The sequence below is a fragment of the Xiphias gladius genome, chromosome 16 (genome assembly GCF_016859285.1).
Source record: "Xiphias gladius isolate SHS-SW01 ecotype Sanya breed wild chromosome 16, ASM1685928v1, whole genome shotgun sequence".
In the NCBI taxonomy this organism is placed as follows: domain Eukaryota; kingdom Metazoa; phylum Chordata; class Actinopteri; order Istiophoriformes; family Xiphiidae; genus Xiphias; species Xiphias gladius.
The window spans coordinates 7,167,413-7,311,591 of NC_053415.1; the positions used below are offsets into that span (position 1 = coordinate 7,167,413).

The 144,179-nt window shown below is 39.4% G+C and overlaps 5 protein-coding genes across 7 annotated transcripts; 1 reads left to right on the forward strand and 4 right to left on the reverse strand.

Moving 5' to 3' along the window:
- Positions 1 to 15,594: 15,594 nt before the first annotated feature.
- On the reverse strand, positions 15,595 to 20,057 carry LOC120801195 (cyclin-T2-like). Its single transcript, XM_040147827.1, has 3 exons — positions 19,725 to 20,057; positions 19,389 to 19,459; positions 15,595 to 19,079 (listed from the first exon to the last, which is right to left on the reverse strand). Exon 3 carries the CDS (start codon positions 19,032 to 19,034, stop codon positions 17,658 to 17,660), a length of 1,377 nt encoding a protein of 458 aa, XP_040003761.1. The 5' UTR covers positions 19,035 to 19,079; positions 19,389 to 19,459; positions 19,725 to 20,057; the 3' UTR covers positions 15,595 to 17,657.
- Positions 19,780 to 25,306, reverse strand: LOC120801198 (cyclin-T2-like). 2 transcript variants are annotated; one of them, XM_040147832.1, is made up of 7 exons: positions 25,081 to 25,306; positions 24,348 to 24,429; positions 24,090 to 24,218; positions 23,703 to 23,763; positions 23,076 to 23,138; positions 21,864 to 22,306; positions 19,780 to 19,888 (listed from the first exon to the last, which is right to left on the reverse strand). In XM_040147832.1, the coding sequence occupies exons 1-6, from the start codon at positions 25,236 to 25,238 to the stop codon at positions 22,227 to 22,229; spliced, it is 573 nt and encodes a 190-aa protein (XP_040003766.1). In that variant the 5' UTR covers positions 25,239 to 25,306; the 3' UTR covers positions 19,780 to 19,888; positions 21,864 to 22,226. The 2 variants fall into 2 exon arrangements, with proteins under 2 accessions (XP_040003766.1, XP_040003765.1); XM_040147831.1 differs by lacking the exons at positions 19,780 to 19,888; positions 21,864 to 22,306 and having other exon boundaries at positions 22,320 to 23,138.
- Positions 25,307 to 25,436: 130 nt separating this feature from the next.
- acmsd (aminocarboxymuconate semialdehyde decarboxylase) lies at positions 25,437 to 31,736 on the reverse strand. 2 transcript variants are annotated; one of them, XM_040147828.1, is made up of 10 exons: positions 31,547 to 31,736; positions 30,030 to 30,074; positions 28,979 to 29,075; positions 28,837 to 28,886; positions 28,290 to 28,526; positions 28,003 to 28,096; positions 27,471 to 27,566; positions 27,116 to 27,288; positions 26,680 to 26,778; positions 25,437 to 26,418 (listed from the first exon to the last, which is right to left on the reverse strand). In XM_040147828.1, exons 1-10 carry the CDS (start codon positions 31,601 to 31,603, stop codon positions 26,356 to 26,358), a joined length of 1,011 nt encoding a protein of 336 aa, XP_040003762.1. In that variant the 5' UTR covers positions 31,604 to 31,736; the 3' UTR covers positions 25,437 to 26,355. The 2 variants fall into 2 exon arrangements, with proteins under 2 accessions (XP_040003762.1, XP_040003763.1); XM_040147829.1 differs by lacking the exons at positions 30,030 to 30,074; positions 31,547 to 31,736 and adding an exon at positions 29,501 to 29,822.
- A 793-nt stretch (positions 31,737 to 32,529) lies between these two features.
- LOC120801197 (transmembrane protein 163-like) lies at positions 32,530 to 94,732 on the forward strand. The gene is made up of 8 exons (XM_040147830.1): positions 32,530 to 33,035; positions 39,147 to 39,266; positions 80,583 to 80,626; positions 81,908 to 81,999; positions 84,350 to 84,446; positions 91,789 to 91,900; positions 94,029 to 94,170; positions 94,427 to 94,732. The coding sequence occupies exons 1-8, from the start codon at positions 32,834 to 32,836 to the stop codon at positions 94,485 to 94,487; spliced, it is 870 nt and encodes a 289-aa protein (XP_040003764.1). The 5' UTR covers positions 32,530 to 32,833; the 3' UTR covers positions 94,488 to 94,732.
- Positions 94,733 to 101,474: 6,742 nt separating this feature from the next.
- Positions 101,475 to 113,967, reverse strand: LOC120801806 (alpha-1,6-mannosylglycoprotein 6-beta-N-acetylglucosaminyltransferase A-like). Its single transcript, XM_040149057.1, has 18 exons — positions 113,875 to 113,967; positions 113,456 to 113,546; positions 112,759 to 112,824; positions 112,272 to 112,487; positions 111,428 to 111,504; positions 111,009 to 111,098; positions 110,782 to 110,847; positions 110,051 to 110,227; positions 107,947 to 108,116; positions 107,546 to 107,674; positions 106,444 to 106,577; positions 106,115 to 106,248; positions 105,649 to 105,792; positions 103,389 to 103,535; positions 103,014 to 103,127; positions 102,744 to 102,818; positions 102,499 to 102,656; positions 101,475 to 101,676 (listed from the first exon to the last, which is right to left on the reverse strand). The coding sequence occupies exons 1-18, from the start codon at positions 113,965 to 113,967 to the stop codon at positions 101,475 to 101,477; spliced, it is 2,283 nt and encodes a 760-aa protein (XP_040004991.1).
- Positions 113,968 to 144,179: the final 30,212 nt, after the last annotated feature.

The window sequence follows — 144,179 nt, forward strand, 5'->3', positions numbered from 1 at the left end:
GCCAAACATTATTCCAGGTCTCACTTTGTTTTTTAATGTGTCAGGTAACACACAGGCTGCTGGCATTTAAAACCGCTGCCTGTCTGCCTGTCTGCCTGACCGTCTCCACGGCAACCAAGTGTAAACGTACGGCAGGAGGCATGCAGCAAAAAAGAAGAAAGGAGAGGAAACACTGGAGTCTATTGAGAAGGATCAAGGGTTCGCTCGTCAAATGTCCACAGCAGGTCAGATAAGTCAGACGGAGGGATCGGTTGATCAAGGAGTGTGAGGGGGACGAAATGACATCACCACGGTAAGTACGGATTAGTTCCTTTCAACGTTTTATTGTCTTATGTTAACGCTGCGGACAATCACCACTGAGGAGTACAATCAACAGCAGTGTCCAGAGAGTTCATTTACATCTTCTGAACTGCACTTTTCAGATCTATTTATAGATGTTATTGCTTTTAACATTGGGCACTCCAGCCATCTTGACTGTTGCTCCGTTAGTGTTGTCAAACATTGAACCGGAGGGAGTTCAGCCCCTCAAAGAGTCATTTCTATGGTGCACGCTAAAACACACAAGTACTTGTGCTGCTGCACATGCGCATGTAAACTGTCACTGGTGGACAAGCTCGTTTAAGACATAATGATGCATATTATGGTGACTAGCAGTAATAATGTGAGACAGTCATTCTGGTCACACCCACTGCACTGTCAATGGGGGGACCATGGGAGTTACATCACAGCAATAACATCACAGTAATGATACAGACTACTGTCAGCACCGAGCTGAAAGGACTTAGTCAGATATATCGGTGCATTGTTTGCAATAATTTGCTTTTTTTTCCTCTCATTTATTGTTTTCCATAAATACTAAAAAGCAGAAGTCTGCTCTGAGCACCTGCTCAGACTCTGAACTTTTCTCCGGCCTCAGTTCACACAGATCTGACCGGAGACCTGCAAACTATGGAGGGAAGTGAGAGGACAGAGAAGAGGTGGCAGGGTGTTGATGAGAGGCTGAAAAGAGAGCAGCAGGGGGAAAATGAAGAGGTTTTTGCAGTGAGCCTTGGACAACAGGTGGACATCCAGGAGGAGCTGGAGGTCGCGGACAGTGAGGACGAGGAGCAGCAAGGATGCACTCCCCTTATCACCGCCTGTCGTAAAGGCATGGCTGAGGTAAGTTATGTGTGTGTGTGTGTGTGTGTGTGTGTGTGTGTGTGTGTGTGTGTGTGTGGGAGAGACAATTTGATTCGGGGTTTAGCTTCTGTAGCCTAGCTGTTATATTACTTAGCAGATGCGACATCAGTCCATCGTTCACCGGAAAATTCCTGCAGGTGAACCTGTTAGAGGTTGAGGGCTATGGGTGGGGGGTGGGCCGGAAAAAATATCCTGCCACATGACATGTTGTATTTTTCCTTCCATTAACAATAACACGTGTTTATGTGCATGTGAGATCCATCTGACCTGTATCCTTCTCTTTACGTAGCTCCTCTGCATTCTCTTGGGGAGCCATGTTCAAAACAAGCATACGACTTACTGGTAACACAGGGGAGACGCTCCCCCTGTGAAGTGAAATACGTCACTAAAGTACAGAAGAAATTTAGCAGAATTTTACTATTAATGTTTGCGAAAACTGACACACTCACAGGCTGTCTCAGAAACACTGCAATACTAGTATAATAGTATACTAATGCAAAATATGAACACCAACAGTCATTTTATTGCGAAATAATTTGAATCAGTCTTCTATTTTTCTGTGTTTTTCTGTGTGATGTTGCTCAAAGGTGGTGCGGCGGCTGCTGAAGACCGGGGCCGATATGACCTTGTGTAACTGCAGCCAGAAGACAGCACTCCACGTAAGCCCTCCTGAGCTCCAGGGAAAAGTGTTGGGCTGGATGTCGAGGCCTCATCTGCCCCCCCAGGCAAAGCTGCTGCAGGCTTCCTGGCAGGGAGACTTGCGCTCTTTACAGCAGCTGCTGGTAAAGCCCCGCTAGCTATATACACTTAAACACACACACACACACACACACACACACAACACTTGGGTGTTAGATTATTTCCCAGATGAACAATGTCAACAAAGGGCAACAACAAAGTTTTCCTGTTACAAAAAACAAAACAAAACAGGGAATTCTGTTTATGTTTATGAGTCATGTGTGTTATCTATCTTTTGTCGGATTTATTCATCAAAGCTCTGTCATTACAATTATTTATTTCTTTATTATATTATTGATTAATTTTTATTTATTACATTATAATTTCTTAAGAACTTGGTTTCTTCAATGCTTCCAAATGACAACAGTAATATGGTGCTTTCATGATGGTTGGACGAAAAAACTGATTTTTCATTTGGATCCTTGACTGAAAATATTTACAATCCTCTAAAACAAAACAAAAAAACAAAACAAAAAAAAAGGTATTTAATAATGCGATGTAATGATAAACTTAATGAGGAGGTTGTTTGGCACAACTGGACATGAAAATGATTCCTGAATCATTGTATACTTGTGTGACTTTGTGTAACTGGTAATGTGATACTTATCATCACACTCTTTTCTAACAATGGGTCTAAATATTACTTTCGTTCTTTCTTTCTTTCTTTCTTTTGTCTATGCTTTTTCTGTGTTTTGACTTTTAAACACTTCATAAATATAAACTACCAATGTTTTTTTTTACCCTAAACTTAGATTTAAGCCATTTAAACCATTTTTTAAGGAATAAGTAATATATATTGGTGAAATTACTGAAAAATGAAAATATATAGTTTTATTGATATTTATACTATTTTTTTTAATGGATTAGGTTAGAAAACTCTGAACTAGGGTTTTATCAGTGATTTAATTTCTAATAAACACGAAGCTGTTAAATTTTGGGGGGAATTTGTGTACAAAGTTTTAAGAAATAAGTTAAACTTTTGAACTTCTAAATTTGAATACAACACAAACCAGAGCATCTAATCCCTGGTTTTGATCTAAGCACTTTGTACGTGACCCCATACCAAGTGCTATAGTGTGTCATGTATTATTCATGTGTGTGTTTGTGTCTGTTTGCATGTGTCAGGCTCAGACAGACAGGGTGGATGTGAACGTTCCTAACAGCGACAGTCTGACAGCTGTGATGCTTGCTGTCAGGGACATTGACCTGTTTGAGAGCATAGTGACACCGTTGCCATGGGAACACAGACCCGTGCAGGTGCTCAAGGAACTGCTAGTACTCTCGGCGTAAGAAAACACTAATTCTTGCATGCATTGACAACGCAGGATACATACAGACAAGCAAATGCTCACACACAAACTTTTTCTTTAGCTACACCTTCAGCAGTTGCCAGATGTCTCTTTGTTTTTTCTTTGTCAAAGGAACTTGCATCTTGAATTGAATCCAATTCTACTTAGTGGCCCAACAAGGCTTGGGGCGGCCTTGGCATCAAGTAATACATTTTTGCTTAGACTGACACACCAAAAGGAAATGTTCTGTATACAGTATGCAAAAGAAACACATTTTTAAATGTCTGAGGTTCTCTGAGGCAAAAAAGAAGCCAGTCTACATCTGTCTTTAAACTTCTTGATCAGTGATCTGCAGGTACGAGACCACAGCGGCTGTTCTGCGCTCCACTACGCTGCTAACATCAACAGCCCTCAGAAGGAGGAGATCATTCATATGATGGTTGAGGCCCTAGGTTGCACAGGTACACAAACATAAGCACATACACTTCAGACACACCCAAATAGAGGAAGAATGTATCAGTTACGATGATTTAGTAGACATGCAGTTTTTTGTCATTCGTAATTTAAAGCTGCACCGCTCAATACTTTCAAATTGACAATGGATGAAATGACCATGTGTAACGTGTAAGGTGTCACCTGTAGAGATGAACCCACAGAGAATCATCACCCAACCCAGCAGATCCCGTCAGCTCTATAAAGCATTTCAGTGTTGTTCAGCTCCTTGTTTTGGTTGTATGGTCCACAGCTTTAATGTTTTGGTCGCGTCTCCCCACTCTCGTAGCGTTGTTTTCAGCCACAGCAGGCATCTGATTTCAGTGATAAAGCTCTAACAATCCACTGTCTACTACCCGCTCAGTACCAGACGGCAGACAGACACAGTTAGCAGCTAGCTGGGGAATATAGTGGAGCATGTAGCAGCTAAAGAGCCAAATCTTTCCCTCAGGAGTTAGTGGGGATTCAAACAGTTTGAAGGAGTGTGTGCCAAAAACACAACCTCGATTGAGTGATAATGTTGCTCCATGTCTGCTGAATGTGTAAGTAGGTAACTGATTCATACAGTGATAAAATGTCAATGGTATGTTTACAGATTTTTCTGCTGCCACAATGTGGCCAAAAAAAAAAATCTATTAATGCTGCTTTAAAGTTGTGGGAAAATTCTGACCTAAATTCTAGCAGTGCATGTGATCTCCTATGGAGAAATAAGGATTATACCACTATTTGTATTCTCATGTTGAATAATGATTGTGATCTGATTAGAATTATACAGTCATCAAAAGTTTTTGAAAGATGAAAATGAGCCTACACAGTCGCTTTAAACCTTATGCTTCCATACAGAATCACGTACAACATATGACCTGAAAAAAACAAACATGGAAACTGACAAGGGGAATGTAATCCTCTTGTATTACATACATGAATTCATAGCTAGCTGTTGATTGTCTTTTGTATTATTAAATGAGTCGATTTGAAATTAGTGCCCACATTTGCTCACTTCTTCTTGTTATCGGCCTCCCTTTGATTACCGATTCATTGATCGGTTACTTATTTAACTGCGAGTTTAATGCAAACTATGCAGGTAGCATATACGTGCACATGTTCACACCTCTAAATAAGTCCTCCTATTCATGATTATGTACAAGCACAAACACTTTCTTTCTCTCTCTCTCACACACACATACACACAAACAGCATACGAAGCTCATTCATAATCCTGTTTTTCAGAGTAAAACCTCTGCAGTTGCACTCAAAGCCTGCACTTATGTGGGATGGTGTAAGAAAGGCTTGTTTGTGTATTTGTGAGCGACCACGCTGGTAAGAGCCTTCATGAGTGTGTGAATCAGTTTGTGTCAAGGATGGCGATACAGAAACAAGGTGACACAGAGAGGACGGATAAACAGAGATGGAAAAAACAGAAAAAGGTAAAAGAAGTTGTTTTCAGACTTTTTTACTGCTTCTAATCCCCAATCTTGAGTAACAGGACAGGGTCCAGGGGTGTAGACACAAACATGGATTCAGATTTTTTCTGCTATGTTCATGACTGTCTCAATAGGGAAAAACTATTTGATTTCTCCTTCATTGATGTCAATAAAAGCCAGAAATTTTAAAACTGATTTCTGTTCTTATTCAGATCCTGCCCCTTGGTCACCCCTAGCCCCTGACAAACAATCTTGCCAGGATTTGGACTCAGAATTTGAAGATTCTGACATAGAGGTGGACATTGAAAGCCTTTATCCTAGTCAGTCAACAGCGGCCTCCCCTGTGCAGACACACATCGATCGACACCGTTTTCTCCTATACAGCCACACCGGGGTAAGTGATAAACGGCAAATGACCCTAGGAGAAAATGCTGAAAAGTTACACTTCTATATCCAGACATCAAGGCTCCTTTCATTCTTGTTCTGGGCATTGGGACCGAGATTGTTTGTGTTCAGTTATCACGAGAACTAAAGCAACATGACAGCAACAAAACCCTTACGATTCGCCTTTGATGGAAACTAGCGGAAATCTAATTTATAATAAATCACTTTAACAATTTGAATATTGAACACCATGATGAATTGTTTTTGGTTTTTTTTTTTGCAATGTTCGACCAACTTGTAAGATACACAAACAGACCACACGTCACTTAAACATCCACAGAATCTGGCACACATGATTTGTGTTGTATTGTAGTGTAAACATGTGTGTTTGAGTGCAGAGTGTGGCTGCAGCTCTCAAGTAGCCACAGTTAACAAACACACAGGCAGACTGGCAGTGAGTGGACATCCAAAAACAAATATGTGGAAACAGTAATTGGCTGTTTAGTTAAGTGTGTGTGTGTGTGTGTGTGTGTGTGTGTGTGTGTGTGTGTGTGTGTGTGTGTGTGTGTGTGTGTGTGTGTGTGAGTGTGGAGGAGGGAAGCTCTGTGTAACTGACACTTTGCTGCCATATTACCGTATTGTGGGTGTTCTGATAGAAGGAGGAAACAAGGCAGGGCAGCTGGTTAGCAGGAAGGGGAGAGCAGGTGGTTTACAGGGAACAGCTACAGTAGACATATCTCAGAGACCCACTGACACACTCAATTATAGAGGTTGTTACTACATGCACAGTAGTAAAACTACTGACAATAAACTTTACACCAAGGGATTTATTTACAATGAATCAAAACCACATCATTAAAATTGTTATGTTGGAATTGACTTCCAAACCAACTAGAGAGATAAATCTGAACCCAAAGCTCAATCTTATGAGCTGTGGCTGAGCAATTTGTTGCTCTTAACATTATCAATGGAATCTAATACATGAATCAATGAAATACACACCTTTGTGGTTTGATAGCAGTGCTGGGGTTTTTTTTTTGTAATATCTCTTGCTCTGCAGCTTTTACAAAGCATTCCCCAAATAAATGACAACAGAGGAAATGAAAATAATCAATTCTAGATACAATAAGGGCATCATTTCCTCCAACTTGGAAATATTTAAACAAAATTGTTTTGTTAATTTTTGTGTGATGGTTAAAAAAAAAAAAATCACACTGAAATTTCTGGTAGGCACTGAGTCCTTCTCAGTCTGCATCAGTACTACTGCAGTGCTTCTACCAGCTTCAGTCTTTTAAGACCGGGGCACATACAATTAACAAATTGTTCACTTTTGTTCTCTCCAGGAAGTGCTGGAGTGTCCAGGGTCCCCTCCTCTGTCTTGCCATCATAAAGATCTCAGCCAAGGTAAGAACTCTTCCTGTGCCTGCTGGGGTTTTTGTAGACTAAGGTGTGAACTATAAATGTATGAAACTGGAGTAATTTTTTTTTTTCTTTGCGGTCCTGTTAGAGGAGGGCAATCATGCTCTTAGTCCTGGAGGATAAAGGGGAAAAGAGAAAACACAACAAGGTGATACGGGTCTTGGATGTCAGCTGACTACTTTAAACAGATCCAATTTTTAACCGGTTTTGTCCTTTTAAAATGACAAATGGTCAGCATCATCCCAAATAGGCCGTCAGAAAGGGAGGAGAGTGAGATAGGCGTGACAGGATGGGAGGGGTCTCACACACAATACGACCTCTCAGCTGAGGGTGCCCGTCTTTTACCTCAGCCACAACAGCATGGTTGAGACACAGAGAGGACACGTGCACTAAAAGAGAGTGCTACAAGGAGGAAGAGACATGTAGAGAATACAGAGAGAAAAGACAGAATAAAGGTGTGATCAGAAGGTATTAGCCGGGTGAGGAGAAATAAAGAAATAAACAGAGACTGAAATGTGAGTATCTGATTCAGTCTTTTAAACATGAGCTTGTAATGGGAGCAGAGGGGACCAACCGGCTCAGAAACAGGTAATTCCGTTGTTTTCTCTATGATGAGTATGAATTTTTTTGTTGTAAATGAACATTGTATTTTTGTACAGTATATTCTAGGTGAGCAGTAGCCGGTGTACTCGAAGTTTGCTCTCACTCGTGTGGTTATCAAGGTTCATTGTAGTGTTATGATGTGGCTTTGAAATCTAGAAAAACACCCTGTGTCCAGCCTGATACGGGTGCTATATGAACTTGAGAAACCTTAGAGTAATATTGTTCTTTAGCATTTTTCAAGCTCAGCCTGTAAAACTGCTTTGAAAACACTTTTTTTGAAATTGGCTTCTGTCAGGCCAGATATATGGTACATGTGACTGAGTTTCACTTACACACTCATTCGTGTGTTAACTGTTAACAATGTGAGAATACAATGGACTTAGGATTGGTGGGTCTAACTGTGTGGGTCTGTGTGTGTCTGGAGCAGATAAGGGGATCCCCCTCTGTTTCCAAAACGCCATGGAAACACTGAGAGACATCAAGCAAGCCTACCAGGATGCAGAGAGGGGAAGCAGGTGGGCTGGATGAAATCTCACAATCTTTCTCACACACACACACACACACACACACACAGACTGATGTGCGTCTTTTTGAAATGTATATAGGCTGTGAATAAACAATAATTTACAAGCTGATGGTAATAAGCTGATAGTTTTAACCGTGTTGACACGTGAGAACACATCAACATCTGTTCATACGTAACCACAAACACACACAAACATTTTATGCGCGTACAGTTAACACTCCATCCCCCCAACACACATTCTCCTGTATACACAGTACACTGTCCCTGGGCTATAGTCAACAACTGCCTCTTACTTTTACACCAACAGTGGAATAGTGTCCTCTCCGGTTACACCCACAGACCTGTACGCAGGCACCTGTCACTGTGTCCAGAGGACAACCTGTTCTACCCAAACAGGTTAGAAACACAGAGACGGGGGAGAGAGAGCTCTGGTGAATCAGCCCATTGTCCGTAATGTGGAGCTCTCACCACTGAAACAAGTCCAAGTATTCCAAGAAGAATAAAGGTCTTTGAGCTGGTCTTAAATTTCCTAGCAACAGCTTCTAGGAATAGAGAGAGATGGGAGGAAAAATTAGGCTTTCTGCATTATGTTGAGTTCAGGACAAGGAAACAAAACTCAGAAGCATTTGTAAATGTCTTAAATTAATATTGTTAATGAGAATTTCTCAGTTGACCCCGAACAAATACCCATAAGCATCTCTATGGCAAGATTAGCCATATAACTCTTCTGCATTTTTCTCTCTTCTCCTAAGCAGGGGAGGTTCGTCTCTGCCGAGCCTGAGCGACAACAGCAGGCGCTGGGGCAATGTAGATCCTGCTCCCTTATGTGGCTTGCTGAGTACCAGGACCCCCTGTGCACCTGTGCCCCCTAGACACAGGTACATACTGTAGCTGGACTCATTATTTAGACATTTTACATCAATTAAGAGAGACTAATCAATAGCAGGTAGCCAGTTCATTAGCCTGCTTGTCACCATCACATATAAGGAGAGTGGAGCAGCCAAAAATAGTGTCAGCCTCATGGTTCACTGAATGAAAGAGACTGAAAAAAGAATTTGACTTGTCTTTCTTCCTTGACCTATGACCCACCCTGACATTGCAGTACTCCTTCTTAATTCTTCTTAATATAAAAAAAATGACAACACATATGTCTGAGTGACTGTAAACCACATTCTGTGGACCTGAGCCGAGATTTCAGGCTAAAAAGGTTAAGGGTTTGTTTATTTTAATTTAACTCCCTCTGGACACTTTTATCTTTGGTAGGGCTCCAAGCCCGCCCTCTTTCCATTCCTTTGAATCATTGTGGCTGGAGTGTGACGCAAGTGAAAAAGTGGAAAGTGAAAAGTAATTATTAATCTAAAGCAATCATTGAGCCATTAATATCTGATCAACAATATTAAGAAAACAGCTATATCATATGCATTAAGTGCTATGGTTCAATGAAATTCATTCTTACTGTCCTTCCATATTTGATATTTCACTCTTGTGTAGTCAGAAAACACAATACATCAGTAACATGCACACAAAATCCTTAAACCCTGATTTTGATACTTGTCCCTCACAGGCAGAGGACAGGAAGTGTGGTTGCTGCATCCCCATCCTCCCCCGGCCTGTTGTCTGTGGCTGAGCCCAGTCAGCTCAGCCAGTCAGCCCCCAGCATCATGGAACCACTACTGCGTTCTAACACTATGACGCAGGCCAGGGCACACATCCAGACCCGTATGTATATGTACAGCCCAAGCTTAAAAACATCCGAGTAACATAATCATAGCTATCGCAGCTTTGACTCATTTATTTTTAAAAATTACAAAGCAGTATAAATTTTAGAGCAGAGACTCATAGGAGGAGTTATATTCTAGTTCCATCTTATATGTTGTGAATATTCAAAAGGAAACTGTTTTAAATAATGTATAAATAAAACCATGAATACTGAATAGTAGCATAATGTATTTAAAATCAGACAAACCTGACTATTTCAGTTTGCTGATGATACTTATGTATATGTAGTTTCAATTTATAATTTCTTCCTTTTTGCAGGACTGGGTTCTCAAGATACTGTAAATGAACAAAAGGTGAGTTTCAACCAAAAAAATCAGCCTCACCTACTTGTATTGCCATACTTTCAATACAGTAATTTGTCTACCTTGCCAGTCATATCCATTGAATTACCATCAATAACTTTTATTCTCTGCAGTTCTCGCAGGGTCTCTTGCCATCTCTACATCCCCGAACACCCAAGCTGTTGGCACCACTGAAGAGCAAGCCCAGAGACAGTGCAGCTCTGCCAGTACTAAAGCACCATGTACCCCTAAAGCCCATCAGCCGGAGCCCTCTTTGTTCCCGGACCCAGCTGAGGATAGAGAGGCTGTCCTGGGGCATCCCACGCACGGGCCCCCTGACTGTTAATAAGTTCGGGAGTGAGGAGAGCAGGTCCAACAGTAGCAGCAGCCAGAGTTCCATTGATCTGGAGGATATACAGGAGAGAGTTTCAGAAGATAGCAATCTGAAATTCGTTGGAGACAGGCTGTTGCAGCATTCGAAGGATGTGAGCTCCACAGGTGATCTTCTCAGCACTGAAAAAGCTACTCACTATGAAGGGAAAGCCACCAATATGAATGATAGAAAAGAGCCTGTTTACAATCATTCCTTTACCAAATGTAACTATGCAAAACAAAGTGACACTATGGACCATATTAAAGACACTGTGAACAATGAAATGCGTATCACATCAGACACTAAGGAGAAGAACCATGTGGGCTTCACTCCAGACCCTGAGACTGACATTACCCATGGAATTATATTTAATAAGAATAATGACAAACGTGATGCTATTGCCTCCTCTGAGGGGAATTACAGAAAAGAACTGGAACATGTACAACAGACAGCATGGATTATGAAGGACTCCTGTGATAAAGAAACCAAGGTAGATAACCCAATCCTTTGTAGTGCTGAGGATGCAAATATAAATATCAGCACTGCTGTGGGGAAAATTCAGCTCTTTACTGCAGCTGTAAACCTTCCACTTTCAGATGTGGATCCCAAGACAGACAAGAAGATGTTGAAAGCCTTAAACCCTGCCCGAGACAAGGACAGAGGAACCAGCATGAATTGTGAACTAAGAGCAAATAATCAAACTAACCAGTCCTTCAACATACTAGCACATAAAGAACGAAGTATCATAAGTCGAAATAAGTCCAAAAGCAATCTGAAGTACTTCTCACTTTCTACACAAGTCAAGGATAAAACCAGGAAAAGCCCTGAGCTAATTATAAGCGGAGAGGCCACAGTCACTAAAGTAAAATCAAAGCTTAAATCTGTAAAGGGTACTCATCGTAGCACTGACACCCCATCTCCACGAAAGAAGGTTGTTGATCATCTACAGAGCAAAAGAGCAAATCCAGATACGTCAAACAACAACAGAGCTCAACCACTAGTGAGGGAGCTGAAGAACACCCAGCAGTTGAAGAGACTCAGTGGAGCGGGGACACCAAGGTCTAAATCTGCTGTGGACTTCATCACCTACAAAGACATGTTTCAGCAGATACATAGCGGGGATGAAGGACCAGCCATCTATGAAATGTTTGCTGGCCCTATCTATGATAACCTTAGGGTTTCCAGCTGCTGTGAGAAAACAAAGGACAGACAAGTGCAGTCTGCACCGTCTGGCAAGATGCAACAGTCCTATAAAGTCAAACACAGACCCTTGAAACAACCTCAGTCTAAGGTGAAGAGAAGCCCGGGGGAGAGTATGGTGGTTTCAACTAAATTCAGAGCAAGACTTGGGTCCTCTAGAACGAAATCTCACCCCACACCTGTATCAAGGAAAGGCATTTATAAAATGGACAATATGCCAAAACCGGAGGATGAGTTAGTTCCCTCTAAGCATGGTGGGATTTGTCAAAATTTTGCTAATGAAAAGGCTGAAGATGATATGTTATCTATCATAGAGGAGGCTCTATCTAGATATGGGTCTGAAACATCAAAATCCGATGACATAACACTGACTACGCCAACACCTTTGTCTCATGCTAAAGATTATAGTCACATGTCCATGACCATGCAAGAAATAATTGGGAATTCATCAACAAGAAATCAAAATGGAGTAGTTTCTGAGCCATTGTTACCTCAAAGCTCCCAACAGCTGAAGATCAACTCATGTTCATCTTCTAGCAGCAGCAGCAGCCACACCGTTATGTCACCAGTTTACCAGAAGTTTCTGGATGAAGTGGGGGATGGGCCACTTACAGATGACCTGCTGCAATGTCTTGCTGAGGAGCTGATCTCACTGGATGAGAGGGATGTATCCATTGCCCCGTGCCCTGAAAACCTGGAATTGAGCAAAAAGGAGACTGACAGTGATGAAGATCCTGTATCAGGAAGAAATATGTTTCCCGAGGTAAATCTTTTGGTTAACATTATGGTTGAAAGAAACAAAACTGTTCTTTTAAAAAAGAAAAAAAGAAATTTTGTCATTATCATAGTATGAAATGTCCATGATTTTGACTTATTTGAACTGCACATATAAAGAAACTTTGAATCTCTACTCATTCAATCATGTTTTTCATAACTCCACACATTTAGATATTGTACCATAATTATTAGGCAAGATAAGATAGTCTGACTTTTTTGGGAGAGAGGGGTCTGGTCTTTATTTTTTTTTTTTTCTCTTCTAAATTTATATTTTATTTCAGCCTTTCTTTGTAATATAGTTAATGATTGCAGAAACATCAAAAACAAGACTTTAAGGAAGAGGAATAACTGGTTGGTTGGTGGTTAATCATCCTACCTACGATAAAGTATAGCGCACAGAGCTTTTTGAACCATCTGGGACTATCTCCCATCCAGTGTCCTGAACTAGGGAAGGTCATATGTTTTTACAAGCTGCAACATGAGGTTCAGCCTACCTCACCATGCCAATAAATTCCATAGTCCCTTACAAAAAATAACATCCATTTCATACAAGCAACTACGACGTTCACATGTAGCCTACTAATCTATTAAAAATGGACTAAACATTTTCAAAAAACTAATCCAACCCCCTGAGAAGCCAAAATTATCCTAATCCCAGTAAAACCTCAGACACCCACTTGTTTTTTGTGCAAATGCATTGCAAATTCAATAATGATTTTTAGTTGATAATCCAGTTCACCCTTCATTAAACGCTCATTCCTCAATTACCTGGCCAGCCTTCATTCTGTATATTTTATTGCAGGTTATTCCAACAGTCAGTGCAGCTCTTCTTGGCTCTGAGGTGGATTCAGATGACACCATCTCATGGACAAAGGGTGAAGTGCTCGGCAGGGGAGCCTATGGGACAGTAAGTATGCTAATATTGAATAACAAAGTAAAGCTAATAAGACATTCAAGAATAAGAAAAAAAGTCTCTGCACTGTGTCCTTGTATCACCAATTTATCCAATGTAAGGCCACTCATGAGTGTTGCTTTGTGGGTCTTTTGACAGAACTCCTGCTATGTTAGGCTTAACAAAATGAAGATTTGCATCATTTGTCATTATTCCTAACATGAAAAGGTGTTATCTTCTCACACAATCCTGCACTATGGATAAATCATACACAAATACCCCAGTCATCTACAGCAGCAGGCCCAGACGCTCAACTAACTCTGGCTAACACTGCTGCATTCTTACCAGGTGTACTGTGGCCTGACCAGCCAGGGCCAACTGATAGCTGTGAAACAGGTCAGTCTGGACACCTCTCACCCTGATGCTGCAAAGAGGGAGTACAGACGTCTGCAGGAGGAGGTGGAGCTGCTTAAAACCCTTAGACACACCAACATTGTGGGCTTCCTGGGAACCTCGCTTTATCAGCACGTGGTTTCCATCTTCATGGAGTACATCCCAGGGGGATCCATTGCTAGCATCCTTCACAGGTTAGGTTTGATTCAAAATAACTTGCCATTTACCCACTTGAAGTATCTGTCGAAACAATGAGCTTTAGGAATGCCCCATTTGTGACAAAACATCACAACAGGACCTTACAATAAATGGTCTTTAGTGGTGCCTTCAATACACATCATCCCCTTTACTGCCCTCAGGTTTGGTCCTCTGCCAGAGCAAGTCCTGGCTCTGTATACCCATCAGATCCTAAAAGGCGTTGCCTACCTTCACCTGAACAGGGTGATTCATCGTGACTTGAAAGGAAACAATGTCATGCTGATGCCCACTGGCATCATCAAGCTCATAGACTTCGGTTGTGCACGACGTCTCAGCTGCCTGAATCACACTGCAAGCAACAGTGGAGACCTGCTGAAGTCTGTCCATGGCACACCTTACTGGATGGCACCAGAGGTAAATATGGAGCTTTTTTTAAGTGGTCTTCACATTTCTGAGGATGATTCTTTTTGAATTGCTTAACTTCTATTTGTTTCAGTGGTCCACTGAGCTTAAAATTCTCCTTTCAAACTCTTCTGACCTTTGTCATATGTTTTCTTAGGTTATCAGTGAGACGGGATATGGCAGGAAGTCAGATATATGGAGTGTAGGCTGCACAGTGTTTGAAATGGCCACAGGGAAACCACCACTGGCACACATGGACAAGATGGCTGCTTTGTTCTACATTGGAGCTCAAAGAGGGTTGATGCCCTCCTTACCGGATGGGTTCTCGGTTATTGCCAAGGATTTTGTAAGAATCTGCTTGACAAGGTGAGACCATGCATCTTCTCTTGTTGAATGTATGGAAAATTGCTTTCTTAGGATCACTTACCCTTTAAATCCAGGCTTTTTTATTTTGGCGAAAAATGAATTATCCAACAGTGTGAAACTAATCATGTTAGAAACAGAATTCAGTGCTTATTTTTTCTGTTTATATACATGCTTGGGAATTCTCTGATTTTCAATTATTTTTGCTCAACTCCAGTGACCAGAGACTACGGCCATCTGCGGACCAGCTCCTGAAGCATTCATTCATCCCCAAAAATGAGACTGAAGTAAACTCTTGGGAAACACAGAAGAAGAACTGCTGTGGTCACCCACAGGGACAGTATGGTTAACAATCAGTTACACTGAAACAGAATATTTTTGAGTTCAAGTGGACATTTACTGATTTAATTTAGTTTGGTGAATCAAAACACAAAAGTATTCTTCTGTGATAATTTAAGGGCCTGCCACCTGTCCCCAGTGGTGCAGCAGTAGTGTCAGTGTTTAGGAGCAAGAGGCACTGGCCACGTTCCCAAACCTCTCTGGACACTACAATACTGAAAATCTATCAAGGGCAAAGAAAATGTAGTCATTACATTCTTAAGCCGAATTTTTAATGGAACTATCCAGGAAGCACTTTTAGACATTTCACTTGGCTTTCATTTGGATTCCACACTTTTGTAGCTGACTTTGGGTATTTTCTATAGCAATCTTATAAATGTGCCAATCTTATAAATACCAGTTTCACATTTATAGTGTCTTTTTCAATTATTTATGTCCTGATAAATTGTGTCTAATATTGTAGCATATATTAAATGATACATTCCATATCCTTTATTTTTCAGTTCTGAAAATGCAAACTACCACCTCCTGTTAGCTTTCCTCTGAGTTATTGAGGAATCTGTGTAAAATTGTGCTTAAAAGACATGCCACACATGAGAACTTTAAGCTACTGTGCAGACATGTATCCTCATATTCAAATCAACAAATCAGTAAGTTTCTCTACTCCTAGAGTCTAGCAACATGGATATACAGTATGTGTAATAAAACGACAGCAACAACCAGAATTTGTACTATGTCAGGATAGTGGCAACTTCGAAGTTTATTTGTAATATTGAATTGAAAAGAAAAAAGGATGTCAAGAGTGGCTTATGCTCATTTGTCCACAACTGTTATTTTTCTGTGTGCCCAACTGTAAAATCCCTGATGAGGATACAAGCAATCCACCCTCAGGCTTATTAGGCATTTTGCACACTCTAAAATAAATGAGTAACCCAGTTAAAAACAGAGGGGACTGGGTCATGTCAAGATTTTAGGACAATATAGAGTTTAATGTATGAAACTGATGTAAAGACGTGTCTGGACAGGTACATGGCTGTAAATATAAATTCAACTAATTGGATGAGGACGTCAGTGACAAAAACTATCAAGCACACCCACATTACAGATGCTTGAGGTTTCCAACATATCCAGCAGGTCATCTTGCATATGGCCAATTAGTCAGTGTTCTAACAATTGTTGCTGGAATTCAAAGAGCCAACAACTGTTTTTTTTTTTTTTTCTTCTCCTGAATAGTACCGTTAATGGTTGATTGAATACATGTATCCCTTTTATGGGCTGACATGTAAAGGGCTACAACTTCATGCCATGACATTATGTCTGATGCACTTATGTCTGATGCAAATAAAAAGGGTTATGTAAACTTTAATAGCACACTACGTCTGTCCATGTCAGTTTTTTCCTTTTTGAGGCAAAACCTTTGGCATCCAGCTTAAGGTCTACTAAGAGGTCCAAAAAGTAATTTTTGGTACAAATTGCATTGCTCTGATGTAACTAGTAGGTGTTGAATGTGCCTGTGTTGCTGAGGGCATTAACTGATATTTCCTGTAATGGAAAAGCACAGTACAGCACCCTCTGTAGGAAGGCTGTAAGGAACACACACCACTGGAATGCAGCAATCATTCAGCCGATGATGCCCAAACGGTAAATCAACAAAATAAAAGTCTTTTATAGGTATTATAGTTTTCTTGTTATACTTACAAGCAGCTCCAAACCTGAGTAATCATGGTATAGCTTTTTTTTCTTTAAACATACAAAAACGTATGTACATTTATCTCCACTTCCTGTAAACAGTAAGCAAGTGCTCCTTTTAAATCCCTTTGATGATTGAAACATGCAAATCATACGCACAGTACTTAAGTATAAAAAGAAATCAAGACAAGAAAGTAATTGAGGAGATGAAACTTTACACCTAAAAAAATTGCATCCATCAACAGTACTAAATGGAATGCCAGCAAACGTAACTTGAACTCATCTCCAGCTGGCCACCTGCTTCCTCCATACAACTGTAGAAATGTGATTTAATTAAAGTAGTATTTGTAATACTTTTGTTTCACCATATGGAGATCGGAAATGTAGGGAAGGACTCCCCACCCCAATGGAAACACACACTCAACCCCTGCCCACCCCAGTCACACCCACCCAACCGTCGCACATTCCTAGACCCATTTGAGGAGGAAGGAGAACCAAGCAGCAATTCAACACACAAACAGAAAAACAGGACTGAGCATCACAGCCCAGAGATGTGAGTCAGGAAGCATAATTTTTCATCTTTCTCGTCTCTCAGAAATTGAGAAGTCCAACAATACTTTTCATGTTTTTGGAGATAAGTTTTTCTGCCTTTCAGTAAAGGGTTTATCTTCACATAAAGAGTTATTTTTCTAGGGCACTTGACAAGGAGGAGAGCATAGTTTTCAAAGTCTCAACTGTGGTAGTTTGAAGCCATTTCCATGTGCTGGCCAGTGGTGGACTCAGTGTCTCTGCTCTCCCACTTCATGTGGCGATTCACTAGGAGGAGGGTACTGCTGAGAGGTCCGCAGCCCACCTGGGTGTGACAGGAGGGGAGGAGGAGAAACAAGAAAAGGGAAGAGGAGGAGGAGGGAGGGATGTTAGCCAAAGAGCTGCAAGCCAGATGAGACACACTGCAGTTTAGGAGAGGAGCAAGGGGGAAAAAAGGGGGAAGAAAAAGTTGAAGTACCTGCAGCACCAGTGCCACCCTTGGAGATTTTGCTCACTTTAGAGCAAGAAGTGGAGGATGAGGAGGGAGGGTGGTGATTGTGGCTGACATCTGGGTACGCCCTCTTGCGCGATGTTGATGAAGACAAAGAGGTGGATCCAGGAGGAGCAAGTGTCATCCCTTCCATGCTGACCAGTCCTGGGGTACCCCGTAGCAAGCCTCCCCCGCCACCTGAGCCCTCGGGGCCTCCTCGCCCATTACCACTGTGCGTGTGAGGGTGACTGTGCTTGTGATGGCGATGGAGGCTGTGCTCCGCTCCACGATGTTTCTCCTTGCTCACCAGCGGGCTGGAATGTTTATTCTTATTGTTGTTGGCTGCCATGCCTTCATCTGATGAGCTGTGGCACTCTGATGATGAAACTTTTATCTTCATCTTAAGTTCGTCTTTGCTGGGTTGTACACTTTTATCCAGCTGGGAGCTGCCGCCAGACCCAGGAACAGCCAGGCGCAGTTTAAGTGAGCCTTTGTCCCGTTTGTCACTGTGATGACGTCTGTCTTGCCCTGAAGTTGAGGAGGAAGGGACTTTAATTTTCATTGGGGAGGCAGTTGTGCTGCCACCACCACCATGGGATGTTTGGTGGGGCTGTGAGTGTTTTCTATGGTCTACTTGGCTCATGGATGATGGTGCATAGGTAGAAGAGGAGGAAGACGACATTTCTCCCCTCAGATCGCAATCCATTACTCCGCCATGCTGCTCCTGCCGGCGTTTCTGCCCAGAAACAGCCAGCTCTGCAGCATGTTTCTCTCTGTATTTGTCGAGAGAAAGCTTCTGAGCTGCAGAAGGCTGTGGTGGAGGAGGCTGAACTGGTGGAGGGTATGCAGACTGAGGTGGTGGCTGATGCTTGCCCACTCCACCCCCACAAACTCCTTTTTGTTCCTGTTTGACAGGGTTGAAGTCTATTGTTTTCTCAGTCCTGTATATTGGTGGATGCTGAAGCAAAGAGGAAGAGGAGGTCTGCAAGGATAGCGTCTGCTCTTGGTGAGGGATGCTGAGGGGTTCCTGTTTTAAACAGGAGGAAGGATACCCCGCTTGGCTCTGTTTGCCCTGGGGCCACTCGCTGTGGCTAACAGGATTGTATGTGCCAGCCATGGCGTCCAGAGACAGGGGTGCACCCACGGGCTGGCCAGGCATGGGCACGGTGAAGGCGGCGCCTGCTTTGGAAAAACTCGGGTTGGAGGAGGAGACTCCAGGAAGTGAGGCATCACCTTGGTCGTGGAGCATGGAAGGCCCAGCAAAGGAGTTGTCCATCAACTGGGTGCTCTCAGTTTTGGGCTTTTTAGCAGCTTGTGTTGCCTAGAGGGCAGAGAAATTTGTGAGGCTGTGTGGCGTTTCGTTTTAGTTATCTCTAAGCTCTCTGACGGGGCTTCAACAGTTGCAATGATACAAATAATCAATGTAGCGGGATTTCTCCTGCAACTCTTAATCCAATATGAGTTAAAATTTGTAATTGCCACTAATACTGCAATGCAGTTCTTTGCCAAACTGGGGTGTAGGTGTATTGTTCATAAACAACAGCCATTTTAACTGTTTTCAGATCTGCATTATGGCACTCAAGCATTTTGCTGGATTAAAAGATTGCATAAGTGTACAGCAATGTCCTACCCTCCAGTTGCGTATCCTCTTTAATCGGCTGGGCGTCTTCTCCAAAATCTGCAGAAACTCATGGGTCAACTCTGCAGGAACAAGACATGAATGTTGTCATCAAACACCCTCAAAATTCTGCTGCTAAACATATACAATGCAACTGCCTCTTCTCTCATATATACACTTATGTTAATTCTATGAGCTTTCACTAGGTAAATGCTTACAAAACGCAAGCATATAGTAAACCATACTATACTAAATATACAGTATAGCAAGATAAAATACATGTCTCCAAGTTAAATTTATTTAATGTAATCCATCATGGCAAAATAAAATCTGTGTATTTCATCTCACCATCAAGCAGCTCGAGAGTGACAGAGCTGTCCACGTACTCCCACCAGTGTTTCCCGTCAGTGGAAACTGGGATCTCCCAGTTGGACCACTTACATGCAAGATGGATGCACACACAGGCGATCACTGTGGGCTTGTACTGGAGGCAGAAGGTAGTGAGGTGTAGACTGTATAGTGTGTGAGGGTATGCGCAATTGATGAGTGTGTGTAAGAAAGAGTGATTATGTGTGAGGATATGGATGTGGGAATCAGTCAGTTTAAGCCAGGTGTGGTCACGATTGGTCCCACATGTGGAGAAAAGAGAAAAAAAACACAAGAGGGAGCAGACAGCATTAATTTACTGGTGGCATCGTTGCAAAAGATAGGCCATAATTTGATTGTGTTGATACATTAAACTTGGACTGATAATGTAACAGCTTCTCAAACTGTGGTAACAATAAAGGTGACATTTAATACCTTTACGATTCATGTAATGTAAAAGGACATTATACCCAGTGTGCATCAAATTAAGAGCTGAGTTGTGTCATGAGACAATGATTTATGTTTCCAGGAACTCAGCTGGTGTAAATGTTGGGACATCAAAACAAAAGTGAGGGAAGTGAGTGGGAGGCCACGTGTTGTAGCTAAGTGTAGTCTGCCCATTGTGAAACACACTGAACCCTGCGACCACTCATGTGACAGTTGCATCATTGTACAGTGAACTGATGAGGGGCTGCTCTTACAACCCTCTCTGTACGGGTCTCTCTTTCTTTGGACTGTGTTAAAAGGGATAAATCTAGTGGGTCCTCCAACTCAACAAATACAATTTAGTAGCCGTGCTCCCAGTGTTGGGGTACACTGAAGCGCATAGGCTAAATACTAAGAGCCTTTGTAAGTTAAATATCATAGCTAAATGACCTACGACTGAAGGTTAAAAACCCCATTAAATGTGTAACAGTTTTCTACGACTAGGGAATTGAAAGAGTGAAGATTAATGCAAGAATAGTATATCATAATTAGATGGAACAACATCTTCACATCAAATACAAAATAACACATAAAACTAGACAGATGGCTACCATCCAAGTATTGAAAGCTAAAAATAGACACAAGCTGCTACTAAACATTAATACTTCCAAAGGTTTTGGTTCTTTGTTATCAAGGTGAAGACAAGTTGACCTTTGGTGAACGAGATATAAATCAGTTAATCAACAGTAGCACCAAGGTTGGTTTTTAATGTAGAAAGTTGGTTCTCCACAATCATTTCAGACAATTAAGCCATGAACATGATATTGCAGTCTTGATGAATGAAAGATTCTCAAGGAAAACTTAGTCCATATTATAGCTAGAGCCAACAGTACAAGCAGCCATAACTTCACATTGCTGCATATTAAATGCATTGTAAAAGCTGGATGGTAACCTTGTGTGGTGAGACAAGTACAATGTCTGGAAACTGATCCGCCTGGTTATGGTGGCCTTAAGCAAAGCTATCAGTCACAGCAAACTTTTATAAGCATCTGGCTGATGACTGCATTTCAAACTCCAGAGTCCCATTAATCTAAGCATCTAAAATCCTCTCAAACATTAAGGATGAGAGTCTTCATGACTAGATTAAAATAAATCAATTTGTAAGAGTACTGAGATATTTTAAGAACAGTCAATATCTTATAAGTTTCAATCTTAGTAAGTGTCTAAACTTGTAACACCATTCATAGTCAGCATCCAGACATTGTCAACTCATTTGGAGTAATTGAAGACAAAGTTAATTACATTAATGCCAATTCTTTTCCACCGCTGCCTACTTTAAACAAACCCTTTAAGGACCAAGTTGTTCTACTAAAAACATGTCAAGAAAAACATTTTGTCCTCACTTTAGAATAATTCATGATCACCAAATGCATTTTGATCAGTTTAAAAAAAAAAAAAAGATTCTCAATGGCTTTGTTATACGCATTACATATTTTGCAGGTCCTTAATGGGTCATGATTAGGTTTTTCTTGTAACATCTTCTACATAAGCTACATGTAGAAAACAATGTGGTAGAGCGAGAAAAAAAAAAAGACAAGCAAATATTGCAAAAGTTGGAAAAATCTGAGGCGATAATGCATTTTCAACAAATGAATATGAAAAAGAAAATTTTAAAAATGAATTTGCGGTACTTACCGGAAGGACCTCTACGAGAAATGTTTACATCTGTGAAATCTTTAGCTGCTATTCAGGCTACCAAAGTGTCTTTCTCTTTTAGAATTATGCACTTTTTCGCAACCGAACAAACATGTGGGTTTCAAGCGCACCACTACACTTCACATCTTGCATTCAACCCATCTGTGCCAACACATGGTCCCTTGTACAATACACCGCACTGCGACTGGGGCCGGTAACGCTACAAGCCACCCTGTCCCACTTCCTTTGAACAAGGGAGGGGAGCTGAGGGGAGGAGGCAAGCGTCCCAACAACCACCAGTGCAAGTAGGGCCCGTTGGACACTGAAAGGGTACCCTGCATTACAGGAAGCTATGGTGTGCAGTCAAAGTGCAACAAAGGAGGGGCAGGATAACAACCTGTTGGTAGCCATGAAATAGGAAGTCTGTGCCAGATCCTTGCTTGCTGTAAGAGACAGAGAAAAAGAGAAAGATAGGGAAGGGAAAAAAAGATTACCATTTCTGCAAGCCAAAGCATTTTATTATCATTAGGACAGGAACTGAATGTCTGCCTTTTTTAAGTTAATTTTCATTCTACTGATTAAACCAAGACCAAGACTGAAAACAACACATGGCATAAAACTGTTGCTATATTTTGGAAACTTTCAGTAAGCTTGATGATTTTTCTAAATTAAGTCTGCAAGGAAAGCTGGGAGATAATTCAATATTATTAATGAACTGCTATAAATATTATTGTATCATGATCAAATTATGTTAGCATTTTTACAAATATTCAGTTTGGCAAATTAATCACTATAAGCAGATTCAAAAATAAAAGACATGTAATTGAAGGCTTTTTTAAACAGTCGAGCAAAGTTCAAGGCATTAATCTGATCAGTTTACATGAGATTTTGTATACATATTTAAAATATTTAAAGAATTCACTATCACTATTTATTGTATATACATTTCTGCCGACCTCATTGGGGAACTCAAATGGTAAAACCCATAAATTAAATTATTAAAAATCAGTCTTGTACTTGGCCTAATAAGTGTCAGTAAATGTTACTGTTCATGTGCTATGTCATACAATGAACTCAAAAGGTCATCAAAAGAACAAGCCATGTGGTCATGTAACCATTAAATCAGCAAGGTTTTCACCCCCCTCCCAACCCATATCTGAGGTGGGACAAACAAGACCAGAGCGCACAAAGAGCAAAGAAGGAAGCCTCTACCTCGCACTAGCTGGGAACATTTCACCACATCAGTGTGTGGGTGATCAATAGTAATTTCAAAGCCTGGAACAAAATACATGACAGGTGAGTTCAACACAAACACAGTCGGTAGGTGACATGTCATTTTGTGATTAAACAAACAAATCTAGCGCTCATTTTAAAGGCTATCAATTCAGATTCCAGTAGGTATCTATGTGTTAAATGTGAATAGTGGAACTTGATGGTCAAATCATCAACTCGGCTCTGAGCACTTTCATTCCGGATAACTCTCAGTATCGAATGTAATCAGTAAGTGAGCAAAATTGTTGTAGCTGTAAAATAAATTGTTGCACAGCAGTGAAATGAAGATTAAAAACTCCCTAAAGACGTATCAATGCCACAGCTCATGACTAATGTCAGCAATAAGAGAATGACATGTCACCTTTAGATGATTTATTGAAAAATACATATTTGACAAGATACCCACACAGTAGCTGATAAACATTTCACTGAAAAGGCTGATGAATAAATCAACAGTGATCAATAGCACTACTCCCTTACGGATAAGGATAAGCCAATGATAATGATTATGATAAACAAAAGTGCTCTCTCTCGCTCAAGTCATCCACTCCAGTCACCACTACTTACCCAGGGTCTGCAGCACTATGGATTCAAGTATCACCAGCTCTTGAGCTTGCTGGAGGTATGCCTGAAGTTTGATAGACAGTCATTACAACACAATTGTAATGAGTCTATTAATCTATCCCTCTAACAACTGATTTCAAATGGCCAAAACTCCAAACAGAGAGGCTCATTTTACTATTAATGTAGGTCTTGTTAGGTGTGGGTGTTTGTTGCACACCAACAGCAGGCCAGATGAGTTAAAAAATAAGACCCTTTGTACAGGGTGAGGGAATGTGGTGCAGCCAGTTACACTGTACACAGGGAAACCATGACCACTCTGAGAACTGGAAATGCAGATGTGGAAGGGAAAAAACTTTCAACCATACAATATGCAGAGCTTCCCGAACTTACATTACTTTTCGTGTCAAGAGGTGGTTCTTGGGGATTTAGGCAAGCATGTGCAACTTTGATCACATGTTCGAGTTTCCGAGGTTGCTCTTCCACTTTTGCGGCCAAGAATAAGGTGGTTGGAGATATTATCTGTGAAAAGAATCAAGACATTTAAATCCATACCCAAACTATGTAAAGTACATCATTTCTGTCACGGTCTACTGAACATGTGATGGTAAGTTGCAGGCCAACAGCAGTATTATGTAACAGAATACTTACATTTCTATGGAATTTGGTGAAAGAGTGGTGCATATAAAATCTATGCATGTAAACAATGGCTGTATTTATTGTTAATTGAGAGCTGGGGGGGGGGGGTGTCAAGGAAAAATCTGAGCAATGATTGACTTCATCAGTGAAAAATGTAGCTATATGCCATTTTATTACGCCAAGACACACATCACTGGGCGACTTATTAGTAATAAACAACCGTTTTAGATGAGTAAAGTCGGCCAGAGTGAAGTAAAATTAGGAGCTGAGCCAACGACACTGTGGAGCAGGTGACTTAGCTCAATGCTAATTTTACTGGTGTTACATCAAAATAACAATTAAGTGTCAAATAAAAACTTAATCTTTCAGTTTACGTGGTCTAATGAACCACATGGTTATTGTTAAACTAAGCTATAGTCGAGGAGGCAAAAAGTGGTTAGGAACAGCTGCAAACCCGCCTAATGGCCTTCCAGACGTCAACCCTCAGCTAGCTAGTTAACGTGCTATATTAGCACAGAGCTAAAGGTAAAATTATGACATCGAGATTCCATATTAAGTTTTTTATAGTATAACAGTATTTTCACCAACGGGAAAACAAAAAAAACAAGTCTAAACGCCTCGAAACTTCCCCCGTAACCTCAGCGTTCAGCTTGAAAATTAGCTTTCTGTAACGGGCCCGCTCCAACGGTTAGCGCCATGGCTACTTCCAGTCTGGTCGAGGGATAAGTTTGTTTACAAAGGATACACATTGAGTCTCTGGCCCATATCTTGGATCAGATTTGCCGCTTGCTGTCGGTAGGAGAGCTCCCGATCTGGTTCTACTCCACATCGGCGGGACGGCGTGTTTTCGAGCTGCTCCCGGGTGAAAAACCACTTCGACGAAGACCCCCGGCACGCCGCCATTACTCTCCAACGTTCACTCGGGCATCGACAAAGCGGATATGCCGACACTGTCGCACAGGAAACCACGACTTCTTCGATGGTGAGATCAGTGTGCGATTTTTGTATCCACATATAACCACGGTGTGCGCATTCTTAAATATTCTTATGTTGTTTAAAAAATTGGAGATGAGAGATGGCATTGTCTTTGATCATTTTTATTTATTTATTCACATTTGAACTACTCTGCACTTACTTTAGGTCAATTCCTTCAGCGAGAATGAATATGCATGGCCAATTAACCAAAAATAATAAATGACTGACTTCATCAGAGACCACACAACTTAAATAAGAGTAATCAGTATCAATATCGTGTATATTAAGGAAGCTGGCAAAAAAAAAAAAAAAAAAAAGATTCTAGATGTCACTTTAGCAGCAAAGGATATAGCTTCAAAGATACATCTTTTCTACACAAAGTCCTCAACTGGATGCTTGATGTTATAGCTTTCATTTATCTTCACTAGACAAGAAACATACGATGCTAAGTTAATTTTAGCCAGAGAGAGCATTAAGAAGAATCATTGCATAACCCCTTCTTTGAAGTAGAGCACACATCACTGCACCTTTTATTTATTTAATCATTTATTTATTCTTAGCAATTTGAGTATATTGATTGGTGAGAAGTGAGGGATAACATTAATAGGAGAGGACTGTTGGGATTAGTCTCATCAAGTTTAAAATAAAGAAATGGTCTGTTTTAATAACCCAGTTGTTCAATAAGATGGCGTTGTGACTGGCAGCCTGATGGGCATTTACAGCTTATAAAATGTCTCTAGGCCAGTGACTGACACGACTTCTTACGGAGATGAAAAAAACATTATATTTACCACTACAATATAAAATCGAATTTTAAAACACAAGTGTAATTTAATAATGTAATGTAATAACAGCTTCCATTCTCCCTTCTCAAAAGCAATACTGACATTAAAATATTTATTTACCTTATTATATCAAACACAATGACATTGGTTATATCAACTATACAAACTACATGATATTTTGAATCCTCAAAATATGCATATCTGAATAAAGCCTTTGCACTGAATCACTGGGTGCAGCAGTTGTATATCCGACTTTTATGTTACTCAAATTGCTCTCGTCTCAGTCCCAAAAATTCCAGCGCATTACCAGCAAGCAATTTATCCTGCAAAACAAAGGGATGTACATCAGATTGAATACTGGATATAGTACTTTAATATTTTAAAACTCAGTCATGCATTAATTGACACAGTTTACTTTTGAAAGCTGGCAGGATTAAAGACATTTCCCTACATCAAAATCTTTGGACGACTAACTGCACCGTGTCCCAGACAATCCTTGTCTACCTGGCTATGTGTTATAGAGTCAATTCCTGACAGCGGTAGTGATCTGCATTTTCTACATAAAGAAACGGATATATTGTTACCTTTAGTGTTTCATCAAACTCATCCATTGACTCAATCAGTGATCCAGGCTGCAGCTCACCCAGCGGAAATGGATAATCTGTTCCCAGCATCACTTTATCCTGAAAGAGGACACATACAAGTGAACTTAAAAAAACTATCGCAATGTTGAGCACATCAACAGTATTTCTGTCAAAGTGATGAAAGCAGGAATAGTTTCTTGTCTTCAGTAGAACCATTGTAAAGGATCAGAGTGCCTCCACACATCAGAGGGGCACCGTACAACCTTAATAAACCCTGGTACAGTTTTGTTATCCAAGGTTAAAGTGGTGTTAAATAAATAACTACTCGCTCACTGTCCATGCTCTAAATTGCAAAACTCCCTTAGTGTCTTTGCAGTGTATGAGGCCTCTCTGACCACCAAGAACACATGGCGTGGGTTGAATGAATGAGGCTCACTTTTCCAATGACATCAATGAGGAGCTTCAGGGAGGTGGGATCATGAACTAGGGAGTCAGTGTAGAAAGAACCGAGGTATTTCCGTGGACTGATCTTGTTGTCGACTGCACACAGATCAGGGCGGACTGAGTGGCCATGTTCAATTCTGCCAACGGTGAATGGGAAAGAGCCACCTATAACCAGTTGCACAAAATATATTTAAGGTCCAACAACAACGCAGAGAGGCTTATTGCACCTTAAACTGAGCATGAAGTAAGAATGCTTTGAAATTAGCGCCGTAGTGCTTATATTATTCTGTTGTGACGTTAATGTATTATATTTAAAATGCATAGGCAACATCTGATCTCTTCTGTACCTCCATGAGCAAAGCAGACTTTCAGTTTAGGAAATCTCTCAAAGACACCACCAAATATCATCGAGCACACAGCTATGGTCGTCTCTGAGGGCATGCCTTTGTGATAGAAAAGACAACACCATGTAAATTCTCTTTTCACAATCTAATTAAATGGCTCGTTATTGTAAGACAGTATATTACGGGTTAGTATACTAACTAGCAAACAAAATGGAGCATTGGCCACAATCACAATGAATCAAATGTGATGTAAAAGCTAAAATACGCAAAGAAAATCAGCACCATTTTGAAAAACATGAGGAAATACAATGATTTGGTTTTGATGACTTCATCAATGTTTCTAGGAAATAGTAGGTATAATGTAAGTGCTGTGTTTTTGCTGTTGTTTTCGGTTTGTTATGCAGAGAGAATTAAACACGGATCAATTTCAGTCATTTCAGACAAAAAGAAAAGCAAGAAAAGTGTTTTGACTTTCTATGAAATATAGACCAGGGGGGATATTCAATATCTACTGCTCCTATTCCATCTCCCTTACCCACCAGCCAGGGCAGCCAATACTTAGCCATCCTCCCATCTGTCTGCATGTCCCATGGGTGGACAAATATGGAGCAGCCCAGCTCCTCAGCTGCCTGTGGAGAGGACACAATGCGAGATCAGCATTTCTCCATGAATAAGAACTTGACCTATGAGTACAGAACAATGTCACTTTGGTCATTAGTCCAACCAGTGGATTGTAAACATAGGCACATTTGCAACTACTATCTCCATGAACATTATGTTATAATATAGGAATACAGTATACTATAATATGCAATGTCTCACAGCAAAGAAAGGATAGAGTTCAGAAGCACTGAGGTCCCAGTTGTTGATATGTGAGCCAATCTGCACCCCAGGGAAGCCCAGCTCCTTCACGCAGCGCCTCATCTCTAGGACGGCCAAGTCAGGAGCTTGCATGGGCAGCGTTCCCAGTCCCACAAACCTCTTGGGATGGCTACGCACTGTCTGGGCCAAATTGTCATTTAAAATGACGCAGAGATCCAGCGTGTCATAAGGTTTGGCCTGTAATTCAAAATTGAAATCAAAACAGATTCATATATCTGTGAAAGCTGAAATGCATTTTAATCCTACAATACATGCTTCACTTTAGTGTTAATGCTTCTGTGACTGAAGAAGAACAAAGACAGTTAAGCATGTAAGCCACTATGGTAGTGCACAAAAAATCTAAAATTTAATGTGCTCTTTTTTTTTAACCGGAGTGAGTAGATGCAGCTCACAATAAGTTAGGGCACCATAAGCAACTCTCTGTAGTTTCAGGACTTAATCATGCAACAATAAAACATAGCACTGCAGCTGCATTGCGTGCACTCACCCAGTAGCTGAACATCACAGGAACAGTAGACAGGGCTTGAACTGTCACACCTGAATATCATGAACGGAAACATCGTTTTTTTGTCATCAGTAAAATGACAAGCTGTAACACTTGTCTGCGTCTTTCGTGTCTGTGCAAATACCATGTCGATCCATGTCTCTTATGCGTGCATTTGCATCCCAGCAGTTTTCTTGAATCACTCGGAACAGCTTCCCATCCTTCATCATCTCTGCTTCACCCTGGAACACAGCATTAACACCAGTCACACCTCTAATGACTGATATGACTAAAATCAACATGTTTTAACATGTCTCTCCGTTGTACAGTCTGGACACTTTGGCAGATTGGTTGTCCTTGCTTTTGGTCATGTCACTCATTAAGTTTACAATTTTCAAGCTCATGAGGTTATATGACTTTTGGATCTCATAACATTTCAAAATACAACCACATGATGGCAGCAGACAGCTGAGTCATACTTTCATGGTACACATACTATTACATGTAAACACTTGACATTAAAATTGTATAACAGAAAAATGTCTTCAGTATGTTTTTCTTGTATATTTAATCGCAGACCTAAATACACAAACAATATTGGCTAGTTTATTCCCCCTGTAAATGGCTGTAATTAAAAATCCCTTATCTTGGATGAATCTAAACTTACTGTATGTTCCAATGTGGATTTGAGTCGTCTCAGATCTTGGTTTTAGCATTGACATCAGGTTTATAGGAAGGGACCTAAACAGATGTTTATCACCAGACACAGCTTATGTCTGTATGCAACAATGTGACACATTCAACCATTCGTCCACGCATGCGATGAGCTGACGCCAAAAGTTTGACCAATGTCTGCTGCAAAAAGTTGCACTGGCTACACATTTGCCAGGCTGCTCTGTGTTCTGTTGTGTTGCGGCTGTGTTTGAAGTGATTCTCTCTCCTGATGCAGTGGCACCATGTTGAATGCACCATGCTGCAGCTGCTCACATAGCCAGGACCAGCCTGACAGGTCCATGGGGTGGGGTGCAGCCAGGAAGAACCTGCTGTGTGCCCAGCATATGCAGTACAATTGCATAAGTGCCCCTGTGCCTGTGCCCTTTCTATATATGCATTAAAAAAAATCTCTCTCTCTCTCTCTCTCTTTATATATATATATATATATATATAGAGAGAGAGAGAGAGGCAGAGAGACTCACCTTGCAGTGATGGTGAAGCTGGACAAACCCATCATATCCATACCTCTGAAAAACACGATTAATAATTGTGCAGTTTTTAAATCACATAATCACATACTAAAAAACATATATACACCATGCTTTCGACTACATGTCTGGTGTATTTAATTTTGATCTAAAATCTCTGTATAAACAAGGGCCTGGTTTGGTATCCCCCATGCACCTAGCTAAAAAAGCCTGTATTGACTGTGCTATCCCATCTGCAAGGGTTTAATCTTCATCCTAGAGGACTATCCACTCCGATGCCCCGAATAACTCAGAGTGAATGCCATCTGAGGCTGATGACTCTTTTGCATACAGATGAAGCCACAAATCATCTACGTGAGCAATACAGCCAGTAAAGCCCCATTTTATATCCCTGCAGATCAGCACAAGTGTGTACTTAGTAGATGCCATAGAGCAGCTTCAGCTTTTCAAAATGCAAAGTTGGTTTTGCACCCTTTAACTTTTAAAGGTGTGATGTCTATGTCTTGCAGTGGCTATTTCAATGACAGCTTGCTTTCAAAGGAATACATGTAAAACAGTTCAACGGTACAGTTGATGAGAAGTTAACCTCAATGTTCTGGTTAAGGGCCTGAGACCCCAGGCCCTCTTTAACAGCTCTAAAAACATACTTCAATTGCTTTATTGCCTGGATGCTTCATAACTTTTTTCATCATTTTATTTTCCCTTCATATAAACATGATTTTGACCCGATGGCATGTTTCAGAGGTCTGCTACAGTGGAGGTGCATTAGCTCTGTTTGGGTTTTTAGAGACCCCAGCTTTAAAATATGGTTAATAAATGGAATTTGTTATGCTTTATACCTGCGATTGATGTTGCCAGTGCTTTTTAGCCAAATCCTAAGTAAGTGTATTTGGATTTCATTTTGTCCTCTCTGGGGTCTGATCAACCCCAAACACAAGTAATGTCATAGTTAATATATATATATATGGATGGATGTAGTTTGTGGTGCTGTTAAACTGTATTGCATTGTCTCTAAAACAATTACAACACAAACTGAACATTAGAAAAATTAGTTTTGCCTAATGTGTGTAAAACTAAAGTAAGTAAGTGAAGTCACTGTAAGGAGCACGAAGACACCAATCTGCAGGCCACGTCTCCTGTCCAGTACAACATGTAGGAAATCATTAGCTACAGCCAGGCCTCCACGGTGACAAAGACACGAGAGCAGGATCAGATAGAGCAAGGCTGGTGCCAACTATTGATTAAAGTTTAACCATCCATAGAGAACACAGACTTATGGAGTGAGCAGTTAGACTCCAGTGGGAAATGTCTGTAGCCTACATTTTATTTCACTGGCATGTAGTAGCACTGAATTCAAGGAGAAGCTCTTCCTGACACAGAACTGATGTGTTTTTTAAACCCACTGAACCACACAAAATGAGACCTGGCCCACACGCTGTGTGCACTCAAGGCTCAAGGTCAAGGCACCGGGGCCGTTACAAAAAAAAACCTCGTGAACTCGCAGCGCCTACCTGCTTCAAATCGGGCCACTCCTTTGGTAAAATATGATTGTGAATATCAACCTTCATCCTTGTGATTACCCTCGGGGGGAAAACTCGAGCGCTCGGCTGCAGGAGGTTTCTTGCAATAAATGCGCGAATGGCCCTCCCCGCCCTCAGCCTGAGACCAATGACCGGCAGGTGAACGCGTGCTGGGACACCCCCTCGTCACTTATTACCTCTCCCATGAGACAGGCAGGGCAGTGACCAGTAGTAGGGCTGCCCACCTAATATCCGACATTATGAACCACGAAGCGGGATTGCCTCGAACTTCATTATTTACTCACCACCACACGCGCGCCACACGCACGCTAGCCGCGTTACGCCGAGCCCGCTGAAGCATCAGCCGGGCGGAAGCCTCCTCGCGACCTCTTCTCACCTGCTAACAGCCCTGCGTTTTGGCGCCCCCCCCCACACAGCCCTCACTGAGCAGGTGAGAAGAGGTCGCGAGGAGGCTTCCGCCAGGCTGATGCCTCAGCGGCGACCAGTACCGTGGCCCCCCTAGCGACGAACTCGTTGAGGGTCAAGGCGGTTCATTTCTCTGGATTCAGTAACCGAGGAATCAATCGGGCGCCTCCGGCTTATGAGGGCGAAATTCACCGGAAAGATGTACAACCGATTATTGGATAAATAAACTGATAACAGTAACCATGTGACATTATTATAGAGTCGTCGGTAGAAATGATGTAACTATTAGCTTTGACTTTATATGTTGCTTGATATACAACAACTCTGTGAGGTCCACCAAAGTTTAAATGAAAGCTCATGTGTGGAAAACTTTTGAAGCGGGGCAGATGTCAGTGAGCGGGCTATTTCGCGTAGCAGCGGTCTGTAAGTGCTGAGTTCCGAGAGGAGGAGAGAGGGAGGGAGGGAGGAGGAGAAAAAAACTTGCTGGCACCGCCTGCCAGACCCACAGCAGATCTCAGCGATCTATCGCATCGCCGCATCTAACCCTAAAGTGTCTCCAACCGGCTGAGCCGGACTCAGTATCTTACACCCAGGCCGCAGAGCTCTTCCTCGCAGTGTTGAGTTCCCACAGAGGGAGTAGTTTTACCGGGGAGATAAAACCTTTATCCCTCATCCTCTTCCAATCGCCATCTCTTATCGTCCTCCCCTGCGCAGCTGAGTCGACACCGGTGGCATCGGACGCGCTGGATGGCTGCTGCACTTAGCGAACCGGTGTGAATCCTTTTTTTTTCCCTTTATCTTCACCTTCCCCTGCCACCGAGCCTGAAAACACAAACACCAACTGCAGCAACGATGACAGACCCGGCGACCCAAGAGTCCTACCCTGTCCCAGACCCGACTATTGTGGATCCCTGCCCGGCCGCGGTGCGGAACGGCCAGTGCGCCCCGGATGGCTTCGCCAACAACCATCACCAGCAAGCCAAACCCCCCGGCCAGCCCGAGCCGTTCACCACGGGCCAGGAGATGAAAATCACAGACAGCGTGGAGGGAGAAGGTAACTTCATCTATCTCGGTCATGTTTGGACGTGGTTTGTGAAACTCACGGATGTGAACGTGTGAGTGTTGGGTGGAGATGGAAAGGCTTTTTTTTTGTGAGGTATTTTTAGTCCGCTATTACCTGAATAATTTATCATAAACCCACATCAGCAGGATTCAGATTAGAGTAAAGCAAAAGTTTAAATCATTCGTAAAATGATGATATTGTTGCCTCTAGTCCTTAAAGGCATTCATTGATCCATTCCTTCATCCATTCCTTCATTCATTATATTTTCTTTCAGTTTTAGACATTACATTGCCTCAGGGGACAAAGTTGACCGTGGGAATTCAACGTGCACCCAGAGCCACACAGACTCAGTCTGCATTAAAGCTAGATTCTAATACTAATCACGTGTATGCCTCACAAACCCTTAAGTCTGCATTTACATTTGCTTAAGCACATGTGTGTGTGTGTGTGTGTGTGTGGGTGTGTGTGCGTTTCTGTGATTTTTCTACTACTATAATCCAATTCATCACCTAATATGCATCAAATCCTTGAAACAAAACATTCCTTAGTGGATAATAAGAGGGCCTCGGTTATACAATGAATCCTAAGCCTGTTGCTCTGTTTATATAGGCATTCGCTTGGTTTATTGAATGTAATTTATGTTTAGTGGGTCTGATTGCAAAGGAATAACTGACATGTTTGTTAAACCGTGTAGCTTTCTGTAGCCTACTAATGAAAGTAATATGTTTGAGCATGGGATGAGTAAACAGAAACGGTTATTGTATTTAGTGTCATGACAGCTACTAGTATGCTGACTGGATTTGGCTAATTTCTAAGAGCTGGAACCAACCTATCCACCTACTCAAGAAAAGATAAATATAAGGTCAGAATGAAGGGTTTTAGAAAAACAATGCATTCATCCTTTTTGTCTGCTTTCTTTAATGTGTCACCGAGATTCTCATTCCTTAAATTGCTTGAAGAAAGTGGTCCGTTGAGAGATTGTATCACTTGAGAAGAAGACTGATCCTGTAAGGGAGTACTCCAGTGATTCAGGGTCAGAATTCTGGGGAGCTTGTGCGAGACAGATGGTGGAAATGGTTAAAACCAAAGCAGTAGAGGCCGAGATACACTGACTTTTAGTCCCTCGCAGGGGTCAAGATTCAAAAGCACTGGATCCTACATGGAGCCAATGCAACTCAATAGCATCTCTCAGTAGACCCTCTCTGCCTGCTGCCTGTCTCCACACTCAAACCAAGACAACCCTGACGACATCCCTATGACATCGGCAGAGTTATTTTCTCAGATTTGAACAGAACTCCTCTAGAACCATAGACGTCATTATTCAAGGGTTTTAACAAGCTCAGTAGTACTGACCATAACTGGTAATGTGATGTTTATGTGAAAATTGGTGGAGCACCCCTTTAAATGTATGTAATCAGTTTTGTTACTTTGCTTTGTGATGTCAGGTGAGCCGATGTAAATAAAGGCCACTACCTTGACTGGGAATGAGTTCATCTCACGGAGATATCAAAAGCTACATGAGCAGGCATCGAGCAGGAAACTTGACTTTAACAGTCAAGCAATTTAAATATTTCAAGCAAAAGCAAGGTTTAAACAAACAGTGGCACACATCACGCACAAACATGTCAGCACACTATATTTCAAACATTCACACTCTCCCTGTCTACCTCCTTCCCCTGCATTCCTCGTCTCTCTCCTATTTACATAAATGCCCCTGCCAATGCTGTTAGAAAACCTCTGCAGTCTTTTGATCAGGGTTATCCATGCCAGTGACTTTTTCCTATCCTGCTAAGATAATAATACATTACAAGGCATGGTGATGTCTGATGGAAGTACAGTAAGACATGTACAGTAGTAAAGGTTAAGAGCAGGCGTTAGGATTATTTAAGAAAGTAATTATTCATCTCTCTCAGGCCACACTCCTCCCACGAGTATTATAGCAGTCATGTGTTTCCTCTTGCAAATGTGTACTGGAGGAGGGCAATCAGCCTTTTGAGCAAGGTGCCTGATGTTACTTTTTTTTTTTTTTTTTTAAAGAATTGCGATGACAGAGACAAGTGTCAAGTGAGACACACACTCACACCCACCCACACAATCCTGTGCGTGTGTCACGGAGAGCTGTACGGGGAGATGTTGAGCACATGCCTTCTGTCTGATCCCTCAGCCAGAGATCATGTGAGCAAAGTGATTTAGCCATGCTGTCTCACTTCCTCCCTCTTCCACACAGACACACACACACACACACACACACACACACACACACACACACACACACACACACACACACACACACACACACACACACACACACACACGCACAGACACAGACATAGACATACGCACACAAGCTGGTTAGCCATTTTAGCCAATTTGGCTTTACTCTAAAAAGTTTTTGAGTAGCTTCTAGTTGTCAATTTACATGCAACTTGATTTGTGCTATATAAAATAAGGTAATCTTGGATAGTATGATCAACATTTCAGTAGTGGCCACCTGCATTGTGTTGTGAGTGTTTCTTGTAAAATTCCATTCACTCGAATCTTCACTTACTAGTGATCTTGCATTTACTGGGCTGGAAACCATGCTAATACCAATAATAAATCACTCTGGCTCCTAGAGGCCTGTTCAGTGTTGTCAGAGCATGTCCAGTCACTGGTTATAAGACCTGTGTTTTGCACTCAAGAAAAATGTCAAATATATGATTTATAACATGATTCATTATTGTTGTTTATACAACAAACATGACTGGGAGCATGGCATTGTAGCTCTACATGTTGGTCCATGTGAATGCCCCCTTATACATAGCACACATAAAATACACACACATGTACAGTATATACACATTTTTCTAAGAGGGATGACAAACACACACTTTGATTGATTTACATTGCCCCCCCTCCACCACACACACACACACACACACACACACACACACACACACACACACACACACACAGTGTGTTGCACAGTGTGACAGTTGACTTAATTTGCCGATAATGCAGCAAATTGATCTTGCCCTTGCCCAGACTTAGGCCTTCCCGCAATGATCAAAACAGTCTGTTTCCAATGTTTTCTTCCTGTCAACAAATTTACATGTTTTAATTATCCGACATGAGAAGGACACTGAATGTAATAAATTATGGATACAAAACAGCTAATAATAAACAATACTGAAGATTTCAGGCTGAAGTAAAGGCTACTAGCTACCAGATTTCTCAACGAATTAAATGCAAACTGGCATTTAATTAGTATATTTTTTTACAGATGCATCATAACAGCCTCATAAGGTGCCCCGGGCACCTAACTTTTTAGCTTTTGGCATGCACTTGGATATGAAAAGTTTCTGACAGTTGCAGATACAACTTGCCTGAACTAAACTAAAGTCAGCTGCAATTGTGTATTGCTTGGAGTGCAAGTGCCTGGCTTTCTTTAAAAAGAAAAAGTTGGTGGGAAGCTGGTGAGGGATTGTATTCTAGTAGCAGCACTATCTCCCTCTGGATGCTCTGTCTGTACTCTCTCCTTCTATCTACACCCACCCCAGTCAGTGGGAGTTTTAGCAAGATCAAGAACTGCAGGCAGAGTGAACTGGCCAGTCAGACTCTGAGGGAAATGTGGAAATGTAAAAAAAAAAAAAAGAAGAAGAAAAAAGAGTCAAATAAAGGTGACAGGCTTGGTATAATTACACCATTGCTTTTTAGAAGTACAAAATGAACTCAGACAAAGGGCACTGTGATGTGCTCCCAGCAACAAGCTTTTCTCCAAGAATTTGTTGAAATTGAGGGGAATTTTCAAACATGGAGAGAACTCCTTTGTTAGGACCAAATTCTCAACAAAACACCTGCAATATAAATTGGACGTGTGGAATATGAAAGACGAGGTTATTTACCAGGAAGGGAGAGCCATAGGTTGCATTATAGGATATGTAGGATCTAGAATTTGTGGAGCTTGACCCAGACAAGGGACTAAGGACTGCATTGATTTGTACTGTTCTCTTAAAATCGTCCCTGAATCTTTTGTGGGTCACCTGAATTTATGGAAGTGCAATACTAAAATTTTCTGATTTTGCATTTCTGAAAATTGACTCGGTCATCAGTTGAGTTCTGTTAGAAGCAGTATAGAGGGGTTTTTATCCAATAAACAATCATGTGACTTTATCAGCTCCCTATTAGCAGCTGTTTCTGGAATGATTCCCTCTCTGTGTCCCGCACACACACACACACACACACATACACACGCACACACACACACACCCTCTTAGCCCACAGTCGTGCTACAATTTAAAATGATAGTTTTGAGTTTGTAAGTTACATCTTTTGGTTTTTTCTGTGTCTCAAAACGCTTGAACAAATTATTTTTCCTCAATAAAAATTACAGATACAGATAAAATATAAAGATAAATGCCTTTCTTTATATATAAAAGCCTAAACCTAAATTAAAATATTCAAGTAATTTCCAAATATGATTACTGATTTGCATCCAAAACATTTGGTTTAGTAGATTCAAAGCTCTTTTAAGCTTTGAACCTACTAAATCAAATGTTTTGGATGCAAATTAGGTTAAAATATTAAAAGAGATTTAAACCTAAAAGAGTTTTTCCTTTCAATAGTTCCCATTGACTGTTTTTGTGGCCAAGCTAGCAGTCCAAAAAGGACACATGGGTGACTATGAAAGTCCCCGAGCCAAATTTCTGGATAGGATGACAACTGATTGCATTAAAAGCTCTTTTGGATGTAAAAGTTGAGGCTTATAAATATTTCATGAATCTGCAGAGCTAGCCTCACATTTCACGATAACAGAACAGCTTCAGGCAGTTCAGACTCTGGGCTGTCCTGTCTGTGACTTCAGGCAAAGACTTCTCAAACAGAAACAGGGGTTTGAGCCATTAGGAAATTTATGTGAATTATATGACTTTGTCTTTGTTTATTCTGTTAGAAGATAGAAGTGTATTGTGCCTTGAAAACCTTTTACGTTGGTTAACAAAGGCAGACTTTGATGGTCCTAACAAGCAAGTATGACTTTACTAAAAAGTATTCTGTAGCTGTGAGTTTTCTGCATGGTGGAGTGATACAGGTGTAGAGTCTGTAAGTCTGCGAAGGTCAGTAAAGTTAAACTTGAGAGGCTGCCCCTGTGCTATGCTTCACCCGTGAACTGTAATCTACAGGATAACAAGGGTCCCCAGGCATTACACAGTGTTTTGTGTCCCTCAGTGTAAATCCCCTACGCCCCCGGTGCTCTTTTTGAAGGTGATGAGGATTATCTAAGAGGAAGGATGCATGGATGGTGGAAGAAACAGTTCCATTGATGTACAAAGCAGTAAAAATGACCCACTGATAAGGCTGCTGGACCTCTCATAGCGGATTCATCAAAACCGCCTGCTACACTAAAAAAAACCTTTCTATGAACAGATGGTTCAAAGAGCATTTATTGAGGAGAACCTGACCTCTGACCTCCTAACAGGGGAAAACCAAGAGAATTTCCCTAAATGGTTAGACTGGAGCAGTTGGCAAACTTGCTAGTTTTAGAAGTTTTCACACTGGAAAAAAAAAAAAAAACATTTTGAAAATTTACTTTTGAGCTAAATGTTATAAAATGCACAAACAAGGGAGTCTCTTGGAAAACATCAGGGCAATTTATTAAAGCCATAATGTGCTTTTTTGGTCAGCTTTGTATGTTTTTCATTGTTTCGAATGACACTATATTACACTGCCATTAGCCTCATTGGCTTGTCAAACATTTGTGTGGAATTGATCCAGAAGGCAGATAATAATTACTCATTCAAAATGCTGAATTGAAACAACTTTTGGAGTGGACAACATCATTTTTAGCTCAGTGTTTCTTACAGCAATGCGCCAGGCGACTCTAAGATGAATACACAAGCTTTATACCTTCAACCTGTTTTCAATGAACCAAGTACTGATTATTCAAGACTGAAGAGAGTGTTGTTCCTATTTTAGTCTTGTAGATGCTTAAATAACCACTGATGCTACATCAAGCTGTCTGATATGATCAGTTGATAAAGCATTCCCCTAAAATGAGCACTGCAAACCCAAACAAAAAGAAAGAAGGAATTGTCCTTGTAACAGTGTTTACGTGTCTCACTGCAGGTCTCCTCGAGAGCAGCATGCGGCTGAAGCCCCATGAGGCCCAGAGCTACAGGAAGAAGGCACTCTGGGTCTCCTGGACCTCCATTGTGGTCACACTCATACTGGCCGTGGCAGCTTTCAGTAAGCATTTAAAACACTAATTTATGGACACGCAACATGTCCTACAGTGTCATAGAGTAACTTTGTTGGAATATTGCGCTGTTCAGTAGTAAGTGGACCGAATGAGTGTCACTTTATTTCTCACTTCCCTGTTGACTCAGAGGAGATGTTCTCATCTAAATGTTTGTATTTGAGCAAACATGTACTGAGTTGTTTTACAAACAAATCTTTTACAATGTGGGACTGGCAAAGATGCAGAAGGTTTGAGCTACATTGTTCTACTCAGGTAAAAAGCGGTTTCTATAATTTGTATTTATATTTTTTACATATTTGAGGTTAAATGTCACAAATGCTGCATTTAGATGTAAATTCAAATGAAACTTTCAACTTATATATCTGCAGATATTTGTTAGACTGAAGTTTTTTACCACAAGATTTATTTATTTCAAATGCTAAGAATGATTTGAATGTAGTAAGATTTATTTGAAGAGCAGAGACTGGACAGGATGCAAGTAACGAATGTGTATGTAACTCACAAAATAGCACATGAAAAAACACTGTTGAAAAAACACTTAGGTGATGGATTCTATGAATAGCAGTGCATTAAGGTCACATTTTCAGGACTCTCTGAGTGTGTCCATGTGTTTCATTATATTAAAACAAGAGTTTTTATTCAGTTATGAAAGTAAGGAAAACTGAATGTCATCTTTGCACATGTAATGTGTCACTAATCTGAAATAAGCATATTATAAAAAGATCACAAACATCTTTTGAGTGGTATGACGACAGAGAGCATGTGCGTCTTACGCACGCCCCCACGATGAAGGTCAACTGTTCAGAAAAGCAGCCGGATGAATCGTGGCAATTGATTTTAAATGCTGAGAAGTGGTAAGGGCAATTAAAAGCACTACTGGTAACCACAAGTGAAACAGTGAAGGAGCATGGAAGACGCACTTCTTCCTGAAAATGAAGCCGAAACAGAACAGATGCTGTGAAACTTTATTCTTTTACTTTCAGGTAGAGGCCTTATTCACAAAGGAGGATAACAAACTCTGCAGCCTCACAGTAAACCACACGATGCTCTGCTTTAGACTTGTCCTCTCAGTCACAGTCATGTAGTTTCTGCTAATTCGCAGAGCTGACGATTCAACACTGTGGTTGATTAACTGTTGTTCCTGCGCTGAAACGGCCAGTTAATCCAGACTTGAAATTTTCGTACTTTCCATCGTGAGCAAGCTCAAACTCTCAAGACTCCCAGCAATTTGTGTGGCAATAAGACTGATTGCCTGAAGGTAAACAGGACAACTTTTTCACACTCTGCCCCAGCCACCGTTTCATTAACACACGTGATTAACAATGCCTAGGTGTGTGTATACTGTTACACTAACACAAGGACGTATTGTAGTCTGAGAATTCATCAGTCTAAAATAAAGTCGTCAATATCTCATTAAGTATTAAGGCATCGAAGAGGGCAGAATGCAGATTCCCGTCCTTTATTCACATTCACTCTCAGAGCTTTTATCGCAGAACTAGTGTTTTAGCTGGAGGTGTCTGATATGTCCAGTCTGATGTCCACACTAAGTCTTCTAGTGCTTTGATGTTCTCTTTCTGGTGATAAATATGCATTTATTCTACTTGGCAACCTGGCAACCTCAGGTCTGAAGCGAAATTTTTTTTCTCCTGGACTCTGTCTAGTGATGCATTTTGGAGGTTTTTCAGACTACAATGTGCTGAACCCTAGTGATACCTCTGATGCTGTGAAAGGATGGAGGGATTTAAAACACATTTTGTTGTCTGACATGCACAGTACTGTTTGGAGTGCAAAAGGAAATGGGGTTTTGTCATCCTGCTTAAGCATGAGTTTCAGGTCACAATGTCATCTATTCAAACCTTTCGTCTAGCCCCTGACATGCTGATGAAGCACAGACCTTTTTTTTTTAAGTGATGCAGCTCCTTGCATCCTCACTTAGAAACAAAGAAAGGGACTTTTTAAGCAAACTACATCAGGGAGATATGAGCATTTGTAAAAGATCTTTTAAAATATCAGAAGTGTTTTAGGTTCTCACAAGTTCTTCATATTCAACTGTAGTGAAAGTCTAATAGAAATGCTTACTGAGTGAACACAGCTCCAAGGAGATGGATAACCTTTAAAGTGTGAAAGGCATTCCGGTTGCTTGTTCATAACTTTCATTTTCTGCAAGTGAAACTGGTGCAAAGGAGCACGAAAAAATACCACACAGAGTAGAGAAATGGGGATTGTGTGTGTGCGACCATTGTTTGACAGAGAACACAGAGATTAAACAGAAGAACACGACGAACCACAAAAATATGAACCACTAAAAACGTGGGAGACAGCCTGGCTACTGGGAGAAAAAAAAGGGAAGAGCAAGAGAAAGGAGGGATGGGTGCAGGGAAGTGTAGACAAGCTCCCCTCCACCAGACATAACTGCAGCCTCAAGAGGACTGGTCAGGGGCACTGGGTTAGGAAATGAATAAATGAATGCAACGGTTCCCTCTACTATCGCCACACAAAGAACGAGAGGCAGAGAGGCTGTGCGCTGACGTGGAGACAACTAAGTGAAAGACAATACAGGGACCAGAGAGAGTGAGAGACAGATGGATATGGAGGTGTGGAGTGAGCCTCTGAAAGGTGCGGTGGTACCAAGGGACAAGGCCGGATGAGTCCTAGCAGGCAGCATTGGGGATTTAGTGGTTGTGATGGCTCAACTCTAAAGAACACCAGTGTGCCGTTCCCTCCTGCGTGTGCCCTAGTTTCTCTCGCTCTCTCACTCTCTCACTATCTTCCATCTTTTATCTTTTACACCGGGCAAGCTTGTTTCCTTACCCTCTACTTTCTTTACCTCTCGTGTATGTGCTTTCTCACCATGTCTCTCCCTCTTTGCCCCCTTGATTTTTTTATCTGTTCTGATACATGCTATGTGGGAAACGTCAAAAGATGATTTGATTCTATCAAGCTGTTCAATGTCTTGTACATAGTTTTTAGGAGTTTTCCTCTGGTGAACAGGTTCCAATAAAGCAGCATAAACGTCAAAGTCCTCTTTATCTACTCATAGTATATATCTTTCATTCTGTTTCTTTTCTAGCCGTTGCTCTTTCTCATTTCTCCCCTTTTTTCTGCTGTCTCCCTTTTTTTCTCTCTCCAAGGAAAACTACAAAGATCCTCTGCCCTTCTGGAGACCTTTAGCAGTATTTTAACATTTAGAAGGGATGAAGGTTCAAAACTGATCCTCCTCTGTTCTATTTTCAGTTGAACAGACTCTTGAATGTCTCGGTCGAGAATGGCTGCTCTGTGGTGGCTCTCAACCTTTCTTGAGAAGCTGTGTTTTGTGCTCTCTTGGCTAGCTATTCACCTGGGAAAGTGGAACAAGTCTTTGAGGCCTTAGCAGACATATCAGGCTCAGAGAGTGAGCAGGTATGACACTTAAAGAGGTAGGAGCAGGTAGGTTATTGTGTCACACAGCTGGCTTTAAAATAGCCAGCTGTGCATAAAGGAATAATCAGACAAACTTTGACAAATGTGATGGACAAACACAGGAAACCACAAGATGACATCACATTTCTGTGATGAAGGTCAGTAAGGCATGTGAACACACATGTGGGTAGGGATCTTGATAGTACATTTCCAAGTGGATGAAATAAATGAAAAGCTTTTTTTGCAAATAAATTATTCATAAATGGTAAAAAACATAAAAAGAGAACTTTTCCTTTGATTATCTGCCAAAATGAAATTTTAAAAAATCCAATGTGATCCTGCAACAGACACTACCACCCACCCATGTACACCAATCAGCCACAACATTAAAACCAGTCACTGGTTTTAATGTTGTATGTTGTATTATGTTATATTTAAGGGATTAAATATCATCTGCAGTTTTTAAAGAAATATTATGTTCACTTTTTTGTTGTACTTTCTGTTAAAAATCCCAGTGAAATACCAAACATAAGCGGTAATACACAAGTTATCTTTCTCAAGCTTTTTCTCGTTTCTTTTCTCAAACTGAATTTCTATGCTTACGTGGATACAACAAAGAAATAAAAGGCTGTGGTCAAATCATTATGCGTTTGGTTATAGATGCCTTGCGGCCTTTTCTTGTAAACAAGGATTTTGTTTACATTCAGTGTTTCTCACCAAAGCACACTGTGTGTATCCCATTATGCCTAATGAATGTGTAAAATGCATTTCTTTTCTCATAAAACATTTGCAAAGACAATTTCTGAACCTGCTTTGTTTACATCCATGTTTACTTGCTAGCAGTCTTCTTCTACTTTCCTTCCCCACTGTTTGTGTTACTGCCACCTATGGATCAGTGGAGCAGTGTGAAACCATTGGAAGGACGTTGTAAAGTCCAAAGGGTACCTTTAAGTTTGTGTGCATTTGCTTTAACCATTGTTAAACAGTGGGTTAACTGTTCACCGTTAACATAGCGCGAAACATCAATATTGTCACCAGATCAACAGACCTTGCATTTTGCTTTGAAATGCGAGTTAAACTGTTGACTGGAACCCTGCTGTATGATTTTAGCAGACACTTTCCAGCCAATCAGAGAAGAGGAGTTTTTGTGGCCAGGTTATAGAATACAAATGACACAAAGTAAAGGTTCAGTTTATTGCTTTACGGCCACCGCTTCTTCATATTCACATTCCCTTCAGTTTACACTGTATTTCCTTTGAGTCTCTTTTTACTGGATTACATGCACTCTAGCTGTGGATGAATTCTACATATTCTTGTGTGTTTTTTCAACCTTTTGAAATCCAAGCCCAGGTGTATAGGTATTGTTTCATTATCAGGTATAAGGAGATTTCTGCATTGTGTTTACGTGATGCATTTGTATTGTGCTTGCTAAGCATCCACATGAAAAGCTGTTCCATATTCAGAGTGGGCAATGGACTGCACACCAAGAAGGATGGTTTTCAGATGGCCTTGAAGGCGCTGTAGAAGCAGGCTATAGGAGCTGCTCTGTGGACTAATAGGCTGCCACACGATCATTCAGTGACACTGCCAACAGCCATTTAATGTTTGAGCAAGGAGAAGGGAAGGAGAAGGGTGTAAAAGAGGGAGGGAGCAGGAGGGATAGAGTAGGGGAACAAAGCTTGGATTGAGATAGAGATAAGAGACAGAAGGACAGAAATTGCCCTGCATTCAACCTTGAAAATAATACGTGATGTCTTGATTTTGATATGAATGATAAATATTTAGAGGAGTGATGATGGTGTACGGAGCAATGCTGTAGTTTGTAGTCTTTTTTCTGTGTATTGCAGGCCTTAACATGACAATGTGCATGAACTGCCTGCTGTCGTACTCAGCCAAACATAACATTCTTTGATTTTGTCTTAAGAAATGTTTGAGACCCCCTGACTCTGGCAAAATAGGAAGGAAAAGGAGGAAGAAGATGTATAGTAATGGCAGGACGGAAACCAGAGGAGCATGAAAGAGAAAGAGAGTGAGCGGGAAATGGAAAGATGGAAAGATGGTTATTAGCCAGTGATAGATGGAAGAGAAGTTATTAGGCACAGTAGAGCAAAAGACACCGTTGAACAAAAGAAAGAAAGAAAGAAAAAAGAAAGAACAATTCAATATACTATGACTCTCTCAATCCTCTTTCTTTCTCTTTTTCTCTCTTTCTGGGTTCCTTATTTGCTCTCTTGTTCTTTCTGTCTCTGCATTAGAGCTGCAATTACGGCGATTTAACCCAGATACATAAAGTAAAAGCCCAACATAGTTATAAATAAACCATCACTATATGGAAAAATCTCTGTGAGCCACAACTTTGTAGATGTAGGGAGGGAGGAACTGAGCTGGAGAGTGTATAAAAAGTTAAATCCATGTTACAACTTTCACACAAAAACTGCACGTGGCACACTTAGTGACGAGGGCACACTTAAACCATTGTTTGACTCATAGACCTACTAGACTGAGAATCTGGTCGTCTCCATTCACACGACTCAGTTCAGTGACTGTAGCTCCATACACATCACGACTGCACCACAAAATAATACCTAATACAAGTTACATTTGCTAAACACCACAGTGCCCAGCTGACTTCTATACTTTTAAAAGATTTAACCATATGTGTGACCCATTTTAAAGATGAATAACTTCAGAAGGAGCAAACAATACCATGTAATGCACTGTTGGGTTCGGTATTTTCATGGGATTTATTGAAAATACGAAAAATACAGAATAACACCAGCTTTATCCATTAAGTAAAATGTGACTTGAAGCTATTTCAGAGTAACGTGAATAATAAATTGTATAGACTAGGCTAGAAAACAATGAACATGTTTGTATCTAAGACAGAAGATGTCTGAAACTATGACAAGTCACAGGATAATAATTCGTTATGTCACGCCTTTCATGACGGTGATCAAGCGCTGTAATGTTATCAGGATTCATTCGTGGTGGTTAGCGATGTATTTGCTGACTGCTGTTGCTTTCAGTATCGCGTTTGCTAGACCCAAGAGAATAACACAGCCAGGCCAAAAACAAATGATGAATCACAGAAGGCAAAGTGTACACAGTGGAGACATTTGAATTCAGCGGTACAGGCCATTCATCATATCTGGGCAGCTGCTGCAGAAGCACTCGTATCAATAACCCCCCGCCCCATGCTCCAGTTCTACCCCACTCTAAGCTTTGCTCCCCCAATCCCTCATCCACACCTACTTTCCCTCCTGGATGTTACTCTCCAGCGTCCTCCTTCTCCAGCTTCTTTTTCCTTCTCTCTCTCCTTCCACCTTACTCATACACCCAACCCCGCCCTACCCCCACCTACTGTCTGTCTCAGGGTAGAAAACATAATCATTTATTCATTTGTTTCCCCTTCCCTCATTGTGCAGTCTGTTTTTACTAGTAAAATACCAAGTTGCCAGCAGGGAAGAAGTGCCAGGCTTTATGGTGTTGGATTTAGAAAACAAAATAATTTACATCCTGTTGTTTTTCCACAATCATTTTTCCTGTGCCTTTAGCCATTTTTGTTTGCATTGTCTGCGTTCCCGTTATCATATATACAATAAGTTTATTATCTCCTGGTCAAAATGGTCATGGTGTGTCATGGTGTTTTTAGCCACAGTCAGCATTCAGTCTGTTGGTTATTCCTAAAAATGTCAGAAGTACTACTAAACATGTGCCACTGTATGACAAGTCTATAAGGCCTGGTCTATATGAGGCAGACTACTGTTACTTCGAGGTCAGCTTGGCTGCTAAAGCACTAGTCTGCCCTGTGTGTGATCCCAATTTTCAATCCCAAGTGAATTCCTGGGGCATTTTGAAAAATTTTCATGCACGAATTACATGCAGACTTGCCCTTGTTCGACCTGCTCTTATAACACAAATGTACATGTAGGTGGACATAGAGTAGCACACAGGAAAGGTGTGTCATGAAGTTACCAGCCATTGTTGTATTCACCAGATGGAGGAGTAAGAAAAGTATTAGTAGTAAGAAAAGTATTAGTGCACCTGTGGTGTGTGTGTGTGTGTGTGTGTGTGTGTGTGTAAATGTCTGAGCGTGTGTGAGAGACAATCAGTCTGAGTGAATATAATAATATTTTGTACGTAGGTTTATGTGTGTGCTTGTTAACTTCATTATTCTGGGTCCATTTTACACTCATGCCTGACTGCTGAGGTACAGAAACCTCTGCCACTGTCAACATACTGCATGCCACTTGTTTTCTTGCCTTTCTGTTAAGCAGCTAGTCTCACATGAAGAGCTGTTTTCATGACTCTTTCCATGGCACCATTTGTTCACGCATTATTACTGTATGTATTCACCGTCTGCTAGAGCTGCCTATTTCTTTACCATGACAATAGGTTTTAGAGACATTGGCAGGGTTGTTATGTCGAACGCCTGCGTGCAGACCTGAGTAGAAATGGAGCGTTTGTCTCTGCTTATGTCTGCTAATGTTGGGGATGTAAACCAGGGGCACCTGAATGTTTGCAGTAATATTTGTAGCCAAAGCAGCCAAAGCAGCGTGACTGTAATGATGCAGATTTGCCTGAAACCAATTAGATATTCTGACATTCAATGAGAATCATCCTCATTTACTTTTCATTAGTTTCTATCAGATTTATTGTGCAGTGCAGAATGCAGCTTGAGTGATGTTGCACAGGTGTTATTTAAACCTAATGATCCCATCTTACGTGATTTAAAAGTACGCAGAAAGGTGAGGAAAGTTTGGGAAGAGTGCATGCATCATGGTCACAAGAGCTTTTTAGATTTGTTTCAATATCTTCCTCTTTTTTTACACTGACAATTCATACTAACTCTGCATTTGTCTGTGTTTATATCCAGTCATATACACAACCTCCAGTTTTTAAATGTAATTTTGAATCTTCAAACTTCCTTTTCTATTCTCCTATTAATTTTCACCTAGACAATTAACAGTTACACAACTTTTATTTAGGCTCAGTGTGGACTTTCTTGATGATTTTAAACAAATTTGGGAAAAGGCCCTGCCCCTCCTGGTAAAAATATATTCGAATACATACAAATACAAATATTTGTGTGACACAAACATGTGGCTTTGCATTAGACCACTAGTAAATAGGCACAGAAAGGTTGATGGTTTTACTTGAAAGTGTTATATGCTTTCTTATTAGACTGCAGTGTAAGTTTTTGTGCAAATCCATTCATAATTTTCCTGGCAAAAGACAGACAGACTAAAGGAATTGGACCAAATAAATCATACATCATTGCATACATTTTACATCGCAAGTGCTTTAGCGGCAGTTTGTCTTGTCCTAAGCCTGTGAGGACAAATACACTTTTATCTGACATGGAGGTTCACTGGTTGTCGACAGTGATCCTAGAGCAGCAAACTCACAATGGATGGCAGGCTCTAAAGATCGGTCAACAAATACCCACAAGGTAAATTTGATATACTCTACACGTAATTCCAAGAGAACCATTTCAAGGACTGTGCTGTTTTTCCTCAATTACTGCTTTTAAGTCCAGATGTAAAATGTCAATGAGCTTCCCCTCCACTTGTCTAGCAGCTGCCAGAAGAGGAACCCATTATTATGTTAAAAGATGCGCATTCAAACTGGATTGCTATTATCAGATGACCCAGGGATTTGCAGCAGATAATTTGCCCTGAATCCCTACTCTCTAAGCACGAATTACAGACACACAAATTGTAAACATGGCGGATCAAATCACAGATACTCTTTTCACAGATAACTCTTCAGAATGCATTTTAACAGTTTCCTCCACATACCTGCTTAGTGTTTAGTCACCATCCCTGTAATTCCTCAGATAGTTTTGATTATACAAGGGCCTTCACTTCAACAATGAAAGACTATGTCGAATAGTGAAGCAGAACGGGGTCACACACTGGCAGTTTACTGGTATGTTAATCTTTAGTGGTTAAATATCTCGTTCTTTGCTGTATCTGTAGGTATTGTGTGGTGAAGAGGAGATTGCTGTCTTTTACAACACATGACTTGATGGCATGTGCTGAGACTGTATTTGCCATTTACCGGCAATTATATAATGAATGGCAACTAGTTTGTCTAAGATTCCCTGGCAACAGCAGCATGACGCATCACTGTGTAGTATCTTAGTGTTGGCAGAATCGGGACAAGGGTACTGTGACCTGCCAGGGACAGAGTGGGGTTACTGAGGTGTTAGCTGCTGTGGGTAGCTACCACTTTCTTTGATGCATCGCTCTCTGACCCCTTCTCTCACTGCTTAGTAGTAAACAGCTTAAAATAGAGGGTCTCCATCCACTTCCAAGTAGGAAAGCAAAGAAGACCTACCACAGTTTTATGTATTTTTTGCATGAATTCCAAAGCTAACCAACTAAATCGATCTGCTGATTATGGAAAGTGTGGAAAGCCCTTGTAAGGCTACAGTACCAGACACCTTTTTTCATCCTGATTCTAGCTCTCCATCTTTATTTAGAACGTATCAGGTTCAGTTCAGTCTTGACTAAATCTGTTCATTAATATTTATTTCTTTGTGAGCACTTTGAAACTTCAGAGAAGATTAATAAAAACATAAGGAGCGGCAAAGTGCTGTGTGACTCACTGTCAGTCTACGAAATTAGATTTTCCTGCAACACTGACGATGCAGGATGATAGACAACAAGACTGTCCAATGAGTGAGTGAAATCTCAGTCCATGTCCTTGTTTACTATTTACTCCTCTTGGTTTGTACGTAATAGGTTATGTTAAATACAAAATGGACCAGAAATAAAAGGTAACAATGTATGATTTTTTTTCCTTGGTAAAGACCAACTGAACCAAAGTCCAGCTGTGAAAGCAACATTAATCATTGTTTTGGTGCAACTATATATTTGTTCCAGTGCTTGTTGTGCAGCTTACTCTCTGAAATGCCTGATAAATCCACTGCAGAGGTAATATTCAGAATTCCACTCATAATTAATTTTGTTGTAAGAAATAGCTGCTGTTCAAGGACGATAGAGCGCGAGAGGCTATTAAACGGTTTATTCATTTATTCTTCTTTATGATGAGACTGTTCTTGAAAACAAAACTACCGCACAGTTTTGATTACCTGTTGTAGGTTTGAATGCATTAGGACATTTGGGTCAGCTGAACTTGTAAGTCTGTAATCTAAACTATCATCATACAGCGTGGTGACACTGCATTATAACTATATGGTTTTCTGTAGAATTACCACACTGAGAAAATAAACAGATTCCCTGCTATTTACACTCTCTGAAGCTCCTCTTAGCGCAGCAGCGAGGTTGGTTTCAGTTTTCTCCGTTTCTCACACCGGATGCTTCAGTCACATTTTCCCTCCTCCTGCACCAAGAATAGATAAATCTTACACACAGATGCACATACGTACATAGGCATACACATAGAGATGTGCCATCTTCAGATGTCAGCGAATGATGTAAGATGTTGAAGAGACTTCTTAAAGCAGCAGAGTCAAAATTATTGCAAACACTTGGACAGAGAGTAGTTTCCTGAATTTAATAACAAATACAAGTGCAATCTTTCACATTTATAACAGATTTTGTCCTGCTTATGCTACTGACTCCCGTTTCAAAGATTTTGTTAATTTAAGATATGAGCCACAGTCTAATTTTAATCATTAGTGTCTGAAGTGTCCACTGCGTGTTTGCTTTGGTGTGTGTGTGTGCATGAATCTCTGCGGGTGTGTGTGTAATCTACTCAGGCCCTTGCTCTGTAGGTCTGTTTATGAAATCTTTATAACGTTGAGGATAATGTCAGAGTTATAAATCACAGTCTTAATGTTTCCCCTTTAACTAGAGCACCCATTTTTCTTCTTCTCTATTAGTCTTAGTCATTCCTCTACGTCCGTTAGTGGATCGTGGCCATGCCGGGAAAAGTAATTATTTAGATTTCTATTTTTACCTCCGCCAAGGAGGCTATGTTTTTTGTCTGTGTCTGTTTGTTGGTTTGTTTTTTGTTGGCAGGATTACGCAAAAGGTACTGAACCGATTTGCACCAAACTTGGTGGAGGGATTGGGCATGGGCCAGGGAAGCACCCATTAAAGTCAGGTGCGATCCAGTTAAATGGGTGGATCCAGGAATTTTTATCACTTTCCTTTTCATCAATATTTGGCCTTGGCGGAGGTATGTGCTGTACTGAGCCCCATTCTAGTTAATTTAAGTTTTTGTTGTTAATATTATTTACTTCTTATACTACATGGCATGCTTGCATTTAAATTGCTTATTTTGGGGATGAAAATGTGTTTTTCGTTCTTTTATTACCCAGGCCAAGGAGGTTATGTAATCACCCGTGTCTGTTTGTTGGTTTGTTTATTTGTCAGCAGGATTACAAAGAAAGTACTGAGCTCATTTGCATTGAACTTGGTGGGCAGATCTGTATCATATACCATGAAATTGAATTTTTTTTCCCCCCTTAAGTCTGGTGTATGATCTTTGACATTGGCCTTGATGGAAGTCTTTGCTCTCCTGAGTGCAATTTCTAGTTTAACCAAGGAACCCAAACTTGTCAAAGCTTGAACACTGAACACATAAAACAGGTAGCTGCACAGTTAATGAGTAAATATGTGGCTGAAGAGTAAGTTAGCAAGACTTCAAATATGAACAGACATTCAGTGCAGACTTTTGCCTCAGTACGGTATGTTCTACAAATGTATTTCACTTGTTACCAAAAAGTACAGAGCCCTACAGTAGTTTTCTTTAACTTTTAGTCAAGTCTATGAAGTTTCCATGGATGATGTATCTGTGTATGAATTTTGTTGAAATACACAAGTTATTTGATTTGAATGAATGGGATCATGTGCTGTAAGTATAGATATTAAGAGTTAGCTTTTAAACATGTATATTTGAAGATGATGATTATTTTCTACCAAGATTAGTATGTTTGAGCTGACGAGATAATGGGAAATTAAATATCTTTTGGTTTAAACTTACTGTATTATGTCTATATATATATATATATATATATATATATATATATATATATATAATACTCTTAATAAAAATAGACTCCTTCATGTTCACCTGCACCACCACTACAGGCACTTCTCACAGAGATTAAATGATCAAGGCCACTGTTCCAGGATGGTTATATAATGGAAATTACAAGTTTCACTTTATCTAAGTAGAAATGACTCATTTTGCATTAATGACCATTCAGTGGATATATCTGTAAATGGTATAAGTATGATGTTGTATGAATATGATCTGTCAAAGTACAAAGCCTTTGAACAAGTGTGTGTGTGTGTGTGTGTGTGTGTGTGTGTGTGTACACCTGTGCTGTGCTGAAAACCCTTGATGATTAGTGGATACCATGTGGTCATACAAGGTTACACAGCTTCAATCATCATTGGAATCTTGGGATTAAACTAAATAAATTATGAATGCTGAAATAGACACACATAGAAACACATAACCTCTGTAGGTCGTGCAACATAGTCATAACTAATGTAGCTAAAAGCCTGAATTTCACATGAGGATTTCTTCTCCCTGAAAGTGGAAGTTTGTTTGAGTTTTTTTATTTTCTCATGTGTAGCACTTCTTCAGTGAGATAGAGGACAAAAAGATTTTGAAAAACTTAAACCGAAAAACATCCTTGCATTTTGTAATGAGGCTAAACTTTTTTGTTTACTTTAGGATTCAGGTTTTGCCAATGATATCGTGGGAATTCTTTCCATCTCAGCATCTCTGCTCAGCCTTGTACTGAATTTCCAAGTTGTGACAAGCGGTCAGATGTTACAGCCGTGCTGCCTCCTGGTTTGGATGTAGTTAGGGAATCTCTGGCAGCCATTCCAATCATTCAAGTCTCCCACTCTAAGGTACAGCTTAGGGTTTTATTTGAGCACACAATGTTGATGCAAACAGAACCATATGATTGTTAAAGATGTTTTATGGGCTCAAATCAGGAAGTGAGGCTGAAATAGACAAGCTCATCCAATTTGTTTCTGATGTTACAGATTTACCCTGGGTGCATTATTTTCTTTTTTAACTACTTAAAATCTTTCTTGCACACAGAAAGCTAAAAATCAAAACCTATGAGTGGAAAACAAGCTCTCCAAGCAGAGCAAAATGAACTCAATAATGGCTTAACCTGTTGTAAAAGTATTTGTTCCCTACATTTTCATTCCCACATTTTGCCCTCTTGTGACATTTTTGTGGAAATTTGTTTGTGCGGTGTAGTAGATTTTGTTCCTGGGTTACTTGTAGTTACCAGTTGGTAATGGCAACATCCATAGTTGCCTGCTGCAGCTTTGAAGATGAAGCCAGTAAGGATATCCTACCTCACTGCAGTAATACTACACTATTGATCCCTTTCTCAAGAGAAATTGTTTTGAAAACCCTGCAGGGCGGATGCAGGACAGATGCAGGGTAAGAGATACTTTATTTTCCAAGGTACAAAGCACGTAGTTATTTTAAATTTGAAATGTGTTTGATTCGAGCTCTAGACCTTAGTTGTCCATCATCTCTGCCTCTCTTTTTACTTTGAAATAAATACTGTTAAGATAAAAGACAAATAATATCAAAAAAATCTGTTGGAGGGCAGTGCTAATTGAAATTAATGACAACTGTGAAGAAAAATATTCACTGACAACCATTTTTCATAACAAAAACGAGGCTTAAACTAAATAAAAAGTAAACTTTGAAAACAGGAAAATGACGAAATTTATTATATTTTTCGTCTGTGAATAAATCTAAGCGATATTGCGAAAGACGGACAAATGGACAAGTTTTAATGCAAAAAAGTCTTATTCAACAACCTGCATCTGTGGAATCACACACTCTAGTTCGTGATTAGTAAAACCGTTTACTCCGCTGCCCAAGACATCCCTTGTTCAGAAGATGATTTAGCCGCTTGACCTGTTGCACTACTATTAATAAGAAACACCTTGCAAAGTTATATGTCTGTCAGTAATGTTAGCTGACGTTACCTGTTCTCGGAAGAAACAGATTTATGGACTAAATTCATCCACATCCACTGAGAATTAGACAGGAGGGGACAACAAAACAGCTGAGACAAACTACGAAAACATGCAGGCAGTATGACGACATTTATATAAAGGTAAGCTAATGTAACCATCCAGTGCCATGGATGTGCAGGTAACATTAACGTTATTTCAGTCGGTTATCTTTACTGTTGCTATCAGGAGGAGTGAGAAAGTCCCAGGATTAATTTCGGCGCTCCATCTAAATCATCCTCTAGATGTTCTCTAAACAAAGATCACAGTATTGATGTTATGCTATGATATAGCTTCTCCTCTCAAACAAAAGCCAGAAGATGAACAGTATTTTAGTGAGCAGGGGAGTGAATCCACAGGTATCTGCAGTAACGCTAGGTTAGCAGGAACAACTGCACTAGATTAGATTAGAGAGAGCGGTTCTGTTCGAACAGACAGAAAATGCTAACTGGATTTACTAAGGTGAGTCAGTCTGTGTATTACTGCAGAGCAGACTGACGTGGACACCTTGCGAGAGACTCATGTAACCATGGTAACTATACACAAAGATGCCGATTGCTCTAGCCTCTAAGTGCACCGAAGACAAAAATTTAGCATGTATGAAGTAAATGAGACTAACGTGTCACTGATGAAAACTGAGTAAAATCACTTAAGTTTTAGTGAAGTAAGCCTTGATAAAACTAACAAAAATCAAATGAATAAAATTTGACTAAAATTAATAGACATTTTCATCAAAAGACTAAAACTAAATCAAAGCATTTGCCAGCACTGTTGGATGGAAAGTATGAAAGCGCGGCAGCACTGAATATTCTCAGAAACAATGCTATTCATTGCAAGTATGGGTTTGCACACTGTTTTTTTTAAGTATTTCTCTCACACAATCTTTACATTGTTGTTGCTGTGTCGGGAACGCTGGGTAGGCATTTTTATCAAAAGTTATGGCGTGTTTTATGTGTGCACTTGGTTGGCTGTCAACTCTCCATCTGCAGCATAATTATAGGACAGCCTCTCCATGCAGCCTCACACCGCCCTTTATCACTCAGCACCACTTGACTATTTTTACTCCTCACTGATGAGCCAAAGAACCGAGGTGGTGCGGTTTGATCAGATATAAACGTCAGAGGACAATGTCTGTATCAGAGTGCCTGTGAATGTGTGTTAGGGATATTACATGAGAGGAGCAGTCTTGTGAATCTCAGTAAATATTTATTGTAGCTCATTTAATAGCTCTGTACCTCAGAAGTCAGCAGTGTTGTGGTCAAGCCCATGCTAGGTAGTTACCAGCTGACAGGAGTCCATTTTGAAACTAAGTGTTTTGGAAGGCTATATCTGTAAATGGTGCAAAAATATTTGATTATTTTCTCTGCTAATGGGTTAAAAGCAAACATTTTGTTAAAATACACTTGGAAACATGACAAAGAGGAAAGGGGCATGTCAGTCACTTTGTAATGTACTTTGAGGAGTCGTGAGAGACCCACAAGTACAATGCCACAGTCTTAAAAACAAAGACGGTCAGAATCAAAGAGGATATTCTTACTTTCACTCCTTAATATTACCAAAGCTCCAAGAACTACAGTTCCCATAATCCAATTTAATAGCATTGTTCGTTAAACCCTCAGAGTGTTGTGCAGGCCCACATCTTTCAAATGCCACATCCCTGGTTTGTAATGTAGGCTTCATGTTAGCAAGATTAAGAGTATACAGCTATGCTAGTGGCTCTATGAGTCTGTGTGCACAGTGGTGCTTTGAGCTAAATGCTAACATCAGCATGCTACAATTACAATGCTAACATGCTGATTTTTAGCAAATAAGGTTTACAATGGTAAGCACGTAGTTTAACATATTTGGTTAATAAACCAAAATATTAAACAAATTAAAATTTTGACCTTTATGAAAAATCAGAGGATAAACAAATGTATACCAATTCCACCAGAGGGGAAAATGAATATCTCTGCCAAAATTTGTTGTAATGCATCGATAAATTAAGTGTTGAGATACTTCAGAGGATAGGTCGAAATTTTGACCTGCTGGTGGCATTAGATGAAAAGTCAGAGAATAGGCAAAGTTATTAGGATTCATCCTTTGGGGGCACTAAAAGTCTGTGCCACATTTCATGGCACTCTATCCAATAGTTGTTGGAACATAACGAAAATAACAGGTAACAAACAGTTAACCTCACTGTAGCGCTAGAGGAAAAGGGAGGGGATCATCAAAGTCCTTGGGATACATCCTCTTGGGATCATGAATGCTTGTACAAAATTTCACGGCAATTTACTCAGTGGTTGTTGATTTTGTTTTGAACCAAAGTGGTGGACAGACCAACCAACTGATTGATTAACACATCCATCCCTAGAGTCTCCAAGCTCAAATCGATGACATCCTTATCAGGGTTATTTTCTCAGATTTGACAAACTCCTCCAGATCCACAGAAGACAACTGTTTTCAAAGTCTGAGTAGTGCACCCACATGACCAGCAAACTCATCCTGGTGTGTAAAATCAATATAATTCCCCTTTAGTGCATACAAGACAATATTGTAAGAGGACTAGTCAAGGCCTATCACGAGTACTGGAACATGACCAATGATCTTTTCAGGATGTTAACCTGAATAGAACTGCCTCTTAAATCCATATTCTGCCTTTTTTCTCTTCACAGTGACTCTCTTGTCACCATCACTGCAGCAGTCACCCCATTCTAGTAACCAGCAAATCAGAGAGCTCACTGCAGCTCATCAAGAATCAGAAAACATTCACATTTAGCTTCATACCCACATTCAACCGTTCTCTAGTGACTCTCTCAAATAAGAACATCCCTTTATTTTGTCAATGTTCCAAGGCTTGAACCTTTATAAACGACTCTTTAGAACTAGTACCTTTTCTTGCCCCATGAAGTGAGGGAACACAAAAGACCAGGTAACGAAACTCCCAGAGCAGCCAACAGCTAGTTCCTCTGTGATCACTGGTAAACTGATGCTTGCAAGGGATCCATTACGAAGAGGCCTGAGCTTCGTCATACTTAGGAACAGATTATATTCTGTCCAGGATGGTATCAGGGAAGAGAAACTGGGAAAGCCTAATTTTCTGCTTAATGAATGAATGAATAATTGAATGTTTTATTGAACCGTATACTGTTGATCTAATGGAACACGTAAATAGCATCGAAGGGTATAAGGGGGCGTGGTAGTGAAAGTAACAAGATGACATACCCATATGTCATTTATCTTCATTTCACAGGGTAATGTTCATCTCTTCCTTCATCTTTTTGGAGCGCAACAAGGTATCATTGGTGAGACCGATGTCGGCATCTCACTTTCTCTCTCTGTTTGCTTACAAACTGCCTTGCACCTTTCAGGGTTTTACTAACTGAGACTAAATAAAGACAGAGATGACACAGACGTGGGCGCAGGGAGATAGGGAAAGCAGAAAGAGGGTGAGAGAATCACCAGGTAGTGGAGTCAAATAGAGAATAAGAAAAGAAATGACTGACAGCAGACAGTGAGGGAAAGAAGTAAAAGAGTGATAGAGTTCAAAATGGCAAAGAACAAGATTGCGAAAAAAGGGAACAGAGATTGCTCATCATGCCAACCATTGAGCAGCTCAATCAGAGCTGGTGAATGGCCGTAGAACCCTTCTCAATATTTCTACACTTACAGAAATATGGATAAGAGTTTGGCACTTTTGTTATTTCTGTTGGAACAATGCAGTTATCTGTACACATATTCAGTTGGACAATGGAGGTTCAATGGTTCAGTGGTTCAGTGATTCAATAAATGGACAGTAGGTTCAGATTTGATTATAAGTTGGGATATCCAAGGTACTGATCTGATAACCACTTTCTAATCACAATATGTCTCTATGCTTCTGTCACACAATCTTTCGTTCAGGAGAAAAGATTCTCTTCTTAACACAAAGTGCATTTAAAACAGCAATATTGTCTGAAATTTGATGTAGTCATTCTGGTTCTTGTCGAGATGTTTGATGCAGTTCCTGCAGCGGTGGAGGGAAAACAAAGGGTAAATGCTGCCTGCACATGCTACCCGCTGAATGCACAGTCTAGCCATCCACAGTTTGCCGAAGTTACTTTTGTCAGATCTGGGATCATTTGCTCTCCACCACTGAATCATAGTATCCTCTTGTGAGCACTGAGCAGACAGAAACCCAGCACCCACTCATTCTAGGTTGGTAGAAAAACAAACAAACCCTCCTCTCAACCCAGTCAGGCATAGTCAGACAGAGTAAGCAACATGAAAGACCGAGGGAGTGTGGTAGTCAGACAAGTGGGCAGCAATTAGGCGAAGTTTAGATTTATAGCAAAATCCATGCAGTGCAGTATGTGGCATAAGTGACAGTTCACCAGCTCTAACTGAACCAGTACAGCTCAGGTGAAATCATTTTGACTTCTTCCTGGATTACACCTTTGCTGCAATTTAACATAAGAGGTTACAAGTGTTTTGTCTTGATCTGTCTGAATCCCCCAAGCAGCAGGCCGTGTTCACAACCATTTCAGGACCACAAGCACATGCGCACGCACACACACACACACACACACACACACACACACACACACACACACACACACACACACACACACACACACACACACACACACACACACACACACACTTGAGACAGAAGACTAATTTGCACTCAATTTTCAGCCACCTCTCTGTGAAACAGCCAAGGCTACCTAGATTATACTGCCTGTGTGTGTTTGTGTGTGTGCATGTGTGATTTAAAAACATGATCCTAACTGATAAACCAGAAATAGATTTTTCTATAACAGTCTCAGTAGTCTTTTGTAACAGTGACTCAGCGTGTTTTACTGAATGAACAGCCTGCAGAGAAAATGTCATGCTACACTAAGACACTGACGGAGCATGCACTGTAGGTGTATGTGTGAAGTCGGAGATCTGGTATGAACGGGTTGACAGATGCTGGCAAGGCATTTAAAGTAGGCTAATGACCAATAACCTTTTGACCTTGGGCCTCTGGCCTATCTTCACTCCACCTCAGCAAGAAACAACACCTCATATCACCTCTTTATAAGAGGTCTCTGTGGTCTTGCATGTTTTCTGATTTGTTGACAGCATGTCTATCCTGGATAATGTTGCGCGTCATGCATGTATTTTTTTCTATTATTAACTGGTTGTTAACTAACTAATATAAGATGTTCCATGTTGTCAGCTGCCGGCCCACCTCAACAAAACAATGAAATGATGTCAGATGAATTTCAAGCTGTCAGTTGCCCCGATCTGGTGCCCAGCTCCACTGCTTGCACAACTGTATCCCTGAAAGGACATACTGCATATACAGTAGCACTCTCTCATTCAGGGCAGGCACACACCATATGATATCAAAGCCAACTCAAGTTTTCAAGATCAGAACAAAAGCAGCACGTTGCCAGAATCACTGGAAGTGTTATTCTTGAAGTGTGAGAAGATCAGCACACCTCGATAAGTACCAACCTGTTCATACGCGTGCGTTCCTAATCTCGTGCCGATCCGTTTCAGTCATGATTTCTTATTGTCGTTGCTCCTGTAGTGTGGTTGGTAATGACACACAACGACATGTCAGCAGTACAAGTCACCAGTCCTTGTTGCACACATGGTAAAGGGTTGATTTTTAATTCACAATAGTAACTGGACCGAAATGACTACTGCCTTTAATCAACCTGGTGAACAGTGTACATGTATTTGTAAATGGTTTAACTCATAGCTAGCAACTGCTTAACGTTCCTATCTATCTCTTTGAACTTAATGTTGTGTATGGGTGTGTTTGTAGTGGCTGAAGGGAGGAGATCAACATCATTGCTGTAAAACTCGAACATAAAAACTGTTGTTTTTTTTTTTAATGAATGCTAATCCCTTGTTGCTGCATGAGTACCTCCTATTTTCCCCCTCACTTTTTTGCCTTCCTTTCAAGCATCTCAGTGACATCTCTGATAAATGATCACAACATATGGTTGTTACAGCCTGTATTATAAAGATTTCTAGCTATAGATGCCCGACAGATGTATCTGCCTTTATACTGTATACTCTTGTATACAGTATAAAAAATACAGGCTAGCACCAAAGAGCACTTCATTAGCACGTCAATTTATTGCTTTCAGCTATAAAAAGCAATACTTGGGTTTGTGAGTTACAGTAGGCCCTATGTGCCAAAATGAGATGAAGGAAAAATGCAGTATGGATGCAATCTAGAAAAAGTGCTAAGAGGGCTCAGTGTGACTCTCTCAGCTACATCGGCTGACGGCAAACCCATGTCATCCATTTGCACACTGAATTCAACCATAACAGCACACCACACCCCGTGGGGAGTGGATGGTACAAAAGTTATAGATCAGATTGGTTTTAGTTTTTTTTTTTTTAAAAAAAAGGTCATGCAGCATCTTCCAGAAAGCACTGGTCTTGTTGTTTCTGAATTCGTAGCATAACACAGTTCACATGACACAGAGAGTTAAGCTTCTGTGAGCAGCCTGTTATGTAAAGAGTATCCAGTATGCACTGGTGAAGAAATAGGTTTAAGATATAGTGTAGGAGGAGAATCAAGCGGCAGAATTAGTCAAAATATGTTGTTTTCAGTTACATGTGTGTCGTGTTTTTCACGGGTTATAGTGTGGCATAATACAGTTTTTTAGCTGGGCTAGTACTGTGGAAATGTTGTATTGTTCAGTGTGTTTTAGCATACAGACATTTGCTAATAAACACCAAGCCCCTAGAAATGTCACTGGGCTGTGCACCAATTTTGATATTGTGGCCAAACTGGGTTACTACAGCTTCCACGTTCATTACGTGACACACATTGGCCCAAAAAACATTTTCCCATACACAGTCATTGTAAGAGGAGCGGCTGTAAAATGGGGAATACTTTTTTTTTTCTTCACAAACACTGCAAAATGTCTTGCTTTACTATCAGAATACAATCCTTTCGGTACAATAATATTTGGAAAGTCTAAAACAGCCGAGGGATTATTTTATTTTGTTATTTATTCATGCAGGTCTTTGACATGCATGCTCTCAGCTGGCTCGACTTGAGCAAAACGTTAGTGTACATGCACTATGGTCACAAAAATGTGGAAACATAGCAGATGCTTTTCTGCATATGGGTCAAGTGAGCAACTTTCACAGGCATGAATGGGGTGCCGTCCTTGAACGTGGTATCCAGTTCTCCTTAATACATCCATGATTAACACTCTGTCCATGGTCCACCATTTTGGTCCAGACCGGAACATCTCAACTTTTAGACTGTTATAAAATTTGGTAGAGACATTCATGTTCCCCCTAGAAGGCATTGGAATAATTTTGGAGATCCTTTAATGTTTCATCTAGTGCCAGGTCAAAATTTAAACTTGCCCAATACTTTGACATTCTGATCAGCCCCACTATACTTTCTGTTTAGTGTTAAGTAGCAAATGTTAACACGCAGATACACGAAACTAAGATGGTAAACATCATACTTGCTAAACATCAACATGTTAGCATTGCCATTGGGAGTAAATTAGCATGGTGATGTTAGCATTTCACATCACCTCTGTGTCTATGTACAGCCGGGGACTCTTACTCTTGTTGTCTGACAGCTTTGGTTTGCTGGGAGATCTCTGACCACCTGCAAATGTACATGCACTAATAAAACTACATTAGTATCTCATATTAAATAATGCCAGAAAATATGCATTCTTGCATTTCACAGTAACAACATAGCAAACCCAAATCTATATTTATCCTGATTTACAATGTCACCCTCTGTGGGCAATATTAAGTTGAGGCATCACCTGGCACCAGAGATCACTAGCAGGCTACTCATCACCACATATAATAGTGCTAATTAAATGATTTGCTTTGGCCATACTGCACCTGTGACTAGTTTTCACTTATTTTATTCTTTATAGATGGATTGATTTTTATTTGTTGGATTGCATCTAATGCTGATGTAGCAAAAATATGGCCTCATCTTCTGTTCAAAGGTGCCTTAATTACCATCGGTGTTAGTGACAAGAATGACAAGATCAGCTCACAGCCAAACAGACCAGTCTTATCTGCTGCCTGTCCTTTATTTTTAACTCTAATAGAAAGTGACAGCACAGAATCTAAATAGATGGAAATAGTTTCTGGTCATGTCTCAAACCTCATTCATTTTTAAGCGAGATGAAACTGTGTATTGGGTTCAGAGTTGTTTGTATGAGTGAAACTGGGCTGCAGCTTTTCTGCATCAATGTGGTTTAGCTCACAGTGAACATGATTCCTTAAAAATCACTATTGGATAAATTGCTCAGGGCATAAGTATTTTCAGTTTTGTCTTCAGTTAAAATAAGTTAAAATCCTTTCTTAAGGTATAATGTGACATACAGTGCATTCAGAAAGTACTTTTTTCACATTTTGTTATGTTGCAGTCCTATGCTAAAATCAATTAAATTCATATTTTTCCTCATCAATCTAAACTCAATATCCCATAGTGACAAAGCGAAAACAGGTTTTTAGGAATTTTTGCATATTTAAAAAATCTAAAAAGTGAAGGGGTCTGAATACTTTCTGAATGTACTGCATCTTTCTTATTTAGTTTGATGCCAAGCCCTTTTCTGTTTTTACTTTTTTAACCACAGTTCTAGCTGCTTCAAGGACTTCCCTTCAAGGACACAATTTTTTCAACTGAAAAGCCTATCAGCGCCTTCTGTGCAGCAGGCCTGCTGCCATGTCAGTGCTGCTTGTCACAGTTTGCATCCAGAAACTCCTAATCCCCCTCTTTTTGTAGGATGCATAACCAGAAAAACATAAACATAAAGATACAAAAGCCACACACTGATTTGGAGAGGCACTTCATTTAATCTAAGTTTACCCGCTTAAATTACCCACTGCCTTAATACTGTGTCAAGATCAGGAGATCAGGAGGACAGTGTTTGCACACTAGACTTGATATTATGAGTCACTGGTATGTACCATAGTCAGCTTATTCTCTGTGATTTATGATTTCCCATGGATGGTTCAAATTTTGATTAAATGTAATGCTTCGATAATCTTCTCAGCAGTAGTTTGTTCCTACCAAGAGTATAACATCCTTGATGGCACTTTTCCAACAGCGATGAAATAAATCGAAAAGCATTTCATCCAGATTCCCTATATTTATTACACTCTTGTGAGTGGTACACTGAGGTTTGTTTCTTTTTTCCCTTCAACAAATCGCCGCCTTTTAACTAGTCTGGAAAGATTTTATTTCGTTGCAGAAAAGGTAGAAGCTGTGATTTATGATTCAATGTGACTCTGATGTCACCAGTCAGCAGCTGGCTTGTTTGGTTTTCAGGTTTGTTTATGTTGCACAGCTTCATAATGACACAGCAGCAGGGAGAGGGAGACTGTGAAAGACAAGCAAGACCATCAAATTGTAACAACAGTCACAAGGGTGAATGGATATTTACCAGACTCGCATGCATGGAAAGATTATGAGACAATGGGCCCTTGGGCACTATAATGTAAAAGGCCCCACACCCCTCCTACATAGGAGCAAGACACCCAGACTGAAAGAGACGCAGCCACGTTGTATGGAGTTATTTTGTGTCTCTTTGTGTTCATGTTGTTTCTCTTTATAGTTGTCTTGTAGTAGTTTTATAGTTGTTTTTGTGTCTTTCTGTAGTCTCGTTGTTTCTCTTTCAGGTTGTTCTGTGTCTCTTTTTAGCCGTTTGACTTTCCAACAAGAAACACTGACAGTTACTTCAAACAAACGCTCTGGCTCTGGGGCCAGGGACCCCTTGACCCCCACCTTCCCATGCTGGCATTTCTTGGTCTTTTGTGAATGTCAGTATTCATATAATTGCTGATGTCTCAGATTTTACATAATTGTCCCATTGAATGTGTAGTACATTGAAGAAAATTTAGCAAAATACTGTCACACAGATTTAAAAGAGATGAAGGGTGAAGAGTTTATGTAGGGCAGGTGTGTTCAACTATTGTATCTGGGATAGAGTATGGTTGTGACCTCTGAAACACTTGTATAGCTTGTAAGCTTGTACAGCTTACTGTCTTTTTAGTAAGGAGTTTAGTAGTTGCATTATCTTTGACTGAAATCAAACTGTATCTTACTTTTCTCTCTGTTTTTGGGTGCTCATGGTTGCATGGCGTCATCACAGAGAAAGGGCTCCACAGAGGCGCACATGTGCAGTAGATGAGAGCTGTAAACAGAAAGGGCTCAAATATTTATTTCGGCTCTTGTGGTTTTGACATCTCAGCTGACAAACATCACAGTAATTGGTGTTTGACAGCTGAGATTTTCTTTATACCTCCCACTAAGCGTCCACATTATGTGTGTGTCTGTGCGTGTGTGTGTATTATATGTACCCACTTGTGTAAGTGTCTCAGGCATCTCTCTCTGTCTGTATGTGTGTCTCAATTTGATAATGCAGAACAGTCTCCACAGAGCTCATTATTAAACTGTGGGGGGAACTTTTTGTGGTCAGAGCTGCACAGGAGACCTCCACTGTGAACTTATTTAGAATTGACAGAACCACACAAACAAAACACGATGCTCTTAAAGGTCAGACAGACAGAGACTTACATACTGAATACACTAGCAAAGAGACACAGAGGTGTAGATGGAAAATTTGTTTTGTCCACAGAAGTAAATAAACTGTAGAAATTGAAGCTGAATAATGAATCGTTTTGTGTAATTAACTGTTTCATGCCTGCCTGCAAATTAAATTACCCTGTAAAAAAGAAAGTTGGTAAAACTCACAATTTCAAGGCAACAAAGTTCAGGTAAACTGAGACTCCCATAACAGCTTTTGTTGTACTAGTAGTCACTATGTGACCCAGGAACATTATTCTGTAGTATTACTCCAATGACTCAAGTCCCTCACTCAAGAAGGGTGCAGAAACTGTCTGAAGTGCAGACCTGTCTTCATCATGGTTTGCATTGTTTTACTTTTGATCTGAGAGACCATCTGCCACCTGGGAGACACATGCATTAAAAACACATAACAGCCACCATGATATAACTTTTTTCGTTTTTGATGATACAGTTCAGCCTTTTCCTTTTAACAAAGAAACATTTATGCACCTCAGTGTTGCTTATTTTATTCCTGCCGCATAGAAGAAAGATGCTCCCCGGCTGAGGAGTCGTGGGAAATTGACAGATAGTGATATAAAGAGAGAGAGAGAGAGAGAGAGAGAGAGAGAGAGAGACCGAGAGAGAGAGGTTGTGTGGTGGCTCAGGTGTTTGTCAGAACTCCTGACTGCAGGGCTAAAGCAGAGAGCGGTCAGATTCAGGTGACTCCATTCTGCCAAAAGAAAAATATAATATAATATCTGTGTGTGTGTGTGTGTGTGTGTGTGTGTGTGTGTGTGTGTGTGTGTGTGTGTGTGTGTGTGTGTGTGTGTGTGTGTGTGTGTGTGTGTGTGTGTGAGTGAGTGTGCGTGTGGTCATGTCCTTTGTCATCAAGTTCCCCCACACGTATGTATCTGACCCTGTGCTTCAGCAGCCAATCTGGTCGGAGCAGTTATGCAGTTGTTGGTTACCACCCATACCACAGTGTGAAACAGGTGCTTAGACATTCCTTACTGGTCAAAGATAACCAGAGCAGCTGTCTAGTGTGGCATCATGAAGCGGTATGATTTCTGCTTATTATTGCCCACTGTACTCCTGCCAGGGACCGCTGGAAGTCTTGAAAGACATCAAAGCAAATAAATTAGTTAGGTAAACAGCGAGCAGTGGGGAGAATATTTTATGCTCCTACCAGTCAGAGTGCTGAAGGACCCAGAGGAAGTACTCACAACTTTATACTTGAGTTTGTTTGTTTGTTAAATTTAAATGGGGAAGTATAAGGGCTGATGAGTACAGGTATTCACATAAAGCAAAAATGACATCTTGCACTTTCACGGACAATGACAGATCTGTAACTTTAAAAGTTGAAATAAAGGTTTGATGCTTTTCTATATTTTTTGTGAAGGAAAGGGAAAGAGAGAAAACTAATGTCAACAGAACAGATGTGCTTCAGATTGTTAAGGCTCTCACTTCATTCGCACATTATGCTCCTAACTGTGAATATAAATCCTTGTCTTCCACATTAAGCCTATTAAGCGCGCAGCTAAAATGATTGCTTTGTTTGGGTGTGGGCACTCCCAAAACATCTCCAAGTGCATTGCAGAGCCACTGCAAACACTGATGAGGGCTGCTACTGCTGCTGCTGCTAATTTGCTGCTATCGATATGCATCTAGTGTAGACAAGGTGTTTTGGGAGAGTTGAGCTGGTATGAGTCTGATTGAGCTAGTGTCGCCTGCTGGGATAATCCTCCCTACAGTAGTTGCTGCAAATGTTACGCTCCTCTGTCTTGTTGGCCAGACTGCAACAGCAGGGCCCGCCCTATAAACGTGAATGTCTGTGACTGACTGAGTGACTGAGTGATGAAGATACACCACTTGTCAGGCGGCCGAGGGTTGGAGTTTCCCAATAGGTCGTTGCTCTTTCAAAAAGAATTGGCGCAAACAGTTTCTATTGCATCATCAGGTGGGCATTTACAGGCAGCGTTGCCAACTCAGCGCTTTTGTTGCTAGATTTACCAACTTTTTACAACGTTTAGCGACTTTTCTTCACAAAAGCACTACACAACAAATCTAGCGACTTTTTGAACAAACCTTTCCATAGAAGAGAGTCGCCAGTATTGGCCCGCGAGCGTGAGGTTGGGCTTTCCCTCCGCTGGCACACCTCTCTATGCGTCCATGCAGTTACTAGTTCCATTGTCTGACAACAGAAACCGAAAAGCATAAATCAGAGCAGCTTTATTGGGAATTCAGCTGTATTATATTGCTGTGTATGTGAACAAAGAGAGTAGCAGAGAAGCAAACAGATAAAGGGTGGTCCAGCCAACTACTAGGTTTTGACCTAGTCTTGTTTACTGTTTCCCAAGTCTCCTCCTCTGTGGGCAAAAAAAGTGATACAACTTAACAATTCTAAGGCTAGCTGACAAAACAAACAACTTGTTCAAGAGCTTTTGACAGTATTACACAATCCTCATCAGCAGAGTTTGCTCAGTTGCCATGGGACTGTAGACGTTCAAACTTCCAGGGATTATGAGCACCTCTAGGGCTTCTCATCCATGGTCATTTGAAAAGTTGAACTTTGCCCATTTAAGAATGGTATTTTTGCCTGAAAAAAAGAACAGCGATTTAAGAAAAAAAGAAAAAAAAAAGGAATTATTAGTTACTTAGTGTGATTTTGGAACAACATCTTTTTCAGTTAAACTTTTCCATCAAATCATTTATAATGAGCTCCTTTGCTGCAGATGTTGAGATGTTGAGATGTCTTCTGAAATGTCAGATCAGTCTAAAATTGTTAAATTCGATCAATTTTCAGTTTGGTTCTGTTTTTTTCATTTAATGACTCCCATACAAAGAAAAATAAAGCAGCTTGTTAGCCTAGAATACTGAATGTAACTGAAGCCACAACTGCAGATTTATACCCTGTGGGATTCAATGAGATGTTTATATTGTAATGAGGAGAATTATACTTTCAGGAAGCAGTACACAGGCAGGCTGAGGAGTGTTATTGTTTTATATTTTGGGCTTATTTAGATTGAAAATTATGCCGACTTGATAAGAAACACATATGTATACTCATGTTGTATGGAGCCACTGGCTGTATCATATAGCTTTTCTTTGTCCGCACACTGAATTCAATTACTGACTCATAGACTGTAAATTACTGTAGAAACCAGAGAAAAGTCATAAGTCACAGTCAGTTTTGTTAGATCCTTAAAATAAATCATTTTGTCCACAATCCATCCATCAAAAACTAAAACCTTACCTTCAGCCAAACTACAGTACTGACTGCCGCTGTGATGCAGCTGAACACAACAACAGCAGTGGAAACCTTGAGGGGATATTTTTTTCTGCTGCTAATGAATTTCCTCATAACACTGTCACATTGGTTGCCACAATATGTCCTTTAGCTAACTACATCACAGCAATACTCCCTGCTGTGAGGACATTAAAGAGAAAATGAAGTCAGTACAACTGATACCATCATAACCCATTTATGACTCCGTTGGGTTTCGCTGAACTGTAATTCCTGCCTAATTGTTAAGCATTCAGTTCAGAGCAGCGATTAATAATGAGCCCAGTGTATGTGCGGGTTTTATCGCTTCACCAAACACATTAGTGTCTTAGTCAACCATTGACACTTCTCTCTTGATATTAGTGCAGATTGAGAAACCCTGAAGTAAATCGTGTTTTAGGAAAATCCTTGAACTCCACTGAAACTGTTAAAACGTTTCCAGAACGAAGCTCTTTAAAACCTGCAGGCGTGTAGGAAGCATTAGTCCAATCAGCCGTGTGCTTGTCCCAGCTTAATCTCTGCACGAACCCCAGTGAGTCCCCAGTGCCTAGCCGCTTGCAGATGGCACCTCCCTCACTGTGCCCATCCATCGGCTGCCCAAATACAAGTCAATACTGCTGGGCTACCGTGAGGGGAGAGGGCTGAGGGAGAGAGGGAGCCCAGCAGGGAGATGCAAGCAAAAGAAAGGGATGGTCAGGAATGTAGGGGTGTTAATGTAGGAAAGAAGAAATGAAAAGGCCAGTGAGAGCTGGGAAGGAGACAGAGGAGACAAATTAAGGAACCAAAATGAAAGGGATGGAAATAGATAGGGAGTGGTAGGAAAGAGCAATGAGAGGAAGGGAGGGAGAGTGGAAGGATGATTAATGGTAAAACAAAAGTGGGATGACGGGGGGAGATGAATGGGAGGATGAAGAAGACTGCAGCAACGAGAACATAAGAGAGACAGAGCACGAAGGGACGACAGGCAGGGACAGAGGGGACCAAGAGGGCCACCCACAAGGGGACAAAGATCGAACAGAGGATAGTAAAAGAGGGGAGGATAAAAAGAAGGAGGCAGGAGGGAACAAGGGGAGAGGAAGGGAGGGAGAGAGGAAGAATCCTAGTAGGGTTTTACGCAGGGTGAACTCAGCCAGAGTGCAAGGCACGGTGCAGAGTTTAGCCGAGCTGAGCAGTAGGTCCTGAATTATTAAACACAATATTTTGCAGCTGAGCAAGCGGCCGCAGCCATGTCGGATGTGTCTGCTGAGAAGGCTGTGTGTACGTGTGTGTAAATGTGTGTGACGCCTATATCAGTGTTTATATCTGCTCTGTGTGTTACCTTGGGCTTTTTTCTTAATGTTCTTATTATATGATATTTTATGTGCAATTGCTCGTTGCTTTTATATGCTCCCTTGTGTGTGTGCGTGTGTGTGTGTGTGTGTGTGTGTATGCCCATTTAGACCCCTTAATTAATGAGGAAGCAGTGTCCTGAGGGCTTTTGTTTTAACTCCATGTGGAGAGCAACCAGCAATTTAAGACACACACATACAGAAACAGACACACACGCAAACGTGCATGTGGTAATGGGTTTATACGCACAAATACTCCCCACTGACAGTACACTCACTCAACCTGGTCTTGCAGTAATTGCGTTTATATATTCCCAAAAAAAGTTTTTTCTCAATAATGTTGTAATGGGAAATGTAATCTCAGATGGATTATCTTCAAACCCAAAGTTTTTTCAGTGAATTAAATTATATATTTATGTGCTGCACCGGAGTCACAAGGAGGTGGTCAGTGTGGTTAGGGGCCAAACAAAGTGCAGGACTGTGACACCAGAGACCGGGTTTTGCATTGTGAGACCTGTCTGTTAGGTTTAGGCAACAAAACAGTTTGGTTAAGGTAAGGGAAGGATCATGGTTTCAGTTAAATTTTAATAAACACATTGTATTTCATTGTTCAAATCACTGTGATATTTCTTGTTTTGTGTGTGTTTAACCTATACATGATCCATTCCTAACCTAAACCAAGTACTGCCAGTGCCTAAACATAACCATAACAAAGTTTAATTATGCTGTAAGTCACTACAAGCCAGTATTGTATTGCAAAATCAGATATGTGGGCACAAAACAAATGCTATACGTCTTCGGAGAACATCTTACAAATACGTGTAGTATCAACATTTTTTGGACTTGCCAGATACTTCAATGAACAACATTTCCTCATTAGGTTCATAGGAAACGTAATCTGGCTGGAATTACATTTCCTTCAAAATGTAATTGCCGTTGCAAATTAGTTTTATATAAACATAACTTCAAGGCGCAAGTGTCCCATATCCAGACGAAAGCCAGATGAGATTTAAGGCACTTTCATTGACACCTAGCCAAATGCAGTATATCTCTTTGTTAGCCAGATCACAAATCTGATTGTATTCGTCTTGGGTTTCCTGGGCTTTATGTGAATCAGAGTTGGTCCTACTTCACTCCAGAAAGTGGTAAAAATTATCCTGAAGCTCCTCGCCGTCTACACCAAAAAGTCCACAAGAAGAACTTGTGCAATCTAGTTACAGGAACAGATAAGCTAGTGTTAGCTAGCTAAAAACTATCCATAAACTCACACCGACACATTGGTGATTCGATGTCAACAGACCACGACCTAGAAGTGTGATCTTCCCCCCTGACCTCACAGATCAATACGGTCACACATATAGATTATCAGGCAGTTGCACGGGTCACGGATAAGAGAAACAGCAAAAGCTCTCTGCGACTTCTGTACGATGCTATATGTTGAAATCAGTGGAGCTGCTTTTTCCTGTCGCCTTAATGAGACATTGAATTGTGAGACAGTTGATTTCAATTTAATTTTGGTTAAGTTCAGGGGACAGACCCTCTAAGTCTTTTTCCAAAGACTGCCTACTGATGTAGGGCCTACAGTAGTTAAACTTATAATTGTAATAATTAATAATAATAATCACTAGTGTGCATCTTGGAGACATGGATGCATTTATACTTTGTGAACATCTGATTAAAATGCATCTTAAATTAGCTCCTGACATCCATTTTGAAAGCTTCTTGCATATATTTACAGGTTTTTTTTCATGATGCAAGTGTAAATGTGGTCATATGGTTACTCACACATTTACATATCTTAATACACATGCATGTGTATTTGCAGCTGATTCCATTAATAGTTTTACATGAGTTTGTTTTCATGCTCAATGTGAGTCATTTGAATTTAACTCTCAAAACTTTTTAGAAGCTGTAACAGGCCATCTTGCACTTTCACGGACAAAAAAGGCAGTGAGTGAAAATTGAAGATGGCTGGAATTGAGATTTTTCCTGCACAAGATCTTCCACCTATTAAATCACTAGTACTGCGAATAGTGGAACAGTGATGTTCTTTTCCATTGCAACCCAGCTGCGCAATTTCAGCCCAGAAAGGTGTATTTGCATACAAATCTCCCTTTGTCCAGTTTTATTGATGCATAATTCATCCTCATTGTCTGCCCTCCTCCTTCCATGTCCCCTCCTCAACTCTCTAAACCTCTTCCCTTCCTCTCATCTCTGTCCAGCTCCCTCACTCCTCTCTCTCTTACCTGGCTTTGTTTATCATTCTGCAAGTAACAGATCTACCATCACCACATAGTGCAGAATTAAAATTAGCACCTTGTGAACTACACAACTGTACTCTAGACACTTTGAGTCTCTTTCATTATCTTGGGACCGCTAAGTGATTTTCCTTAGCTTCAATAAATGTGTCTATTGGGAGATTTTTTTTTCAGAACGCTAACACAGATGAGTCAATTCGATTAGATTGGGAGCTCAGAGAGTAACTGATTGGCAGTGTAAGAGTGGCTCAGTTCTTCTCCCTCTCTCTCTCTGTCTGTCTGTTGCTCGCTCACTCACACTGCCTCTCTGTCTTGCTCTAGTCACTCGGTTTGCCTGTCCATCTGCTGCCCTGTCTGCATCTCTTTTCATCTCTCTCCTTCTTGTTCCCTGTCTCCCAGATTAGTCCTCTACTTCTTGTGATGTAATTGAATTTCAGATCCCTGAATTGAGCTCTTGCCCTTGAGGACCAGAGAGGAGGACGTAATTACATCTCTGTTTGGCTGCAAATGATTCTACTAATTCGATATGGACTATTCCATACAGTCAGCAGCAGAGGTGGCTTGATGGATGATGAAACAGAAAGCAGTCTGTGTAGAAATTGTCTGTCTGGTCTACTGTATCTGTTGGCACACAGTTGGGCAAAAACTCAAGCATAAATCCAGTTTGAATTGTTATTGAGATCAAACACATCCACGTATATTTTTATAATATCACAGTTATTTCAGTATGAGTTTTATGCCAGTTGCAGTCATTGATAATAATGGAATATTGAGTCAATGAAAACTGTAGCTTGTTTAATTGCTAAAGTTAGTTTTAGTTCGGTAGGCTGTTCTGGAGGAATACACACTTTATTTAGTTTAACTCGTTTTTATGCAAAGATGGCACAGTATCCCTTTCCGCCCTAATGTTAGTTAGTTAGTTAGTTAGTTAGTTGAGGGGGTGGTCTTATGGTCCTGTAATTTGAAACTGTAGTCCGTAGTTGAGTAATACCCCAGTGGAGTCACTAGGAGATCGTTGGGGTGGATGGTGGGCTTACAAAGTGCACAACTGTCACACCAGAGACTGGGGTTCACATCCAGAGTCCCATCTGTGGTTAGGTTTAGGCAACGAAAGCACATGCTTAAGGTTAGGCAAAGATCGGGATTTTGGTTAAATGTAAATACACAATATGTCACGGTGAATTTTTTCCTTATCAAACCACAGTATTTAACCAAGTGCTGTGAGTGCCTAAACATAGCCATAAAAGGTTTAATAATACTGTTAAGTCACTACAAGTGGATATTGTACTGCATGTTCAGATATTCTGACAGAAAAAAATTAGTTGTCCTTGAACATCATAATGATATGTTCAGTGTCAAAGTGTTTGCGACTTGCCAGATACGTAAATTAATAACATTTCCTCAGTTAGATCGTCCAGAATGTGGCGGCGCATCCGATTTTCAATCAGCCTAAAGGGGTAAATCTCACTCTACTGCTCATTGACCTCCACTGAGCACCCATGGCCACCCAAGTCAAATTCAAGTCACCAATGCTTGCCTACAGAGTGACTTCAGGGTCTGCACCCATCTGCTTGAAGTCCATCATACAGGCTTATGCTCCTTCCTCGGTCACTGCGCTCGTCCGAGGAACGTCGTTTGGCATTGTCATCCCTACACACAAGGCAATCACAGTCCAGACTGTTCTTGTTTGCGGTTCCATGATTGTGGAACGTGCTACAAAATGCTCTCAGAGCAGGGGTGTTCCTCTCTATATTCAAGAATCTCCTGAAGACTTGTCTCTTCCGAGGGCACCTCCTCTCCTGGCAACTCTAGCATGCCTGAATGTCCAATTTTGGTGCACTTCTTTACCTGATCTCCTTGCACTTTGTCTTATTGAACGGATTTGCACTGCACTTACTTACTTTGCACTTACTTGAAAGTCTACTACTGTACCGAAGCTTTAGTGTTGTCCCTCACTTGTAAGTCGCCTTAGATAAAAGCATTTGCCAAATGAGTAAATGTAAATGTAATGTTATTACATAAAATGTAATCTGGTCACAATTACGTTTCCTTCGAAACGCATTTGCTTTTGCAGATTTTTTGTACATAAACATAATGTTTAGGAGATAGCATGCTGACTGTGCTAAGTTGATAATTATTCTAAGCTAAATTAGTCAATATTTTTATCAAAACATTTCAATGTGTAATGTGAGAGGGGTCAATAGTAGTGATGAACCCACAGAGAATCAGACTGAGTTCTATTTTGCATGTGCGCCATCTTCTAATGGGCCTCTTATGTACTCATTGAACTGGAGTTATATTCAAGTGCATCTAGTATCTAGCTAAAAAAGAAGGTATAAAGACCAACACAGAGACAAAAGGAGAGGAAATGTGGGACTTAACAGAATGCTAAAATGTGTCACTTGCATGTGCTAAATGGCAACTGTTTGCTAACACATTAGCCATAACAAATTTCTAAAGCCATAGTATGTCAGAGGTTTGTGTGATAACAAATCAATGCTTTGATGATCTTGCTTTATGATTAATAGTAAAGAATGCTGGATCAGAGTGTATCGGCCAGTCAAACAACTGTCTTATTCATCAACCTGACTTTCCTGATTTAATCTTTTTTATATGGTTTTATTTCCTAGACAAAATGACAATTTTCTACACAAATTGTCTGTCAAATAACAAATGACCAAAGCCCTTATAGGTCATCAGTGGAATAAATTTTAGCAGCACACCCATGCAGAGAACTCAAGCAACTTTATATACTTTGTAAATGAATATTCAATGTTTGCGTATTTTCTCTCACATGATTACATAAAGATTCCTTTGGTGTGTGTGTAGTAAGTTTGGATGACATATGGCATGTACTTTAGGTCAGATGTATGGGGTTTACACTGAAAGCTCTTGTCTCAAACATGTGTAATTATGTATATTGTCATATATTCAGAACAACTTAACTCAAGAAATATGAATCCTAATATGAGTATTGCGGACGCTTGTTATTTCTTGCACACAGGTCCCCAACACCCTCAAAGTCTGGTTTTGAATTGATGTCCAAACAGATGCTGCTTCATCTATCCATCCATCTTCTGCTTATAATCAGTGCTGAAAGAACACGGGGGGGCTGATAAGTGCTGGCGCTGGCACAAGTTCTTGCATAGCTCACGGATAATTAGTTTTACTGCTGCCAAGCCATTGCTCCAGCTATGGTGAGCTATGCGTGTGTTGGCAAGATATTTGAGTGGACTATGGGGAACCTAAAAAAGAAAGGAATAGAATAGAAATAGACAAAAAAGACTTTATGGCCACGTGTTTGATCGTAAACTGGCATAATCATCTGATTAGGGTTAGGATTAGCATTATGCTTTCTCATAATGAGTAAAGTGCCATAACAAAGGCAAAGAACTGACAGCTGTTTCAAAACACTAGTGATTAGTATATTTGCACACATCCTTGTTATTTTAGAGACAGGACACACACAGAGAACGCTATATTTGAGTGTTTCTCCTTGCTAGTCATTTGTACTTTTGCTTCTTCTTGCACCTTCTCATCTTTTTACACTTGAGTCCCCCTGTTCTGCTCCTCCAGCCCCTCCTCGATCATCACATCCACTTCTGTCCTCCTCTATTCCTAGTCAGCCTCTGCTTCTCCTGATCCTTCTATTTCTATATTTTTGTGTTTCTCCCAGTTCCTCCTCCTTCTCCTTTGTCTCCTTATATCCTTATGTATCCTTTTTTCTCCCTCTCCCACTCCATTTTCACCACCTCCTCCTCTCTGTTCCCCGTTATTTCTCCAGTCTTGTTAGTATTGGTCATGCATACTTGCCTCCCTGATTAACAACCCAAAGGATGTTACACAGAACAGTGTCTGCTCTCCTCATGAGAGGCATCGATTTGCTGGCAGGTAGTAACCGCACAGACGGCTGGCACGTCGAAATGAGCTTGAGAGCAGAAACTGGAATAATGAGGAAAAAAGGAAAGGAAAAAAGAAAGGAAAGGAAAAAATCCTACTGTGGTCAACTTAGTAACATATATGGAATCGAGGGAAGAATTCTGTGTTTATGGCTTGATGACCTTGTAACTATACTGTGTTTTTTTGAATTATGGTTAATGAAAGTAGAAATAAGCCCAAGGTAGTGACGAAGCTGAGGAGTCTTAAATGCTTCCCTAATGAGTTTCTAAACAGATGACACAGACAGAGAGAGGGGACATCTGTTCTTTATGGAGTTGAATACATTTAAAACATAGCAGAAAAAAAGAATATGTGTGTAAGTATGTGAATCTGTGCACGTGCGCAGGTGCAAAATCTCGGTCCCCAGTGAAAGTGCTGATTAACATTCTGGCTGACTCACTGCATTGCTTTTGAAGACAGAGGGTCAGAAAAATGATTTATCACCGCGGGATATTCAGAGAAAACATTCAGACTCTCGTGGACAGATTTTACCCAAAGAAGCAGTAAACATTTTTATTAATTTTTCCTTTTCAGGGAATTTATTTTCTATTTATAACTTTATATAACTCTATTTATTAGTTCCCTAGTAATGTGGAGTCTGTGTGATAATATGATACACTACACATTATCCACAGTATTATGTGAAAATGTTTCACATGGCTTTGAAGTTGCAAAAGTATGACATGGTTTTCCCCCGATCACAGACATGCTGTTTTCACAAGTTTAAAACATAGGCACTGGTCAGCCGTGTCAAAATTTCCCTCTGTAAAGGAACCAAATGTCTTAAATAAATATATACATAAATATTCTACTAACTAAATATTAAGAGCCAAATGATAATCTGCCAATAATCACCCTGTTATTTAGGCAAGACGTGGAATCGTATGTGTTCTTGAGTTGTACCAGCACAGTATACCAGATGAAAACCAAAAAACTAGGCTAATCCCATGACAGGGTTATGGGTAAGGGCTTCTCAGCCAGCAGATTTCAGCCCTGAACTCTATCAGAGGCTCTTTTGGAATGTAGACAGTCACACACAGAGGCTTTTAAAGCCAAGAGCCAATTATCACAGGTCACAACCTACCATGTCAATGGCTGTACACCCAATAGTGTGAAATCACAGTAAAGATAACACAGAGTGCACAATGGGTTTGAAAAAAGAAAAAGAGAGGAAGAAAGACCTTTCATCTTGCTTTTCTGTCACAGATTATGCCTCCATTTTTAAGAAAGTACTGGCCTGACTCCTCTAACAACTGGGAAATCCTGGACAAGGGTGCCCCTGAGCAAAGCATTAAGCGTTAAAGACTACCCACTAGGGTGGGATTATGGTTGTCCTGGGCAGATTCCTAGAACACGGGTGGCCGAGTAGCTAGGCTGTAAGGACCAATAATTTATCTGTACAGCTTTTATGTATGAAATCATGCACATACTCACTTGCAGGTGCAAACACAATCATGCACACAAACACACTCAGACCATCTGTTTGCATGCATATGTTGTCTACTTGGTCATCTGCCCAAGAGCCAATAGGGTCATGGAGCTGCTAAGCCAATAGTTCTTCATGTACTGATAGTTATTAACATTTATTTTGGGGAAGTCAAGGACCTGAATCAAAATAGGCAAGATCCTGGTGTGGTTTGTTTGCTCCTGATTCGGATCCAAGACAACATGTAACTGCTGTCTCATACTGGTTGAATGGGTCCATTGCAGGTTAAATGTTCACTCAGTACACCCAGATCATGGTGTGTGTGTTCCAATAACTCAAGAGTTTGACTTTCCTACATTTATGGTGAAAATTATAAAAAGGCAAAATTAAGTATGCCCTTATTAAAGCGACAACTTTTGTTCAACCTGCATCTCTCAACAGAGGGCTGACCTGTTTGGCCTGATCTGTCTTTTACACCAAATGTGATGACCCCTAGTGAGAGGAGGGCAGGGGGATGAGAGCTGGTCTCTCATCCAAAAGGCTTCTTCAGTTCTAACTGACTAGTGGGGAGTTCCAGGTATTTATCCTTTGGTGAGATCAGCAACAGGTGTGAGTCGTTGAGGTCACGTGAGTCGTTGACCCTCCTGGTCATCATGTGAGTCGTTAGTATCACATGGTTCAAGGTGTGGATGGGCGCTAACACCTTGAGGGTCGTTAGGGTGACAAGTGAATCGTTGACCCACCCTGCCATCATGTGAGTGGTCACAAGAGTCCTGGTGTGGATGGGTGTTCAGCTGTCTGTGGAGGGAACTTAGAACTGCTTTGTAGGTGGCTGACAGGTGGTGTCTCAGACCACCTCCTCTGTTTAGTGACAGATGTTCCAGATTGACAAAAATGGCTTCTTTAACTCCTCTTTCAAACCATCGATCTTCTCTGGCCTGAAAAGAGTATCCTTTGTCCTTAAGGTGCAGGTGGGCTGCTGAGTCCTGAAACATCTTCAAGAGCTTCAAGCAAGTCCAGTTGCCTTCGCGTAGCACTTACAGAATTCTTCCTTGATGCTGGACTCTACTATACTGTACGTCACATTACCTGTCTCCAGCTGAACCCTGCCCACAGACTTAACAGCACAGACAGAAATCTCTCAAAACTGATCAAAATTCGGCAGAAAATTGTGTATTCATATTTGACCCTTTTGCTTATGGTAAAATGCTGATTAAGAAAATATGTTTTCAGGGCCTGTAACAGTCTAATGATATTGAAGTTCATTTTTTTCACAATTCACACAAAACATTTTTCTCAATAGATCTGAAATCATATCTGATTTTAGAATATCTTTAAAAATATGCCTTTTCTATCATATTATTCTACCCAAATATTTCATTGTAATACTTCTCGTCTGACACTGTGTTCTCCGTTCCATCCGTGATGTATCTCACATCTTATAAAAACCATCCAGAAAAAGGAGATCTTAACTGATCAAACAATCTCAAGCAGGCAGTTCACCCCAAAACTGTACAGATCCTTTTTTGTGCTTCTGCTCGTAAGAGGCTTGGTAAAAACTGATCTCTGTGTGAATAAAGCATGACCTTTTGGTTTGTTATGGAGGTGCAGGAACCAAAACATGCACAAAGCAGAAAAAACCCAAATTGTGCAGACTTCCTACAGTCTCACAGTGCATTAATGGTATTGACCTATAAGTGTTAATATGACGTTTATTAGCATGTGATTTCAGTCTTAATTTCTTCCACCAAGAACAGAACACTCTTATGCTACATTGCTTACAATTATATGATTGAAAATCTGCTAACAATCCGCTTATAGCTTGGTTTGACACTGCTCAAACTGAGAAAAGGGTCTGGGTCTGGAGGCCTGGTGGAGCTTCAGAGATTCAGCACAATCTCTGTGTGTGAGAGTCAGTGAGAGTGTTTGTGCGTGTGAGAAAAGACAAACAAGAGAGCCGACGTGTGAGTAAGAAAAAGAGGGAGACGCTGGGTGAAGGACTGCAGGACAGACACAGAGACAGCATACTGTATGTGTGTGTGCAAGTATATGTGGGCAGTCATGTGTTATACACCCAGCCTGACTAGTGCCAGCTTTCTTGTATCAGGGGTCTGTCTTGGAGTGCCCTCTCATCTCCACTCCCTTTAATTCCCCCTTTTCATCTCTTTCCCCCTTGTCATCCTTTTTCCTTTCTTCTCCCCCACTGCGCTTCCCTTTTAATAATACACAGCAACTGTAGTTTACATTATTTGCTTAGATTTAAGCATTTATCAGTACCTGGCAAAATGCAGTGTCACACTGTTTCTGGCACTGTCACGCAGTGAAGTGTAGCCAGAATGAATAAAAGACAAAGCAGCCACCTCTCAAGGATGTGGCAAGAGACACGGAGACAATGAGGAAGGGAAAAAAAGAGATATATGTCAAAGGAAATCAGAATCTGAAAGTCTGAGAGAAAAGGTACGCCAGGAGAAAAGGTTGAGAAGATGACAAAGGCAAAGAACGAGTGAGGGGAAAAGATGAAAGCTCTGTTCACTTGAAACCAACTCCCAGCTTGCCCTCAAATCTCCTGTTACCATGGTGATTCAACTGCTGATAAGTTGTCCCCTGAGACTCTGTCCTGAAAACACAGGGGGAGAGAAGGGAAAAAGAGAGAGAGAGAGAAACACAAGGAGAGGCAGAAGGGCAAAATAGCACAGGTGGGCTAGACTAGGACTGCTCTGCAATGAATGTAAACTACCCTTTACCCAATTCATGCAAACAGCCAGGGTCAATGGAGTCTTCAGAACGTTCTTAATAAACATTTTTATTGTAGAACAATACCAAAGGTTCAGAAATGCCACAGTTATGTTATGAAAGTCATGGGTTAAAATCAAGTTATGAATGATGCTCAGATATTTTGTCTGGAATATCACCCAGATGTTTTTCAGCCTGTCTGACATCATGTACTTAGTCTAAATAGAATAACAGTATCTAAATCCTTACTCCATATGAAAACACAAACATATGCAGAATTTAAAGCTGAACTGATTAATATTTTTATATGAACAATGGATCCAATGACTATGTGTTATGTAAAAAGTGTCGCCCCTATGAACCCGCAGATGATTATCACCCAACTCTGCTGTGAGTGCTTTCACAACTTCTAGCTCATTGATTTGGTTTTACTGCCTGCAACATTAATGCTTCGGTTCACCGGTGTCATCAACCTTGTTTAAAGATGCAACAGGCAGCTATTTTCAACAAAAAACCTCTGATAACCTCGCTGGCCCAGCGCCAAACAGCAGACAGCTGGTGAACATAGTGGAGCATTTACCAGCTATGGAGCCAGATATTTCTCTCATTAGTTGTTGGAGACCAAATCAAAGCTCAACAGGGAGTGAATATTGGACTTACATTGATGGGGTGGCTGGGCACACGACTTCAAATGAATGCTAATGTTGCTTCATATCTGCTGGATGTGAAAACAGGCAACTGTTTGCTAACACATTAGCCATCTCAACTTAAGATGATAGAATTATATGTCACTGGTGTGTTTGTGGCTTGTTTTGCTAAGAAAACAACAACAAAAAAAAGATTTTTGAAAACTGATGAATGAAGAGGAAGGGTTTCCTATGGTATTTCACCTGCACACAGTTTTTTGAGAGTACTATTTTCTTCTTTCCAAGCATGTGTTGTTATATATGGAGAGCTCCTGATATGAATCATTCACCACCAAAGAAGCAGATGCTGCTATTTTCATCTGTTACAAAAAATGACACATTGAACAGTTTTACACCTCAAAATTGATATATCTGTTCCTTGATTAGCATACTCACTAGATACTGTTTTCTCTTGATATTCTGAAACTTTCCTTTGTGTACGTGTCCTGTTGTCATTTTGTAAATCACAGTGGCTTTTCATCGTGTTGTCTTGCTTAATAACAATAAAGAACTCAAGGTGAAACCCCTCATTATCCTGTAATGTTTCATCATGTAATTATTTTTCATTCTGCATTAATGACTTATTGTTTATGGCTTACATGAAAATGTTATGTTAATGCAATTTGAAATATGGCATCAAAATGAATAGTATCTTGTAGACAGCTAAATTTAAAGAAATAACTGGCGTCACTGCTCTCTCTCTCTCTCTCTCTATCTCTCTCTCTCACTCTCTCTCCACAGCTGTATCATTCATGAGACACAGCGCATCAGCCTTTGGATTTGCCGTGAGTTCCACCTTCCTTCTTCCCTCCATTTCCATTGATCAATTAATCATAACTTGGGTCTTTTGATTTATTAATGAATGCCGGTACCAAACTGTTATTGGTCCGTTTGTCTCCAAGGTAACAGGACAGAGAAGAGGCACTGAGCATAGAGCCCAGGTTGAATGTCAAAATGCTGCCTGTGTTTGCTAAGCAGATCTGCTGGTTTTTAACAAAATAAGGCGTCTCATTATTTATAGGAAGTGACTGAGAATTTGATTAGTTTAAAAAAAATAAGACAGTGACGTTAAAGTGAAATCATCCAAGCTTTAGGCCAGTGAGGGAAAATGTGATTAGCTTAATGTGACTCAAATATTATAAATTGTAATCTGCAGTGCTAGCTATCTCTTTATTAAAAATGGGATTGTAATTATCAAGTGCTCGACTGTCTATGACAGTTTTAATAAAGTGGTACGAAGAAAATGCAAAGGGGTTAGATCACAGCAACTGATCATTGGTAGCTTTCGCTACTACGATGTTGAGAGGTGACAGTTTTTTCTTTTAGCTTTTATAAGTACATTATGTGACTTGAATGAAATGAAATGATAATGATCAAGCCATATTTAATGATACAGCTTCAGGGGAGATAAGACTTTCTTTAGTCTTCTTTGAGAAAGGTTAACTGAAAAATGAAGCACAAACTCATATATCACCGTGATTTCCCTGCAGTCCCTTGGTTATGCAATACATTTTAAAACACCTGTATGTTTTACATATAGCAAGTCTTAAGTGGTACTTTAAAACCACTGAGACATCTTAAATGATACAGTATATAACTGAGTAAGTGCCCAGAAGATCAAGTGCCTATTTTTATTCTGTTCTGTTCGAGTAAAGATATTATTAAGTGCACTTTTTAGGTTGCATGATAGTTACAGAGAATTACAATTCCACAGGATGTTCACCACGCTCGTAAAATACATGAGGTATTTTTATTTCCAACACCACAGATAAGATATTTCCCTACACGAGCCACGATACATTTGATGATTTTCAAGTGTTAAGGTGCAAGTAGTTTTCAGCTCTTGGTATTTTCTAAAACAGAATATATTATATTTGTTTGTCATATTGAACACAAGATGTGTTCGTCTGTGCAAACACAGAGGTGTTAACTAAGCTGCTATTGGAAACATACTCTTTCTTAAGAACAAACATTGTATTATTCCAATGCTGCAGCTGCTATCCTACCTTGCAGCTTTCCTCTCTTCCTCTCTCTCCTTGGTTACATGGGTTCTTTTTCTGCTGTAGTTCGATGCCACGCTGGATGTCATGTCATCAGTCATTGTCCTCTGGCGCTACAGCAATGCAGCAGCAGTGCACTCTGCACACAGAGAGTATATGTGAGTACAAAACACAGTGCTGATCTTAATTAATGTTTGATTAGTAATACGTCTGCATCAAAGCAAGAGCTTCTGCATTTCTCTGAATTTATTCATCTATTCACCATTCTATCTATCGCATTTATCTGTTCTTTCTTCAATTTTTTGTGTACAAATCCCCCTTATTTTGATTCAAAATGCAAATCCAAAAACCAAATCTAGTTTTGCAATGGTTTCTGATGCTGTTAGACGTTTTTTTATAAGGTATTATGTTCACTATTTCTTATGATTGATTTCACTTAATGATGTGAACATAGCATCTACTGTAGCTGTTGAAGATAAAGAGATGTGGGAGAGAGGATGAATGGATGCAGAGAAGTGTGGGGATCTGTTTCTCAGTCGTTAGATAGATGGCAAAGGGGAAAAACCAACCAACATAAAGTCTCTGGTTATTGGGCCACTGTGAGCCACTGGAACGACTGAATGTTTCCTGGTATAGAATCTCCAAGTGTCTGGACTCTACTGGAGAGATGAACACCATTCTTCTGAAAGATATTCCCTCATTTGGTGTTTTGATGATGGTGGTGAACAGTGCCGCCTAACATATCATTTCACAGATTCAAGAGCATGCAGGAGTTCTGAATGACTGCTAACAGGAGATTCTCATATCACTGGCATTTAGATTTTTCGCGTTGTTGTGGCTTTAAGGATTCAAACCCCAGTCTTTTCAGTTATGTTGGGCATACCCAGCTGGACAGTTCGGAAAAATACTGAAAAAAAAGGATTTTTTAATGCAGATTTCTTCATTTGAGGTTTAGAGGGAGTAGAATAATACATTAAAAAAGTAATTTACTGTACAATATGTCCCTGTACACTACTGCTAAACACAAACCTGTTAATCCATCCGTTATCAGGCCTGCTAGGGCTCAGCTGAGTCCATCAAGTGGCTGTCAGGTTGCACAGAGCCTTGTTCATTTTACAACAGCACCTCTGCTTAGCTCAGATGTGTCGCAGATGATGAAAGACTGAGCTGCCACTCTACCATTCATTAACATACATGGACTCTCTCTTTCTCTCACACACACACACACACACACACACACACACACACACACACTTTACATACACATACATATGAATCACATATACACGCACACTAGGACTGAGACCATGTATCTCACATACATGACCCATTTGTTGAAGACAGAATAGTGGTTGTAGAAGAGGGCAGAGTCAGAGAATTTTTCTGGAGGTTGGTACATGTTTTCCTATGTTACTGTACGTAGGAATGAGATAACTGAGAAAAAAGATGCAAAGAGACAGGGAGATAGGGGGATATCTACGCCCATTTTTAGCAAGTTTGGGGCAAATAGATGAAGAGATATGATAGTGTTGAATGGAGAGTGAAGAGCTATGTCTTTTCCCCATGTGGTCTGTAGGTAAGTGGGAGTCATGTTGTTGTCCTAGTTACTTTTTTAATGCTTGCATGCTTCTATGCTTCTGCACTTAATACTTTCATTTGTCTTTCTGGAACTCAGAATTACCATGACTCCAAAATGAAAGTGATTTTTCCAGTGTGCCATGGACTCAAACATTTCTCTCTTTAAAAGTTGCCTTTTCTCAGGGAATCATGGCAGTTTTATTATGACCAACCACTGTCAAAATCAGCAAAGCAGAAACAACACATCGCTGCACCTGTCAAGATACCCTGTCTCTGTTCTGTGGTGAGATAGATGGGAGACAGACACTGTAATTTGGGCCCAACAGATGTGTCAGAGGAAGAAAGACTTTAAATGATCAAGCAATGGAGAGGTAGTGAGTCCCAAACTTATTCCATTGCTGCCAGAGCGAGGGAGTGTCCATAGGCAAGTTGCATCACCCCCTAAAAACATTCACCTCAGTATCCCCTATATTTTTTTAAAAACACATTTTTGGAGAAGATTGGTTTTGAAGTCAGATGTAACATTGCACACTGAGCACTCTGCCTGACAAAGTGTCATGTGGCTAATTTTATCATTAGCCTGTGAAATTAACTCTAGTGTTTAGGTTAATTGAAGGGACATAATGGATCATTAGGCTTACCACTTCCATGACATGGTGGAAACCTTTCCTAGTTTGCCAGACTGTAAGAGGCCACTGCCAGTATCATTTACAACTGTATATGTCAGGTCTCTATGAACGTTTATTCGGGTCTTTGCTGCAGCAGGAAAATTAAAAATGATCCCGATTCCAATGCAAGAGAAAGAAACAAGAACTTGGATAAAGTTTGACTGCTCTTGTGTTAACTACTCATAGGTTGTTGCTTTGGCTCAACTTTACGTAAAAAACGTACACCTAACGTTCAACTTCTCTGCCCGTCTGTCTGTTGCAGAGCATGTGTAGTCCTTGGGATTGTGTTTGTTCTCTCCTCCATGTGCATCCTTGGAAAGGCCATCCATGATCTGGCTACCAGGATGCCACCAGAAGTGGTAAGACCACATATAAACATACATACACATATTCAGCCACACACATATGTTCATATTAGAAAATAATCAAGTACACAATTTACTTTCAATGCCAGTGCAAGAATTGTGTGACATGTATGTAGTGTGGTTAAAGGTGAAGGTTTGGAGGTACCTGGTTTGACTTCTGTTTGGGCTTTCATAAACTGTATATATGATTTAGTAAACTGATATCAGATACATCCCAAGATTTTTCAAAACTGTCCAAATATTCACATTTTTTTAGTGAGTGGGTTGTAACAGGTGATTCTTGGCATCGGTATGTTGTGGGAGGACACCACAACATAAAAATTTACAGGGGGATTGTTGAATTACTTTGAACAAACTACATGTTAGTTTCAATTTGTGCAAACTTGACTCTTTAAATAAAACATTTACCTATTTCATACATATATCATAATGGCATATGAAATAAATGAGAGAGACACAGGTATATTTCCTGGGCCCATAAATGTAAATATGCTGATTATGATTTAACAATTATTTTTCAGAACTTTTTTGGTCCATAGTAAATAAATTGGTACTTAAATGGGTACAGTATTTTGACTCTTGACTCTCTACTATGGGTCAAACTCCAAAAAGGCTGGAGCCTACATTTCCTAGAATGCAATACAACATCTTGGGGCTTTCATTACACCCACCTCTTTCTCTTGAATATCCCTGATGATGTCATTAGTTTTTTTTTGGTTTTTTTATTTATTTATTCAGATTTGGAAAGCCAGAGACACAAAACCCATTATGCAACTGTTTTTACAGACTAACTCAGTACTCTTGAGTACTGACTCAGTGGAGGGCCCCTTTAAAGATATCCGGTGTCTTTATGTGATATAGTTGGCGATGTTATGCTGTGAAAATTTTTCTTATGTTTTCATGAAGTGTTCCTGTCCGGCACACAGAAGTACACAGTGCATATCCTGAATGGCTAGTGGGAAGACATGTGTTAGTCTGTCTTTGACATGACTACATAGCATCAAATGAATTTGAAGATGAGTTTTGCATGTGGCAGTTTCAATCCTGCTTAGGGCAGTACTTATTTATTTATAGAGTACTGTTTAATTCAAGGTTAAAACTTTTTTTTTTTTTAAAGATTGCCAGTGCCATGACAGTGCAGCTGTTTAAACTTAACCTTGGGCCTATTTATTTTCCACAGTGTTATATGAAAAGGACAATATTCATTAGGTACTGTATTTCCCCAACAATGTGCACAGTGTGTTTGTGAGAAAAGAGGCCAACACCGATGCAGGTGTGTTTGGGTTCATGGCAGCATGCACACCACATACAAAGATTTATAAAACTGCCATAACGGATGAATATCAAGTTCCATATGTGCTTAATTTGAATAAGTGCATATACATACAGTACATGCACACACAGACAACCACACACATACATATACACACCATATATTGTTGTGAGATAGGTATCTTTTTTAGCGCTGTTGCTGTTTTGATGTTGGAGCCCCCCTCCTTTCCATTTCTCTACTTTGCAAACTGCTATTTGGCTTGTAAATGATTTAACCCTCACCATCTGTCCATTTCACTAACCAGTGAAGCCAAGGCACAGAGGGAGTTCAGATTTTTACACTCCAAAAACACATGGTTATCTTAGGTTTCCTATTATGTATTTTCAGAGCTTTTAGATGCACTTCTTGATTTTGATATCGAGCCAGCAACGCTCCAAACCCCCCCAAAAACCTTCACATTTCACTGTTGATGTTTTTTAAACTCAATATAGTTCAGACATGAATTTCAAAACAGCAGTAAGCTGAGAAGAAATTTGAGACTTGGGGGCACTAATGGGCCCTTTAACAAAATCATAGAGTGTATCTTAAAGGTACCCTATGGAGTTTTCTTGTAAACAAACGAAAAAGTTTTCTCTATTTACTTGAGGCCGAACATATATGTTGAATACATGTCCCCTTTCATCATAAGCCATTTTTTTTCAGATATATTCACACCTGCATTGTTTATATCCATGTCCAGCTAGCAGTCTTCTTCTGCCTTATCTTCTCTGGTGTACTCCGTTCCTTGCTTGGGGTATTACCTCCAACTGTTGATCAGTGGAATATCGTGAAATTATATTCTATGTGTATAATATCATTAGTATCAATGTTGTTTTATTTCATATGCCATTATGATATATGTAGTAAATAGGTAAATGTTTTTTTTAAAGAGTCAAGTTTGCACAAATTGAAACTAACATGTAGTTTGTTCAAAGTAATTCAACGACCTCCCTGTAAATTTTTATGTTGTGGTGTCATAAAACTGCCTTATGTGTGTGGCGTGATTTCTTATTTTATATCGAGGCTCCAGTTCTGTCCTTATCCTGAAAACCCTCTCTTGAAACAATGCCAATGGGATGTATATCCTTGGATATAAATCCTTCTATTTTGTCGGTGATGGCCAATTTACAAGTCTCTGGTGTGACAAGGTTGTACAGTAAGTAAGGCAGATGCTTTTGACTCTTCATCTTTGTTGTTAATTTTGCCAGTTACGGTGTAGAACCCAAATTACTTCCACATACTGCTTCTCAGAAACCTCACAGTCAGCATGAACCTGTCTGCTACCGGTCCTCCATTTTTATTTATAAGTTGAGTTTACTGATAGGGCATGCTGATAAATAAATCATTTTTAGATAAACTACAGCCAATGGTTCGTTGTACTTATAGACTGTAAATTTTGAACTACAACCCTTTATGATTCAAATTTCAAATTAAACCCTCGTAGTAAATATGTTTATACTGTATTTCTGACCAAAACTGTTATAAAAGTTGCTTTACAGAAAGTCATTTTAAGCTGCGTTTAGACAGAAAGAGAAGCAAATTTTATTTCGCGTTAGTTGTTCAAATTTACTGATGGACTATTTTTGGACTCTGCCGTGTAAACACACATCCTCTTGTTGCTTTACATTGTAAAGCAGATTCAAAAAGCCCCAGGAAAAGTGTGAATCTTTCCCTCAAGCTGAAGCAATTTCACCTCATGGGGATGCGCCTTGGCAGTTCACAGCCCGAGACACATATAAAATTCGCCCCGCGTTCTGTCTGAACACACCTTTCGTCTTGGATTCACCCAGACTGCTGTCTCACAAACCACAATCTGTGTGCTACTACAGTAAATTAACTGAACGTTGAAAAGCCACGTAACAACAGACCCATTGGTTACCAAATTCACACACCCATAAGACAGGAGGACAACTGCTGAATCCGAAGACAAATAAATTCAAAAAAGTGAGAAACAGCAGATTAAGAGCAGAAGTAGGTAACGTGAAGAGAAAAACAGAGTTTTGGCATCCATGTGGATGTGATAAGATTTTAGGGAAGGGTAGATATGCAGGTCCAATGGGAGTTTCTATAATTATCTGTACTAGACAAACAAAGTTGTGTCTCGTTTTTAAGTTTTCATTTCATGTGTTCATTGTCACTAAAGCCTCTCTGACCACAAATGAAGAGAGATAAAGCCAAGAGACAGAAGCCAGTAGAAAAGCAAGTTGAGGTCAGCAGCTATTCTGCCGACTGTGTTTGATGCTCCAGTGCCATTATGTTAATAGAAACTGTGGGTGTTGAGTCTCAGAGGAGCTTCCTGACACCTGCAAGGGCCTATTACCACTGTCTGTCTCTTTGGCATTCTCTTTCTTACTTTCTCTATCTTTCGGGAATATTTCCAGCATCTCTTTCCCTTCCTTGTAACTTCTCGTACAATCTAGACTTGTTTCTTGAGAACACTTACCTAGCTCTACTACCTTTTTATTTTCAAATAAAATAAATGTGTATATTTTTATGTGTAGTAACATCATGCAAACCTTTAGAAATCTCTTTGGTCTCCATTCAAGGTTGTGAGAGATGACAACACATTCTGTACTGTCCTATTGTGGATTATTCTTAGCATGTAACCTACTATTTATAACTGGTTATCGGTTTGTTTTAGAGAGATCTCAGACATTTTTTTTTCTGGCAAAAACAGACTTCTTCACCAAGGTCTTCATCAGACAGCAGTGAGAGGTGATTTATTACAGCAGTAATCTCTTTATGTGCTCAGTTTGTATGTGTCTACAGGACAGCATGTGTGACAGAAAGAGCCGGACAGAAATTATGAAAAGAAAAAGAAAATGAGAGATTTAAGAGGGGCAGAAGAATCTGCAGTCTGAATATGACATTTCTCAGTCAGTGGTGTCATTGACAAAATTTTGTTTTGATATCCTGAATAAAATTGCAATACACTGTGAATACTGTAAAGTGGTGCTACCTTGAAGTATTGGGTTGTAAAATCCCACTGAGTGAACAGAGGGTGCAGAAAATCAGGAATCCTGATTCACGTCACGACCTAGGTTGCTGCTCTCATGGCAGGCTGTCTGCCTCTAGTGCCTGATTAAACACAGAGAACTGAGACTGGCTGTCCCTGGCCGCTGGAGGGAGAGAGGGCAACGCATACTGATGCATGTAATATATACATACGATACAAGCATGCCGTGACACGCAGATGACACTCAGATCTTGACCTTAATGAGATTTCCTCAATAAATGAAAACCCAAATAAGGAATCATCTGTAAAGAACAGAAAGGAATACCTGCCTCGTGGAATTGAGGGTGGAATTACGTGACATTAAAGGCAGATTATGAACTATGTAGGCTTTAATAATGTGTCCAAACTGTAAAATACAAACACAACACAAGCTCTTCTTCATTTGCCTCTATATAATTCAGGTAAATGGGAGTAATAAGGGAACCTGACCACGTAATCAAGGGCTTATAAAAGGCTCCCTTTTACTTATTTATTATATTTTTATATTTTTCCACTGTAGGAAAACTATAAGAAATTCTTACCATGGAACGAAAAAAGTAGTTCCCATGGCTTTTACACCACTTTATGCTAATAATCTCACAATGCAAGGTATCATGATTTATAAATGTGAAAAGTAACATTGTGCAACTCTACAGCTGTTAGTGATGACACAAAAAGATGATGATGCATAAGTGTCCGCCATAATGAATTACTGCTCTCTACACAGTAAATTAAGGTGCATCTATCATGTAGGAAATATTGAATGAGTGAGCAAGGGAGTCTGTGTTTTCACGGGTGTCAGTGGGTGCTACTTATTACGTTATCTCTCATCCCCTTGCTCCTTGCTTGAGGAGACATGAGCGGGGATAGAAGAGCGCTTCCTTTGCAGAAGTCTTTTATCGGATCGTCACACCCCTTTATTAGAAGCCTGTTAGTGACTGGACGATGCAGCTGATCGTACTGATCTGATACTACATCAGCACAGTTTTATACCAGGGGAAGGGGTGACGTCACTACCAAGTTTAGATTTCAAATATTTTTTAAATATGCAAAAATAAATAAAGCTTTGTTGGCTTATGCACTTTCAGTATCTGAGCAGTTACTTTATAAATTTTGATTTGATGGATCTGTTAACAATATAAATTCAAAATACAAGTTTTTAATGAATGTGCAGATGCTTGTCAAACTACTGCGCTAGCAGTAGTTATTATTTGGACAGTACATCACATTAATTTTGCAAATTCCAAACTCCAAAGCATACAAAGCTCTTACAACCTGCTGAGTGACAGCTGATCCAGCTGTGCCGTCATTATCAGGAACTGATGTTGCTTCAGATGATGGGTCAGCAGAAAGGACGTGCAATTTCGCTAAAAACTTGTTTACTTGACATTAAATGAGGTCACCAAACATAATGGACCAATAAGAAATACATACTTTTCTTTTACCCAAACCAGTGCAACATAAGTAGATCAAGTCCAGTCTTTCCTGATCTTAAACAATCTGTCAATTAATGGATTAGTTGATTGAAAGATAATTAATTGGCAACTATCTTGATAATCTTGATATCTTGAGTCATTTTTAAAGGTGCTATATATATGTTTTTGCTATTGCTAAATAGCCAAGGTTAGCATTAACAGCTTCAGCCATCGTTGCGTTTACAGGACAAGAGGTTAGAATACGTCCTCTGAGAAGCGCTACTACTTCATCCTCTCATGTTGGACTGAGGGCAGACTGGACGCTACCGTGACTCACTATAACAAAGTACTATTACGAGACAGGATGGGCCGAAGCTAGCTGGTTAGCATGCTAGCTTCAGCAGAGGAAAAGAAGCGATAGAAATAGAAACATAACAAGAGTTAACATTGGCGCTGCTTTCAACCACTGGAGACAGCACTTGGTGAGTAAAGGAATGAAGTTTCATGCTGAACTCGCAACTTTTATTCTAGACTGGTAAGTAAACAGCTGTTAATGCTAACATTGGCTAGAGATAGCAAAAACCTACATATACAGTAGCACCTTCAAGGAAAAAAAAATCCCCGATTCAGATGTGAATATTTACTGGTTTTCTTCATATATGATAGTAAACTAAGTATTTTTGGATTTTGGACTGTTGATTAGAGAAAATAAGAAATTTGAAGACATCATCCTGGGTTCTGGTAAATCAGTTAATCAAGAGAATAATTGGCAGATTAGTTAACAATGACATTTTTTTTTAGTTGCCAGCTTAGTCTTTACACGCCTACGCAGTCCAACAAGTTCCTTTTGCATAGAGAACATCGGAGGAGAAGTTCAGATAAAAAAGGAAGAAAAAAAAACCTATATCAAATAAGTCAAATTTCACAGTTTAGCAGTGGAGGATTACAGATTTCTAGTTTTAGTGTGTCAGAGCTGTAACCTACTTATTGAGTTTTAGTTTTTTTGATTTAATTTATGAGCATGTAAATCTAACAGACACACTGTACAGTTCTTGGCAATGAGAATATTTTGACACCAACCCGGCACAGATAATATTACATCTATTTGTGTAAGCAGAGGCCCACACTAGCCACGGCTGCTATACACTGGCTGATAGGTTGGATGTGTAATTTTATCCAAATATGTTATAACCAGTATATAATAGTTTCTCTCCTCCCTGTCTCTGTCCTCCTTTCCCTGTTGGGCTCATTAAATCTGATAGGGAGACACTGCTGGGTCAATTGTTGGTTTTTGCTGAGTCTCTTTGACACTTCAGTTGAAAACAGCAGACCCTTACTGCACTTAGAGGCAAATCTGTATGAATTTAGGTTGTTACACCAAGTTAAGCCTGTATATTTTATTAATGGTGGATCTGGCAAAAGCTTGGTGGACCATTCTGTTTCACAAATAATGTTGGTGCTGTCTTCACGGCCATACTGTGGCTTTTTCTCTATTTGTATGTTGTGTTTTTTTCTTTTGCTTTTCCTCCATTTTTGTCATCTTTAATTTATTTCATCCAACACACGTGTAACCACCTCCTCCCCTGCTATTTTCTTTCTAATTTTTTTCTTCAGGATGACTTCCTCTTCAGTGTGGCCATAGTGAGTGGACTCACATGTACTGTGCTGGCTGTGGCAAAGTTCATGTTGGGAAGAGTGCTGACTAGTCGGGCACTCATCACTGATGGTAAGATACAGACAACCACACACACACACACACACACACACACACACACACACACACACACACACACACACACACACACACACACACACACACACACACAGAGAGAGAGATGAATGTAAACAAATGAATAACACAACAATCAGTAATTCTTTCCACAGCTTTCAACTGACAACAGAATGACTATGGGAAAATGGAACTCACGCAGGGTTTGCAGATAAATGGTCTGGAAAATAGTATTTGTAGGTTTTGCATAACTAATTAGTCATTTCTTCAGACTTTCCTAGTTAACATTTATAGTCTGTATTTCTTTTCTTTTAAAAATACAGAGCAAAATTTAACTCTTCCTCATGCGCTCAGTTTTTAATGAGAAGTTCCTCAACCAAAGGAAATTACCAAACTGATTTAATAACTTGTTTTGGTTTTGAGTGAGGAAAATGAAAATGTTAAAATTTCCTGTCATTTTAACTGAAGAAAAGGTTAGGATTAGGTTGAATGCTACTTGTAAATAGAGAAATAACAAGATGGTGCCCAGCACAAACAAAAATAAATTAGAATATATTCATTTTTTTCATATTCAATATATTCATTTTATAGCATATCAATATGAAATAATAAAATTTAAATTAAAACACTTGCATCAAACACTAACTTCTGAATATTTACAGAGCTGGTATGTTTAAGATGTTTCCAAGTAATGTTAACACTCTTTTATGAACAATGGTAAAAGATGTTTTCAGACTTTTAACATATGTAAAACTAGCAATATCACAGTATAAAAGTACATTATTATTATCAGCAAAATGTACTTTAAGTATCAAAAGTAAAAGTGCTCATTATGACTCCTGCGGGAGTTATTACTTTTCAGAGGCAATTCAGTGTTTTAGCTCATCCAGAGGGAGGTCATTTTATTATTTATATGTGGTTGGGTAATTAAATTCACCGTACAACAATGCAGCACATTTTATATGCTCATTATAAGTGTTCAAAATCTTAATATGCAAAGTAACTAGTAGCTATAACTGCCAAATAAATGTGGTTGAGTAAAAAGGTACAATATTTCCCTCTGAAATGTTGTAAAGTAGAAGTATAAAGAATTATACAATCAAAAATCAAGTGTAAAAGGCCATTAGGGTTAGGGCACACTAACCTCAAATATAAAAACAAGCGTGACAACCAAAAGGAAACAGAATCCAAAGAATTAAAACCAAAACCACAAAGCAGAGTATATCGGTGCGTGCTTCAGTGTGTGACAGCTCCTTGCATAAACTGAAATGAAAGAAGTAATAGGTTATGACCCACTGGCTTCTCATAGACACATGCACAGGTGAACAAAAGTACAGCACACGCACAAACATACACACACATTCACAAACCCACACTGCTATCCCCAAGTCTCAGAACGCACAGGGCATCAATCCAGTAAACCTGAGGCTGCTGTTCTCAGAGCCTGGATATATTTCCCACAGGACTATACACTTACTGCAGGCGAAACAAGAACCCACTGTGCAAGCTTTCACACAAGGAGAAATGTAATTATAAAAGAACGTCAGCCGTTATACAGGGTAACTCAAGTATGGTCAAGGATTGTGCAGTCTATAACCATTCATATTTTAGTTTCAAAAATGACTCAAAACGAATGTTTGTCATCTACCACCTGCATGCTTAAAGGTCTAGTTAAAGGAATACTGTCACATTTTGGAAATACACTTATTTGCTTTCTTCCAAAGAGTTCCATGAGAGTATGAAATCCACTCTCATGTCTGTACAGCAGCCTGTTAGCTTAGCTTATTTTAGCTTAGCATAAAGACTGCAAACAGGGGGAAACAGCTAGCCTGGCTCTGTCCAAATGCAACAAAATTTTGCCCACCAGCACCTCTAAAGCTGGATACCGGGCGACTTCACTGTGACAACCGAACTCTAGGAAGTCACTACTCTCGGCCTGGCATAGTCTGGGATATAGGGTGGCGTCAATATCCCCATCCCCATCTAACTCTCCGTATTTCCCAAAATGTCATCAATAGATTGATGATACTTTGTCCTCAGGTGAAGGGATTACTGGTTCATTTCTTTTCTGTGTATCACTTTTGGAAAAACAGACATAATATTTTCCACATTTTGTGCGTTGCAGGGTTTAACTCTATGGTTGGAGCTATCATGGGATTTTCCATTCTGATCAGTGCCGAAGTCTTCAAGCACCATGCTGATGTCTGGTTTCTGGATGGCACCATTGGAGTTCTTATTGGACTCATCATTTTGGCATATGGGGTCAAGTAAGAGATAAACCAACAGCAGTCCTCTGTCCACATTTCTTTGACCTATTGATTTGAAATATTGAACCATTTCTCCTCAGTACATTTAGGTGCAATCCATATTCTATTAATGCCAGATTCACATGTCAACTTGACAGATCTGTACTAGCTGGGTTGATGAGTGCCGAGCTGCCAGGATGTGACATCCTGCAGAAGCTATAGTTTCTGCACATGTACGTTCTTACTTTCCTGTGAGACCCTGTTTCTGTCTCCACAGACTCCTGAAGGACATGGTGCCCCGTGTGAGACAGACGAGGAACTACGAACGCTTTGAGTGAGAGACATGTGTGTTGACCAGACGAACAGGTTCACACACACACAAATGCACACACACGCCCACATACCTGGCTGCCTCCTGCCCTTCGCCGTCTTCTTTCTGTCTTTCATATACACTTACATGCACACTTCACATGCACATATATACGGATGTTACACACTCATGTTCTAATACATGCATATATATACATATGCTGTATATACTGTACATAGTACATTCATACATGCAGACATAACATGCACACACACGCGCACACGCACAGAATTTGAGAGAATTTGAAGGAAAAGGACGCGATTGAATACCTCTCCCTTGAAAGAGAGCGCTTCAGTTCAGTTCTTTATTTCCACTCTTCTTCACTTTTTGTATATGAAACCACAAGTTTCAAAATTACACCTAACAAAGAGTTTTCGTTTTTTTCAACCTGGACACACAGCAGCTGCTGCTAAGATGAAACTGTTCGCACAACACAGCTGTCACAATGCAAGAAACTACAGTATATTGATTTGTCCTTGTGGGTTCAGCTATTGTCCTGGTGGGCATAATGTGGATCAAAATCAAAATTTATCAAAATGGTGTAGCTAACATATAAAAAATGTCTCCCTGTTGTGTATACATACAATTCAATCTCCATGTTGAGCTGAGCTGCCCACAGATTTATTTATTTATTTTATTAGTCTCATTATTATTAGTTCTAGATATCATTAAGTACAGCTGTTTCTTTCCGAAAACACAAAGGTGAACCAGTCAAGGTGAACCTTCAATGCAGCCACTATACATCCTAATTTGTTCCTGAAAGAAAGAGGGAGGATGTGGAAAGCAGAGCGAAGTGCTGAGTCAGCAAACACTGCTTTCTATGAAAGGCTGAAACGCTTTAATGAACACAATGAGGTCCGCCTTGATCTAAAACCTCTGCAACTAAAATCAAGCAGAAATAAAGAGGACAGGAGACACTAAGGACAAATATTGCCATAAACGTAATTGTACAAAGCTTCAGTTAATGGACCTATTTGTATCGCATCGCATAGCCTACTGCAGTGTATGTGATGTGTCCAAGCACAAATTAGCAAACTTTTCTTCCTGCACTGTTGTTTGTTGTTGACAGTTTAGCACAGTGTCCACAGTGGGTGATTAAAACTAACCAAAAAATTATTTCAGGGTATTTAGCCTGTTTGGCTTAACATCTGTATCTGACTTTAAATATGTTTCCTTGCCATATATTATACATACAGAATCTTTTAATTTGTTTACAAACACACTCATACCTTGATCAGTTATTTACTGAAATCGATTCTTTTGTTTTTTTACTTGAAACTTATAATAAAATTTTACCAGGCTAACAACTGAAGAATATTAAGAAAGTTTTTATAAGGGTAAGACGGAAAAAGCACATCAACATTTATCTTATGTTTTTGCTGTAACACGCTTTCAGGCTTGAAAACCCGGCAGGAAATGTTCCTGTACCATTTTCTATAATCCTGCTATTTATCATTTTCTTTATGGAACGTTATACTGAATCCAGTTGGGGTATTTAATACTTTTATTTATGCCTCCGCTCTGGCGACGGCCATGGCTGGAGGCATTATGTTTTTGGGTCATCCATCCCCCTTCTCGTGAACGCGATATCTCAGGAATGCCTTGTGGGAATTTCTTCAAATGTTGCACAAGATTTTGGTGGTCAAAGGTCAAAGGTCAAGGTCACTGTAACCCCACATAGCATGTTTTTGGCCATAACTCAAGAATTCCAATACCAACTATTCATATGACAAAATTTCACAGAAATGTCTAAAAGGATAAAATGATGAAGTAATTACATTTTTATCCAAAGGGTCAAACGTCATCATAACGCTGTGCAAAAACACTTTTCTGGCCATTAATCAACGCCATGACTCAGGAACAGGGGGGAGATTGTGACCATATTTCACATTTTATAAAAATTCTTTCAAAGTCCTCACCACATAAATGATATGAGTCTGGACAGACATAGATGTAAACTGCAACTTAACAGGTTGGCGGCGGCGTACAACCACGAGGCGGTAAATCTAGTTAATATTAGTTAACTACTAATATTTTATGCTTTTTCTCCATTTTGACTGGAACATTCATATGGGAAAGATGAAAGCTAATATGAATCTAAGCACATTGACAAATATAAAGCAGCCTGTGGGAATATCATTTACACTTCATATCATTTGCAGAGATGTCGTTTTCTCCTGTATCTGCTTACCTGCTTATTATTACCCATTTGTTCTGCATGTTCCCCATTGTTATCGTTCAATATTATGTACAATGAACAGAATGTTAATACAAACCACACAATCTGTAAATATGTTTATTACACTGTTTATGTGCATCAGTAACAATGGTCACAAATAGTCACAGTGCTTTAAGGCTGACATTTAATGCTTTTTGGAGTAGACAGCTCAAACTTAAAGTACAGGATGATTGGTGTTGCATATATTTAAAAATGTTTACTCTAGTGCACATATACTGTAAATGTTGTTTTACATATTGCTGTAGATTATTGGTGAAATGAAATAACAAGTCTTACTGTAAGTTTTTGAACTGTAAGTGGGAGTCTCAGATTTGGTGTAGGTGTGATCTGACGTCGCTGTCCAAGGCTCAGCTGTGCTTTACAATTTTCCCTTATATACTTATCAGAAGCTCTCAAAAAAAAAGAAGTGATTACTAAGCAGATCATTATTTTATTATTATTTTTCAAAAGCATGTAAAATAATCATTTACCTGCTGGCAGAAAACAGTATTACTTTACTGAACGTCAGAGACTGTGGGTGTCCTAAGCTCGGACATTAGATCAAACAGAATATTTCAAGAGAAACACTGAAAATTTAAACAGAGGTGAATCCTCTTGGATTGTCCTCTTGGATAATTCTTTTTTTTTTTTTAACATAAGCACCTCTAAATGAGCAATTAGATTCATGAAATTCAATTCAGTTCATAGATTGATTTTATATAAATTCATTGAGATGAATGAAATCATAAAAAAACTGATATAAATAATGCATAGATACTGTCTTACGTGCAAACTGATATTAGATGACCTGTCTACCTACTTACTACTTTAATGTCCTAACTGAAGTGAATTGGACAGGTAAACTGTTTGAGGCCTGGTTTCTTCTTGTAAATCTGGATCCATAATGCTTTTGAGCCCCCTTCTGGTTGGAGACCACATGACAAGAGAGTTAATTAGTATTCAGTGCACTGGATCCTGGGGAAAGAGTCTAAATTTATCCCAGGCTGAACACAGTTACAAAGCCATGGACAGTGACTCTGAAGAGGCCTACATCCAAACTGAAATGTCATCATCAATTCTGAGTTGACATACTGGACAAGTTGCAAATGTAGTGGTATTATCTTTAGTTTCATTGTGTGAGGAATAAGGACTAGCTAGAAACTGAAGGTGTGAAGCTCACACCACTTCAACTCACCAACAGCACACTGATATGTAATGTTTTTCCCTCTCTCTGATGCATAAAAGACAATCTTTACAATTACTTTTACAAGCAAAGCACAGTGTTTACATGCTGACACCACCACATAAGGCACAGAACAAACTCATTATAACTCAGTGTCAGTAACAATATGCTTTACTGGCTCTGTTGCTCATATGGTAAACTGTTTGAATAAACTTGAGACTATTTTGATCTTGGCAGCAAAATCCTTTCTACCTCTCTTCTTTGCACTTTGTTTTATTTTCATGCCACTTCTCTTGTGCCGATTCATGCGACAGAACCTTTAGCTGGGTACTGTGATTGTGGCCCTGTCCCCCCTTACACTCCTTAGTGATGGGTGATCTTGGAAGCTTTTGCACTCACTGTAAATCATTGGGTGAGTGCAGCAGCTGAAAAAAAAAAAGAGTAAAATCTAACTGTAGCCCCATGACCACCACAGTTGCGTTTGCATTTAATTCATCTAAAATGTGATTTTTTTTCCCCCTGCCCCTTGATATGTTTTGACTATCAAGCAAAATATGAATTCTGCAACTTGATGAACTGTACCAAATCATTGAGGCCATATATTTGCTGTTTTGACATTTGTGTATCTTTTAATTGCACTTGTATTGATGAATTGACAGATTATCATTATTGCCCCCGAAAAGGCATCTAACCATTCAATTTAATTAATTTCACAAAATTATGATGGCAATACTAACCACCTCTCTTCTATTATAGGCTTTGCATGGGCTTGTAAAAACCCTTACAGCTTCAGTGGTTACAAATGCATTGCAGCCACATACAGACACAAACATACACACACACACACACACACACACACACACACACACACACACACACACACACACAATAAACAGATAGAAATATGTAACTGAAATGACAATAAATCTGACTATGTAACAGAAATATTGTTCGTCTGTTTGTACATTAATGATATCAATGGTATTACAGATGATGTAAACACAATTTATTTATGTAAAAGAAACAATGATATCTCTTTGTCAAAGATCAAAGTTTTATTGATTAATAAAGTTTTACCCTGCTTATTCATCAACACAGTTGAAACATGGTCTGTTGTTTTTAAACCATCATGGAAGGTCTCCCTACAAACTGGGTAGGAAATGGGGACATAGATAACTGTGCGGCATATAGCAATTACTAGTCGACAATGAGAACAAGCACCAAATCCCTCTAAGCAACAGTCCTATCACTTCTAGCTCCAAGTCATGGAGTCAATTTATCTGCTTTGTTTATAAGGAACAGTAAGGTAAATTTAAAAAGATATATATATATTTATTGTGATATTGGTATAACTTGTAGGCAGACTATTCAACATTTTCGAAATGTCTTCAAGCAGCAGGCATCATCATTTTTAATGATGCAGAGATTTTCATTTTTCCGACTACTACTGTGAATAAAGTGTTCTTTGTGTACTAATGGTTCCGCTCTCCTTAAAGAATTAGCTCCGCACTTTCTGAAATATGCTTATTCTTATTCTTTCTAAGAGTTAGATGAGAGGAAGAAGAACTGAATGGAAAGATCAGTACCACTCTCATACTTAAACATGAAGAAGCTACTGCCGACAGAAGGTTAGCTTAGCTCAGCACAAAGACCTGACACAGGTGGGAACAGCTAGCCTGACTCCGTCTAATGGTGAAAAAAAAATCTGCCTATCAGCGCCTCTAAAGCTCAAAATCCCAAGAGTTTTCACAGGAGTTTATGCAGCAGAATATTTCTTGGACAGGAGCAGTAGCTTCAGAGAGTTTAAGCTGGTTGTTGCAACCTCATGGTAAAGAGAAACGTCCTCTAAGTAACTACGCATAAATCCCTGTAAAACCACAACATGGCATTTTTACACTTTGTCTCTTTTGTTTTGAATAAACAAACGAAAAGCTTTTGCTTATTTAGTGCAGATTTTCTTACCTTTAGACACAGCCGGGCCGCTGTTTCCCCCTTTCCAGTCTTTGTGCTCAGCTAAGGTAAATGGCTGCTGATGGTAGCCTTATATTTAGCATACAGACCCGAGAGTGGCATCAATCTTGTCATCTAACGCTCAACAAGAAAATTAACTAATTCTTTAACATATAGAATTGTGTTCTTGAAAACTCCTACTCATACCCCAGTAATCAGCAGCAAAGATTCACTGGTAAACAAAATGTTTATGTTGACTGATGCAGTCATTGCGCAAGACACTTAAAATATACATAATACTTTACAGTTTTCATTAAAATGAGAAGTTTGCAGTTAAGATGTCAATGATGTGAAAACTGTAATGTAATGTTACTTTAAATGAATGATATTCAGTTTATTAACACTGGTGTAAAGCCCTCAAACAGCACGTCATGATACTGACCCTTCAGAGACTTTTTAGTTTCTGTTTTATACCCAACATTCTCTCACCTGCTCTGATTTAGTTTCACAATTTTGGCCTGCACTCATTCTGGTCTGGCAAGACTGTACATTAAATACACCTCCAGGAGATGACTGGAAAATGGGAATTCATTCCCTGTATGATCTCCTTACTGCTTCTCGCGTTCACAGGAGACTGTGAAGCACTCTGGACAGCTCACATCATTATCAAAAAGGCAGGGGCTGAATTCTTATGTCTGAATCAGGGCCTCACAGAGTAATGCTCACTTCCATTAGTTGGCAAATGAAGTGCCTCGGAGGTGTGAATCAGTGTCTAAAGGCTATGCATATGGCAAGTACAGCTGCATGTGGCCCACTGTGCTCGTTTAAAGTTAGCTTTTCAGCCCAGTTAGAAAGCCATCTCATAATGGGCTTGGCAAAGAAGCTAAGTCCCCACCAGTACCGGAGTTAAATGTAATCTTTGCACAAATGACAACATAGTCAATGACTAAAACATACCGTTAAATGATAAAGTGGAATAGAAATGTAGTTTGAAATGTGCAATCATAAGGAAATTGTAGTGAGTGGATCATTTACTCCCTTTGTCAGAGTTGAGTTTGTCAGTGCAAAGCTGGTGTGTGGCCAACAAGTCAAGTGGCTGCATATAATAACATCGTGATACGCCAGCGGCAGTTGTTATCAAATTCATTTGTTTATAACGTCACTGTATATCCTCAGTCAAATACTTCTGAACACAATCTGAAGCTGTTTTTTTATACAACTGGCCCTTGTTGTTGTACAAAGCACCTTTATGGGGTTTTTTTTGACACTATTTCAAGTGCTCATTCACTTTCATGTGCTATAGTAAGGATGTCAGGGAACTCACCCAGACTCTATGAGTCATCAGTTGATAAGCTCTGAGTTAAGACATTCATTGGAAACACACACCCCTGCTGCTCAAATTCATATCACTTTCATAAATGTGACCTCCACCTAGGAAAGGCCACGAATCAAACCGGTCGACTTCATGCTGTGAGCAACTGAGCAGGCTGGAAATGGCTATGTTGACATGAGGTGCTGCTGTACTTCGATCCAAGAACTGACCTTTGTAGTATGTGCAGTTATATACACATATTCATGTGCAGTTTTTGTTGTTTGTACAGCAGTTAGACACACGCCCTGCATAGGGCTATCTGATCCTTAATGTAGTCCCTACAGGGGCAGATGCGAATCAGGGACTGGGTCGATCTCACACAGCTGAAGAGCAGGGGATCAGACTGGAACAGACAGTGTTTACGACTGTGGTTGTAGGCTGGGAGCACCACGTGACTGTCAGAAACCTCTGATGTTTGACAATCTACACTGTAGCTGGAAAAACAAATGTAAGAAATCATCAGCAGCAGCTGTGTATCAAGTCATACAGTCAAAAAAAAAAAAAAACTGTAATTCAAATCAATTATATATGAAAGTATGCACTCCATACTACAGAGACTCTTGCTGAGAATTAAGCCTGTAAGGCTGCACTGATGTATAGGTTGTGTACCATCTTCAGCGAGCTCCACCATTCAGATTATGATGTTTACATATTAGGCATGGGTGGTTATGAGTGGGGCCAGTACTGGGGTTCGGTCTGTCAGCTGTAGCAATGGAAACCTGTACAAAACTTTAGAGGACAATTTTCCTGAAAGGGGCAAAAGCACAAGTATGTTTTTTACCAACTAACAAATATTAGTTTTTGTTCATGTTGTCTTAGTTGCTCTTTCCTCTTTTTCAAGTTCACCTGTATAGGTTATTTTATATATTTGCAAAAGGTCACTTCAGGAATGAAAGGCTGCAGTAAGTGGTAAAAACAAAACTGCACAGTAACTTTGAACTTGAACTTGAATGCAGAATATTTGTGTTTTCCACCTAAAGAAGTGCAATATAATACATAAAATACAATTTGTAAGTTATTATGAGCTGAAAAAATACTGATAAAAATATGAAAGTGAATAAGTTGGACTGGGCCAACTGGAATATTTTTCAGATATGCTACTCTGAGAATCAGACAATGCTCTACTTTAACAGATAGGCAAGAAGAGCCGAAGAACCAACTACACCCAACCCCATGTCTCATATGCAGAGTAAAACATGAAAGTTAATTGGGAACTATTTGAATTAATGTGTGTACACCGTAACCTGTGTGCTTACTTGGCAAGATTCTTGCTGCTGTTAAGATATGGGAAGAATGCCGGTTCACAGATCAGCCCCACCCTCTGGCATGCCTGTTTACAGGAAGTACCTGCCTCTGCCTTCAACACCTGGAGCGCGCTCAGTGGGGGCCAGCTCCCTGTACTGGAGCAGAAGTCCTAGTATTAAAGCAAAAATGAGAACAAAATAAGAAGAGGAAAGAAGAAAAAAACAATTTTTCTAATTACAAATCCGACTCCTCTAACCTGTTTTTCAATCAGGATGTTGACCCTCTGGAGCATTCCTTCACAAGTTAACTCAAAGGGAAGGTAGGGCTCAATCTGAAACGTACAAGTACAATTACTGAAACACAAGTAGACTAGGAAAGGCAACTGTAAATTGCAGAGTAATAGAGTGTGATATTGCGAAATACTGTTTGGTACAACGCAATTTCATCAAGCTTAGCCTCCTCTGATTTTTCCAGTTTGCTCTTTGGGAAAGAGGTAGATCTGACACCATATTTAGAAGGTACTTACATTTTGTTTGAGTATAGCAGTGAGAGCGTTCTCCACATCTGTTTTGTTGTACATATCTACCATCCATACATAGGGCTCTCCTATGGCCTCAAGATAAGGATGCTGCGATGTCAGCTACGACGCAAACAGATCAACAGTAAATACGAACATCCTGGATATCAACCATTTATTTCTATCTTCCAAACTACATGCCGAAGACAGCGGAATGTTTTGTCTGTTTAATCTACTTCCTCATCATTTTATCCAATGTTGTAATTTGATTGAAGTTAAAAAAGATTTCTGTGCAGTGTGTTTGGTTCTGCAGAGGTAAAAGTATTTAATATTTTTAAATATTAAATCATAGCAAGTGTCTCAGTTTTGAACATGACCCCTGACCTCTCTGAGGTTGGGCTTTCCTTTGAAGAACTGTGTGTTCAAGCTGCTCTGCGGAGGGTGTAACCTGGGGTTCAGGAAAACACAACCATTGGCTAAGGCCTCCAGCGGGGCAGGGCCTTCATATGGGAAAGACAACCCCACAAAAACCTACAACAGACCACAGATGAAAATGCAGTTAAAAATCTCCTAAAACTAAAAAAACACAGGTATATGATTTATATGTAAAGTATATGATAAACTTGTGCATTTCTTTACTGTCACCACATGGTGCCAGCCGACACCAACACAATAAATGATGAATTCTACACTCAGCTCTGCTCCTAAAGTCACTGCATTTAGAGCATACACAGGGACCTTACCCATCAAAAATGATTTTGTGTGTTTGAATTTCTTTAAACTCAAGTCAGATTCCAGACATTTTTCAGACATTAAGAATGACATGCTGAATAACTGGAAGAAGTGTATAAAATGAGGTACAGCACATCCATAATTTTCTAACCTCTGCCTAATGTGGAAATAAAAGGTTACATGTGGTACTGCTTACTGTACACAGTGTTTGAGGCAGATACAGAATATGTTATATTGTTGAACAGTGCAAAAAACTCTTTTATCCTTCAAAGCCATGATCTGTTTGGGTTGCTGCTTTCTGCTATTTAACAGCTCAAGACACATACATGACATTGTACTATCAACTTGATACTTCATAACTTTTCTTGATTTTCTGAAAATGTTATTATAAACGTGATTCTGAAACATAAGGCATCTCTGAGACAGCAGCATTAAAACATGGTTAAGATGGACAATGGATTTTCAAATGGTCTAAGTCTGTGATTGGTGTTGACAGATGTTTTCAAGCAGCCTCACCTCTCCCAAATCCCTAGTAAGTATATTTGGGTTTTTTGTTTATCTTAAATATATGATGGTTTTACTTGGATCCCCATTATTTTTCACCAGTGCAACATCTACTTTTCCTTTGGTCCTCTGGGAAAAACAACTTAGTAATATTATAGACACAACATATATATACATAATTACATATAAACATACAGTGTTGTGCAAAAGTTTTAGGCACTTTAGATGCTTAGATTATCAGTCTTCATACAGAACTATCAGGCCAGCATCGAATCGTTTCAAAATTCATTCTGCAGCATGACAACGACCACAAATAAGCAGCCAGTCATTAAGGACTTTCTTCAGCAGCAAGAACAAGGAGTCCTGTAACAGGTGGTCTGGCCCCCACAGAGCTCTGATCTCAACACCATGGTGTCAGTCTGGGGTTACATGAAGAGACAGAAGACACTGAGACCGTCTAAATCCACAAAAGAACTGTGGCAAGTTCTCCAGATGTTTGGAACAACCAACCTACCAAGTACCGTGAGAAACTGAGTGTAAGTATAGCAAGGAGAACTGGCGCTGTTTTAAAGGTAAAGGGTGGTCACAGCAGATATTGATTTGATTTGACAAGTAATCTTGGCCATTCTGTTCTTGTCATAATAAGGTATACAAAGCCCATATCTGTCAGGAAAGCCATGAATCTATCTATGACTCATTAGTCTATTAAAGTAATTACTTTCTAGGAGTTCCTCATGTAGAATAGCCAACTATTTAATGAATGATTTCCATGTACAAAACAGTTTTCTTTAAAGTGAGAGCTGCCGTATTAATTGTCAGTTGTCTAGTTTCGTTATATTGCCCATCCCTGGTTAAGGTTATCCTTGAGAAAAGACAATTTGGCCCCAGAAGAATCTTAAAAGACAGTACAGCAGACCCCCCTCCACCTTCACCCAGAACAGACCAGCACGCATTCCCTGTCTAAATGATAAGTTTAGGACCAGACATGCTGCTCAAATCTGGACTATCTGCGGCTTCAGCAGATCCTTTTTTACTGGGCAAGAGTCCAGATGTGTCAAAACCAAACACTATACAACCTACTTTCACATGCCTGAGGAAAGAAATGAATAACACCTTTTTTATTGGACATATAATTGTCTCTGTTTGTGGCAAAGAGAAAGGTTACCACTTTAATGCTTTCCTGCTTCCTATTGGACTTTGATAAGGTCAGAAGAAAAGAAATATTAGAAGGGAAAATTATTTTTTTGGCAGTTATTATTTTTATTTTTTCACATGCGGCTTTAAAAATAGGAAGTATATCCAATGTCAACAAAACACAAGGGTACATTTCAGAGAGATATGTAGAACATGAGGGTTTGTGTGAATAGACTGTGACGAGATTGACTGATCCCTTTTACCTCACGCTTACCTTGCTCTGTCTGAGCAGGGTCTGCACCTCAGTCCCTTTGATAATGCCGTGGTTTTTCACATAGCTTGGAATCGGAGTGCTGTCGTCAACTGTCCCATGGATCTCCAAGTACTTGTGGATAATATCCAGATAAGCCCCTTTTCCCTTTGTAACAGCAGAGGAAGCAAAGGGTGAATTGCTGGAAAATCAACAGACGTGACAAAAAGTACATCTCTCCCTTGTCAAGTGTGTATTAATGTGGATGTCCGAATGAAACAGGGTTAACTCACATACAAACAAACACCTATAGACCACATCCACAAACTACTAAACATCCAAAAGATGAAATGAGGTGACAAAAGAATTTTAATGCTTATAATATAAAACTTTGCTCCCAAAAAGTCACAAAGGAGAAAAAACAAGTGCTATCATCATTTTCTCCTCATTACAGACCTTATCAACTACAACAACGTCTGCCTATTTTTACCTTCCAAAACTTGGCATTCTTGCCATACACGAGAGCCTGGTTTTGTCTCTTGGTAGATTTGAGCAGCTCAGTTTCTCCAGAGTTCAGCTGGTGCTGCACCACAAAGCCCAGGAAAGTGTTGTCTGGTGTATGAGCTGCTCACAATAAGAGAATACACATCAAAGAGAGATACACAACAACAACAACAACAACAACAACAATGTTAATAATAACAATAATGATAAAAATAACAATAATGATAATGATAAATCTCAGATCAAGCAACATACGTATTAATCACAAGATTAGAATTAGATTAGATTAGATTAGATCATGAGACCAAGACATACGGAACATGGAGTAGAACTGCGCTGGGATCAGATTGAGGCCTCCAAATGGACTCTTAAGGTTGTGCTTTTGGGCCCAAGCTGCATGATTGAAGTCTGGCTCAGTTCCAAAAGAATCCAAAACACGAATCCTACATCTGGTTGACAGACACAAACATCAGACATACAAATAGACTTTACTCCCACTCTCACCAGTTTTTTAAAATTTTAGATTATTATCCATCAATCCTTCCTCGTTACCTCTGTCCTTTCCTATTCCTTTTCCTTAAGCATGACAAAAACCTACTCCATGACCTTTTCCTTCTCTGAGTCTTTTCTTACCCTCTATCTCCTCTTCTTCTTGCCAAATTTGACACCTGTTTTCATCTCTGCAACTACCTCCTTCCAACCTTCTTAGTAAACATAATAGCACCCAGCACGTTTGCTCTTAGACCCATCAAATGACCCTTTTACCTGATAATCTGACTTTCTCTGCTGGCCTTCTCTCTTGACCTATTCTCCACCAAATCAGATCTGCACAATTTTCTTTTTAACCTTATATTTTCTCTCCTGAACTCATATTTACTTTTCTGTGACAGTGGAATGTGATTAATTTTATCCTGGCCTTGAATTATTTTCAAAAATACACAAAAATTACCAAAACGGGTCAATATTGTTTGTTTTTTAGCCTCTGTTTTCAGTATGAGGCGACATGGTGGCGCAGTGGTTAGCACTGGCATGTGCCATTTGTAACATGTTGTACACCAGTAATTGATATAGTCTAGAATTTTTGAAAATTACATATCACAGCATTCTTTTGGTATTTCAAATTTATAATAAATGGCCAAATGACGGCACCATCATAATCCAAATCATGAATCCACTCTGGTCTAAAAACAGGTTGTCAGGTTAGTCAAATGGGGTCTGGCTGAATTTCTAAAAGAAAATTATGTTTGATTGTTTAATTTATTCTTTTGATGAGTCATCGCTGTATGAGTCATCAAAATCTTTTACTAATGCTGTAGGTCTCAACATTTGAATGTTGAAATGACCTACCATAGACACACGCTGTGAGCAATTCACAAATACACTAAATTAATGTTAGGACCAGGATCCTGATACTCACTTGTATTTGATCCAGGATGTCTGAAGTACTTTCTGAAACTGTCTAAGGCCAATAATGTCTGTATAGATCAGGTTTGCTTCCACTTTTGAATGAGGAGGTGGGCAACCACCTGTCTTAACCCCTAGAAAACTAGAGAGACAGAAGGACAGACACTAGAATGGATACATGGAAACAGAAAAACTCAAAGGGAAATTAATGTAGGTGTACACATCAACTAGCATGATTATAACTTCAAAATTGTTCATCTGTCAAAAGAGGATGAGTCTATGATGTACTGTTTTAAGTGTTTAAACGGTTTAAAGTGTCAAACTCCCATTCATTCATTTCTAATAACGGCACCAGTCACCCTGATAGTCAGCAGTCTGCAACAAAAGGCTCTTTTTTTCTGCATAAGTACTCACTCCTTCAGATCAGCTATAGAGGCAGAAAAGTGAAGATGGTGACCTAGGATGTGAAGTGTTGAGATGAGGTCACTCCACTGGACTAGTTCCCCAAGAGGGCCACCATTGAATGCATTCTCTGCTATTTTTAGACCTGATTCTTCTGTCACCACACCGGGATGCACAAGGATCTGTGGTGGGGATGTTTTTTGAAAAGGGAAAAACTTGAATATTCTCTCTCCTTGTTCTCTCTCTCCTCTTCCAGAATTCAACCAATGCTTCTTCTTACAACAACAATAATAATAGAAATAATAGTAGTAATAATATGACCATTGTATCAAATCAAAGGGCTTTTGGGCTACATAGGAGGACAATAGCTGCATCTGATGACTCATTTACCACACAGACAACATGAAGTCACCTTCCAATGTGGTGCAAAGGCTGTCTACCTTTTTTAAAATTATTTTTGGTAAACATGGATTAATTCTGGGGAAAAAAAACTAAGTCTAGACATCTATTGAATAACTCCCAATTTCAATATTACTGGAATAGTAACTTATTTTAAGAAGGGACAAGGGAATGACAACTTAAAACATGTCCATTCCATGTGCCTCATTATGAAACTGCACGTCACAGTGAAAGAAATAGCAGAATCAAAACGATCTATGACTGATACGGTTTGTGTAGTGCAATTCATATTCTCTCTGCTAGCAGTGTTAAATCCATCAATGCTGTATTAAGCTTTCGAGTTAAAGACCATCAGAGAAATGCATACTGTACTCTGAGGTGTAATGTCAGTAACACATATGTTGTTATTAGAGGTTCCAAAGTGCCACTTAAACCATATTGGTAATATCTTTTTCTGGATGCTAGTGACGAGGTCCCTTTAAAGAATTGACCGTTAACTAAAACCTGCCTCTGAACAGTGACTGTCCAGTCATGGCTTAGCTCGGCATGGCATTGCAGGCCTGTCAAGCTTCGGATTTATCCACAAAGGCAAAATCAGTGCAAAGGGATATAAGATAAGAGGGATACAATAGAGTTTGGAGTGTATTTTATTTTTTATATTGCCTATCATGAACCCAAACCACAGGAGCAAAGCTGTAACAAATCATTTAAACTGCGTTGTAACCTACAAATATTACAATGTCTGGCTAACTGGCTAACAATCTACAGCTGTGCCTAGCATTATTTACAAATGCAAATTTATTTACAAATGTAATTATATAACTTTTCTATTTAATAATGTTGGGTCACAAATTACATTTGAAAAAATAGCTGTTCAGTACGGAAGATTCTACCTGCGGGAGCCAAGGTGCTAGTAGGACTGTTTATCAGAGCTTAGGCTAATGTTAGCGGGTGTGTCACGCTCTTCCTTTTGTTTAAGGAAGTTTACACTAGAGGCAACTCCAGCCAAACTTACGTTAAATAGTGTTATGCTTGCAAAATTTATCCACAAATCCGTTTCTCTTGTAAAAGCTACGTATATTGTTTGAAAATACAAACAAGCATTTCACTGTATTGCTTGTCCAAGTATGTTTTATTATAATAATTAACCATCCAAGAGTTATGTTACAATATGCTATAAGCTAATTATAGAGCTAACTAGCTCTACACTGCAATATGAGAAAAACGCTGCTCATTTATTGCCATCCTCTGAATGATCATCACCTGATGAAACTGCTGACTTTTGCCTCAGACACGCAGCTTTAGCCTCAAACATTTAGGATTATGTCATTTTCGACAAAGCCATTATTTGCATATTAAAGACACTAAATAAGTCAGCTGGAAACAGAGTTTTCAAATAACTCAGAGTTTAGAATTAGCATTATCATACACTAGCTAGCTGACTACATCTGTTAGCATCAGCTGTCGTTTCAGCTGATCAAATCAACAATTGTTGGCTCAAACAGCAAAGTGTTTGCTTCAGTGTTAAATGAAAGACCCACTGTTCAAAAGATGAATGTGAATTTAAAGTGGAAATTCTGCCACCATTATGATTGTAAACAGCATATGTGAAGTGCAAGAATGAAAAATTTGACAGGCGTAGCAACAGGGACTAAAGAGGGCGGGGCTTAGCAAACTGTCAGTCATTTCACAAAAGCAATGGAGAGGGATATGTTACCTGTTTGGCTTTCTGCTCTGTGAGGATGTATTTGGCTGAAAAAGAGCGTCCGGCTTCGACCCAAATCTCTTCCATACTTTGAATTCTTTGGTGAATCCATCGAAACTGGACTCTTTTTTCCAGAGATGGATACAGACCTTCTAGACTTGCCCGTACCACAGCTTGGTCAGACCCCGTCTAGAAAAATGAAGATAACACAAGGCTTATTCTATTTGCTGTTTTGTTGATTTTTTTTGGACTTTCAAATATCTTCAATATATTGTAACTTCTTACCCTTTTAGCACTGATAAATCAATTATTTGCTCTTTTTAAATGAGCTGAACAGGACCACAAATCATTGCCAGTGTGACTGCTTGCATTTGTGTCAATGCCACTTACCACTCCCCTGTCTTATTGCCCACAGTTTGAAAAATCAAAACAGGAATTTGCCATTTAAAATCTTTTTCTTTTTTGGACCTTTAAGTAGAACTTACAGTAGTTGCTTTTGACACAATTATTTAGGCAGCTAATGTAGAAAAAGGTTAAAGGACAATGGAAAAAAAAAATTGTAAGAACTAGAAGAATTCAGATGTGCAGTTCCAGAGTTTTACTGCTATAAACAGAAAAAAAAAAACCCCGTTCCAGTAAAGTAAGTCTGCAGAGTTTATATTCATACCGTTTACACATCACAGTACACACCAAACATACACACAAATAACATGCAGTCTAGCATTCTTTGGCCCTTTCTTTACCTTAGAGTTTTCCACTTGAGCTGATGAGACCTCTCGGCCTGGAAGCAAAGGGCACCAGGATTCTATCTTAATGCAGAAAGGAATAGAGGGCAGTTACACTGACACAAAAACACAAACTTTTTCATCTTTGCCCTATCCAATATTAAGTAATTGACTGTATGTGATGAGGTCTTCAGTTGGCAGTGTTACTGAGCAGATGATATGTAAGCTTGAAACAACTTGGGTACCTCGCTGAGGTAGATGAGGATGGAGCACAGGGACCCATTCACCCCATAACTGCTATAACAAGGATCAGTCTTCCACATTTCCCTCATCCACTGGGGTAAAAGCAAAAAAAAGGGCCAGAACAAAAAAAACAAGTATATGATCAAAACAATTCTTGAGAAGGACAAAATGAAACAAGCTTTTGGAGAGAAAAAACAGGTTTAAAAAAATCCCTGGGGATACCTCTATTCAACCTCTATTGAATCTCTATAACATCACATTCCAAATATGTTGAGAAACTCTGATTTGTTTCAAAGTGTTCTTACAATATATTTGAATAATTATAGTATCACTAACTGATAATGTTGTACTCGGGAAGCTTTACCACGGAGATTTCAACAATACATTAGGTTGCCATTACAATGGTAAAGAAAAGTATTACCTTCAATTTCCCCTCACAGTTTGGGTATCCATCCATGGGTGGCAGTGGGCAATTTTCATCCTCTTTGATTTGATCATCTAAGCAACACAAAAACACAACTTTAGCTGGTTTAGAGACGATCTAGGCATTAAAATGTATTAACATTCAATGGAAGAAGATGACTTGCCTGCAGATAGAAACCTGAAGATACCTGTATGCATTTTGATCAGTTAGTCATTTCATGCAGAGTCCAATTAGTAATTTCATTAGAAAAAGTGCTGGAGGAGATTTTTTTTCAATTTCCTTCTGCGTAAAGTATGACTTAAGTGTGAAATAATGCTACAAGTGTAAATGTAATAAAAACTGCATTAGTTAATTAGAGTTCTTGATTAACAGTCAAGGCATGTGGTGGAAGACAACCTTTGTGTTTTCACCAACTGATAAGGGAGTATTTTTATCTCGTTCCGTGGTGTCAGAACCACATTAGAACTGTGTAAGGTGATTTTGTCAAATGACGTTGTGGTTATAAAATCAGGATTTTAGCAGCACAGAGCAGCAGCTTGGAAATGACTTGGAAGTGACTGCTGGTTAACACATAGTCTTAATGGGCCGCAGTTCAGTCACTATTTTATAATGCTCCATTTTCTGAGGACAGAAACAGAAAAAACATGCAAATCAGAGCAGCTTTATTGGGAATTCAACTGTATTAAATTACTGTATATGTGAGCAAAGAGAGTAGGAGTGAAGCGAACAGATAAAGGGTGGTCCAGCCACATTCTAGGTTTTGACCTAGTCATTGTTAAAAGCAGGGATCTTGTGAATACAGTTAGTATCCTGGTCTTAATTTGATCAAGAGTAATTTTACCAGATTTTATTTGTTGGACTTTTTTCTGTCCCTTCTCCGCCATTAGCTTTAGGAGTCCCTCCAAGTGAGTCAATTGTTGCTCCAGATGGACTTTATCAGAACGCAGCTCCTTTATCATCTCATTCTTCATTTGTCCTTTTTCTTTCTCTGCCTCCATTTTAATCTGGAGTGCCTTAAATTCTTCTTTGTAGTCCTTCAAAGGAGGTAGGGGAGAGACTGAGGCAGAGAAAGTTTGGAGTGTTAATTTTAAAAATGATTCCTCTACTTTGAATATATTTTCAAGAGGCTTGCATCTGAAAAGAGCTGTTGAGGCAGTCAGCCATCGTATACAGTTAATATTCATAGAATATTCAGTTAATAAATATTTGACTTTGAAATTTTTATTTTAATTAGATGTATTGCAACTTCACTGAAAATGCATTTTGGATACAATGATTAAATTATATTAACTATGACATAAAACATTTGCTGGAGAGAGTTTGCTCACAAGCATCAGAGTATTCCATGATGTTCAGGAGATCATCCCCAAACTTGATAATACTCTTCATTATGTCTAAGAAAGAGGAGTGCAGAAGTGGAAGTGTAAAAAATAGTTAAAGGAGAGAGAAGACAGAGTTGAGCAAGAAAGTCGGGGAGAATAAAGAGAAAAGAAGCAGAGGTTGTGAAGACAAAAAAAACAAAGACTATTGTGACGTGGTTGAGAAATTAATTTTACACAAAATAACACAATTTTAAAACCACCTCACTTAGCTAAATTCACAGCATTTTATCCATTATTAACCTCCATTCTACATCTGCTATCCATTGAAAGGAATAGCTCCCATTTGAATGGTCTTTTTTGGGCTTTACTGTAACTGAATCAGATGTTGTTAATGCAACCTATTTCCCCGCATTTCTACAATATGCGCATAAAAAGAAAGAGGATTAATCAGTCTCTATCCAAATGAGCTTAATGAATGGCTCTAACTGAACTAAATTAAGAAACAAAACTGCCCAGGATAAAGAACACATGTAACACAGTAGCTTTATTGTTTAATGGCTATGTGAGGAGGTGAAAGTGTTAAAGAAAGTTTTATGGTATAGTATAGTACCTATATTTCCACTGAATCCTTATGCTTCACCATCATGAGCCCTCTTTATTTTTACTCCTGATTCCTCTCAGAATCTCTGTCGTCTTTTCTCACCTTCAGCCCTGCTTTTTTCTATCCACAGTTTGCCATGTTGCCCCAGTCTGTTGTGACCAGTCACACCTATGCCCTCCTGGTCAGCATTGCTCTAAAACCAGTTTAGATGGACAGGACACAGCATTACACAAACAAAAAGCTGTTAACAAAGAGCATTTTTGTCCATTCTGAATGTAAGTAGATGTGTGTATAAGGCAAACCAAAGCAGTGGCCTGAATTAAACTAAGTTGTTCTTCACATTATCCATTTTCCATTGTATCAGTGAGTTTCAGTGGCTTTACATTACAAGGTGTAAAGAAGAGAGCGTTATTCATCTTCTGCACTGCTTATGAGTAGCTCAGGATCACATTAAGTGCTTTAATACACTGTATGCTGGTTTTGAGACCATGTTAGGTAAATGGATGAATGAAGATACACACCAGGATGAAATATGGAAAACTCAGACACCAGATGAAACCAACGCCCAGCAGCACCCACACTGTCCTCCAAGACATGTGCTTTAGTTTTTTCATGATTCAGAGGGAGCTGGATGTTGGGTGACACGGGCATCCAATTTTAAAGAAAAAAGAATTGATTTTACTTTGAATGCAATGTTTCCTTAACACATAGTGTACAATGCTGCATGATCAGTGGTGTGACATGGGTGAAGGAATGCATCTGACATTAAGCACCATAGATGATTGATGTTGTTGTTGCTGCTTTTTGAATATTTAAAATCCCAAATCAGCTTATGACAAAAAGATACAAGAAATATAAAGCACAACACTAGCAGAATTACTCTACTGACTCTCCTCTTCAATTAGCATAACACACAGACACATTGTCCATAAAATGAGGAATTTAACTGCAATAAATGAGTTTGCTCTTTGCTTTTTCTTATTTACTGGGTGCTTTTGCTTAGTGCTTTTCTCATTCATTGTGACATACTGACATCTTTTTCAAATATCAGATAGATCTAATCTCCACAGTAACAACAAAGTAGTCAAACACGTACCTTTAGAGTGTCGGGCAATCCTTCCAATAAAAATGAATGAACAGTAAGTCTGATTATTTTGTAATTGACAAATAAAATCCAGTTTCTTTTAGAATAAAACAGGTGCCTATGGACTACTCTGGCAGGATCTCTAAGGGGGAAAGGAGCTGTAGACAGATTGTAACTATTGAAGCAGTGACTGTCAGGCTAGCCCATTGATAAACCAGTTTGCCATCCTGTTTGCCCACATAACTGCATGATAATAAACACGTCTATGAAGCATTAAAGGAAAAACCGGCCTGTTTTACATATCTTCACTGTCACTGGTGGATCTTGTCTTTTGTTTGGTTTTCCCTATAAAATCTATACACTATGTTATCTATTCTGTATGTGGTGCCTGTGCATTAGTGTTCCAATCCCACACTGTGTGGCCTTGGACCTTGGGTGCATGGTTGCTTTCTTTCTTTCACAAAAGTATGAAACATCCTCCTCTTATTGTCTGATGTGTGCACACACCACAGCTCATTTCTTAGGATGAAAAAACTGCCCGAATTGAAACAGAAGGAGGCATTTTAATTTAACTTACATCCATTTGACTTCACCAGAACTGTACACAATTAAAAGTTTGATTACTTTTGTCATTAAGCTGCCATTAAATTTATATTGGTATAGTAAACATTAGATTAGGTTTATAAAATAGCGTTTCAATTAATCAACTGATGAAATGCTCTAAATTTCAGCTTATCTGCATTTTCAATTGTGAAACTAATCAAATACTGAAACTCATAGATTATATTTACTGAATACTAAACAAAGCAAATTTGTATCTAATTTATCTGTAATTTTATTTAAATTGTTTCTCATCAAAGATTAATTTATGGAACAGATTTTCAAACATTTATGAGCCAACACTTCCCAGTTTCACTTTATCCCCTTTCCGCTCATAAATGTCTTGCTGCATCTTTGTTTTTATGAGTACAGAAAGTGTGGGCGGAAGATATGTATATAAAAAAAAAAACAACTTTCCACATTGTGAAACAAATGCACTTCAGGGCAAAGAGTTCCTCTGTTTCTCTTTTGTGTTTCGGTTTATGGAGGTTTTTCATGCACTTTATTCAGGGTCCACTAGAGGCCTGTCTAGAGTCTTTGTAGTTAACACTGATGACAATGGTTTATTGGTGCAAACACTTAAAAAAATGTTTTAAAAAAAGAAAGAAGCAACTCCTTTTAAGTGTGGCATGTGGTCAGTTTACATGGAACTAATATTTTTTTAAATTAGACACTGTAATGATTTCACTGTTGAATGATTTTTTTTTCGCTATAACTTTTTACAGTGAAATAAAATCATATTCCCACAAAAGTGGATTAACTCATCATACAAAACAATATATGTTTCCCTGTTTTTATAAATTGCATTAAACATAATAATGTTACATGTGGGATTTATAGCAGTAAACCTTAAGTGTTATTATTGATTCACATAAAACTATTTACTGTGTGTGCATTTTCACCAAAGTGTTTCACTTCCTTGAAGTGAATCTTTAGAGATACTCATTGTCTTCCTCTTTACACTTACCGTGTAGTTTGGCTGAGTACAAATCAGAGCACAAAATTACAGGCCTAATTCCGCTGGTGAATTACTCTGAGGTGAGGCTAAGTTGAAGGAATGACTACTAGTGTATCTTTTAAGAAGTAGCTCCTGCACAGTTTAGGTTCCCTAGTTACTGGATTGTTCATTTTAGTGTTCTTTTTGTACTGTTTGTTCTATTTAGGACTAGTTTAATTGGATGTAAATTATTTTGTAACTCTTCTAGAGGCTTCTGAACTACAATTTATTCTTGTTCTACTCTTGTTTTTATTATTGCACCTCTAGGATCGACAAGCTACAACAGCATTGTAAATGGTTGAAGGTTTCTGTGCCATTTGGTTGAATTCAGACCCGCTGCGCAATCAATGGCATAATCAAACCATTGCATCATGGCCTTCAGGTAATCAATGGATCCAATGGAGTTTTACACTGGAGAAACAGCAGGAGATGTTTTTAAGGACATACTTCTCTTTTCTCATCCTACACAGCATGCCAGAAAAACACTTATGACTATGTCTCAGAGAGCAGATGCTTTCGTTTTTTTTTTGGTTTTTTTTGCCAGAAGTACTTGTGCGGTAGGCTCTTGAGGATGCAATTTGATGAGTGGTGTGGCGTAGGTGATATTTGAGTCATATACAGTATGCTGTATATTTAGGCATGTGCAGTATTAAAGAGCAGATGTAAAAAAGGTCAATTTAATCTAGCATGACAAAAACAAAACAAAAAACAAAAAACATGACAAATGGTAACTGTGCTTAAAGTCAGCAGGATGGGACATTCAAGCACTGTCATATATTACACAAATTAATAGTTTCAATTAGAATCTTGTCCAGGGAGAACTCAAAAGAACTCGACGCGACAGCAGAAACAAGCTGTAAACACATCATCTTTTAAGTTTATATGGCGAACCTCTTAGCAAACAGTTGCCTATTTCCACATCCAGCAGATACAAAAAAGCATAAGTGTCAATTTGGAGTTGTGTTTCTGGCCATCTGATGAACGTAAGCCCATGGTTCACTCTCGTTTAGCTCTGTTTTGGTCTCTACAACTTCCTGAAGGGAAATATCTGGTCTTTTAGTTTTTAAATGTCCCATTCTCTTAGAGCCTTTTTGGTTGAAGAAAGCTGCCTGCTGAATCCGGAGAAGACAATGATGAAAATGGTACAAAACAGTCAAGTACCAGGCGGGAAAAAAATGAGCTGAACAATGCTTACAATGCTCTGTAGAGTTTGATAATAGTTCTTTGTGGGTTCATCATTGTAAACAAACCCTTCCGCATACTAGTAGTCATGTGATTTGTTGCTGAAAAATATTGATTATAGCCACTTTAAAACTTGCTATCAGTATAATTTGTAACCTCTGTCTATAGTATACTGCTACCTATATTGTACCTTCTTATCTTCATTTCACTGAGAAACTTTTTAAAAACTTTAAAAACTTTTTTTTAAAGTTTTTAAAAAGTTAAAATAAAATATGAATTAATTGTATTTTATGTGTATTTGAAATCCACATTGTACCTGTGGTTAAATAAATAAACAAAAATGCAACTTGTTTTAAAATTAAATACATAACGGGTAACTTAAATGTAAATGCTTTATCTCGTGGAAGAGAGGCCTTGTTTTTTTCTTGAATTTGGATCCTATTTTCTTTATTGATGGGTCATCATTTTGCCTTTCCAACAAAAAACTATAGTTGTGACTCAATGTGCAAACCAGCATTTTGATTGTTTGCGACAAAAAAAAAATTAGTCATCCGTTACATGATGGACATCATTTGTAAAACTTAACCTCAAGTACCTTGCCATCTGGTTTAAACTCCTCTTCCAGTTTTCCCTTTGTTGCAGCTCTGCCTCTGTACGAAAGCAATGCATTCATTGGTTTTTGGGAAAGCCTGGCTATTAAGTAAACAATGTTCACTGAATGCAGGAATAGGTGTTGGAGAAAGGGTCATGTCAGACCCATTTAAAAGTAGGATGTCAAAAGGGTGTGTTTATGAGAACACTAGATGAGAAGGTGAAATGATTGTACTTTTACCCCTGAATGAAAGCACCAAGAAGTTGAAAAGAGTGATTTGAGAGAACCTTTTGGTTTTTGAAGTAAAAACAGAAAAGATATGCTGGACAATTCTGTAGCTGCTGATCCTGGTGACACCCAGCTGTCTTTCTTGCGTTGAAGATGAGACGGAGACTACTGTTTTCTGCCCAGAATACCAGAAAGCCTTTGGAGGCTCCTGCTATGAGTTTGTTGGTCACCAGCACTCTTTTTTCAGCGCTCAAGCTTGGTGGGAGGAGAGTGGAGGACATCTTGCATTTATCCCAGATGAAGACACTCAATATTTCCTTCAGAGACAGCTGGAACCTGAGAAGGACGTGTGGCTAGGAGTAGCACCTTCTGCTTCTCCAAACCTGCAATACTCTGCAATTGTTGAAGGTAAGAAGGGAGAAATGTTGAATGCAGACAACTGCTACTATAAGCTTAATCATCAACCACTATATCTGGAGATGCAAGAACCTTCTAATTAAATACAGTACTTTACAAAGAGACAGGAAATCAGGAGGACTATGACTACTAAATTTAAGTTGTATTGTTGGTCGTTAATTTTACCTGCCTTCCACATTTGGTTTAACCTGTCAAATACTAAAACTTAAGCATTGCAATTAATAATAATAGTTTGGTAAATTATGGTAAAATTGACAAAATTGTGTCCAATTTATTCTAGGTTGGTCTCTGTCTTGAGAGCTAATTTCCTACTGAGATATCATTCTCACTTTCCTCTGTTCAATAATTACAGCCTTTTAACTGGTGTAAAGCCTTGAGTCTCACACCCTATTATATTTTTAGAAAAACGACATTCCAAGATTTAAAAAACGAAATAAATGTACCTACCAGGTTTTTCTATGTACAAGAAGGATTTTACCCAATAAACAGATAATTGTAATGTTACAAAAAATATTAAATCCGTACTATTAGGCTCTTCAGCTCAAGCTGTACATATGTTCAGCAGTGGTTTGTTCCATCCTCAGGTGCTATCTCTTGGCTGGATGGTCAACATATCACCTATTCAAACTGGGTGAGCAACCAACAGCCAGGAGCAGCTTATGGACACATCTTAAAAGACTCAGGCTTCCAATGGAAAAACACAAGAGACTGCAACAAAAAACTGCATTTTATCTGCCAGTTTGGTATGTACTCAGACTCAAATTATGAACAAAACAGCATACTGAATCACTCTGGTGAGTTACCACTTTGCATTGCTTTTGTATTCTTCCCAGAGTCTGGGAGATCCATTGCCTGTGCAGGTCGTAACACCACTCTGCAGTGTGGTTCTGGTCAAGTGTTAATGATAGATGGTGGCTTCTATGGCCGTAAAAGCATTCATTACTGTCATTACTGTCCACACCCTTCCCACTAACAACATCCACACGACATCAGTGTGGCTGGGTGGATGTTGCAGAGTCAAGTACAGGTAAAACATGGTCAAATAGTTTTCTGTGTGCAATAAAAACATCAATTCATTCCTTATTATTTAGTTATTACGATGTATGAAAGAAATGATGTTATACAGTTACCTAGTCCAGAGCAGGTAATTGATCTGATCTGCACAATAACCACTCTTAGCTTCAATAGTTCCTCTCATTTATTCTGCTGAACTCAATAGTTGAATAGGATAACAAACACTCATGCCTCATTAAGGTTCTGTATGAATGAACTGTAATGACAATCAATCCACTTTTGGAGGAAGTGATTTCCAGATATCACAAAGCACATATTATCTCACTGCAAACTACTATTTGAAAAGAATGATTGCCCATCAGGACATTTATGGAAGAAAGGTGACACAGTAATAGCTTTAAGGTTTAATAGCCTTTAAGATACATAAATGATATCCATTTATCTTTGAGGAAATATTGACTCATGCATTTAACGCAGAACGGCAGAATGGCAGAATGGCAGAAGCAGACTCTCCGTCCATTCATTTTCCAAACCTGTTCATCCTGTTCAGGTTCTCTGGGCAATGCAGCCTTTCCCCGCATGCACTGGGTAATAGGTAGGGTACACCCAGTACAGGTCAGCAGAAGTGACACACACACGCAAACACAATAAAACATTTGAACAGTTTATCAGTTATATTCACATGACCTTCATGTCCTTGAGCTGTGGAAGGAAACCCATGCAAATGTTACAGGCTAACAACATGCCTGCAAAACATTCATCAGCTTTGCTATCACCCTTGACTGTGAACTGGGTTGTGATCACTTTAACATATACATCTACTCTAAATGTTTCATAACACTTCACTTTAAACGCATAGTAAATTATTATATGAAACATTTACATGTGCACATTGAATCTGAGTAACATTTTCTCTAGAAAGGTACAAAATTTAAGTGCTTTACAGGTTGAAAATTTTCACTAATAGTAAACCTTAAAATTCATTTACTGGCTTAGAAAGTCTAACTACTGTAGCCCTGTTACCTACTTATCTCTAGGTCACACAATGTGTCTAGCTTTTCCGCCAAACTAACTTATTCACTGCAGCAACACACGTGTACCTCAGCAAACTAACAACCTCTCTACTAGCAATATTCTTAGGTTTTGCACACTTGAAATATGCAAAACACTGTTCATAGGTCATTGCAAAAGCCATAAAATAACACTAAACAAACTACTGCAGTTTGTCTACAACAACTTAACATTTTACCAGGCTTTACTGACCCTAACTGGCCATTAATAATACCTTAACACTTTTAAAAGCAGTTTTAAGGTAAGACAGCAAGCACTATTACCGTGTGTTTAAGGCTGTTTAATGAATATTGCTAAGGCACTGTTAGAAATGCGTTTAGGGTTTCAGTTTGGGAACCAGTGGTCCTGATGCAGAAGCAGACTGATGGCTTTGGATGGAAAATGTGTCACGTTGTTGTGCTTGTAATTTTCAAGAGAAAACAGTAACAGGCGTACAAAGTCTCTTTTCGTGGTTCCTTATGGCTGATCAATAATACTGATTAATCCTGTATCAACACAGTGTGTCAGGAGTTAAGCTCTGCCTGTTTACAGTGAGGTCATCCTTAATATGAGTTTCTGCATTACTGTTGCACATCTAGCAGATATCCTGCATCTGGTATATTTTGATGAAAGAGCAGGATTTTCATACATGCTAATGTGATAAATTAAAACAGCCAGAATGAGTGCAGCTTGTGCAGCAGGCAAATAGCATGGTGTTAGTTTTAACGGTTAATTGTGTGAGCGGGCTTCTGTGCCTCTAAATTTAACCCATGCTGTCATGCTGTTTTTGGACACACACAGGTCATCTCTCTCTACCTGTGGAGCTAACTTTGAGTATAGCCTCATTTAGCATTATCACTGCTAAATGAGGCTATACTCCTTTAGTATAGCTGTGGCCAGGAACACAGGTGAAGGACCCCAACGGCAGACTCACACAGAGGCAGGTAGGTTCAGTGAAGAAGCTTTTAATAACCAAACTGTAGAAAAACAGCCTTACAGGCAGATGCCATGAGCAAACTGGCAGGCAGGAACACAGACAGAACGAGGCAGATGAAAATGAATCCTGGTAACGGGAACATGAGCAGGAGCACAAACATGAACGGATGAAGTGACAAGAAATAAAGCGAGTGAACTGGCATATATAGTCCTAGGTTGATTGGGTGAATTAGGTGCAGATAGGAAGTGCTCAGGGGACTGCAGGGCTGAAGACAAGTGGGAACAGGTGTGTGGATGGGCGGGGCAGTCAGGCGACTTGGAAAAGTGGTGCAAGTCTGAGGGGCTAGGGCTACTGAGGCTGGAGACTGGGGCCAAAGGGAACAGAGGGACAGATTGTGATAACTGGCCGTTTCTCACTAGAATATGTGTCATTTTAGTTGCCAGAGTAAACAGTAGTCTATCAAAGAAAAAAAAAGTATGCAATTCAAGGATATGTGTCGCATACAAATTCACCTTACAACAGTAATTTCACAGGTTTCCAGTATGCTGCTTTATTCTAAATAATGAAAATGTCCATGTATGAGCTATTATGAAATTGTGAAAATGTGTTTTCTACCCCAATGCTCTACAAGCATCCTTGATAGTGTGTAAATGGAAACCCATCTATGCACAATGGCATAGTTTTTTCTGAACTAGTCTTCACACTGTACAGTCATGTTCACCACATACACATTCATCACAGACACTGTGTAATTGGTCTATTAAAAAGAAAACAGAAAGGCCCCAGGCTTGCCCACTGGATTCAAAACCAAGTTCTACTTGCTGAGTCGTTGTGCTGCCTTGCTGATTTTACATTTAGAAATTTTACATCATGCAACACTGATGTCATAGACATAATACACATACCACAGTCCCCGACATCCTAGTGGTTAGAAATACAGGCCTTGATTCATAATGGCGAAGATGTTTTGGTGGCTGTGGATCCGGAGGTCAAGCGGGTTTTCCACTAGTCACAGGGGTTATAGTTTCCCCAGCTCTTCCTTTCTGCATGTCAAAGTCTCCTTGAGCAAGAAACTGAACAGGAGCAGGGCAGGACAGGGTCTTTGTGAGTGTTTGTGGATGTATATGAAGTGCGTACGTTAGAAGCACTACGCAAGTGTAGTCCATGTGTGATGTTGACTGATGAATGTTGATGACTTTATGAGCTGTTATTTGTACGGCTGTTGGTTGAGTAACACAATGTTGTTTGAGCACAAACCTGTATCAACGGAAAACTTAATATGAAGTTGTAGTCTCCATGAAGTCATCGTCAATGCTGTGTGTTATCAGTAGCTGATTATGTTTTACTGTGTGTTTTCCAGCCTACTGCCTAGGCCGTCAGGTTTGCCAGATTGCTGAAGTTGTGAACCCTGTCCTCAACTGGGGAGCTACCTGTCTGTGGATTACCACTGCAATGACGGTCGGTCACAGTAATTCCAATCAATCTATTCAATTAGAAAGCTCTCAAGGGGATAATTCTCCTTTCTACATCTAGTAGATGACACTCCTTTACTATGTCCACTTTTTTAAAAGTCATTAGAGGAGACAATAAAGAGGTACACTAAGATAAAGAACCACTGAAGGCACCAGATGCGGGCTCCAAAAACCAGCTGGTGGCTAATTCTCCAGCCGGGTGCCACTGAACCATTGCAAAAGAAGAGGGCACAATAAGATGAGGTGGCTGAAAGAGCACAGTCAAACATCAAACGGTGACAATGTAGAAAACGTAAATTGAAATATGGCATTCATGTTATTTTCATCTATTCATTCTAGGAAGGTTACAGTCACTTCATCGCTTCACAGAGATCAGATGTTTTCATCTGCTGCTTTTGTTTTGTATCTTCAGTGGAGCAGAAATTTGAGTGACAAATAAGTCACATTGCTTCATATACACCATGATTTATTCACTTAGTCTGTTTCCATCGCTTTTTATTGCATTCTGTTTTTTATCAATACATTAATTTTCCACCTCAGCAAAGATTTTTTCGGCCCAAATTAAAAATGCGCATTAAAACAGGTGGTAAATGGACACGCTCTTACTGTCACACTCTTACTGGGACACTTGAATAAAACAGAGCCAATGCTAATGGTATTATTAGTACCTGTACTTTTCCTATAATGATAAGTCAAAATGTCTGCAGTGAAAAAGGTCTATTTTGGCGACATTTGATATGTCTAGTCGCAGAAAGTGTTCATGTCAAGCATTAAACCCAAATCCATGTTTCAAAATGTCCTTTCAGAAATTCGGGACATGTTTCACAGACAAGTTATATTGTTTAAGTTATATCATATTTTTGTACAGTTTCTGCTTGATTTTGCAGTTGACTAAACTATTAAATTAAGTTTCTCAAAGTATTCCCTTGTTTTCTGACCCTTGCAAGTTACTTTATTTGTCTTTGATCATTTTAATGTTACTTAACTGTTCCAAACTCATTTTATATCATAATGAGTTACTGTGTTACATCTTTAGAATGTGAAAGAATAATGCTCTACAGAAATGTGTATAAACATATCAGACCCATTAAACCATTCAAGGCAATACTCATTAACCTCACTGTTTCAGCTCAACTAGGGATCCTGATCGGTTTAAGTAATTAAAAAAATACTCATGACTCAGGAACATTTAAAAGTATTAAAGTGATGTTACAAATTACATATAATAATCCAAGTTTGTCAAGCTAACTGTAAAGTACTAAACCCTATCAGATTTTTTTATAATGTTTTAGCACTTATTGATAATGTTTCCAGACCACATACTGCTTTCATTTTTTCATGCACGTCTGCTAAATAAAACAGCCCAAATTAGGAATAATTTATGAGTAAATCATTTCAAGTTTAGGCTTGTTATTTTTATGCACATGGAATTTGTCAAAAAAGCCACTGAGAAAGAGAAGAGGACATATTTTGTTATAATTTAAGATTATCGACTGAGTGTTTCTCCTCAGTGCAGGTAAATATTTGTTGTACTGAAATTTTAAAAATTAAACCTTTATTAAATTCACGAATCACTATTATCTTTAATTAAACCACATAATCAACGATTACTGCCAATAAATTAGAAACCAAACTCTTTAATGATGTATGTGACTATATCTCCAGTTTTTATTGTCAGAAAAAAAAGATTCAATTTTTAACTGCTGCCTTGTGTGTGGCATATGTAACCTGAATGAATGCTTTTTGTCCAGAAAACAAGAGGAAAATACATCGCTGCTTAATGTTTCTTCATTTGCTTTTTCTCAGATTGGAGAGCAGTGTGATGCAAGAATATACTGATCCAAGTTCCTTTGCTGTGGCAGTTGAATGCACCAGCAACAACATACACACAACATCCCATTGTCTTCGGAGATGGCGAAGCAGTTCAGGCCTGGATACCTCCAGCTGATCCTGTATGCATCTAACATGGTCACGTTCCATGAAGTATCCACAGACGTGCAGGTAAATCAACCATATGTAAACGTGTTGTCTACTGTCGATGAAGCATAACAAGTACAGCATTATACATCTTTCCTTCACGTTTTTGTTTTGATTGTAGTAACGGTAGTGGCATATAAAATATAAAGTGTGAAGTTAACATTTTGATCATTTGATTGAGGAGTTGATTGGAGCTAAAGCCTTTCTAAATTAGAAATTATATTTAACTTTTAATTTCAGCATCACGCCAGATAATTAGTGACATATCTGTAAACACCAGAACACAGTGGATGCACCCCCCCTCTCAATTTCATCCAAATCAGCATCCTGTGCTATCACCTCTTAGTTTAAAATTCTAAGCTTTAATCCTGGTGGTTCCATTTGGCTAAATAGTGTTATACTTTTAGACACAGGAACATGGTGTGAAAATGAATAAACTTTCACTTGGACTCAAGGATGAACGGATTGGATTTAGGTCAAAGCTCACGGTCACTGTAACCTCACGCCGATCCCATTCTTGCGGACGCGATATATCAGGAACGCCTGCAGGGAATTTCGTTACATCGGGGACAAACGTCCACTTTGACTCAAGGAAGAACTGAATAGAATTTTTTTATCAAGGTCAAGGTCAGTGTGACCTCGCAAAACACATTTTTGGCCATAACTCAAGAATTTATAGGCTAATTATTATAATTTTAATTTATGTCTATATTATTATAGTTATAATTATGATACAATAAACTTACCTTTTATTAAATTCCTTCCAAGTCTTCACTACATACATTATTTGAACATGGATGTAAACTGCAACTTCACTGGTTACCAGAGGCATACAACTGCAAGGCCGTCATTCTAGTTTGACCATAGAATATGATGATATATATATGAGCAAATGAAAGTACCTCGAACAGAAATTGTCTTCATATAAATATTAAAGATACTACAAGATTAAAAGTCCCATATTTTACACTTTTCCTGTTTTTTCCGTATTTGAAGTTTTGATATCCATAAGAAGATATACTCGGGGTTTTAAGTACCAAAAAACCATCTCAGTATAGTTTTACATCTCCTCTCTCTCATGCTTCTCTGTGGAGCTCTAGCAAGAACCGGGGCATTTTGTCTCTGTCTCATTAATATTAATGAGCCTCTCCTCTGATTGGCTGACTGTTTTCTAAGTGACGAATGGCCGGGCCAAACACTGATTGTAGCTTTTCCATTCTCACAAGGCATATTTTGAGATAATGAGTAGATTTACAACTCAGAATTCCAAGTAATTTTTTAAACAATGTGTCTCTGATTTCAGACGGAAATATACGGTTTCTCATTTCGAGCCCGTGACTGTCGATTTTGCTGGCTGAAATGAGAATTGTTGCTGCAAGGTTTTATGAGCTGTAACTAGCCGGCTAATAGATAAATATAGCTAAAAATAAAAATAAAGCTAACCTCAGCTCCACAAGTTGGTTGAAAACTGTATCGCTGTCTTCGCAATGTTTCAAAAATCTTGTAAAAAGGGATCTTGAATATGCAATAGATGCCTACAAACATGAATTCATAGTAAAGCTATGTCTAAGGGAAAAAAATAGCCTTCTCACCAGATGAGTTAGTTAGTCCTAGTATTATACATATGATGAGGAAAAATGTAAGATCCGATTTTTCAGATTTTATTCCAGCACAACCCTGTTTGGCTATGTACTTTTTAGGATGAGGACCACCGGGTGTGTTTGACAAAAGTAACACCATCTTGAATAAAATTAGCTGGGGGTGCTGTAGTGTAAATTCAATAAAGAGTTGGACAGAGGTGCTAACATTAGCTTAAACTCTCAGGCTTCCACACACACTTACCACTGCTAAAACTCTGCACAGTATATATGTGCTAGTCATCAACAGGGCCTTTTTTTAAAAACTGAAACTGAAACCCCACAGACTAATGTAACCTAGTTAGGTATTGATGTGCTCCTTGGCCTTGGAAGTAAGGCTCTGTTACTTCTGTAGATAGTAAGCTAGTTAGTTCAAGATTGCAGCTCATAAATTTAGTCTATAAACACATTGTTAAATCCAGTCCTAACATATTTAGTTTGTGTTTTTGGTTTTAAAGGTGATAATTATCAGACACCCTTCTCCAAACTCTTTAAATGTTGAGGATCACTATTAATACAGCATGCGCACCGCCTTGGCAAGTGAAGAGAAGAGAAATCCAAACCAGACTTGCTAAAGCAATGATTGGAAAATCGCTGTTTGGGGTATGGCTTTAACAAACAAATCTCCTGTGATTCTTTCCACAAGGTCTGTTTACGATTATTAGTAAAAATAGGATCAGCCAACAGTAATGTCCTTCTCAGACACATACTTAGATATTTGGTTCAATTGTGATTCAAAAAGGTCATTAATTACACCTATGCTAAATAATATCTGACATATTTTTTTGTTTTCATACTCTATCAGAGTCAGTATCCGAAAATATCAGAATGTTTTACAAATTGAACATTAGTCTGAAATGCTTTATATCAGCCTGTCAATTGCAGTAGTATGATTTTCCTTGTTGATTGACAGGAAATCCCTGTAAATGCCAAGGAATTTTCGAGGGACGGACTCACACCATTAAAGCGAGATATCTTCCTGATCCATTTCAATTTAATAAATATCCTTTTAATGTGATAGACAAGGATAAAAATGATGTGGAAAAAACTGAATCCATATGCATCACCGTTACCCCTGACCCTAACATACCAGCTTGGCTAAGGTACTTGATCTTTTTGAAAATCATCTTCTCTGATCACTAAGAGCTCTTAACCAGACATTCTCATCTGTGTTCTTGTCCAAACCTAACTGTATGAGAGGTGAAGCCCTGGAATTAATATTTATGAAACTACTGACTTCAGACAATTACTGGAAGAAATAAAACTACTTTTTAAAGGAATTCGAATATCTCACTCATTTTAGAACAAAAGCTGTTTTTTTAACATCGTGTTTTTTTGTCCCTTATTGAATATATCCTAAATCATCATAAATCACCAGATCCAAAGTAGAGATCATCATGTGATGGGATCACACCAGCCGCTACTGCGTAATCACTAGTCATTACTACATACTACCATGCCCATCTTCGAACTCTTCCTGCATTTTGTTCTCAATTACACACCTGTAGTTTCATGACTGTATCTTGAAATTTGTGACGCTATCGTGGTGACAAAAAGACAGAAAGAGAGACACCTGCCAAAGTACTGAAAAAACCTCTGTGGTAGTTTCTGCTATTTAGTCAGGTGTCTCCAGGACCACATTTTGTGATGATGACACACACACACACACACACAAACAGATTCACAAGGTGACAACAATACCAGCCACGCTGTCGAGGCTGGTAATGGAATTGTTGATCAGTCGACCTATATATACTGGAGCACAGTATATATAGGTTGTTGTTTTACATTATACCTCAAATGGTTTTATTAGACAGATTTTTTGAGATTTAAATACACTAGTTGTGCGTTAACCAAATTATTTAAGTATTTGTTGTACCCTAGTCTCACTTGCACTCAAGGTTGTGACCCAGTAAAGGAGAACAAAAATAAACAAACCATGTCTAAAAGTTGTGTGGAACATTGAGGACCTAAAAAATGACAAGGACTGGCCAGTGAGTTTGATGAATTAATTCTGACTTGTTTGGGACTGAAAGATCAGATACTGTTAAATGGTGTAAAAGAACAAACAATTTGCCATTGACCCAATAGATTTGTATGTCTATTTATTTACAGGAAGAGACAAAGAGCTGCTACAAAAAGGCAAACAAAAGGCCACTTGCAGAGAAACCGGATGGCGGGAGTGAAGACACTGTGAGACATACCAATCTTGCACTGGCTACGGGTCAGGATGTCACTGTGGTAGCAACTTACGGTGCGTATACAATAAAACAATGTTAAAGCTTCTCTGTAATTTATCTGGATAAGGTCATTTTTGGGTTCCGGACCAATTATGAATTTGTGTCAGTGTTGCAAAGGTATGGAGGTAATGAAAGGCTCATGATGAGAATAGTTTTCTTATTAATATACTTGGTAAACTTTAAGTTAAAATTTCAATCATGCAAGGAAATCTCCACACCATTACAAAACAACCAGAATATCTCAAAGGAATGGATTTAATGTTCTTTCTTATTTCCCCTGCTTTTTAATTCATCAAAATTAACAAACTTGATATTGGAATATAGAACCTTTATTTCTTTGAAATATAACAAATGACACATTGTCCTTTTCTCTTTATACAAAAGTGGATGTTGTACCTCTTTTCACAACATACACCATTAAGACATCATCATCTACAGAGAATCCAGCTCCTACCACCAAACAGCCTGCAGCCACTGTTACGACGGCCAGAGCTGGAGACACCAAAGAAAAAACAACAGGCTCTGCTGGTCCTGCCACTACAGCACCTGCCACGATCAGTGTCACCACTATCACCACTACCACCGCTACCACCGGGGATACAACGCCTTCAGTGTATTTTGATAGCCTCTCATGCAGCATATCGCCGTTGAATGGAACACTACTATACTTAAATAAAGTGTGTCCCATACCCTCCTAAAGTGGTTGTTTCTGGGTCCTCGTAATTTGAAATATTTGGGCAGGAAAGTTGGCAGGAGGCACATTGAGGCATTGAGGCTCTATTTTCCTGCCGGCTCAGTGCTAGCAATAATGCAAACACAGTTCTTATGAAGTTTTCCTCTGGAGCAAGTTTTCTTGTTTTTTTTTTTTGTTGTATCTGCCCCTGGTAACAATATAGCACCAAATGAACGTGTTAGCACAGATGTGGGAGGAGAGGCGCAGCTTAGGCTGTGTTCATGCTAATTAGGCGGCGCAGAGCAATTTAAGTGCTAATTTTGGAACCAAATTACATTTATTTTAAAACCTGCTGAGACCAGAGCTTTTCGCAAACGCATGGCAGAGGCGCACACACACAGACCTCTCCAAAATCAAAAACACCTTTGAGTTATGTTCAGTGTGGCCTCTGTAATCCGGTGACCCTGAGTCCTACAGAAACATCAATACTGCTGTTCTATGTGATGAGTAAGCTGTCCACAACGACCTGTAGAACGTGGGATCTTTTCTGAGTCGTTCATTAAACACCTGTGGCCAGAAATGATACAGGTGTCATCTACAGATTTGAGGTTTGAGAGAGGGGCTGGATGGATGGCACAGCAGCGTGACATCATTAATTATTTGAATCTCTCCCAGTCCACGTATTTTTTCAGTCATTTGTAAATGATTTTTACAGTGAGTTTTCGGTTTTACCCCTTGCAGTCATGTTTATAATATTCACAGTTGTGTCTTATACTCATAGATGCATATCGATGCGCTCAGTAAGAGTACAAAACGATCCATCCTATACGCTGCAAACAAATAAAACGCGTAACTGAGAATTTATTTTTAGAATTTTAAGTTCACATTTGTCAGGTTGTTTTTACCTCTGGAGCAGAATCCTGCACAGTCCAGTTTTCAAACATGTACCTGCCCTGAACTGGCAAAGCTCAGCCTAACCTGATATGTTACCTGCAATTATCTCTAAATCAATCCTGGACCCAAATCAACCCGTTAATATAAGATCTGACCTGACTGCAATAGATTACATTGCAGTATTTAAGGTAGTTAAAACAGCCAACCAACTACAACATTGAAATTCTGCTTAAACATAAATGTATCAGTAATAATAATTCAATAATATAATATATAATAGTATAACAGTCACAGGGGGCACTTGTCTTAATTATGAGTAATCTACTTTTACTTTTGGCACTTTAAGTACATTGTGCAAACATTTTCAGTGCACAACTTTTGCTTGTGAAAGAGTATTTTTATATTGCAATATTGCATCTTTCAGGATCTAAAAATGTCCTCCAGCACTGATCAACATATTTCTCCCATGGTGCCGCGGTATAACATCGTTATGTCTGAGGATGCGTCTCCTTACAGCTTACGATCAAATGGTTTTTACTTGTTCGCTTCATATTTTTAATGGGGTGAGCTGTGGAGCTGGCGGGTTATGGAGCCTGAATAAGTGAGTCATTTTTTCCCAGAGTTTGTCCTTCAGGCATTGATTCTCTCCAGGCCCTTCGCAGATTTAACAGGGTACATACAGTATGTTGCCTGTTGGGGGACACTGCCCTTAAAACTAACTTAAATGAACAAAAGACTCCTGTTTGTAGTAAATGCCACAGATTACTGTAGATCAAACACTGTAACATGATTGCCTGTAGTCTGGAGGATGTGCACTGATATGTTTCTGTAGCTATTTTTATGTAGGTATATGGTAAATACCCCTGCCCAGAGGTGGGAATACTCCATATACCTGTGTATATGCTCCACTACACCTTTGGTCAGAAGGTTAGCAGACTAAGGCCGTATTCACACTGACATCCACTCTGCATAAAAAAAAAGCCTTTCTCATCCATTTTATCTTTCGTTGCGACGATCTGGAGGTAAGCATCAGAAGTACGGTGTTCACGTTAATAAGTAATGTTACTAGTCCACCAGGAGTCATGCTTGCACTTGATTGGACAATGCAGCACCTTGCTGGATGACGTCATATTGTGTTGCAGCAAAATTTGAAACAGTATCAACTTTTTGGCGTACTGTGTAGCGTGTTTTGGAACGACTTCCCCTCAAAGTGGGCAGTGTTGTGCAATAACAAACTGCCATATTGTGATTTTTGTTTTTCAGTGACAACAAGTGACAACAAGTGTAATTAATAGTGTTGTGAATTTGAAATCCAGTAATCATATTAGGATTACTAATCGCAATAATGCTTTTTTACTGTTTAGACATTTTTGGATTTTGTTTTGCTTACTGACTTACCAAGGCTGTATGGAGCGCTGATATCAATATGGTCCGGGATTTGTTCGCTTACTGCCTCTTACTTGCAGCTGGAGGTGTAGCTAGATGTTTGTTAGCCTCCACCAAAAGAAAAGAATTTTTCCTGTAACTCCAAAGCCGTTTATGTACATGTGTTTGGGAAGCTGTGTGCAGGCAGCAGTACTAAGCTAGGTTTTGAGAGTCAGTAAATACCTCCAGACAGTAGGCGAGGTGGTTGTTAAACAACGATGTCTTGTTATATCATTTCTCACATGTTAAATGCAGAAGATGTGACTTGTTGGTATGTCCCCAAGTACAACCCAAAGCGCACCACTGCGCTTTAAAACTGGAAACAACAGATCAAGATATTGTACTACTACTAAATACAAAACCCAATAACAAAATAAATGACAAATGCTTGCGGATGCTTTTGTCTGTTGAAGCTTCGTAAGTAGACGCTGGACATAAAGATTAACACAGTAAAAGAGGTTCCCACCAACAGTCCAGAAGACGTTCAGGTGATTGCCAGAGGTCTTACTGCATTCGTCAAGAAAGGCACTGAACTCAACTCTGCTCAGGTACTGTTAACCCCACAGTGATTAAAATAACACCTCATAAGAGGAAGGAATAAATCAGTTATCCCTGTATGAAATCATTAAGTGCTGCTTTATGTTGATGAATATCCACTTGTGAGAACAACGTTTCCTTTATTAGGCTGTGTGATTTGTATATTCATTTGATGCAGGACATTATCAGATATTTGTAAGAATGTCCTGATTGTGAGAGTTGATTACACCCTACAGGAAGAGGCTTCATTAGTATTTGTGAACCTCAGCTCAACTCTCCTCAACATGGATGTGAAGTGAAGTGAAGAAAACAAGAAAGAAATACAAACTGCAGCCAGCACAGTTGTGGAAGGAGCAAGCAATATCCTGGGCTATTCTTCCAGTGTGAGTCATTTAACCTTAAAGCCCCTGCTGATGGGATTACTTCTCTAGGGAAGGTTGGGTGATTTAAATATGTGATTTAAAAGCAATCTCATTTTTTTTTTTTTTTTTTTGCTCAAAGAACTGTTTCCTGTTATTGATTTTGCTCAACTCAGTGCACAAAGTGGGTACTGTGTGACAACGATTACATGATTTTCAGTGTGAATATGTTGGTCGATCACTAACCTCTTGGGCTAAACTGTTGTCAGGAACAATGGATATAGTTGCCAGGAGCTTGGCCAGTGATTCATCTTCCAAATTACACAACCTCTCCTCTATCATAAATGCTGTTTGTTATCTTTTGCAGAAAAACATCTCTTATGCCCTTCTTTTTGCCCTGCAGAATACACAGTGTGCTCTGTTGATACTTATAGAAGCTAACGAGGGGCAGACTATTATCCAACTAGCTAATATTGGCGTTTTTGTCTAGAGGTTAGTTACTGTACAAGCCATGAAGCAGACAGAAAAAGCAGTAGTTCCAAATTTTGGAAATTCGCTTAATTGCTTTCAGGCAGAGAGTTAGATGAGAGGAATGATACAGCTCTGTTTTCTGTATGGTATATGTATGGTAAAGCCGGTTAGCTTAGCCCAGCATTGAGACAGGAAATGGGGAATGATCTAGCCTGGCTTTGTTTTAACATGACAAAATCCACCTACCAACAGCTTTAAAGTTCACTAATTAATATGTTATATCTTCAAATGTGGGATTAGGTTGTTATATGTCATTTTTAGAAATAGCCTGTTAATTAGTGTTCTTAAGAGATGCTAGTAGGCAAATTTTGTTAGGTTTGGACAGAGCCAGGTTAGCTGTTATCAAATACAGTGACCAACTCTACTATTACATTCAGTTAAGGTCTTGTTAATCTTGTTTAAAATAACTCATTATTTATTCTCAAAACACTTAGGGGCACAGCAGTAGGTGTGGTAGAGAACACCATTGGACTACAATTTAAACAAAGCACAAACAGATTTAATATGAATCTGTTTATCTTTTCTTACAGAGTGACACCGGGAGGTTTGCACCGAGTGTCTATGAATATTCCTCTCCCAGTACTACCCTCCAACATATTTCCTTCAGAAGAACCAGTGGATATACGAGTAAATTATTAGGAGTGTTGATGTGATAGATCCAAGTTTTTCTCAAGATCCAAGTAGCAAGAGTCTGACTTGCTAGTGGGGTTTAACCTATGTTGCGCTTTGAATAGATTTACAGATGCTGAGTTTAGATGAAAAACCATTTTCCTGGAATGAGAGAGGAAACATCAGTGGGCTAATAGTCGCTCTATCTTTGAAAACAAAAGATGGTTCCGGTATCCATGTGGAGAATTTGAATGAGGATATTGAGGTCAGTGCAGCAACAGTACAGCATCCGAGGACTTCTCTATAAGCTACTGTGCCTGAAAGCATGTTCTTTGTGGGGAGAAATCTATACCTTCTTTTGAGAAAAACAGGCTTCATTACCAGGAGCACTCTGTGAAATGAAACGAAGCCTGATATTGTATTGTGGACATACACTTACAGAATATTAGATTAAGCCTGTCACCTGCTTTTGAAATTTTAGTAAGTGAAAGAAATTTGGTCATTAATCTTAAGCCTGCATTTACATTTAAGTAGCATTAATGCAGCAGGCAGTAGGTACTAAATATGTACAATCTGCGGTCTCTAATTGGAGTGAAGTCAAATTGTCACTGTGATTCAACATATGCTCTCATGCACCTAGTTCTTCTTAATAATGCCTATAGAGTTTCTTAGTTTATGCAGATTGTAAATTAACAATGATGGAGATTGCACTGAACTGCAAAACAGTTCACACTGCTCCATGAATAATTGTAGGATCTTTTATATTTTTACCTCTTCTAAACAACTGTGTACATGTACTCTTTCAAAAAGTCTAGCAAAAGAAGTGTCACATTTTAGATGCACTTGTGGCTGTGATAACTAACGTTACGGGTTAGGGTAGAATCATACGAGTAGAATCAAAATATTAGTTGTCTTCGGAAGCTGCTCAGGACTCTCCACTCAATTACAAATGACTGCACCGCCTGTCATGAGGATAGCATTGACTTTAAGATAATTTGAGACCTGACATATTTTAGAGCAATTAAAAAACAAAACATAAAAACAATTCAAGTGTAAATGATACATGCCAGGGAGTGCACAATTGTTCCACCTGGATATCTTGTTTATTAGTACTTAACCTGTTGCTATTTTTCCCATAGATTAAATAAAGATTTTTTTTCCTCATCTGTCACTGCATTAGTACGATACACAAACTTCCTCTTGGGAGAACACTAGTAAATTCTTGAGACAATAAGCTGCAACTAAATGACTGAATTATCAAACCCATACACCCATTTAAGCCTGATGCACAGCTATAAATAACAGGGTTAATTAAAACAAAGTTGCTTTGATTTAATTCCACTTGTGAGCCAAGAATAATTTCAGGCTAAATAGCAGTACAAGATTGTAATTGAGAAGAGTAGAACGCACTCTGATTAATATACTACCTATCTTTTGAAATGTTTTATTAGATTGCAAAGTGCTAAAACTATCAAGATTGTTTTACATTTGTAAGCAAAATCTGAATCGATATCAGTCTGTTTTCTGGCACACAGATTCTGTTGCCAGGGCCTGTTGGAGAGCAGGTGAATACCTCCGTTTTGGACCTGCGGAAATACAGCACAGCTGATGTAGCTTCAGCTGTAACTACACAGATGCTATGGGTTCACTAACATGTTTTATCTCCGTCGCTGAGACATTTAATGAGTTCTTAGCAAAACTGCTACTGTTGCCAACACAATTAGTGGCACTTTTTTTTTTTTTTTTTTACATTTTTTCAATTTTAACATCTCATTGGTTAAAAAGAAGGACAACTTTTTTTGTACTAAACATTTAAATTTCTATTTAATCTGCACCCATCACTATTATACTGTGTTTATTTAATGATCACCTCAGCGAGCCATCCTGCCTGGTAGGCAAATGCTTTAATGTCAGAGCCACTCAAAAAGGAAAAAAAAAAAATCCCTTAAATATATGTTCCATCTCAATAGGAACATATTAGTCATGACATTTCTTCTAATGTAATTGTTATGTCCTAGAACACTGTGAGTGTGTACTCACACGTTGTGGACTCATTTAAACTGCCTGCTTTTTCTCAGGTATGTAAGCAATGTCACGGTGCAGGATATACAGACGAACCAGCCATTGCATTTTCTATGCAGCTCCTGGCTTGCCATAGACATGGATGATTGTTCCCTTCATAAAGTTTTTCCTGTCTTGACAGAGATGGATTTGACAGCAAAATTACACACACATGCGAGTCTAAAGGCTAAATGGGAAACCCAAACTGGGATTTTTCATTTGAACTGAATGACGACAGAATAGATTAAATGCAAATGAAACGTAATAGCTGGTTTTGAGTTTAGTTTGAATAATTACAAGTTTACTGGAAGATCAATTTTGGAAATATGAAAAAGTCGCAAATGAAAACCAGTAGACAGGATGTAGCTTTCAAATGAGCCCTGACTTCTAGGCATGTGTTCCTAGCAACATTTGAAAAACCTACCACCACTAGTGCATTTTGTTTAATGAGAGTAGCAGAAATACAAATCAAGACAAGTAAACTATTATTTATAGGAATACTTAAAATAAATAAAAATAACTAACTTTAATCCAGGCTGTATATTCATTTATTTTAGGTATTTATTACAAATATTGCCTAGGACAAAGTCAGTTGATGAAAAGAAAAAACTGAATGAGCCAGAGTTAACCTAGAAGGCTACTTTGGTTACCCCAAGCCTGATTTCCAAAAGGCATCTTAAAACCGAAACAAAAATAATAAACAGGAGGGTGCAAAATTAACAGCACTGTGTGTACCTGATTAAATCAATGAACAGCCACATTCAGTGAGCTAAGCACGTTACAGTATGCTGTTTTTCTTTTTATATTTTATATTTGGCTTCAGACTGATTAGTAAAGTATTTGAACTCAACTGCATATAAGAAATTAAATGGAATAAAAACTGTCACTTACCCCTAATCCCAGTTGAGTCAGCCTACACACTGAGGTGGGGATTGGCTTAAGACTTCCAGCTCTTTCTTTAGGCACTCAGTTGTCAAAAAGCTATGGCTCTCACCGAGGTTTAGCGGCGATAAAATGACCTGACAAGAGATTAAAATGTGATGCTAATACATCTCTAATTGGCAGCTCACGTAGGAGTAAACAGTTTTTATGCAACAATTTTAGCCATTGTTGCTTTTATTTTAAAGAAATTTGTTCTTCATGAAGACAACAAAGGATTTCAGCGATGGACACCTCTGGTACTCTGTGATCAGCTGACCACCGAGCAGCACCTTCACTTGTGTGCAGAGTGTGTCCTGCTGTTCCTCCCTGTCGATCTGCACCATGTTGGCCAGCATCATGTTTTATGGCATCCCAACAGATCCGTCTGAGCAGACCAGGGACCTGGATAAAGCAAGTTTTCATCACAGTTCAATTTACTTTATGAAAAAAATGCCAGTGTGTAATTAATCCTGGGTTGACTCCTGTGTCTGTACAATTATATAAGGATTTTCTGTAGTCTACTAATTTGTCAACAGCAGGAGCAAATTGATGTGCACAATCCAGTACAATCTCCTCTCTCTCTCTCACTCGCTGTCTCTGGTCTCTGGTCTATGGTTCAGAGTTCACTCATCATGTTTCCAGTGAATATCCTCATTGTTAGTAACCTCAGAAATACCCATCCCAGGGAAACGTCTTGCTGCAAGCTCAAAACAGAAAAACTAGATGCCGTTGAGCAGGGGTAAAATTTACGGACTCCTTCCTCACAGACTGCCACCACCAACATGAATACCAATGTCACTTAAGACATTATCATGAACGTAGGTGCTTCATGATTTTATGTGTAAAATTTTTGCACTCAATATTGAAAGGCTGCCAGTAGTACCCAAGTGATGTGGACTATGACACTCCTTGTACATGTTCACAATAGTGAGGGATATTTAAACAATTACTGTCAAATAAAATTTCATTTATTGTATACTGTCATTTTATATAGAAAAAACAATTTTGTATTTGAACGTGTCCTCTCTCGGGATATCACAAGAATTGCCCATTCACCCTCTAAGGCTGTGAAAAGCAACATCCCGTGCACAGAGTCAATGCTGTCCTTTCTGTGGTGGAGGATTTCGTCAGACAGAACACCAAAACCGGTGACAGCGCCCAGTCACAAACACAGAGCTTTTGCACAGAACTTGTTCAGCCTCAGCTACCAGGCGCGCTCTACTGTGGATAAGTGGATACAGTTCTGTCTTTATTAGGTACAGTGCTGATAGTATTGGGTGAGGAGCCTTTAATAGAGAGCTGTCCCGCTTCCAAGCTAACGTCTCTTCTCCTCAGCTAAGCAGTTCAGGTTACTGCCTACTCTCTAAGCTATTAATGCACTTGCTGGTAAATTCAGTTCACTACACTTTATCTGTAGAAGCTACTATACTATTAAAAAATACTTTACCCGCAGCATACCAAACTATGCTTTTATTTATATTTTTTTGAGTACAAGAAATTTTATCACAAAGCGTTCTTTTGTCATTACTCAACAACAACACATAACATGAGTTTTAGCCACAGTAGCACTGTCATCATTGGAGTTGTAATTTTTGAATTCTAAACAGTAATCATTTTATCATTATTAAAACGAGAAAGTGCACAAATTTTTACTTCCCAGAAGAGTAGCACATATCCCTTTAGCTTAGAATGAATACGAAAAGCACCAGTATGTTGAATGAAGAGCAGAAGAAACAAAGCAAGACAGACAGAGAGAGAGGTTTGTTAAGCAGGTTGCCTACAGTGTCGGAGATAAACATTTCTGGTTCATCTATCAGAGAACGAGTCTACGAGCACCTCCGTGCCCCTGGATGTACCAGACACAGGCTCAGCTCAGGGCTAACCCTGACTGGGCCAAAGTGGTGCACGACAGGGGCGGTGGCTATGTAGCGGAGCTTGGTCCGGAGGTATCTACATTAGCAAAACTGGAATACACCAATAGAAGAAGCTTTTTTTTTTCTTTTTTGCCATCGATTTTGATTATTCTCAGTGGGCTAAGTAGGTTCAGTGACTCTCAGATTTATCAAAAATAATTAATTTATTAACATTGGAAATATATAAATGTAAAAATCTAGTTTGAATGTTGCACAAGGCTGGTATGAATTATGCCATTTGAACACAAGTGTAGCACTTGAAATAAAAAACACAGGAAAGGCCTACAGTTATATTATTCTTGTGTACTTCACAGAACCCTTGAATATCTGTTCAGGAACAAATGACTGGATATGTACCGAAGGGCGTTCTTTGTAGAGTTCATCATTTATAAAGGTAATGTGAACCTCTTCTGCATCCTCACACTCTTGTTAGAGACCACAGCTGTGAATCCAAGTGTGAGATTTATGGCAGTAGCAGAAGGGTGTATGAAAGGAGATGAACAGGAGGGAGAATGATACAGCAGTGTATCCAACCGACAGTGAAACATGGTGGTGGTGGTATTTTACCTACGCTGCAGTTTGACACCTGCAGCAAATTGACTATACCATAATCAAGGAGAAGTACCCGTCCATTTTTCAGAGACATGCTACACGCTCTGGGTTACATCTTCGTAGAGAATGATTACTGCAGCAGGATAATGACCCCAAACACACCTCAAAGCTTAGAAAAAACCAACTTGAAGACCAAAGAAGACCAGGGACTGTCATGGACTTGCCTCCACAGTCACCTGCCCTCAACCCTATTGAACATTTATGGCGGCACTTGAAGGCTGAGAAAGCCAAGTATTGTGTGATATCACATGAAGCGCTTTGGAACATGGTCAAAACCTGCTCAAACTGGTGGAGTCCATGCCAGCTTGAGTGCATTCCGTCATTAAAGAAAAAGGGGCATATACCAATTACTAGGATATTCTGAAATTCACGTACATTTTCAAATATGCAACTTTTCACCGAAATTGTTAAGTTGATATTATCATTTGTAATGAAACAAGACTAGGTAAAAACCTAGTATATGGCTGGAAGGCCCTTTATCTGTTTGATTCTCTCCTACTCTCTGTGCTCACATATACTAATTTTAACTTTTCTTATTGACATGTTTTTCTGTTTCTGTTGTCAGACAACGGAACAAGTATGAAATAGTGACTGAAACGCGGCCCATTAGGACTACATCTTAACCAGCAGTCACTTCCAAGCTGCTGCTCTACACTGTTAAAATCCTTTTATAACCGTGACGTCATCTAACAAAATCACCACACACATAAGTTAAAGACAGCGGTTGGGCTGTGATTTCGGCTATATTTACTTATAAAATGATCAGTCAGAGAGAACGTTAGAAGCATATTCACATTTCTTCCAGCTGCCATGCAGTCAATTGAATGAGACCAGAGCTGAGCATGCTGAGAGAAAGCCTGGTTTTATTCTAATGGGGCAATACTAGTGACTCTCACCAATGGAAAGTAGCTAAGGTTTGTCGAAAAAGTCACTAGATTTGTTGCAAGGTGCTTTTGTAAAAATATGTCTCTAAAGGGGTGCGAAAAGTCTGTAAATTTAGTGGGAAAGACCTTGGCAGAGGTAAAAAATGCAAAAGAGAAGTATCTTGACTGCTGGTCTCAGACTTTTGGACCCCACTGTAAATGAAGTGTATGAAATACCAATGACCTAACCTAAGTCAATTATCTCCAAAATTATCTATTCATTCAAACCTAAAAGCTTGACGGACAGAATGACCCCCCTGCTGATATAAGGCTCATACTCTTTCTAGTGCAATGTGATTTATGGCTGGAAGATGTCCTTTTATAGAACTTTAGCGAATACTGACCTCACCATCATCAGCTTGCAGATGGGCATCTTTAACTATGACAAGGTGAGTGAGATCTTCCCCTACTCACTAAATAAATATTTTGCTATATAAAATACTTAAACATGAAGAGATGAGGACATACTTCAGAATCTCTGACCAATATCTATGTACATGAATCAGGATTATACGGTCAGTTTTAGCTCAAAATTACTGATTGATGTGTCATTGATTCACTGTTTGCCAGGTCTTGGACTACACCCCTCTGCTTGGTGGATTACTCTTTGCTTCCCGCATCATGTTCATGATGGTTGTGGTGCTGAATCTCCTCATTTCACTTCACAACATCGTGGCATTCAACCAGGAGCAGATATATCACAATCTCATCCCTTTTTTATTCTGTTGCAGCTGATAATCCACTTTAGATGGAGCCCACTATCAGTTTATATTTTTATTTAAGTTGCTTTCAGATAGTGAGCAGCTGCCAAGGCCACCTCCATTGCTTTCAATGTAAACATGACGAGGAGTGGGAGGGCGTTTGGCACTCTTTCCTGCATTTGTTGTTTATGACGGTTTAACTTTCCGCCACCGCTTGCCGTGTGACCACAGAAACTACAGTGAGGGAAATTATTCTCTCTCCAAGTTCTCTTAATTATACACCTGTTCAACAGACAGTTCAAGGAAAATAAACAATATTAAAGGATCAGCTTCAAAGTCTAATTATCTGGGCTAGGACAATTAGTAACGTTTGTGATACTAGTTAGCAAAAGCTTGCTATATAATTGTGTCACGTAGCTTACAATTTTCTCTATGTTAAGCTACAACCAGCTCTACTTAGCTGCTTGATGAGATTACTGTATACTTGGTGGACAGCAGCAGCCTGTGATATACAAAGTAGTAGGATTAGAGGTAACACTTATGCTGCCGGGTGGCAGCCATAGCAGCAATGGCTCACTGTCTGAAAGCACCTTTATCGAGTTAAATTGTAGTTTGATGAAGCTGTTTTTGTAACAGAAAGAAGAAAAATATCTCACAGATAGATTGTTGGTATTCTGTGTCAAGATGGCATTGGAATGAGACATTTGGAAGACGTTGGATATTGGTTACTAAATGACACACCTAAAACCAACAAAATATCAACTTCAACTGTTGTCAGTATTCTACCTTAGATTTACGTTGCCATTAGACGTCCTGATATTGAATTTTGGTCACCCGACGTCACAACCTACATTCAACCAAATATCAACGTCTAATGACGCTAGTGACCAGCCTGCTGGGTTAGTGGTCATGCCAAATCAATCCATAAGCTAATCTGTTAGTGTTAGAATGACCGGAAAACTATGGTATTGTAACTATCTCAGGTGCCACAGGTAAGCAAAGATACTAAAAAATATTCCTAAATGCTAATTAAATTAGATTGTTGCAAGTGCAGAAGCAGTCAGCAGTTTTAATTAATGACATCCACAAAGTAGAGCTGCAAAGTTTTCCATATTAATTAAATAAATAAGACGTTACAAAATTTATAGCCGTATCATAATAGTAAAATATATCATTTAACCAATAAATTGTTGAATGATTTGAATTCAGATTTACCCCGGCAGCACTGGCATTCCAAAGATTTTTGGAAATATGCTCGTTAGATGCTACCTAGCTAGCTGGCAGTTGCCAAGCCTGCTTAAAGGCTAGGGGCCTGTGATTGGCTGAGGAGTGAGGGTGGGTGTTAATGGTGTGATATTATTATACATTATTTAATAATTTTCTATTTACTCAACATTAAGTATTTTGGTTTCCACAGCTGGATATTCCTCAAATTTTTTGTGCTTTTCTGAGTCAAGACATTTTGACTTGTCACTATAAGAAAATCGCTGAAAACATGAACAGTGGCTCTAGCCTATTCAAGGGTTCCAGTAATTCATGAGCAGGTTAAAATTGAGTATTTAATTATTTACACCTGTGCTTCTCCTACTGTGACAGATCAAAATGTCCTATGTGTAAAGGGCATAAGTCCATTTGGAGAGAGGCAGTGGGAATGACCTCTCATTCAGGAAATATTTGTCAAGAGCATCTCTCCAATATTTTTTGTCACTCAAAGATTATTTCGTCGTCTCTCCTCTCTTACCAAGCCCTCAGAGGAGGAGGAGATCATAAACCTGATGCTGAAGAAAATCGGCTATCTTTTTGGGATCAGATATAAAGATACAGAAGACTCCCTGGGGCCTGACATGAATGGCAGCAGTGGCTTGACCCTTAATAACAGCAGCATTGTCCTTAACTGATGGAAACGTTTTCCAGACATCTGACAACTCACCAAACGCTTAGGGACAAAGCTTTATGTTGTAATCTTTCATATTTGAGTGTTTCGAATATTTTGTATGCACAATTATCCACACGCTCATTTGTTCATGTTCATTATTCTATGTTTGTTCCCTGCTGGGAGGTCAGAGGCATGATATGCTGCTTTGTGAATATGGTATGATACATAATGATCAGATACAGATTTGCCTTGCTTTTTGTTAATGTGAATAAGATGTTTAATTGGAGAACATTTTATTCACAAAGTTTTTCTCTTATTGACCTTAATCTGCATGAAAATGAAGTTATGCATTTTGCCATACATACATCAGTCTCTTAACACAGCTCACATTCTTTCCGTATAGGGTCACAACAGAGATCCTCTTACATACACAAAAGGCATATAAATTAATGAAAGCTCCAAGAGTAGACAAATTAAGCCCTAAAAGATACTGTATGGACAGAAAATGTTTAAAGTCTCATATACACTTATAACATTTATAAGAACGGTCAATTTTCAGAAATTGTCAGTAAAAAAATAACCTCTTTAAACATTAGTCCCTAGATCTACAACTAAATGTGGCAATTGTTTTGTGTGTAACTCATACTTGTAAGCCTCAAGATTTCAGGGCTTGTTGATTTGGGGACACCTGGGATTATAACGTAGCAGCAAGTGCAGTTAAATATCACAGCAGAAACTCACTGAGCAGCTACTTCATCAGAAATACAACAGAAGAGATACTCGTGTATCTGGTTTACAAACTTACTTTGTTTTAATTACGTTAGTCAATAATAATTTACAACCATGATCTGATTTCATGCTGCGTACTGCTAGAGTAGTTTTCCCACACACCTGGGCATAGTAAAGTTTGTTACCTTGCTCAGGAGTTGGAGATATGCAGCCTTTTGCCTGTAACTCTTCATCTAACAGCTCACTGTGGCTGCTTCTTCTTCCATTTCTGCCTTGCAAAAATAACAAATGATCTACTGACAACAAATTCCCCAACTAATCGCTGTCATGTTTTGTCATTGCATTAGTGATCAGCGATGTGACTGCTTCACAACAAAAGCCAACCCATGTTTCGCCAGTTGAACACCTTTAATTTGAAGCAGTAGCAATAGGATGTTCCGTTTGCATGGGCAGTGACTTAGTACAAATCTGGCAGGGCGTAAAGAGAGTGAAGAGTAAGGCGGGTATTTAAATTAAATAAATTTTGCTGTGAGTCCCTTGTTCTATCCAGCATGGGAATGATAGTCACCAGTGCCAATAAAAACTGCTGTATAAATAGGTTATTACTTAATATATTGAATGGCTACTGCAGAAAA

What these genes read in the sequence shown, in the direction of transcription:
- LOC120801198 (XM_040147831.1), bottom strand. Translation starts at nt 25,238, where the DNA reads ATGGCGGCGTGCCGGGGGTCTTCGTCGAAGTGGTTTTTCACCCGGGAG. An exon ending in TCACCAAATTCCATAGAAAT is followed by an intron (nt 24,219 to 24,347) that starts GTAAGTATTCTG and finishes TTCTTTTCACAG; the next exon opens with ATAATATCTCCAACCACCTT. An exon ending in CTCTTGACACGAAAAGTAAT is followed by an intron (nt 23,764 to 24,089) that starts GTAAGTTCGGGA and finishes ATCAAACTTCAG; the next exon opens with GCATACCTCCAGCAAGCTCA.
- LOC120801806 (XM_040149057.1), bottom strand. Translation starts at nt 113,967, where the DNA reads ATGAAAAAACTAAAGCACATGTCTTGGAGGACAGTGTGGGTGCTGCTG. An exon ending in AGAAAAAAGCAGGGCTGAAG is followed by an intron (nt 112,825 to 113,455) that starts GTGAGAAAAGAC and finishes CCTCTTTCTTAG; the next exon opens with ACATAATGAAGAGTATTATC. An exon ending in TCCTCATCTACCTCAGCGAG is followed by an intron (nt 110,848 to 111,008) that starts GTACCCAAGTTG and finishes TTCTGCATTAAG; the next exon opens with ATAGAATCCTGGTGCCCTTT.
- LOC120801197 (XM_040147830.1), top strand. Translation starts at nt 32,834, where the DNA reads ATGACAGACCCGGCGACCCAAGAGTCCTACCCTGTCCCAGACCCGACT. An exon ending in CATCAGCCTTTGGATTTGCC is followed by an intron (nt 80,627 to 81,907) that starts GTGAGTTCCACC and finishes TTTCTGCTGTAG; the next exon opens with TTCGATGCCACGCTGGATGT. An exon ending in ATTTTGGCATATGGGGTCAA is followed by an intron (nt 94,171 to 94,426) that starts GTAAGAGATAAA and finishes CTGTCTCCACAG; the next exon opens with ACTCCTGAAGGACATGGTGC.
- LOC120801195 (XM_040147827.1), bottom strand. Translation starts at nt 19,034, where the DNA reads ATGGACAACTCCTTTGCTGGGCCTTCCATGCTCCACGACCAAGGTGAT.
- acmsd (XM_040147828.1), bottom strand. Translation starts at nt 31,603, where the DNA reads ATGAAGGTTGATATTCACAATCATATTTTACCAAAGGAGTGGCCCGAT. An exon ending in AGTGGCCCGATTTGAAGCAG is followed by an intron (nt 30,075 to 31,546) that starts GTAGGCGCTGCG and finishes CGTGTTTTTCAG; the next exon opens with AGGTATGGATATGATGGGTT. An exon ending in AACTCTATCCTTTCTTTGCT is followed by an intron (nt 28,097 to 28,289) that starts GTGAGACATTGC and finishes TCCTCTCCACAG; the next exon opens with GCAGCTGAGGAGCTGGGCTG.